Raw genomic sequence first — 144,179 nt, 5'->3', positions numbered from 1 at the left:
TTCAATTATGTTTTATAATTAAAATGATTCCCCTTTTATCTGTTGCAAACATTTGTCTTCAGTTCGAAGAGGAAGACAGACAGTGATACACAACTGTATTATGTTAATTTCTGTAAGTATTTTTAAAAATGTATTGTAATAATAGCTATAGTTTTTACACTCCCTATCATCAGCTATTAAGCACTTGCAAGCGTATTATTAGAAGTTGAATGCAGGCAATGCAGCTCATACATATATAAAAGGTGACCGACCTCTGGTTTAATCTATGAGTTTTTTCACATATTATTATATTATAAGCAATCGTAAACCTTGTCACAATTATGTGCTAAAAACGATAGCGGTAAACACTTACTAGACAGTGATGTTTTTAGTAGTCCTGATTAACCCCGCCCCCTTTCTAATTGAACTCACTAATCTTTTCTCACACATTTAAAAAAAAAACGGATCGGATAGTCGAAGTGTGGGCACGTCAATTTGTTTTGTCATGGCGTCGGATGAATATATTCTTAAATCGTGTAAAGATGACTAAAAAACTTTACGTATGTACTTGAAAAAGAAAACATGTCAATGAATATACTATTATTATTAGTAATATAACAATAAACATAACATTAAATGGACGCATGTTAATTTTTTATGACAAATTATATTTCGTTCGGCACGCGTCATTTGCACAATCCGCGTATCGCCTACGATCTTTTTAGACCATGCCTCAACCGAAGTATAACCAATGGTAAGCATCCAAACTATCTTCGTTACATGCTTCGCATTGTTTTCGAGCCAAAGATATCCACCTCCTTTTTCATAATACCCAGGCTCCAGCTGTCCGATATTATAATATTAAAATCATCATATAACAAACTTAGGTAGATATATAATACCCACAGTGGCGAAGACTCCATACTAGGTGATTATTTAAAGCCTACCTTCTTAAGAAAAATATTTTTTAATTTAATATTGACATATTAAATAATATAATCACATAATAATTTTATGATCTTTTCCACTATTTCAATAAGCACCATTTATGGCATGTTTAAAAAAATAAGCGACATCTCGTTTCGCTTTACATATTGTATGGATTACGTTCGCGTGAATCGAAAACTTTTTTTATATGAAGTTTGGTTCTCATAATTTCAAGACGTCTGCGGCGGCCCATATAAATTGGTAAGCTATTTAAGGAGCGCTTACATTTTACGTAAGTGCTCATTTATTCAAAATAATTTATAAGATAATTTCTATGGGATTCAATCACTTATAAATATTGATTGTTGTTAAAAATAATACATAATTTATCTCGTGTTTCTTATTTGTCAGTTAGTTTATTCATAGACTAAGACTGTATTGATTGACAAGACAAGATTGTATCTAAGTCTGTGTTTTAAATATATAAGTACTATAAAATGTCTAGTTTACGGATTAAATTATAATTTGTTATGGAACAGATTAAGAACAACGGATATTTTCAGTATATTTTGAGAGTATCTTGCGTTTATATTTAAGAAAATACATAATTCAAATTAATTGCTTAATTTCATACCATTAGTGAGCTTTTGAAATTTCATCGGCTTTTGTGTACCTACCTATTCATCAGTAGTTATGTCGGATTATCTTCTTATTTCCCGTAAATACATCTAACAAGTGTGTTTTCTCCACAGCCTACCTGTTTCCAAAAGTCACCCTTCGCCACTGAATACCCAAGTACCTACCTAGTGTTTAGTTAAATAATTTTGTTTAGAGGCTTATTGCCAGCGAAAGGTAGGTATGTTTTGTGACTTCAAACTGTGTCTTTCATTTCATTCATCAGCCATGTAGTGGGCGATTTGACTACGTAAGTATTATTATAATATTATCATTATGTACTCAGGTTCCTACTTAATAAAATAATTTTCTTTTTTGAATGCAGCTCCGTATTAATCGCGGATTGAAATTATTTAAAAAAAAAAAAAAATCACTTGCACGATAAATAATTATGAAAACGATATTATTAAATGACTGACCAAAAAGTCTCTCGCCTACATTTTTACCACATAATATTATACCAGTAGCGAAGGGTGAAGATAGGCTGTTAATATCCGCCATAAATAGTGCACATTTAACTTTGTCAGTCACACGTATTTTGTTTTTATTGAACTAAGACCACAATTTACAGATGGTGTTGGATGGTTTTTAAAAATCAATTAAACCCTGCCTAAACCAAACCATAATAGTTTTGGTATATTTTGAACGATACGACAAGATTGTGCACATTTTTTCATTCATACTTATTTATTTTCGTTGGATTAAAAATACTCGTATTACACGTCATATTGTTGGTTAATTTTTTAAAATTCATTAAGCCCTGAATAAACCAAACTATGATAGATAAAAATATTATTATATCTATAGTTATATATGATTTAATTGCATAATTTTTGATATTTTGAAAATATACGAGTATTTTTTTACTATTATCTATTATGGCTTTTGACTTTGTTTTCGCAGGGTTCAATTGAATTTTAAAAACTAAACAAAATCACCTGTAAATTGTAGTCTTATTTCAATGAAAACTAATATGTATGGCTGACAAAGTTTAATGTGCACTATTTATGGCGGATATAAACAGCCTACCTCGACCCTTCGCCACAGTATTATAAATACTCTCGTATACATACTCAGATCACTACTATATATATATTATTATTATACTAATTATCAGGGCTTTTTTTTTAAAAAAAAGGTGCCGGAACTCACTTCATGTCAAGCTTTTTACTAAATAAAATTATATTCAAATGTCACTTAAATGAAATTTAAAGGAGCTATGCCACGAAGCGAACAAAAAAAGGTTGATTTTTACGATAATTTTTTATTTTAGTCAAAACAAAGCTACAGAAACAATAAAATACATACATTATATTTGAAATATATTGTACAAATAAGACTAAATAAGACTAACTTTAAAATATAATTGTAAATACATATGTAATGTATTTATTTATGAACTTGAATAAAAGTTTAGAGTGATTTCCAAAGTTTTTTCCAATTCTCGTCTGATACATCATCTCGATTCCTTTTCTTAGTGTTAGAGTCTAAGGCCGAATGTCTTCCTTTAAGTGACCACCTATCAACATATTTTGAAGGATCGAAAAGTGTCAAGGGTGGTCCCACGAGTTTGATGAACAAGAGTGCCGAAACTGTTTTAGTGTTTAACGAAGCTCTTGTTGGGGTAATAATAAGATTCATTTGCGAAAACCCCCGTTCACATTCACTTGAAGAAATGGGAATAGAATTCAGAGCATATACCAAACGCAAGAGTTTTTCAGAATATGTCTTTTCGAGAATGTATTCGCGAAATCCACGAATCATTTCTCGTTCATCTAGTTGTAGCCTGATCGAAATGTTTCGTTTTTTGAGCAAAAATCGTTTTTTTGATCTAATGACCAGCAGTCTGGCCAATCGTTTTGAGTTCGACCTTGATCCCCGAGATCAGCTAGAGATGATTCAGGAACATCTACATGTACCGATATTTCCATATCTTCTGTCATCGTTTCTGTTTTGAGCTTTTTATTTGCGGAATCGGCGCCGCTGCCGGTGGTTGAGAAGTAACAGGAAATTTTTTTCATATTTAAACTTGGGGTTGCACTAAATAATATATAAAATAGTTGCACAACACGTAATCGTAACACAAACTGACTAAACAAACGTAAATAACAATATACGCAGATGCTGCCATGCGATAAACGTCAAACTGTCAAAATCATAATACGCAGCATACGTATGAAGCTAGTTACATACGCATGTTTGCTATTTAAACTATACGGTTACTTCACTAACACTAACACGCCAACATTCAAAATGGCTTCCACCTGTACCTTATTTTATCATTTTAACGAATTATTATTGTAATTACTTAAGCGCAAATATTTTTTCGTTTAATTGATTTTGAAATAAAACCGTGAAAAAAGGTGCCGGAACGCCGTTCCACCGCGTTAAATGGAAAAAAAAGCCCTGCTAATTATTACTCCAATGAAATATGTTATTGTAACTATACGAAATAATATGATAATATTTGGTAATTACTTAATTAGTATCTACTTCAATATTTTAAATAATAAGTAGGTAGGTACTCAATTTTTACATAATATATATATTCATCTTTATTGTCATTATAGTACGGGTTAGGTTAGGTTAGCTCAAGCAAGCACATCCTGACAATGCGCCCTTTTGCTGTAACTCCATGAATATCAATTCCCAGCGGTATTGATCCATCATTATAAGTTGTCCGTTGAGTGAGGGCGCCACATGCTAACATTTGACACAAGTAATACTTTTTATACTGTAATGATATTAGTTCTAAATTCCAACACCTGACGATTTATGATGGTACGAGCATAGATTTATACGGTACCTAGCTATGATTATTAATTTCTAATATTGTTGGAAGATTTTATGATTCGCTGGTGGTAAGTAGTTGATAGAAATTGAACTTAAATTAAAATGTAAGCAGTTTTATATTTTTCCATCAAGTTCGGTTTTACCTACGCAGGTTTCGTCTTTTGGCATCATCAGACTCTCTTTACACCCACGGTGAGTAGGTATATAGCTGACAGTTGAAATTCAGGTAGAACACTATTTTCGACGGTGGCTAATTCTCCGTAGGTACATGTTATCATTGTTCGAAAGACAGTGATAATAGTTTCTTTTTATCCCATTTTGGATCTGGTGGCAATCGATTTGTACTTTCGAAATCCGCTATAGAGAAGGCGGCCGCCCACTTGACTCTAGCAAAATTCAGTGGGCGGCTGCAGCGGTTTTTCAGATAGACGCTTTAGAGCCAGTGTCGTCCCCAGAATAACATCATAATAACTACCTGAAGTGTCTGGCTTCGCACGAGGTTGCTTCGGTGATCGATATATTATATTTGTCTTACTTAACACAACAATACTAGTATTTAATTAGATGATTCTGACATCATTAAATTCAAACAAAAGAACATCAAATTAAAATCAAATGCAAAATATGCAAACTTTATCTCAATCTGTAACAAACAAACAATTATATAATTTGACTTTTATAGGTATAATAATATAAATGTTTACAATATATTGTATAAGTTTACTGTTCCCAATGACAATCAAATTAATTCCATTTCACAAAATGGTGCACAATGAAAAACTCGTATTATTAACAGTGGTGTGGTGTAAACGACATGTTGTAAATATTCACAAAAACAACAGCACTGTAATGCAAATAATAATCATTGCATCCAACCAGCGCATTTTCGTCAGCTTGGTGGATGGGTAGGAAGTCTTTTAGGAAAGGCATATGAATACACAACATAATCGTTTGGATTCTCTGCATTCATACAAAGGAAGGTGAGTGGATCCCCACTTATGAATACATACATCGTGTAGGTATGTCCGCAGAGTGTGTGATTTTGGCCTATAATGTATTTGCAGGGAAACTGGGAGCCTGGGATCTCTACCATTGGGTTTATGAAATAGTATGAATTTCGTGGAGCTAATTGTATTAAAGGATTTGAGTTTAGGTTCCCCATCTCCACCCGTTATGTATGTACAACCGCGGATATGCGGGGCCGCCTTGCACGACAGTTAAAATGAGTCTGAAAGAAAAGACTGTACATGCTCACTAGTCACTATGCTATTCCGATACGAAGCCGCACGGGTCTGGTGTAATAACCATGCACCGTGGTGCTTAATGAAAGAATTTAGAGAGAAAAGAAAAGGTTTGGACTGGCTCAGCTAGTCTCGGTGGATATTAAGTGTCCTTGTATCCGCATTTTGATTATTAAGATTAGAATTCGATGAGTTATTTATGGAGGAATCGGGATCAACCCAATTATCCTGCTCTCCATACGTGCAAATTTCTCAAATTCCTCAAAATGTGACTCGGTTGATATCAAGTCTGCGTGACCAATTTGGGCCATGTGTGACTGATCCTGGCAAACAGATCCGCTCGCTCAGAATTCTTAAGCGGGCAATTCCATGTAACGTATTCATCGTATTTGTGATCATGCCCGCAGGTGCAATCCGGCCCATCCTCTATCAAGCGAAACACGTGGAATTTCTCGGTGAAACTGCTATGGCCGGTAAGAAACTGGCTAATCCAGGGTGTGGGTCGAAGTCTCTTCGTCTGATGCCTGCTGAATATATAAAACAGTTTGCCGCACCTTGGAGGACGCTGTCCACCTCCTCTGCCATACCGCGAATGCATCTAAGTTTGGTATAATATTATGCTCATAGATTTTCTGTTTTTCTTTGAAAAAATATTTTAAAAAATATACCTACTCAATACCCTCTGCTCCGCCTTGGATCGGTTATAGTGAATAAAATATGTTTATTATGTTGTGTACCTAAATTATGTATTTATATATAACATTTTTATTTAAAAGAGATTAAAGAGTCTGACTCGCCACTTTGGTGTAAGTTTACCATTGTTTCATACATAGCCATTTTTGATTACCACGCCACTGGATATGCAGCTGTGTGGGCCCACGCGACACTCGCGTGGCACTGCGGAAGATTCAACTTCCAGCCATGCCGAGTGAACTCAGTGGTTCATTCTGCAGTTCATTACAATGACGTGCTTACTCGATTTTTTTTCATTACAGGTTAAAATTATAAGATATGAATACGTAAATAAATCCACGATATTACTTACCTTATATAAATTTCTCTTATTAGATTATATTCTGTAACGCATGAAAGAAACATATAAAAATGTGTTAAGAGAGAACGATACAGGCAGAGGACATTAAAGTTTTTATTTTTGTCTTTATTAACAAAAACAAAATAGGTACATGATTATGTCATCATATTGCAATTATTATTCGCAAGTTGACACAGTTGGTTGTAAATATTTTGACTAAGGAAAAAACAAACTTGCTTAGCACTACATACATATTGTGTGCGACAACCTGGAGCCACATCTTTATTATCATTATCAGTAGAATATAAGATAAATAATTCAGGGACCAATTCGTCATCTCAAAACTAGATACCTAACTCTGATTTGGTCATTGTTGGCAAAATTTAATTTAATTACTTGATTAAAAATAAATCTAGGCTAAAATTATTATTAAAATAAAAATGGAAAATTAAAAATTGTGCTTGTCTAATTGGGAATAATTAACTAATCTTCAATTGTCTGAAAAAATATTGTAGATATATTATTTTATTTATTTGATGCATTTATGATTTTAAACTTATCTAACATTTTCAACACAAAATTAACCCATTATCTTCTGACTTACTTAGTTTTATCATTTTGTAGAGAAGGAAATGTTGAATCATAGGTATTCAATAGCTATCTCAAAAACAGTGAAAATCAAGTTATTTAGTTGTAGTATTGAGGTGACGAATAATTATTATTGTCAGTGAACAATTTCTTTATTTTTACATTATTTAATAATGTTAATAAGTAAGTTTACGCACATTATTAATTATTGAAAAGCCTTTTTTGTTGAACAAATAAATAATGATGTTTGCCTGAAGTTAATTAAAAAATATGCATTTAGGTAAATGTAAGTAAGTACAATATAATAATTTTATTTTGTTATAAAATAATTAAATATAATTATTAAAGAAAATCGTGCCCGAAAATTTGTGCGTATGCAGTTTACAATGAGCTATTTTAACGGAAACAGATAGTCGTACAGTATTGAGATCAACTTCATGTCGAAATGAATCACCGGAATACAAGGAAAAGACAAGAAAATATTTGGCGAAGTCAATTAGAAATACAATCGTAGGTATCGTATAGTTATAGGTTTATATACAATTCTGAATGATTTAAAATATCAAGAAGTGGTTTCTGATAATAGTGATAATAATGACAGCGTTACTATGAGATACTTATTTGATTCATACCAATCAATATCAAATTAATGTTCTTATTGAATCTAATAAAATTGTAATATTACTGTGTGCAATACTCTACGAACAACGCGTTATTTTTTTATTCCATTGGTATACGGCTATCTATATCCGGTACGACAGCTCACGGTGATCTGTGATATGGCGAAATGTCATTACTTTTGTAAATTTCTACAGTGTACCTACCTCGTGGCCCCCACAAAGGGGGGGCTAGCATGGCTCTAGCCTGGGGGCCCGAGCTCAGGAAGGACCCGGCGTGGCGAGTCGACCAAATAAAGTGATATAAACACACATCACAAATTCTCTATAATATAAAAAAGTCCATAATTCATATGGATGTGTTAAAATATACAAAAAAACTCTAAATATACACATTAATTATATCGCGTACACCATTTGGTACGCCTCCTGTAGAGCGTCACACTGCCTTTATATTTAGCGATAGGTAGGGAGGCCGGGCAAAGATCCTAGCCTGTGGGCCCGCTCCAGGATGTGGGGGCCATGACCTACTTACCAGGGTATCCGTATTAACTTTTCTCAGCAATTTCCTCGAAGCTCATTTGTACCTACGTCACTACGTGTAAGTAAATATTACCTATAATAATTAGGTATGCCTACATATTGGAAATGCAGCGGAATAATCAGTCACGCAAAAAAAAAGCAAATCGGGTCACCAATGAAAGTTTTTATGAATGAAATGAGCGAAAACCGGTATTACATAGAGGTGGGTAGGTACACTCAACACAGAATACGCTGTACCTATAAAATGTATAGTAAGTAGGTATATAAATACTGGTTATTTATACTTAATGTTATAAAGTCCAATTAATCGGCTGCAATATAAAATCATCATCATCAACCGGGGTCGATCCACTGCTGGATGAAGGCATCTCCCATAGCTCCGCTCCATCCAGTTTTACCAGTTCCTTCGCTGCGATATAAAAATCAATTTAACAGTATTTCAATTAATACTGCACAATGATAATTAATTCCATGATGAATGCAATGCATCTTCAATCCTTTCGTCAGAATATACAGAGAATAGAAATTGTCCGTAATATATGTATATATAGGTATTTATATTATATATATATATATATATATAATATCGTCTCTGTTCTGGCAGAACAAACTAACTGGAGAATACTAGTTTTGAGTAATTTGACTTTGAAGTTGTTAAAATGTTTGAAATGGTCTAGCATGTGAGTTTATTAAGTAACCGTAAAAAGGATGACTTTAAAATAAAGACTGTTTATTTATTAAGAAGGTTTCCAGACGGTAAAGTTTGAAATAAGGAACATTTTGGTATAACTAACTCAATATGTCATTTTTTCGAATTAGTGTCTTCTGCCAGAACAGTGACGATATATAGATTTTATATGATAGTACAAGAGGGACCGCACCCTTGCATTGTGCAATATGTATGTGTGGATTACATGGGTGGCAGAGTCATATTGCAGTCGCAGGCTACATACCTACTTCAATTGGACCTCGCACTTGTTAGAACCAGCCATGAATGAAGACATCTCCCAACTTCACAAAGTCACAATGGCTGGTGAGCAAACTATGCGATGTTTACAGTATTTGATAATTAGGTGCCTATCTATTCGGATTACCGTTTATAGATTTGCTGCCATTAAGAATCATCTAGGCATATTGTCACGCCAACAGCAACGTTTCGTTTAACGTTCAAAACGATACCACAGTTCAATTCAACTCAAAAAACCTTGTTCCAAGATAATGGCGTTTGAATTTTTTGCAAAAATTCTCATTTTAACTTAAAAGCCTTGATTTTGAGGAAAATGTATGTTTTTGAAGTAATACTTCTTTTGGCGCGTTTGAATTCAGCAATGACAAAACAACTTTATCCGCTGTAAAGGCGCCGTAAAACGTAAAAGTTTAGAAGTCATTTGGTTGCATTTTTATCCACCTGTGTTCTCACGCTGTCTCGCAAATTGACGCGCAGGTAATTATTTTCACTAGAGTCTAGACCAGTGGTTTCCAAACTATATGTTACTACGCCTTCCTTATAAAAAAATCTAATCTTGGCGCCTCCCCCACCTGTATATCATTAAATAATACAGACACCTTTTTAAATAGTCAACAATGTACTAATACAAAAATTAAAAAAAATATATAAAAATAAACAAGGTTTTACTGCCTACTTATATATTATATTCATTATTTTTCATGCGACTGCTTGTTTATTAGCACAATCAATTATTTCAATAGTAGTCAATCCAAATTCATCATCGTTCATTGACAAATGGATTCTATCATGGGCCCCACATCTTGAAGCGGGCACCCAGGCCAGGATCTTTCGCGGGCCCACATACCTATCGCTGAGGTTAAGAGCAGTGTGGTGCTCTAATGTAGTGTTTCCGAAATTATACACGGGAGTTATCATATAAGTATATCAATAATCATACAGGTATCACATTAAATTGCAACGCACAACCACATAATTAAAATACTTAACAGCCTAGAATCAAAACAGCGCCGCAGACGACTTTTTTTACTATTAATAAAATTGTGTGAAAAGTGCATTAGCAAACTAACCAAGAACTCAGTAAATAGATTTTTGTTTGCTTCAATATACCTATCTGGCGCAGAAATCATTTAATAGTGGAAACATGGTGAACTTATTTTTTTTGTAATTTTGATTTCCAAATTCAATTTTTTTATGAATGCCTTCACTTTGTCTTTTTAAATCAGTGAACGCATTACTGGTCCTTGCATTGGTTTATTCACTCTTTTTTTTTAATTCAACATCGTTCCTAAACAAATTTGCCTCAAATTTCAACATTATGATTAATTGGCCCTTTTATCTTATTTTTTCACGAGATAGCCAGATGCGCTTCACAATAGTATAGAAGTGAGGTATTATAAAATTAGTCTCCATATTTTCACTGTTTTTTATGTAGTTTCTAACAGTGGCGCACCCAGGATTTAATATTGGGGGGGGGGGGGGGGGCAAGGAGGAGAATGTAAATTAGTCCCATAGACTCTTTTTCTTCTTCACAGCTTAATTTCTCGTTTATCGGTCTTTTGTCTATTGCACTCGGTGTACCTATACCATGGTCCCCACATGCTGAAACGGGCCCTCAGGCTAGGATATTTGGTGGGCCCCTACCTACCGCTAAGATCAAATGCAGTGTGAAACACTACATTAACGTTTTTCAAATTGTGTTTTAGTTCAAATTAAGGTACTTATACAGTGAATTATTGGCGATTTTTAATACATCTACTTTAATAATGGAGCTGTCGAGTATCGACACATAATAATCAAAAAATATATTGCACAGTTATATAAGTAATTGAAAATGTTCATGGGCATGAAGTGTAATAGCGCCGCAGGCGACTTTTTACTATTAATGCTACTTTATGATGTGTGTTTATCTCACTTATCTAGTCAACCCGACACGTCGGGCCCCCCACAGCCCGGGCCCCCAGGCTAGAGCCCTGTCAGCCCTCCCCAGCCATGACCTACACCACTCCGGAATTCCGGTGGACACCGAGAATTTTTTGACAGTTCCATTAGGGATTGGGTTTCTAAAACAACCTGACATTAGTGTTTCGAAATTTTTGTGTTAGAAATTAAAATCTAAGAGATTTTTCTAAAAAGGGTGCTGGAGAATTATTACAAATCATTTTTTTGCCGTGTTTTTATTTGTCTAAGCCCAAATGTATAGTTTATTGGCTTTCAATTTCAATGTTTAAAATCATTCCGATAATTTTCATGTTTGGGGTGCCAGGGCCCCTTGCCCCCCCCCCTGGGTGCGCCACTGAGTAACAGAATATGATTTCTTGAATGCTGCCCAATGCTATTCAAATTATTAAAAAAATTACATACCTACCGTGAACATTACACATTATAAATTTAAGACGTTCACAACGCGACATTTAAGAACAGAGAAACAGTCTAAAGAAGAAATAAATATATGCAGACAAAAACAGTATGAAAAGTAAAGTAAAAAGTACAAAATTATAATAAAATATACAAATTATAAACCATGGAAGCACACCGAATGAGCGAAGTGGACCCTATTTTAAGAATTTATAAAACAACGTCCACCTATAGTCCTATACTCATCCTCACGTTCGTGGAATATATCAACATCCGAAGCGATTTGGTTAAACAGAGTTATTGCCCTCCCAATTGGTATCAATGGCAATGAAATATTGTTAAAATTTCCAACTGCGCTTGATACCCACTTTCTAACGAGCCTATGGCAAACTATTAATTATACTGTGGGATTGATGTTATATCCAGAGCGTTGGAGCAGACCCTTTTTGAGTTGCTCCGCTCCAATACCTAATACTTGCTCCAGCGTCTGCTCCGCTCCGGGTTAAAAGTTTTAATAGGTGTTATATGTATATAAATGCTAAAAATTTTAAAATTAAGAAGTTTTGAAATAAGGTTTATTATTCGTACTTTTCATTATTAATTGTATTAAACAAACAACAGCAAATCGTCTTTCATTATCTGCCTCTTCTGTCAAAAAAGTGAGGTTATTTATCACTCGGCAGTGTTTCTGATTTCAAATAATTCCAGTGTTGCAAAGTGTCAAATATAACATTTTTATCGGATTATATGACAAAAATTTAATAATAATAAAAACATCCGGAGCAGTGGAGCACTACAAATTTTCGGTGCTCCGGGTAAAACCCCATTGCTCCACTGCTCCGTGCTCTTGCTCCGAGCTCCGCTCCAACGCTCTGGTTATACCTAGTCGAATGTTGTCGCATAATAAAGTAATCAACGCTATCTTATCTGACTTATCAATATTATCTTATCACTTATCACTTATCTTATCAGTCATAAAAATGTATAGCAGGTGTCGTCCCTATTTACGCGTCCGTTATTTTTTATACAAATAATAAATAAAACGAGTTCAAACTCCTCAAAGTTGGGCTTGATTGATATCAAGCCAGTGGCGCACCCAGGATTTAATATTGGGGGGGGGGGCAAGGAGGAGAATGTAAATTAGTCCCGTAGGCTCTTTTTCTTCTTCATATAATTATTTTTACATATTTTCACAATACATGCCGATATATTTGTACAGTTTCTCCTAGTTTTTATTAAATTGGAGGCATGGTGGCGGTAACCGTTGAGCGTGTCATCAGCGACTAGCGGATTGGAAGTGACTAACAGCGACCATGCTGGACATGTGCACCTAGTATGCTAAAACATCACTCAAATAATATCGGCTGTGCTACCCGCTTGGGCTGTGCCCTATGTGCTGGCAGTGTTTCCCAAAGTGGGATACGGGAAGAGTTTGGTGGGGTTACGCGCTGCACCGGGCTATGGTTGCGCCTGGTGCAACAAGCATTAATACAACATCCATGCTAAAAGGTTTATCGCATGCGGAAGAAGAGCAATTGTTGGAATTATTAGCTTCAGACGGATTCTTGCAAAATAAATATAAGGAGTGTACTTAAACATCATTTAGGTTGCAAATGCAACATGTATATCTAGTTTTAACAGAGAAATTCCTGAAATACATCTTGCCTTTTCCAACTTCATGGTGTGGAACCGCATCTCAGATTAAAATTAATAACCAGGGAACCAAATTACGATGATCTGTCGTTTCAACATAAACAATTTCATCCTTCTCATTGATTATAATGAATGTTATTTTGTATAATATAACTTTTGTTTATATTTTATTATAAATGAATTTATTTTTCGTTTATTTATATTTTGTTTATGTACTACAAAAGGTAAATATAAATATATTTTGATTGTTATTAAAGTACTTTATGCATTTTTCTTTGACAAGGGGTACTCAGTGTTACGAGAATTATAGAAGGGGTACACAGATGTCGAAAGTTTGGGGAACACTGGTCTAGAGAGCTACAATATTTATGCCGAATTCCACCGAAAAAAAATGTTCTTTTGATTTACACCACCACCGACTGTAGTGGGTGTAGTCGTTCTTTTCGCCGAATGTTTATTGTAGATTTTTGGTTTTGTAATATTGAAGTTCCAAAATATTAATTGAAAATGGACAAAAAAAAGTATTATTGCATTTAACTCATACACAACCTACTCAACACAACACAGCCTAATATAGCCTAATATCTCGGTATTTTGTCTATTGCACTCGGTGTACCTACACCATGGTCCCCACATCCTGAAACCGGCCCTCAGGCTAGGGTATTTGACGGGCCCCTATCCACCGCTTAGATTAAAGGCAGTGTGAAACACTGCATTAACGTTTTTTTAAATTGTGTTTTAATTCAAATTGAGGGTACTTATACAGTGAATTATTGGCGATTTTCAATACATCTACTTTAAGCATCTACTGGAGCTGTCGAGTATCGACACATTCTTTTCTTCTTTCTTTTGCCATATCCGCCCCTTAACTGGAGCATATGGACACCACGCGGCGCCTCCAAGAATCCCTGTCGCTCGCCAGTCTTCTTGCTTCGTTCCAGGTCAAACCAGCATCCCGTAGCTCCGCCGTATACACTTTGTAGATTGTATTTAGCGGCCTTCCAGGACGCCGGAATCCGGTTGGCTTGAAGAACAGGCAAGCCAGGTTGAAGTTCTCTTCTGGCATCCGCAGTACGTGGCCGAGCCAGGTCCAACGTCGCCTCTTCACTTTCAGCGTGATGAGAGGCTGCTTGGTGCGTTCTCTTATCTCCTCGTTGCTTCTAAAGTCATACCACCGCACACCCAGTATTCGTTGCAAACATCTGTTTTCGAAGCTCAGTATACGGTTGCTCTGAGCCTTCGTAAGGTGCCATGATTCGCCACCGTAAAGCAGCACCGTCAGAATGCAAGCGTCAAATAGGCGGCATTTGGTTTTGACCGAGTACAATCGTGAGTCCCAGACATTCCGCATCGAGTTGAATGTTGCTCCAGCCATTCCCATTCGGATAGCGAGCTCTTTCTGCAAAATGCCATCTCCCGTGATGTGTACCCCCAGGTACTTGAAGCTGTCGACGCTCTCGATGTTTTGTCCGTCGCTAATCAGAGGGAAATCTGGATCAGGACAGGTGCTATTACACAAGACATTGGTTTTCTTCGCGTTGATTTTCAAACCAACGCGAGAGGAGTTGTTATGCAACCTGTCGATTGTCTCTTGAATGCCCTCGATTGAGTTGTCGAATAGGACAGCGTCATCGGCGTATTCTAGGTCACATAGCTTCACCGTGGGGGTAACAGGTATGCCTCGGTCGGGTGGTATTGACTTCCGTAGTATGAAGTCAAAGAGAATGGTGAAGAGAAACGGTGCAAGGACACAACCCTGTCTAACTCCGGTCGTGACCCCGAACCATTCCGTGACAGTGTCTCCAATTCTAACACAGCATTCGCTATTCTCGTGCAGGCTTTTGATTATGGCAATGATCTTGGGAGGGATCCCGTATGCTCCCAGTACGCTACTCAGTGTTCCGGGAAAGATTTTGGTATCGACACATAATAATCAGAAAATATATTGGACAATTATATAATTTAAAATGTTCATGGTCATGAAGTATAATAGCGCCTTTTTTACTATTAAAGCTAATTTATGATGTGTGTTTATCTCACTTATCTGGTCAACGTGACACGCCGGGCCCCCCACAGCCTGGGCCTCCAGGCTAGAGCCCTGTCAGCCCTCCCCAGCCATGACCTACACCACTCTGGAATTCGGGTGGACACCGAGAATTTTTTGAGAGTTCATTAGGGAACAGGTTTCTAAAAAAACCCGACATTAGTGTTTCGAAATTAAAATCTAAGACATTTTTCTAAAAAGGATGATGGAGAATTACAAATAATTTTTTGCCGTGTTATTTGTCTAAGCCCAAGGTATAGTTTATTGGCTTTAAATTTCAATGGGTAAAATCGTTCTGATGATTTTCATATTTTGGGGGGTGCCAGGGCCCCCTGCCCCCCCCCCCCCTGGGTGCGCCACTGTATCAAGCTATGGCGAAGGGTGGAGGTAGGCTGCTAAGAATCGACATAAATAGTGCACACTAAACTTTTCAGTCAAACGTATCTGTTTTCATTGAACTAAGAATACATTTTGCAGATGGTGCTGGTTTGTTTTTAAAATTCAATTAATCCCTGCCTAAGGCAAACCACAATGGTTTAAGTATACCATGGGTGATCCGACAAAAATAGTGCACACTTTTTCTGTCATACTTATTAAGTATTTTGTTTTCGTTGAATTAATAATAGGTACATTAAAATTATTCAATTAAATCCAAGCCATAGTAGATCATAGTAAAAAAAATATTCGTTCAGGTATCTATAAAATATATCTAAAAAATCTCCATGCCCCCCCAATCAACATTTTATACCTAACTAACTCTGAAAAAAAAAATTAATTGCTTCAAATATAAAATGCACACAGGCAATACTATTTTTAATTTAAATTTCGTAAGTAAATATGTAACGTTACATGTACAACTCGGAAGAAAATTAATGCGATCCTTGTGCTATGCTTCATCTTCAAATGATTTTCAAGATTACCTTTCTGAGCCTTTTGACAATTTGCGCCTCTCCCGTGGGGCGTACGCCCCACGTTGAGAATCACTGCTTTAAACCTTACATAATTTTAGACATTCTATAGATAGAAGAATATTTTTATCGATTACTTACCTATAGTTTGGTTTAGGCACGGTTAAATGAATTTTAAAAAACTAACCAACACCATTAATAAAATTGTAGTTACTATGTATTGTTAATTCAATGAAAACATTAAATATGACTGAAAAGTGTGCACCATTTTTGTCAGATCGCCCATAGCATACCTAAACTATTGTTGTTTGGTTTAGGCAGTATTTAATTGAATTTAAAAAACTAACCAGCACCATCTGCAAATTGTATTCTTAGTACAACGAAAATAAATAAGTATGACTGACAAAGTTTAGTGTGCACTATTTATGTCGAATCGCCAAAAGTATACCAAAATTATTGCGGTTTGGTTAGGCAGGGCTTAATTTATTTTTACTACTACTATTATTTATTATATTATATATATTATTACTAACACCGTCTATAAATTTAAATTGTACTCTTAGTTCAATAAAAATAAATACGTATGACTAACAAAGTTTAATGTGCACTATTTATGGCGGATCTTAACAGCCTACCACCACCCTTCGCCACTGAGAGGTAGGTACTTATATTAAAAATATATTATTATACTTACGGCGGCTATCGAGGGTAGTTTTTCATTTTTTTTATTGAAATATTATAATTTGTACAATAAATTAATTTTAATTGTTACAATTAATAGGTAAGTGATATATTTTAACAGCACCTCTATTGGCTGTGCCAACTTTTAAAGCGAGATAGACAGTTTGTCTGTTCAGCTTTAGACGGCTAACTGATTTTAACAACTATAATATCTCAATACAAACATATGATAAACTACCCTCGATAACGGCCGATAGCGGCCGACAGCAGTCTTGTGTATAGAATAGGTGCTCTGGTGGTGATGATGAATAGGTTATTTATTTATAATAAGTTTTAAACAGTTTATTTTTGAGTTTTTCATGTTATTAGATTTCCAGCTATATTTTTCTGTGGTTACAAAATGACTCATTTACACTTTTTATCGAACCTGTATGTTTTTAATTGTTTTACATATAATATATTACGAGATTTTTGAGGTTTTTATTAACTTTTCTACTTAGCAGCAATGTATACGAATTTATAATTTTTATTGAAAATTTTAAAAAGTAACAGATTTTTAAACTTGATTAAAATTAAAATTTACACACCTATATTATTATCTCAAAGTGAACATAATAATATTTTTTCCTAATCTTATGGTAGTATTATTAAGATAAAAGCAACACAGGCCTACATTTACCATTTGGGCTTAGGTAGGTACATTACTATAACCCCTGAAGTAGGGGTGCCCGATACCTAAAACATAAATTAATTGCCGAGGGAGAAAAGTATTTTTCCAGATTCCCGCGAATTAAAAACAGCATTGTTCAATATCGGTCACATTCACTACCTCTAAAATAGTGGGTAGTTTTTAACGTAGCGACCCAAAAATGGGTTGCTTGGGCTTGAGAACTGAGTTGACCGCGGGACATTTTCAAGATTTTTTTTTTGAGATAATAAAATAATAGTTCACGCTAGGGTACAATGGTACAAAATGTGAAAACATAATTTTAAAAACCTTTGGAAGATTTTTGAATAAAGAGCTTAAAGCTCTCGACTTTGACTGTGGGCAGAATTTTTAAGGAGCAGCTTTTTGGGTTCGGGGCAGCTGAGTTCCTTGATTAGGGCCTGGGTTTGAGTAAATTACTAATCCTGTATATTTCCACATCATACCCAATTATTATTTATTATAAAATAATTCAATAAAAGCAAGTGACGCCATATTAATATAATATTATATTATGATTAGGTAGGTTCTGCGTTTGGGAGCTAGATTAACTTTACCTACATTTATGTATGTTTTTGTTTAGCAAGTATAAAAAATACGTGCTTGAAGAAGTGGCGCGCACCATGTCGCCGATCGGGCGCGACTTGTCTGCCTTCAGCGTTTGCGCTTGCCAGTGTTGCCAACCGTACTATAATTATAGTATTTGTACTATAATTTTGGTTCGCGTACTATGTACGATATAAGTACGCCCAAAATACTATAATTTTAAATATCGGAAAAAATATGTAAAAAGTACTAAAATTTCGATATTTCCGTTCGATAAATTGGTGCAAAGTACTATAATTTCGGAATATAAGAAGATTTGGAGAACTTGAAAAAAAAATGGTCGAAAAAAGTAAAAAAATCTTTTGACTTTGGTTTAAAATGAAATTTCTTGTAATTGTAAGTTGTAATCATTTTTGGTCGGAAGAGGTACCTAAATAGAAAATGGGTCTCGGAGAGCTCAAATTCTCTGTTATTTTTTCCTGAGAAACAAAAAACCTATACATTTTCAACAGATGACAACGCGTACTATATTTTTTCCCCAAATACTATAATTTTGGAGGCTCTGTACTATAATTCTACTTTGAAAAGATGGCAGCACTGGCGCTTGCGCATTTCGTTAGTTGGCCGTCTGCTGTCGTTGTCTTGTGTAGTGTCTGCTGTGAGTGTTCATACTCCATTTAAAAATATCTCATAATTCCTGTTTTTCACCGTTCACGGTCGGCCATTGTGGACATTTTATTGTTGGTGCGATATAATAATACGATGCGATAAAAGGAATACAGTGATAAAATGGCCGACTACGGCTAAAATTGAAGAAATTCTACTCTGTTTCGTGGCGGTGGTTGATTATCTTCTCGCTTTGGACTCTGGTTCGCTGAAAGCGGTCCATTTGGATATACCACGATGAAACTCGGTACGTTCGTGCTCTTACGTCTGCTGGCTGCACAACAATGTTTACGGTCTTAATTTAGGAATATGGTTGATATATCAATATTATTCCATGAACACTGTATTGCCACCGCCAGTAAATTAATTATTGGTGTTTATGTTTATGAAAGGTTTGGATTGGGATGTCATTCCATTGCAGAATTTGTGTTACCTATGTCTCAAAGAGTAAAGCGTAACTAACTAAACCATCTGTATTATTGATAGATTAATATCGGAATTCCAGAAATCGCGTAGGATTTCATTTAAAACGATAAAATAAAATGACAGATTTTAGCAGATAAATAAAATCTTGCAAAAAATATAATGATTGGTACTTAAGTATATAAATACTTATATTGTTTGACAGCTGACGACAGTTATATACCTAATAGGCAAATTACGCGCTGTGCGTAATGGAAAGGAGTTTTTTTTTACTGGTTTGTGAGTTGTAACGTATTCTTGGAAATGTCCTTTTTGATAATATCACATGATTAATTTATAACACCCATTTGCTGTACCTATCCAATTGATGAACAGAATTAATGTAGTTTGTCAAATCAAGCAAGGACCGCTACCTCCAATCCATCCTGTGGCTTTTTTACAGTCAATTTATAGGTATACAATTGTGAATTTGCTTTTAGTGGTTGAGAATATAGCATAAAATAAAATGATAATCAATTTTATTGCTCTTTGATACCTGGCAATAATTAAAAGTATCCGAATTATACATTCTGATTCGTTTAGAAATATTCCAACATAATGATGTACTCTCATAGGCATCATTATTTATAAAAATATCATACATCCGATACTCTCCAGTTGCTTTGATCGAGCGTTCTTAAATATCCTGTGGCACCGTCCTGCCATCTCAATTTCGGCTGTCCAGGTCTTGCCCTCAGGGTTTGCGAACATAGCCGGTATATTCTCCGACATTCTATGCACGTGGCAGATCCAGCACAGTCTGATTTTCATATGGACATGTGATCTTTTCGCCCTTATTAAGTGTGTACAACTCCTCATTATACCTTGACCTCCAAATGCCACTTTCTTGAACAGCCCCGAAGATTCTTCTTAAAACTCCCCTCTCAAAGATAGCAATATTTCTCACCCTAGTGCCCAGCATTCTGATCGGCATAATGTCATAAAACATGCGGGTTACCTACTTAAATACTTCTACGCTTGGGGCGACTTATAAAGTCTTAACTCAGTACTTACTTCAGGAAATGCAGTAATGTTTCTGTGACTTGGGGCTTCAATGAATCCTCGAAAAATCACAAGAAGGTAGACTCACTACTTTCACAGTGGACTGGTAAACTGTCTGGGAGTAAAGTTCGTGCATATTTTTCATCCCACATTACTTATTTTTAATAGTCTACGGATGTCTGGTGCCGATAAGTGTGAAATAAATTCTACTGGTTGTCAATCATCCGGTCATGAGAGTGCAGTATTGCAACAAAAGTAGAAGTGTGAACTGAGTGTGAGTAATTCACACGGCAGGGAAATTTTGTTATTCGCTGGCGGGTGGATTCGTGGAAATTTCTAGGCTTGACTTGAATTGATTCAAACGACTTTGACAATGCTTATTTAACAAAAAATGTTTTGAAGATAATTCCTAAGTGGATGTTATAAACAATCCGCAACTATTTTCAAAATTCGGATTCATTTTATTGATATGAAGACGCCAGTGGCGAAGGGTGGAGGTAGGCTGTTAAGATCCGCCATAAATAGTGCACATTAAACTTTTTCAGACATACATATTTGTTATCATTGAAATAAGACTACAATTAACAGATAGTGTAGGTTAGATTTTAAAATTCAATTAAACCCTGAGAAACCAAGCCATAATAGATATTAGTCAAAAAATACATGTCTATCTATAAAATATCTAAAATTATGCAATTAAATCATACATAACTTTGAGTATTTTATAGATAGAATAATATTTTTTATTTATTATAGTTTGGTTAACGCAGGGCTTAATGAATCAAAAAAATGAAGCAAAAATATGTGTAACATGTAGTTTTAATCCAACGAAAACAAATAACTATGAATGAAAAATTGTACACAATTTTGTCGCATTGCCCAAATTAGACCAAATCTATTATGGTTTCGTTTAGGCAGGGTTTAATTGATTTTTAAAAACTAGCTAATACCATCTGTAAATTGTAGTCTTAGTTCAATAAAAACAAATACATATGACTAACAAAGTTTAGTGTGCACTATTTATAGCGAATCTTAACAGCTTACCTCCACCCTTCGCCACTGGAAGACGCTGTACACCCACTCTTCATATTTTATATTGTCTATGGTTATAAGTAATGGCATGCAGGCAGGCAGCCAAGATTTTTTCTGGGAGGGAATAAAGTTATACCGCTAGTAGGAAAAAAAATCTTAATTGTGGAATAAAAACAGATGAATGAATACATAGGTACCGACATAATGGGAAATTTGTAAACAGTTATAGACAAAATTATGACCCCGCTACAACTTGTATGAGAATCATTACCAATGGCGCAGTATGTGAAGAATAAAAGGGCCCTCATAGATGGGTGTGTCACACATATAGTTTTTTGTAAAAAAAAATATGTAGGTGAACGTGGTTTGAAATATTAACTCTTCTTCTCAATAAGGGTTATTATTGTATATCAATTCATTCATATCTTTACAACATTGTTGACTCATTCCGCTTCTTAGATAATGCCAATATTAATTTGATGCATATTTCTGTCATGTTTAATTTTTTTTGAGACAGATTTTTGAAGTACTTCAGTAAGTATTAATAGACAATATTGAAAACTTTTTTAATCACAATGCTCAGAATTTTAACTCAATAGTAGGTAGGTAAGTATAAACAAGCTAGTTTTAGCTAGTTTGTGTTGAAAGTAAAATAATGTTTGAGCAAGTAATAATATTAAAAAATCAATATTAAAAATAAATAATAATTACTTATTCAAGTATGTACCTATATTACTTATGTTTGGCGAGTAAAAAAACTTTACACGGGCCGTATGGCAGTTTAGGGTCAAGTACCACCCTCACACATATAAGCCAAAAAATAATATTCAATGAAAACCAATAAAGAAGACAGGAAAGCACAGAAAAAAGAGCTAACAGTAAGTTTACATAGGAAAGAAATAGAAGAAAGGTGATTTTCGACAGTACAATAATTTAGAAATGTGAGAAAAGTATTTTTTTATACTCAAATTACTAGCCACCATCAATTGATTTGCATAAGCTAAAAAATTAAACACAGTGACATCTGTTTGAATAATTATGAAATAATAAACTACAAATTATCAGTATTACAGCGATTTCAGTAAGAGCTTTGCTCTACATTCTACGTGTGCCGTTAAAAAATCCACGGCCTGTCAGATAGTAATATCGTGAGACATAGAAGAGGTTAAATACCTATATGTGATGAATTAAATATACAGAAAAATGTTTCCACTTCACAAAACTGTGGTCTTTGCTTTAAATGAACCTACAATGTCAGATTTAATCAGAAGACTTAGTAATCCTTTGTCAGGTTAACTTTTAAGCTCAATCTCTCAATAGAAATGAGGTAACTTTAAGCCCATAATTTATGTATCGTATTATGTAGTTTAAGTATTGTATAAAAAATAAACCAATGCCCCTGTTCCATTGCCACGCAAGTCGGATGATTTTAAATCGTCAATACTTTTTTCTTCTACGTGGAGCACCCTGAATCCACGAAATTCATTTATTAATTTACATGTTGGAAAATGAGAGGTTTAGAAATCTCGGAATTATTTTTTTTAATGTAGGTAAGTGAGTTATTTATAAATTTGTAATATTTCAAAAAGACAATGTAATATTTGTGTTGTCTCCACTTTCCTATTATTTTATGTAAATCTTGAGTATCTCCACCTAAATGAAATGTTATTTCACAATTATCGTAAAACATCAAGGTATGTTTAATTTGAGGGGCTTATTATTATTTTAATGATTTGAATCAAGCTGTAAATTGAATAATATTGTATTTGAGGATTAATTTTTTGACAATATAACACACTTATTTAACTTCATAGTATTTAAGTAAATACATTAATTTACGTGTGTTACAATTCATCAAATAATTTTATAATATTACGAATATTTATTATATTCAGTATTTGAAATGAAATAGATACTTTCTAGTTTGTATATCGATGAGACAAGATAAATATACATCTGACAACTATTATAATATAAAGTACTATTCAACTAAACTCCGCAATGGAGCAATGGTGGAACATCCACTTCTAAATCAGTATTATTCGATTTCCGCATCTGCAGCATCACATGGTACCTATATTCAATGTGCACTTAAGAGTGTCAATCTCACAGTGATAGCTAATAGCTAAATTAAGTTATTTAAGGCTATTTCATACAACAACAAAACTCTACTAAGAAACATCACGAAATGACCAAGAATCACATTGTATTGTTGAATGCTTTTTCTAACTATATAGATGGGTCAAAAATGTTAAAAAAAAAACCTTCTGTAGAGATGGTGCCTAAATGTATGAAATTGAAGCAAAAAAAAAGGATCACTGGTTAAGTTAGCTAAAAGTGACTTTGAATTGCAGGTTCATTTGCAGAAAACTTCACATTACTGCTATTACATTTTTTTGTCAATTTTCAGGATTTGTAAACCACCATGATTTGCACCACAATGAGTAGATAAGCAGCTAATAATACTTCCCTCTAGCTCTAGCATTATTTATTTGAAAAATCCTATAAAATGTGTGTAAAACCGTTTATAACTGCACCCGAGTAAGTAATCACAATGAACATAAAAAATGGCAGCCATTGCGTGTGTCAGAAAATCTAAATGTTAACTGAGCGATGTTAATACTTATGGAATTTACCAACTTAGCAATGCTTCATGTGTTTGCTAAGTCATTTCAAATGTCATAACAGAAAGAATATAAGGCTCCTTCCATTTTTAGTACAAATTTTTTGAGATAGGTATAATACCTACATTGATACAACCAAAATAATTTGACTTTTTCTATATTGAATACATGGTTTACCGTAGAAACCATAATAAGCAGAAATAAACCAGAAATAAGCAATATTCTACAAAATTGAACACAATCCAAAAACTGAAAGGAATGTGGGGAGTAGTCCAAATGATCCCTTCCAGTAAAGCTACCTTTTGCTAATAGTTAGGGCGAATACTTCACACACCAGAGGCACCTAGCGGAAAAATACGAAGCTTTCAATTTGAGACATTTTTTTCATAATTTACACTTGTACTTACTTACAAGTATTTTAATTAATACATACGAAGTATCTAAAAACATTAAAAAGAAAAATATTTTTTATTTAAAGTCAACGATAAACAGCTTGCAATTAAAAAAAAACATAAAATGTGGATTTGTTAAAAGATCCCATCTTAGTGTTACTTAACATTTTTATGCTCTTGTTTATTTTTTAAATTTGTTTTCTCAAACATATAGAAACGGTTTTTGACTTCATAGTTTTAAGTAATATTTTTTATATTCATCTCAAAAGACATTGATTTCATAAACAGTATAAAAATATAATTTGTTATAATACATAAGATTATTTTTTATGAAAAATAGTGTCTCGAAACCCTGCAATTTTTTGTGATTACTCAAGTTTCGTCTTAAATAATTACTTAAGCGTCGGCCTATAGCGTCGTGGGTCCCTGGTTCGAATCCTGGGTCTGACAAATGCACATTGTTCTTCAATTTGTGTATGCGTCCGAGTATGGACCTAATAGGTTGAGTAAGTGGCTGACATCCATTTTTCGTAAAAACAAAATCTGTTAATACAAACCTCCACCCTGTGGAGGCCCATATGAATACGTGTATTAATTAAGGCTCTAAGTACCAAAAAGTAGTATTGCCTGTAGTTACAAAATACCGAGTCATTGCAGTAAAATTTCATGAAGCAGACCATTTGAAAAATGTGGTTTTACAGTGTGAAGCAATCACGGCAGCTTCTATAATTTTAGGTATTAAGAACTAGCAAGTGTCAACACACCATCGTCAGCCATTTTATATTGAATGCCGTTGACCACTGTAGTGCTATTTACACCATTATAAATAAAACAGGCCAACGGACTTACAACGTCGACAGGTTTAAATATTTTGCTGTATTTTTTTGACTTGCTTGAGGCACTTAGTTGAAGTTATTGGCGTTAGTATGTAGAACACTTTTCTATAAAAATGTCTGTTTTTTTGTTTTTGGTACTTAGCGCCTTAATTAATACACGTATTCATATGATCTTATTAAGATCGGACATGGTCGGGGGATTTAAATTAATGTTGAAAAATGCAACGTCAAACTCTAAATGACATAGAGTATATGTCAAATTTATTGCAAAGTTATACTTAACTCTCCCATACAAACAGAAATCTTACAAACTACTTCAAATATTTCAGCCAGCAACAACGGTCTAGCATGTTACTGCGACGGCCACTGTTCGGATGGCGCTGCCAACGGCACGTGCACCACCCAAGGGCTGTGCTTCGCCATGATAGAGGAAATCTACGACCAGGAAGAACGCGTTTTGGACAACATACGGACATACGGATGCCTACCTCCTGATGAAAGCAGCCTGATGCAGGTATTTAAATCTTTTTATATTACATCAAGACAACACATCTGTTATCTTCCTATTAATCTGTATTATTTATATGTTTGGCGTGCAGTTAATTATTGGCAACAATATGAACCAAAATGATGTGGCTGCATGGTTCTCTGATTCACATGGATGGTTGGCCTTTGATGATTTGTAAAAAAACAATCATATTGACCTAATTAAATATTGGTGGAAATGATGAAATGGAACGACTTCCTGAAATACATTCCTTATGTACTCTCTTACCAAATATTTTACTTAGGTGGTGTGTGTGACCTCATAAATCCAAGCCGTCGACTGCTCCTTATCACGATCATAATAATTCCTTTCAGATTTGTTCCAAACTACAATGGAAAGTTTACTGTATAATAAATGTATAATGCACATATTATATTGGCGGTGAAGGATGGAGCTAAACCCTGCATTGGCCAAACCATAGTGAATGTAGGCCGTGGATATCAGACATAAATAGTGCACACAAATTTTTTTTAGTTTTACTTATTTGTTTTAATTGAACTAAGAATAGTGTGTAATAATGTGTTGGTTAGTTTTTAAAATTCAGTTAAACCCTGCTGAAAGCAAACGTAAAATGCGATAAAAGATTTAAAAAAATCTTTTATTTATAAAATATCTAAAATTATGCCATTAATTCATATACAATAATTTTAGATATTTTATAGATGAAGAATATCGTGTCGCTAGACTTCAAAATCAGCCAAGTCCATAATGGATGAATAGGAGAAAAACATCTTTTTTTGTTTTCTCAAATACACAGTCACAAGAGTGAAAGTTTATATTATTTCGGGTATAGATTATTTAAAATTAATAAGTTCCACATTTCGATAATGCAGAACTGTTAGAAAGTAGTACCTAGTTCTTCAGCAATTCACAAAATAAAGTCAAAAATACCTAAAGGTGGACTTGGCTGATTTTGAAATCTAGCGACACTATCTATTATGATTTGGTTTAGGCCGGTTTTAAATACGTATATAAGTATGACTGACAGTGTGCACTATTTTTGCCTTTTGATTTCCATAGCCCACCTTCATTATGGTTTGGCTAAGTCAGGTTTTAATTGATTTTTTTTTTAAACTAATCACACTGCAATAAATTTGTATTCTAAGTTCAACGAAAACAAATAAGTATGACTGGTAAAGTTTAGTGTGCACTATTTATGACGGATCTCCACAGTCTACCTCCACCCTTTGCCACTGATGTATAATTTATTTCCGATGACATTCATATTATGTCTATTATAACTTGTTTTTTTGTAAATCAACATTGTGCTGCAAAGAAAACAAAGTATCTTATATAATATATATATATGAGAAAAATTTGTCAAAAATGCTTTCCTAAGATCAGTTTACTAAATTATTAGTTACTAAGTTATTAACTAAACTGGTCCTATTTATAATTTTAAGGTCTTCGTGACCATATTCGATCCTAGATGGGCCTCCACGGAGCGGAGGTTGTTGAATTTACATTTTTATTTAGATAATGCTGTCCGACACATCCTACAGTTATTGTTGTACCAAATTTAGTTTTATCAAGTTTCATTTGATTCAACATTTTCAATCTCTACTAAGGAAATATTTTGTTATCTCTTTCCAGTGCAAGGGTTCCCTTGTCCCGCATCAGGAGAGAAAAATGATCGAGTGTTGCCAAACGGAACTGTGCAACAAAGCCTTGCAACCCATGCTGAGAGAGCATACCACAACAGTGCCTGCCGTAGTGAACTTGCAGAATGATCCTTTGACTATTACTTCATTTGCAGTTCTGGCGTGTTTAAGTGTTTTCTTATGTGTAGGACTATTATGGGTATTCCGACGGCATCGTGCTACTCGTAAAAAGCAAGACCTTCTGGAAAATATAAGTTCCCTCTCCCCGCCTCTACTTGACCAGTCGTCCGGCTCGGGATCCGGTCTACCTCTGCTCGTTCAGAGGACAATTTCTAAGCAGATACAAATGGCAGCATCCGTCGGCAAAGGGCGCTACGGGGAAGTGTGGCTTGCCCGCTGGAGAGGGGAGAAAGTTGCCGTCAAAATATTCTTCACCACCGAGGAGGCTTCGTGGTTTAGAGAAACCGAAATATATCAGACCGTGTTGATGCGCCACGACAATATATTGGGTTTCATTGCGGCAGATATTAAAGGAACAGGATCGTGGACACAAATGCTGTTGATAACGGATTATCATGAGATGGGCTCACTCCACGATTACCTTCAGATGACAGTTTTAGATCAAAACTCACTCTTTCTGATGGCTTATTCGGTATCTAGCGGATTAGCCCATCTGCATATGGACATTTTCGGCACTCGAGGTAAACCGGCCATATCTCATAGGGATATTAAAAGTAAAAATATTCTCGTGAAGCGTAATGGGGAATGCGTCATTGCCGATTTTGGTCTCGCCGTACGATATGTCGCGGAACGCAACGAAGTCGATATCCCTTTCAATACTAGAGTCGGCACAAGAAGGTATATGTCGCCTGAGGTATTAGATGAAACCCTGATGACATCCAATTTTGACGCATTCAAAATGGCCGACATGTATTCGCTGAGTTTAGTGTTTTGGGAAATGTGTCGAAGGTGTGCGACAGGCGATAAAATTCAATCTGTTGAAGATTACGCTTTACCCTTTCACGATTGTGTACCCAACGATCCTTCGTTTGACGACATGCATGCTGTTGTATGCGTGAAGCAGATAAGGCCTCACATACCCAAGCGGTGGGAATCTAACGACGTTCTGTTATCTCTCTCAAAAATAATGCGAGAGTGCTGGCATCAGAATCCTCCCGTCAGACTCACCGCTTTGCGGGTCAAGAAAACTCTATCGAAGCTGAACTCTGACTCGCCAGTTAAGTTTATATAACTTTCAGCCTTGCGGGCTTCAGATTGTAAATAAAATATGAAATCAAAGACTTGTACATAGTTTGTAGGTTATCGTAACAAAATGAGCCATCTTATGTTAATGTTAAGACGCTAATTAAGTGTACATAAACACTCGCTAATTAAGTACACAAATTATGAGATATGTCCTGCTCATTTAAACCCTGTGGTGATTTACATGTTCGTAAGCACCCTCATTTGACAAAATGTGAATATTATGTGAGAGAATATCGTTAGTTTATCTTGTAATAGGTTTTTAGCTAAATTCACATAGATTTGATGCATACACAATTTCTGATGGTTGGTAAAACATTCGGGGCTGTTCATTGGTCGACGTATTGGTATTAAAGAGTACGCAGCCAATGAGGTGTCGACTGATTAGTATGGAGCGGTTTTCAGCCAACGAGATGTTATATCGCCATGATGCAGGTGAGCTCAATCTGAAGGTGGACACAATAAGGGCGTCTCGATGAGCGCAGCAAAAGAATTAAAACTCAGGCTTATTATAAATGGTTCTGTTTGATGATGCAGTTGGTACCTGCTCATGTAGAATAGACCTCAAACAAAGATTGACATAATATATTCAATAATAGAGTATTCAATATAAATCTAGTTTTTTTACCTAAATCGGATTTACAAAATAGAATGACGATATCCTTTACTATAAGATAATGCCACAATGCTACTCCCATTTCATCTGGAGGTTTTGTTGTTTCCAGTATTGTAAATACATAAATATTATAACACAGTTTTTTGTTATTCAATTTAATCCTGTTAAAGTGCCCGAAATATTATACCGAAAAGCTTATATCATTTACAGTAGCTTTGATACCCAAAACAACCTAAAGCAAGATTGGTACCTATTACCATTACCCTTCCAACAGGAAGTTTCAAGTCAATGTCCAATTAAATAATAAAATTACATTTAACTGTAGGTACTTTGATTCCAGACTCAGTGTTGAGGTGGTATACCATGTTGGATGTTATCCAATCTCGCAGAGATGCAACTATTTTATTATTTTTGTAAAATTAGATCAGCTGTTCATAGAGATATTTGGGGCACTTAGCATATTAAATATATGTCGAATGTTGTTTATTCATTTCAACATTAAATATTAATTACAATATACCATAAAACATGTTTCCAGTAAAAGTATTATATTTTAACAATATTATATTGTTCTGCAAAAATTATTAAATAGTTTTAAAAAGACTTGTCTTATTATTTTTACCATACTCTGGTTCAATTAAAAAAACCATTCTATATTGTTTTTACAATTTACTAAATATTTTGATTTTATAACAAAACTAACCTAATGCTTATTTTACTTGCCTTTTTGTATCTGCAAAATCTATCAGAATTTTCATAAAATTTGTATCCATAGGTTGAGTTCTTAGTCCTTTTAGATGCCAGTTCTGTTGTCCGATCAGTTGAGGTTTCCATTTCGGTCCGTTCAGCTTTGAAACGGTGGTGTATTTGTAATAGTTATCCGTTCAGTCTCAGTTGGGAATCGGCAATGTATATTTACGTATGTTTTATCCACTAAAAATGAATATTATTTTTATAATACCTTTCTCAACATATTGGCTGAAGAAATAATAATATTTCAATTGAAATTAGAAAAGTAGTATGAAAAATACGGCAACATAGTATTTACACGTCAATTTAACTGGCAACTCTAAAAATGGATACGTTAACTGATGGAAATTCCACCCTGTCTCGTCTCCGTTTCGGTTTCAGTCAGCCGCTTCAGTTTTGCATTTACATGTCAGTTTAACTGATAGCTCGACTGATCGGACCTTTAAAAGCACCTTTAAGCATCACCCACATCAGATGTGTTAATTAACTTTAAGAGAAAGTTTCATTCTCTGGACACTACGTTCACTAGTACATATCGTAATGGTGAATTTTACTCCACCTATTGAAAAAGTAAGTAAGAGTTCTAATTAATAAACACATACATATGTAAAAACATAAAAAGAAAATTTTAAGTCAAACAAACCCATGATTTAAAAAAACATTACAAAATTATCCCTCCTTATTTATTACATATTATAATTTTGTGGTCATGTTTATTATTGAAATTTATTTCATTAAAACCGAATCACTACTTGGGACGAGGAGATATCTCGTTAGTACCTAACTATTCTGTCTAATCAACTAATTTTAAAATAGCACACATTCTGAATCCAAATCTATCCAAATCCATTTTCTCTTGTTTTTTGCATACAACAAAAATAATAATTGAAGTTAATTATGATTTAAAATTACGCAAATTATATTCAGCATGACAGGTGTCTACTGCTATTTTTTTCACAGCAGCCAAAAGGATTTCAAGTTATACACATTTTTATTTTTTATAAAAATCAATGATTTTTTAAATAAATAAGGTTTTTTTAATAATTGTAAGTTTGTCTGACTAAGAATAAAAAATATATCTTTTTAATGTTTTTAGATATTTTTATGTAGGTATATAGTAATTAAAAAAAGTCTAATTGCAAGATTCGTATTTTTCCGCTAGGTGCCTCTGGTAGGTGTAGGTATTCTATTATATTATATAGTATTCGCCTTAAATTATTGGCTACTTAATGGAAAATGAATTTAACATCTAATTCAAGCGGGTTTTGTATTATTTATACAGAGTTATCCAACTTGTGTTACGAATAATTTCACAGTTCTGTCATTTCTTACTTGTCAAATTAATTTTTTGCGTGTATTTTTTGACATTATGGTTAGTTGAAAGCATACCATTTAACACAATGGATCGGTTTTCTCCCAAAAAAACGCTTTGTGTTTTCTGTCCACTTTTTTCATATAGAAAATCGTTTTTCAATTAATATTTTATAATAAAGAAATCCCGAATCCCGAGAAGATTCTCGAGATCCGGGATTTTCCGAAATGTTAAAAATTTCAATTCTCAAGATTCGGGATGGAAAATCTCGAGAATTCCCGAAACCCAACTCTACTCATACTGCGAAATTTAAAATCAGAATTTAGTAGAAATCATCACCCAACTGAAGGCTGTATTCGCAAGCTGATTAAAAAATTTGAAGAGACTGACATCTGTACCGGTTCATATGAAAACATTGCTGCTGTACGTAAAAGTGTGACTGAAGAGCTAGAAATGTCGATTCCAAGAAGATCGCAGCAATGTGGCCTCATTTGGCTCTTTATGACAAATTTTGTATAAAGACCTCACCTACAGCCATATAAAATCCAGCTCACGCAAGAACTAAAGACTACAGGCAGCGTCGCAGATTGGCAGCTGTCCGTACATTTCGATTGTAATAATAATTTGGTTAATGGGTGCTGAGAACAATGTTAATAGTTTTCAGGTTTTAAACCAAATAAGTATTATTTCCATAATTATTTATAAGTTAATCGCAAAAATGGAAGTATTCGAGAAACCCTGTTGCACATTTCCAGTCTCGAAAAACTATCTACTGAAGATAAAAATATGTTTTGAAAAGTGGACAAAATCATATATTTTTTCTAATTGAAATTACAGTACTCTCGGTAATCTGCCACCCCAAAAACCAAACAAGTGTCCAATTATTGAAATCGGCGGATTATAGTGCATACATACAAAATATGGTAAAAATTAAAACAGGTATTTCCTTAGACTATAGATACACCTAGACACCACCCATTGCATAGCATTGTGGGCAAGCGAACGCCTTCGTATACAAATGTTTGAGACCATAGACCATTTCGCTAGTGCTCGCACTAGACGCTCAGAATTAAAATATAATTTTCTATTTTTTTATGTTATATAGTATTTTTAAGCGGTCAAAATGCAACCATTAGGTAAAAATATCCATAATTTAAGTTATTTTAAAGAAACACTAGGTCACTTGATATTAAAATATATAATAATATACAAATAAATTATCACAAACATGTATCAACTTACCTTTGAAACGTAATACCTAATCTGATAATCTTCTTGCTTATCAGTACGGCTACCACATTTTAATACAACACACAGAACCATCTTTTCTACTTAAATAACTAAAAATATTTACCACTGACTTTATGTTTAACACAAAAATATTAATTTTAGCAACACGCGCTCGCAGGTTATCGACGCTTAGTTAAGCAACAAACTACGATTTGGCGGCGACACCCTAGCAAATCATCTCACACATCTGTAAACCTTTTATCTTACTCTAGCGCGTGTCGCAGAGATTATAAGAGTGCCGAATACTTTCTCACTCGCATTTATGCATCGTTTTTGTTCAGGCTTTGGGTATTTCATAAAAATAGTTTTTTAACTCATTTGGCCACTTCGGCATTATGTGCATTTTTTTTATGAAAAGTGCTGAAAAAAGCTCATTCCAGCGAGAAGTACGATTGACATACTTTTAATAATAAAACAACTTTTGGTGATTAAATTTGCTTTGACCAATCTCCCATTCATGTCCCGGTTTAGAGTTTCATAATTATGGTAAGCCTTATTATAAGGGAACTTTTTAAACCGCATGGTAAACTGTCAGACCTGTTTGAGGAATTGTCCAAAATAGCTCTTACACCACAGGTGATGATGTAAATAAAAAGGATTTCAAATTACACTTTTATTTTTATAAAAAACATTAAAACTATAAATTAGTTAAAAAAACTTTGCTACACATTAGAGAAAACTAAATTTTAATAATACACAATAATATGAAGATAAAATAATATACTTAAGAAGGAGTGGCATAGAAATTCATTATCAAATTAAAGCTTTAAACATATTTTGATCGATCAATACCTATCTAAATACAATGGGAAAAATAAAATATATTTTTTATTTCAAAGAGAAAGCGACAAATTTGAAAAAACGGCTAAAAATAAGGGTTTTACTACAATAAATATTTATTGTTCCATGTAATTTCTTGAAACAAAATTATCGATTTAATGTGGTTTAATAAGTTTTCTTGGAACTAGTGTATCTCCTTTGTCAATTAATTATAATTTTAATGTTTTTTTTTCAATCTAAAAACAATCGATTTTTACGACAAATAAAAATGTATTTTATTCGGTTATTTTTCAATAATTGCATCAAGCGAAAACGTGGGCCTGTTCAATATATTTTTCTTACTTTTTAGATATATTTAACGTAATATTTTAATTTATATTTATTATGTTATTTACTAATTTCAAATTAAATACAATCGGTCAAGGACGTGCTGCCTCTAGCGGCAACAACGTGCGATACCGAAATAACTGTCATCTGTATAAGATTCTAGTTCGCATGAATAATAGGTCCTACCTCGTATGTAGATACGTGCGGTTAGTAGGCATGCACAGGGTAATATATTTTATTACGAATGGTCTGAAACAATTTGAGCACACTTGAGTGCATGGCAACCTCAGTTTGGGTAACTGCTCCTGAGACATTCTCAGTTATAAAAAAGCAATTAGACGAAATAATGTTCGCGCTTACGTAGTAGGTGGGTACAACTTAATTTTCCTGAATCATCTTATATGAAAAGCAATAGCGGCCTTAAGCCTGACAACGGGGTAGGTCCATTTTGAATATATTATTTTAATTTGCCTTTTCGTTGTATACTTAAAAGACGTATTGCAAATTAGCTTTTTATACATTATAGAAGAAGTGCTAGAAATTGTTATAGGTAGGTTACTTACCCTTAAAAAAATGTCCATTTGTCACGTTGTCAACTCATCGTTAACCGAAATTGCACCCAACACGTTATAATTTTTTGTAAACTAGGTCAAAAACCAAACTTTGTGTGTCTATTTATACACCTAATAACTGTTGTACTTAATACTATTTAAGAACATAAGATTAAAACAATCAAACACATTTAATAAAAACTCCGTTATAATATCTAGTGTTATGGAATGGCGGATCATTTATATATAAACACTTTTTATATTTCCACTGATTTTATTAGAAGGTAACTTTATGATTAATATAGCAGATTACATTTTAATCGGTAACTTGAATACAATGGTTTAATACAGAAAATGCAGTCGATGAGTTTTACTCAAAGGTTGGATTTAAACTGAACTACAATTAATAACATATGAAACTTTCAGACAACAATGGTCAGTTTGAAATAATAAGCGACAGCAAATAAGAATAAAAAGGTTTGCGCTTAAATGAGACCTTGAAACCACAGAACAAAACTATTGAGTATCATTCTGTTTCATTTTACATATTGAAAATAGTATAACTATCTCGTTTTCAGCAATGACCAAAATTTAGTGTATGCAAGCGATAAAACAATATGAAAAAAAAGGCGTGTTTTGTGCTTTCTTTCCGTCTCACAAATGGGAAATGAGAGAGAAAGAAATATTATTAAGAAATATGAATCTTGGCATTCATAAAATTGACCGAGCAGCGAACAATTGTGAGAGTTGAGCTACGTGTGTGTGTATGGTGGTTAGATACATGTACATATAAATTAGCGTGCGTCACGTTACAATCGCTCGTCAAAACGTAAAAAGGCGTAGGATAATAACATATAGGAGATAATTGACATTGTATAATGTATATAGATTGTAAGATATTTATTTTTGGGAGGTCATTGACTATTTGACCGAAGGAGCCAGCCGCCCATGATGAAAAGACATACATATCCTGAAAAACTATCGCGTTTGATATATTATATGCATTGAATTCTATTACCATTTCTTCAAGTGAATGTGAACGCGAATTTTCGCAAATGAATCTAATTATTACCCCAATAAGCAGTGGCGCACCCAGGATTTAATATTGCGGGGGGCCCAAGGAGGAGAATGTAAATTAGTCCCATAGGCTCTTTTTCTTCTTCACAGCCTAATTTATCGTTTATAGGTCTTTTGTCTATTGCACTCGGTGTACCTACACCATGGTCCCCACATCCTGAAACGGGCCCTCAGGCTAGGATATTTGGCGGGCCCCCTACATACCGCTAAGATTAAAGGCAGTGTGAAACACTACATTAACGTTTTTCAAATTGTGTTTTAGTTCAAATTAAGGGTACTATCACTTCCAAACACAAAACACTTAAAACTAACTAATCTATGATGCTAATGGCTGAGGATGCTGCTTGGCTGCTATCCGCTGATGGAGGCTGCTTTGCTCAGCTGAAGAAGGCCGCTTTGTAGCTCTCTTCATCCTGGTGCATCTGGGCCAGGGCTGATTGCAAGACTCACAGACACGCTGCTGTTGACGAAGAGGGCTCAAGCGGCTGATGATGCAGGGCGTTTGATGCCGTTTTCCCTCGTTGGAGCCAGGGTCTTGCCCGATACACTCGTCCGTGGGCCAAGTTCGCTGGCGGATGCAGTTGGTCGGGAGTACATCGGGAGCCATGACTTCGCAATTCGGGTGTTTCTGCTCTTTTCTTCACTGGCTTGGCTTTGGCAGCATCCTCTTTCTACTGCTTTTTTATTATAGTTTGTTGAGCGCCACCAGAGGCAAGCCTCTGGATGTTTTTTCCTCGCCGTTTCCTATTCCGGTGTTTGGATCTCAGGGTGTGTGTCCGGGTGAAAGAAATTTCACCTGCTTCTTGATTCCAGAAGATCAAAATCAAGAAGCGTAGTCCCACGTTGACTGGGGCCACTTATCACTTCCCTCCATTTTAGTAAGAGAATTTCTCAACTGTCACTTTGTGTTGTGTTTTCTTTTTTATCGTCTGTATTTGGGATGTAGGTGGATAATTAAGGCACCGGAATTGTGATGGAAAACGGCGAGTTTATTTAACGTTAATATTATACTATATGGTTACATTTTGAATAATTTATTTTATCCATACGAAATCGGCGTGCTCGCGATTTTTTTGTTTGTCGCGATCTGCGCGCCATCTTGTGATTTTTTTCAACAAGACCGTCGTCGAAAAGAAAGCGACGTTGCAAATCTCCAATGGTTAACAAAATTTACGGCATTGCCGGCTGGGCTCTTTTATTATTATTTATTTTCGTAATCAGCGCTTTATTATTTGTTGGCTTTGATACCGATTCGGGCGTCTCCAGATACACAAAGACATCCCCAAGTGGGGACCATACGGGGGTGTCACAGTACTTATACAGTGAATTATTGGTGATTTTTAATACATCTACTTTAATAATGGAGCTGTCGAGTATCAACACGTAATAATCAAAAAATATATTGCACAATTATATAAGTAATTGAAAATGTTCATGGCCATGAAGTATAATAGGACCGCAGTCGACTTTTTTACTATTAAAGCTACTTTATGATGTGTGTTTATCTCACTTATCTGGTCAACCCGACACGCCGGGCCCCCCACAGCCCAGGCCCCAGACTAGAGCCCAGTCAGCCCTCCCCAGGAATTTTTGAACAGTTCATTAGGGATTGGGTTTCTAAAATTTTGTTTGTTTTTTTGAAATTTTTGTGTTAGAAATTAAAATCTAAGAAATTTTTCTAAAAAGGGTGCTGGAGAATTATTACAAATCAATTTTTTGCCGTGTTTTTATTTGTCTAAGCCCAAAGATATAGTTTATTGGCTTTCAATTTCAATGTTTAAAATCATTCTGATAATTTTCATGTTTGGGGGGTGCCAGGGCCCCTTGCCCCCCCCCCCCCCCTGGGTGCGCCACTGCCAATAAGAGCTTCTTTGAAGACCAAAATAGTTTCTGGACTTTTGTTCATCAAACTCGTCGGACCACCTTTGACACTTTATGGTCCTTCAAAATACGTTGATCGGTGATTACTCGGTGGAAGACATTCATCCATAAACTCTAAGAAAAAGAATCAAGACGATTTGCCAAACGAAAATTAGACTGAACTTTGGAAATCACCATGGCCCCCACAAAAGGAGGACTGACAGGGCTCTGGATTTGGGGGCCATGGAAATCACTACTTATATACTTTTATTCAAATATCTATACAGTACTACAATTTTATTTTTTACAATTTTAGTTGTTTATTTGTACATTATGTTCGTTTGTTTAATTTTTTTATGCGCTTCTTGGCATAGGAAAAGTTGCTTTTCAATGATATTTGAATACAATTTTCCTTAGTAGGTAAGAAGTTTGGCAAGAAGTGAGTTCTAGCAACTTTGTTTTTTTTTTAAACCCTGGGTAGGCATATCGACTTGGACACTAAAGACGTACCTAGTGCGTAACGATTAGGTGGCCAATCGATATAATTAGCATACTATTTAAATGTGGTAATTAAAAAGCAATTATCTAGTCTGCAGTCAATGTGTTAAGTAATTAACATACTTAATATATATTCATCGAAAATAAAATTGACACAATGTTTATAAGTAGCTACATAAAAAAACATTACTTATAAAATATCTGCAAACTAAATAATGTCAAAATTAATTAGTAAAATTAATTTGGGATATACGAGGGTGGGTCAATAATTCCTTAGAAAAAAGCATTAAAACAGTTTTTATTTTTGTATTTTTTTTTTATTTCTCAACATAATCTCCTTGGAGCTCAATACACTTGGTTAGACGTTTCTCAATTTTTTTTAAACCGTCAGAAAAATAAGTTTTCGGAAGGTCCTCAAAATAAGCATTTGTCCGATCGATGACTTCTTCATTTGAAAAAAAACGTTGTCCACTTAGCCATTTTTTTATGTTTGGGAAAAGGAAAAAGCCACTGGGGGCTAAATCTGGCGAATACGGTGGGTGGTCGACCAATTCGAACTTCAATTCTTCAATTTTAGCCATTGATCGTAAACATGTGTGAACACGAGCATTGTCCTGATGAAAGAGGATTTTTTTCCTGTTTAAATGAGGCCGTTTTTCTTCAATTTTGTTTTTTAGCTGGTCCAATAAAGATGCATAATAATCCCCTGTTATTGTTCTTCCTTTTTCCAAATAGTCAACGAAAATAATTCCACATGCATCCCAAAATACAGTAGCCATAACCTTACCAGCTGATTTTACGGTTTTCGCCTTCTTTGGACATGGTTCGCCTTTCGCAATCCACTGCTTTGACTGTTCTTTCGTCTCGGGAGTATAGTGGTGTATCCATGTTTCATCTACAGTCACAAAGCGACGAAAAAATTCAACTGGATTGCGTTGCATGAGCGACAACAGGGCTTTAGAGGCCACCACCCTATTGCGTTTATTGTCGACTGTGAGCAAACGCGGCACCCATCTTGCAGAAATTTTTTTCATGCCCAATTTGTCATGTAAAATAGAAATGACGCTACCTTTTGAGATCCCTGTAACCTCAGTTATCTCACTCAACTTTAATCTTCGGTCACTTAACACCATATCGTGGATTTTATTGATCATTTCTGGTGTAGTCACCTCTACAGGACGTCCTGAGCGTGGTTCATCCTTTGTTGATGTACGACCACGTTTAAATTCATTTAACCAGTTATAAATAGTTGCAAGTGAAGGAGCAGATATGCCGTGAACTAAATCCAACTCATTTTTTATTTCCTTTGCTGTTAACCCTTTTATATTAAAATGTTTAATAACAGCTCTAAACTCAATTTTCTCCATTTTCCATTTTCCACAAGCAAATTTTTTTTTTAAATGTACGAGAAACACACAACAACCCGACCAATCTGATTGAAACTTCGCAGCATACTGAATCGGTAGTGCCGCTGCATGAAAACAAACCGCTTACAGTACTAGTCGCGCCACCTGTCGGCTTTTCTAAGGACTTATTGACCCACCCTCGTACCTATTCAGATTTAAATAATTAGATCAGTCCTTATTTGGTTTTACTTAACCAGTTTCCAATATTTGTATAAGTAATCAGAAGTATTTACCTACCAAAAATAATCTCGACTGGCATATTTATACCTAGTCACAAATTAAAACTGGCGCAACACAGTGCTCGAAATGACCGGAGCGCCGTTCCTGTTCGTGAAATCGGTATAATTATCGCTCCGTCTCGTAGAATAAATAATTTGACCGTCTGAGCTGGATAGGCCATATAATAGAAAATCTAATTTAAGCACTTATTTTTATGAAAAAAATACTTTGATAACTTTACTATGTAAAAATCTTCAGAAAACTGTTGAGCGCTCCGGTTCGTAAATTTTTCCATTTCGAGCACTGGCGCAACATTGCTTGTTTGAGATGGTCCGAGACCACAGAAAAGAAAAATTTCTGAGTTCCCTGTCCGAGCTAATTCAGCCAGCATTGATATATTACTAGGTACCTGCGCGACTGACAGATGCGTTTCAAATAAACCCTGCAGTGTGCCTGCCTACATATTATTATTACGTTTTGTGAATGCCAAACGAAATAAATTCTATTCTATTCAGATGTTAGGTATATTTTCTTATGATGAGAATAAATTATTATTGTCAATGTTTTGGGTATATTTAATTATTTTCAAATACACCAAACCGGCTGTCATCTTCGGATTGTTCTAATAATGTATTGATAATATTTATATTTTTACTTAGGTAACGTAATCATTATTTTCTAAAAATGTGTTGTAAAATAGCCTATGACGCCATTTATATGGAGATCATGTGTATGATCTAATGATTCCATACCTAATTAATTATCTTCATTACTATGAGAATGTCAATAATTCACAGATTGTTATCACATATAAATATCATTACACAATATTATTATATTAATATTACTATAAAATCCAAATTCTAATACAATCCAATCCATTCCAATTAAACTCACATAAGTAATTATTATAAGGTACTACCAGGTCGATGGTCCACATATATTTTTGTAATAATCTGACAAAATATAAAAAAAAGTCCGACTGAAATAAAATGCAAACAATATATATACCATCCTTTAAATAATAACTGTAATTATATCATCTGTTTTTAGATTTTTTTATTAATATATAATTACAGTGACATCTAGATAAGATGCCTCGAAGATTCATTTAAATTGGAATTAGATTCTGATAAAATTTTGACCTATATGCTTTGTAATTCGGGGAATAGATGGCTCTATGAAATCGAAACTTTTGATGACATCCCCCTTAATAAAATTCACATTTCATGTTTATTTTTTACTTGAAAGCAGTGGCAAAAGGTGGAGGTAGGCTGTTAAAATCTGACATAAATAGTGCACAGTAAACTTTGTCAGTCAGATGTATTTTTTTCATTGAAGTAATAGTGTCTACACCAGGGTTTGCGAACCTTTTTACGTACGCGTGCCAAAACTTCCCAAATAATATTTTTCGACTGTCTGACGTGCCAAGCAGTTTTTCATGGCGAAAAAAAAAGGTTTTTTAAAGTTTTCTAAAAAAATAATTTTTAAGAATTCTTTTAAAATAGCTAAAAAATTATGATTAAGTTCTCGATATTCTATCTTTCATCGTGTTTCTAGCCGAAGGCATATCTTTTGTTCTTTGAATTTTTTGTTCCTCGTTTTCAAAATTCACTGAACGGTTTTCCATTTTTAGAGATTATGTTTGAGGCAAAATAACAAGCAGTTATTATATTTAAATGAATGCCAATAATTAATTTCATAAGGTTTGTTGATTGAATATTTTTATTTTTAATTATCCGATCCTAAGGACCGACCTATGCAATTATTGTATATTTACATTAAACATAATGATTGTTCTTGAAAAGGCCTGCTATTTTTTATACAATACGATTTGTCATTTTATGCATGAATTTCGTCGTATCCGTTTGCGCGTCGATTGGTAAACATAATATGAAAAACTGAAGAAAATACTCATGGCGGTCGTCATTATTTTTTAATGTTATATAGTACACTTATAATACAGCCGAACTTGGTTATTACGAGGAAGATGGGACCAACTGATTTTGCTCGTTATAAGCGTTACTCAATTTATCAGAGAATAGGTATTTTTAAATGAGCGGTCACACAACACAAAAAGTTGAAAATAAAAAAATCTGAAAACCATCATAAAAATCCCCGAAACAAGCATGGCATTAATAAACTACAAAAGAAGTTTATTGTAATGAACGCTGGCAGGTACCTACCTACTGACTTCACAAACCTTGGATTTTCTATTTATTTCAACCATATGCGTGGACACTTTTTCAATATTGTCGGCGAAAACACCAATTAGGTAGGTACTTAATAAACGTAATGCGATCCCGGCGGCATCCTGTCTGGTCGGATTTTATTGTTTAAAAAATAAGAATAAACGAAAACGCCAGCCTTCACTAGACGGCATTATTAGACGTGTATCTGACATCATGAGCGAACATTGCGATTCTGATATTATTGATTGTGTTGATTTTGAAGAATTGATGGATGAATACTCTGAAGATGATTTTAAAATATAGATGGAAGAACCAAGGTCTCAAAAAAAACAAAAGATAAGAAATATGGTAAAAATTTAACTGACGAAAAGATACTCACTAACAACGATTCAAATTATTCTCTCTGTACTAAGAGTAAATGTGTTGGCAAAAAAAATAAATGCTAAGAAAATCAAGTGAATAAAACAGACAAAGAAAACGAAGATGAAAGAGATGACAAAGACGACGTTGATGTTTCTATAAAATGAAAAAATATGACATCTAGAGAAGACTCAAATGAAAAAGATGAACAACCGCTACTAAAACTGAAAAATAAAGACATAGTATACGAAACTCAAGAAGAGGACCCTGCCGTGAAAATTACAAATTAAATGATTCAGTGCTTGTCAGAAAAAAATGGAGGTAGGTACTATATTGGGTTCATAGAAGAAATAATAAAACATGAGGGAAACATACTTCTCTATCAAACTTTATCAACGTTTGGGCTAAGTATTTAGGATTATAGGGATTTTGGAGCGGGATGGAGCAGAGCAGGTTTATTCCCGGTTTCACTACCAATTTTGTCACCACTGGTGACAAAAAATATCCCAGTATGACACAAATACCTACTACCTTAAACCAATAAAATAAAGATGAGGAAAATCAAAAAAAGTGATAATTTAAAAAATCAATTTTTATTTGAGTAAAGCCTCAATGACATTGAACTACTTGTTGGCGAATTTAAAAGCGGGTGAGTCAGCTAGTGCGATTGTGATGACACAAAACTTTCCACTCGCTCAGAAGCCAACAAGCTAGCGAGTTGAAACCGTCATTTTTGGTACTATTTTGCCGCCAGCATGTGGCGTGTAAAGTTGACCGGCTTTCAACTTTTCTCGGTAGATTGTTTACAATCTGTTTGTTAGCTTGTTCGGTGATGACACTGGGCGAGTTTACAAGGAGATTGTAAATTCGCCAACACGTTGTGAAGTAGCTCAATGTCATTGAGGCTTTCAGATGCCAGCGCACATAATGGCTCTCCACCTAAATTCTGGACTCTTTTTTAAATAATTCGGTACGTTGGATTCATGAAATCCAATGTCAGATCTGGTAATGCGATCCGCAGACCAGGAATTACACATGACTGCTCACCTTATACGCCTCCTTCGGATTTGCTGCAGGTTTAATTTGTTATTCGTTAAAAATAAAAGACAACATAAAGATAGTGTTATTTATTTTTACACTAGCTGACCCGGCAAACTTTGTACCGCCTCAGAATCAATAATCTTGTGTTAACTTATTAGCTAAATTAAATTCAGTTTTTTATTAAGTTAAAATGAATACTCAAAATGAATAAGTTCAATAAATGTGCAAAAATCAAGTTAAAATAAAAAGTATTTTAATTACATTACACCCACGATGGCCGCGTGGATTAAGCGCCGGTCTATAGTGTCGAGGGTCCCAGGTTCGAATCCTGTGTCTGGCAAGTTCACATATTGTTTTTCAATTTGTGCATGAGTCAGCGTATGGTCCTAATACATTGAGCAAGTGGCTGACATCCATTTCTCGTAAAAATAAAATCTGTTAATACAAACCTCCACTCTGTGGAGGCCCATAATATGATTCTATTAGGATCGGACATGGTCAAAAGAAAATAAAAGAATGTAATTCACGTGGCAGCAAGGCATTTGCGTTATTGAAGCGAATCGAAATGATTCGCGTAGCATTGTTGCACTACTTTCTGTTAAACTATTTACTGGATGGGTTCCACTCGGGTCGATTCCTTCATTGAAGCACCTTGTGATATACGAAATTTTTCGTTTTGTTGTCAGGTACGAAAATGAATAAAGCAGATGGTTTGCCGACACATGACCATGCTACGTATAACCTTCAGTTGTAAATTGTGCGGTGGCAAGCCAGGCAGATCCAATGAGTTTAAAAATTCAGTTGGATAGTTGGTTGCTTCGTCTTCGTTTGTTACAGTCGATAGATTTGAAGGAATGCAGTGGACCAACGATTTGATTTTGAATTGTGAAGTTTAAGTGATCCACATCTTTGTTCTTTGCCGCAAGACTACTCGTTCACTCAACCAATTGTGATTTTTGTGGTTAGCAATGATGTTCGGTAACACTTTGTTCATGAGTTCGTCCTTAGTTGAGACGAAATTGCAAAAATTCAGCGGAAACGAAATCAATCCGTTCGATTCATCGGCCGTTACCGATAGTCAGCAATTGCTTGGAAAAATTTTCAGCAGATGGATCGTTTAGCAATGCAACTCGCATGTTTGTTGTCAGCTGACGTTTCTTCACATAGCGCCACAGAGTCGATGATTTGAGGCAAGCATTTATTTCATCGGCAGCGGCCGATCTTGGAATGACTGGTAGTGTTTGGCGGAAATCGCCAGATAGTAGAATCATTACGCTTCCAAAACTTCTTGAGTCATTACGCAGATCTTTCATAGTTCGATTGAGTGCTTTCAATGCGCGTTTGTGCGCCATTGTGCCTTCATCCCAGGTGATGATTTTACTTGCTAACAAAACTTTAGCCATTACTGAGTGTTTTGCAATGTTGCATGTCGGTTTTTCAGTCGTTTGCAGGTTTAAGGGCAATTTCAACTTTGAATGAGGCGTTCAGCATCCTTCTAGCAACGTGGCCACTATCCCAGAAGAAGCAACTGCTACAGCATTTTCGGATCTCGCACGAACAGTAGCCAAAATCAATGACATGAGGAATGTCTTCCCAATTCCACCGGGCGCGTCGAGGAAAAATAAGCCACCATTTCCATCATTAATGTATCGTACACTTCTTTCTGTTGGGGGTTCAACAGTGGTACATTCGTTCGAACTGATTGGTTCAATGCATCTCGATCATATTCACGTTCACGTTCCAATTCTCGATTGAAAGCGTCGTTCATTCCACGATGTGGCGTTGGCATTCCTAACTTGACTAACAAACTGCCGCACATGAGGTAACACATGTATTCGATCTTTAAAAGCAAAGCCTGGTTATGTATCTCCTCATTCACCTTGAGATCGGATTCCTTGAACTGACACGAATTCGATGTAAAATGTCTTCTGACATGTCATCCTTGTACTTGTTCCACATTTCGAGTCAGTGGATTCGATGGGAAGCATGTCGAAGTAATGATAGCAAATAATGTGCGTATCTGATTTTGAGATGTAAACATAATTGCTTCAGCGATTGTCATATCCCAATGAGTATCGTTTTCAGGCAAATTGAGCTGTTGACATGAAGCACGAAATGTTGGGCACACTACACCATTGACAGTAAATTTCGACTATCATTCTTTCTTTTGTTTGTTTGTTTCTTGTTTATTGTTTCTGTCATGTATCAGAGATGGCGTTGTATACAGATTAAATTTTTTTTTGATTTTCTTTTATTTTCGAATGCGCGAGGTTCATTGTTCAAAATGTATGAGAAAATGAATTTTCTCCATAATTTATTTTTTCCGTGATTTATCCAATGTTTTAATAGTTATTCTGCTATTCGGGGCGGAGACAAATCCAACAAATCAAAGATTATAAAAATCGGTCCAGTCCTTCTTGAGTTATAAATGGTGTAACCAACCCGACTTTGTTTTATATATATAATATAGATATAGATTAAGTACAAGAAATATTTTTGAAACATTTATATCTTCTTAATCCCATTTCTCGTCATCTTCGTTTTTAATAACTAATTTGGAAAATGCGGGTAATGGTACCTCGCGGGAGTCATCATAGTACATCTTCTGCGGGGGGAATCGTGCTCTTGCCTCGCATGTTACGATATGTTCATTTAATTTATCCGCAAACATCCTATGACTTGCATTAAATGGACATACGACATATAACGAGGAATTCTTTCCACATTTGATCATGTGGAAATGCAGCTTCGATGCACGAATCATGTGTGTCTTGTCATATGGACACTCAATAAGTTTGTCACTCATTGTTATACAGGTACAATGTGAAGCGAATGACTAAACTGGCTTGTTGACAAATCTATTTGAACACGTATACCTTATTTACTACATATACGTACACTGATGTAGAATACGAATAATGTAAATACAATCTTTAAAAGTAATAGCCGGGTTAAGTATCTTATCTATGCACTAGTTAACGACGCTTGTAAAGTTGTTATTCTTTCTCGTATGGTATGTATACATCACAGTGTTGCCATATTTTAAAAGTGGAATTATAGTACAGAGCCTCCAAAATTATAGTATTTGGAGATAAAATATAGTACGCGTTGTCATCTGTTGAAAATGAAAATTTTCCCAATTTTTCATAGTCAGCTCGTTTTTATTAGGAAAAATATTTCGTCGCGGGCCGCAGGTTCCCAAATTTTCACGGTCGGCTTGTTTTTTTTGGGAAAAATATTTCGCCGCGGGCCGCAGATTTCCAAATTTTCGAAGACCACTCGATTGCGAAATGGCAAATGCAGAATTATAGTACTTTTATATAAAATTATAGTACGATTTTCAAAATTATAGTATTTTGGGCGTACTATACCTATTTTATATCGTACATAGTACGCGGACCAAAATTATAGTACAAATACTATAATTATAGTACGGTTGGCAACACTGATACATCATAATTTTACGTACATTATCTATGATCATAATTTATTATTTTTTAGGTAAGTAGGTATTATCTTTCGGTAGGTAGCTATTGCGCATAATGTCAAACATGTCATGTGACACTTATGAGTTTGTTCTTTAATTTTCATTTTATTATAATATTGTCCTAATCAATACAAAAATACGCTTAGGTAGGTACCTAAATAAATTGATAAAACAAAATTATTACATCCGACTCTACTAAATTAATATTATTATCTATGGGTTGAACCAGGGTCAGAAATTCTTTTCTGTGGGTTGAATCTCATTATCTATGACCCTCATGATTTAAATAACATTGTATGGACCAGCGGCATAATATATAAATGTGAAGGCAATAAAATTATGATTTATTGTAATAAAGACACCACTAAATTTTCATTAGATAAATTAATATTATTGCCGTGATTACCACGACTATTAAATTGCATCTTGATATTATTATTGTTTGTTCTTGACCATAGATAATAAATGTTCATGACGCATGGCAGCATTGTTAAGTAAAATGTCGTCGGTTCGATTAAAATGACTGACGTGGATACAAATCTGATTGTATATTATCCTTTGATGTATAAATGTGGAGTTAAAAGACGACCAAACGTCTTATACATTTTATAGAACCAAACGTTCAAAATGGAATATTTACAAAGTGGTTTGAAAACGTTTCTCGGCTCTACGAAGCCGGGAACACTACCTTCGGGGGCTGAAACAGTGAGATAGATTTATTTTGTATTTACTCTTATGACACAATAATAATTAAAGTATTGTGTGCTCAGTTGTTTTTCGCTTCTACAAGACCATATTGTTAATGTAGCGACATACTCTAATTATTTTCTAGTATAAATATGGTATTTTGATTAAACACTTAATATTTATTTTGATAGCGATACAGTACTTCATAATATTATTATCGTTTACGTGGTTAATGTGTTTTGAGACCAAAAATTAAACCAAAACCTAACAGCTTACTAAAAAACAAACTAAAACCTAACACAATCTACATTTTTAGGATTACAGTAGGTTGTTAGGTTTTTTTTCTCTCAAAACACTTGTTAAATATTTTTATTTGTATTTACAGTGAAGAAAATTAATAATAAATTAAAAATACTTTTTAGGTTGAAAGACTCGTAGACAGAGTGAACAACTCCACACTCTTGGAAGACCGACGAGATGCCTGCCGTGCTCTAAAAGCCCTCTCTAAGAAATATAGAGTTGAAGTTGGGGCTCAAGGTTTAGATGCGCTTAGACAGGCATATTTTTTATATACTATGTTATTTTAAATATTTTGACCTTATTTTGGACTACTGATTATCTGGGCGTAAATCATCACCACATACCTATTTATGAGTTATAAGGGATTCAAAGATGTAACAACTGCTTTTCATAGAATGTTATAAGCATTATATTCTGATGGATAATTACTGTCGGCAATAGTGCTTATTTCAAATTATCATGACAATAGCACTGTTTACACGTAAAAGTGCTGACTGTCTCTCCAATCTCATTTTTCTAGAGTAAGCGAGGCCCGATGTTGTCATTTTATAATACTATCTCACAAGTCTTAATTGAAAATCAGTTAAGCTCAAAATGAATAGTTCTTTTTTTTACCGGCATGTTCGCCCCCATCACTCTACCACGCAGGGTCAGATCGAAAAATAATCTTACTTGCGCGTTGAATTTGGAACCTTAAAAACTTGTTTGATTCATTCCGTTCCCCATACATTTTTTTACTGTGCACAGTAAATCTATGCACGTATACCTATATTTTTTTTGCCTGTCTTGTAACACACAATATACCGATAAACATACAGAAAAATTAATATTTTGGTTCAATACCATAACGTAAGCCAGCCGGTAACCATTGACATGTATCACTCAACTTGGCTAAATCGTCTACACAGGGTGGGCTTTAGATGGCTTACGTTATATGGTATTGAACCAAATTTTTTCATGGGAATAGTAACAATGAATTCTTTTTGAGAACTTCAGAATGTTAAAAATAGTTAACTATTTAAAATTTACGATCAGACATTCCACTTTGACATTGATTTATTTAATTTGGTCACAATATATGCACTTGAATCCTTTTAATCTTCCATTGAATTGCAATATCTGATTCACACAACTTTGTAAATATAACGGTGTCATTTTAGATTTTCGTGCGAATGGAAAATGAACATTATCTGTTCACTAACAACTGTTAAACACAATTCCGGATTCGATTTAAATATAATTTTCCAAAGTTCTTCTGTTCTTCCTTGCTTCTTTTGGCTTACCACCTAAATTAATCTTTGAAATAAGACGTCATTTACAGATAATCAAAAATTCACTGTAGTATTAAGTACTTCACTGTGTGTGTCTTCACTTTCAATTGACAATTCATATTTCAAAATGATCATGCAATAGAAAATATTTTATAATAGTCTCATTTAAATGAATAATTTTTGAAAAAAAAAAATTTTAGTCCTACTTCTATATGAGGCGCTGAGTCGCTAAACTGGCTCCTGGCGATTTTTTGATAAAATTAGTTTTGAATGAACATATCGTCGGTGTTTTGTAAAAAGGGCGAATTAACCAAAATGCTACTTTACAGGAGGAGGGTTTTTAACTTTTGACATTTATTTGTTTTTTACCTGTAGATGATTATAAATATTTAACAAGTTTATAATAAAGCTTAGAAAGAATACTGTCATTATAATAGGTATTATTATATAATATTTTAAAACATTTGCTTTTTATTTCGTAATTTTAATTAATTTAATTTTAGTCAATTTTCGTTTTTAAGTACTTTCCTGTGGAGATAAAAATTCGCCGTTTTTACACAACAAAGCTAGTGGGGTACATATTGTATTTTCATTAAAATCTCGATTTCGCCAAAATGGTTGATTCGCCCTTTTTACAAAACACCGACGATATGTGCTATATTGATAGATCTACCAACTTTTCCAGTTGAGAGTTTCAAATTCCTTCCAATTTCGTCAAAAAATCAAAATCAATATTGACGTGAGTCGCCAAGCGCGCTCTTTGAAAAAATAATGAGTCGCTAAATTGTTTCTTCATAACCGACCAATCAGACGCCGCCATTCAAATGCTGATTTTAAACGTAATTTAAATTCTCAATACAATCGTGTCAAACTGGTCACGTGTGTACAGTGAAAAAGTCATGATTTTGCTTCGTCTATTTGATTGTTTTTATTAATTAATAATGGATGTTTCATTAGTTAGTGTAAGGAAATCTCAACCAGGAGAATCAAGGAAGCGTTTGAGAAATCCAGCTGGCTGGAGATGTAATTCGTTACGCCAGGAAAAGTATTTGAAAATGGGCATTCCAAACATTAATTTTTGCTATAGTTGTTTGAATAATCCAGTGGTGTCACATATTATTTTTTAGTTTCGTAAGCGTTTTTTTTAAGTATGCCGTAAATATTGGATTCGAAGCGTGATGTAATTAAGATTTTTATATAAAAGTTTTTAACATAATTTTAGTTTGTGTCAAAAAATATTATTATTGGGACCCTTATTAATTGAACATTTTTGAATCATTTGACGACTTCCTAAGCGAAGCCATAATTATGATAAATCAATTAACATAACCGCCTTAAAGGTCTTTATATAAATATTTACATATCTATATTATTAAATGCTGATAACCCGTGTATAGGTTTGGTTGGGCACTGCGCTACCCTAATATTGGTTTATGCCATAGACCAACTCTGATAATTTCAATAAGTCATGGGAAATGACTTACATGTTGATATGATTACTCATAGGAGTGCGTTTGGTTTAAAAACATACTTTTTGAGATGTATTTATTTAGTTAAAAGTAGACACATGTTTCGACTTACATCATCAAATTCGTTTTTTGGCTTTACTCCAGCAAACACTGATTAAAATTATTTTTCGTTACCTACTTCATACTTAATAGCCCCCATACAAGTTACGAAAAAAAAATATTTCGAAAAATTTTGTATATTATGGCGATTATCGTTTATCCGAAATCAAATTTTTAGGGACCCCTGTAGTTAACGAGATTATACTGTACTAATATTTTATTTAATCAACTTATTTCCAATCATCCCCAGAAATCACTTATTCTTTTATTTTGTATACTTCTGTAATTTCTTGCTTGCTGCCCCTTGATAAACAACGATTCATTATTCCGAAAAAATGCTTTTTTATGTATGTATACCACTTTAAAAGCTAAATAGATGCAATGTAAAAAAAGACCTACCAGCTAGTAGGTAAGTATGGCTTCGAAATATTTGTTTGGCAAAATAAATTCTAAAATATCTATATTTAATTGAAATAAATACGGGCCGTTACTGAGCTGTCATTTCCGGCCGACCATGCTCCCGCAAGTGCCAAATTCGACTCTCTTGACATGGAATGTCAAAATGTGAGTAACAAATTTTGCTCCTTGCGACAGCGAGTGACGCAAGTCCGCTCTCCGGACAATTAAAATGGATTTATTTGGAATATTGCCGCATATAAATTGAATTTGAGGTTTTATTTTACTTTTAATATTAACCTAGAAGATACAAAACCACTTAAATTACACATAAAGTTAATACACTGTCCATAACAGTTTTTCGTGATTTACTCAAAACTCAAAAAACCCTCAGGAGCCACTTTAGCGACTCAGCGCCTCATATCAAATCTTCTATTTCACGGCGGTGTATGCGTTGATACTGCTACATCACGTGGTTTTTGCGTGCTGATACTATTATGTCACATGCTCTTTGTGTTGACTTGTCATAGCAGATATTCGTATCTCTGCTGCAATTGAAAGGAATTTAAAGCTTTCTTTTTTGTTTTTCCATCACAATATTTCTACATTCGATATAATTTTTTCTTCCGTAGGTTTAGTTATTTAAATATTAATAAAACTCCACGCGATATTAAACACACACTGAATTGTGGGTGGAAGGGGAGGGTTTTAGCTACAGAAAAGACCGTAGTGACGTAGAAGACCTATTAGAAAGATGCACAGTATCTACGTAATTTTGAAAAACATTTTTCTCATCCGACGTATTATTTTAATGCAGGTGGTGGAAATGGATAGGGCTGATTGCGAGATAGTCAGCTATGCCCTCGATACGTTATGCAATATCACATCTCAAGAACAATTTGAAGAAGAGAGGGACAATCCTACCATTCCGCTGAATATTGGTGAACAATTTACAGAGATGTTCTTGAAAAATCAACAAAACGTGAAGTTGATTCTCGAATTGTTGGAAGAGTACGACTTTCGCGTGAGGCTACCGACCGTTCGACTCCTCTGTTCTTTACTGGCCAACAGACCTAAAGATATCCAAGAGATAATTCTGATCAGTCCCATGGGAGTCTCAAAATTGATGGATTTGCTGAGCGACAGTAGAGAGGTCATTCGAAATGACGCTTTGCTTCTTCTCATACAGCTTACCAAGGGAAACGCTAACATCCAAAAAATTGTGGCATTCGAAAACGCCTTCGACCGGCTGTTTGACGTAATAGCCGCGGAAGGATTCTCCGATGGCGGCATAGTTGTCGAAGATTGCCTGCTGCTAATGCTGAATCTCTTGAAAAATAATTCCAGCAATCAAAACTTTTTCAAAGAAGGCAGTTACATCCAACGCATGCTGCCGATGTTCAGCACTCCTGACACGACCGACGAGTTGGGGTGGTCCCCGCAGAAAGCGTCCAATGTCCACTGCATGTTGCAGCTCGTCAGGACTCTGGTGGCTCCGGGAAATTCTGCCAACGTTATTTCCAGTTCGCAAAAGATGATGCGTAGTGCCCGCCTGCTCGACATGCTCTGCGGCACGTTGATGGTCAGCGGAGTCCCTGCCGACATCTTAACGGAGACGATCAACGCCGTCGGAGAGGTCATCAGGGGAAACATCAGTAACCAAGATTATCTGAGTGACGTTCTCGCCCCGTCCAATCCGCCTCGGCCCGCTATCGTGGTGTTGCTCATGTCGATGGTGAATGAAAAGCAGCCATTCACTTTGAGGTGATTTTATTTACTATTATGGTTTGGTAATTGCATTTGTGCGATTTTGTATACCGATACATACCAATAGCATGTATTTTGTTGAATTTCAGATGCGCCGTAGTGTACTGTTTTCAATGCTTTCTCTATAAAAATGAAGCTGGACAAACCCAATTAGTGCAAACTCTTCTACCGTCGACTTCAGAAGTATCTAACTTGACGACCGGCCAGCTATTATGCGGGGGTTTGTTCAGCACCGATACCTTGTCCAATTGGTTTTCCGCCGTCGCCCTCATGCACGGCCTGATAGATAACCCAGCACAGAAGGAGCAGTTGCTCAGGGTGTTACTCGCTACTAATGTTGGAACATCCCCTGTATCTCTATTACACCAATGCACTGTACTTTTGCAGCAAGGAACAAAATTACACTCAAAGGTATCAATGACCTATCTTTATTTATTTTGTAAAATCTATAAATTACTATGACGCTGATATGAGGCGTCTACCAATGGCGAAAGGTGGAGGTAGGCTGTTGAGATCGAATATAAATAGCGCACACTAGCGTCACCAGTGTCTAAAGGTATTCCTTGACGTACAACTCCACACTTGCAACTGGAAAAATATCTATTTTTACATATAATTATACAAAAAATAATTTTGAAAAAAGTGGTTTTTGGAAATGCAGCTATTACTCGACACATGACCGAGTAACATTCCTATTCGAAATGATCTAAACGTATTCAGTTACAATGACACCTTGTGATCTAAAAGTCAATCATTAACAATGTTTTTATTTTTAAAAATTCACAATGAGAAATTTTTATGTATTTGGACATTATAACATGTTCGTTAAATTTTGTATGTTCTCTCGGTTTCAGGTAGCATTGTTGATGCTTCTGTCAATGTGGATAAGTAATTGCCCCCAGACAGTTGGCGCCTTCTTGAATGTACCGGGAAGTGTATCTTATCTGGTGGCGCAGATTTGCTCAAATGAACATGACGACAATGAATATCTGCTGCAGGGCATGTGTGCTTTCTTAATGGCGCTCTGCGTCCACTTTAATGACGATTCCGTTGAAAGTTATACAAAAGATAGTCTCAAACAACTGCTCATCAAAAGAATTGGGCTGGAAGTATTTATAGCCAAATTGGGGGAAGTATCGAAGCATGAAATGTACAGCAGAGCTGTGAAACAACCGCAGATAAGATCCAAAAGTATAGGAGAGCTGTTATTGGATTATGAATATTGTAAATTGTTTAAAGTTTTGGAAAGTAAGTTGAGACAGTGTGTAATATGTACAATTTTACCTGCCTAAAGTATCATATCTTTCAAAGTCAATTCACCTTTTGAGTCTAATCGTAAAAGAAACCTGACATTTGAAATTGCCAAAGTCAAAAAGCCAATGAAGAACCTTCACTCATTTAGTGCTAATACCGCGTTTGGAGCAATTGGCCATTAGATATAATTAATGTATTATTTAAATGTGGTAATTCAAAGGTCAGCAGTGATTGTGTTAATGGTGTATTCCTGAAAGTGTTCTTTTTGGACATACTATAACACTGTCAGTTACAGAAAGGCTTCACCATTTAAAAAAAAAATAGGTTTCCTTTAGATGTTAAAGAAAACCTTTTTTAACAGACGGAACCCAGATATAATAAGAGTAATGCTGAAAAAATGGACTTATGGTTTCGCGTTTAATAATTATAATTAATTTTGCATTGCGGATTCATTTATAACAGACTTCACAAGTATTATCCCGTGCTTCTATTGGTCTATCTATTTTAGAAACCACAAGCATTTCAACACGATTTTAAATTTACTCAAACTGTCAATTCCATAAGTAATTATTGTTATGTCCAAATCAACAAGTTACTGTATTCATATAGTTTTACGTTTAGGACATTGACTGCTGACGGCACAGCTGTTGTGCCCCCTCATTAGGGGGCCAACAGACATAATTAGCATGTTATTTAAATGTGGTAATTAAATAGTAACAATATGACGATACACGACAATGATGAGTGAAAATATGAGACAGATTAACCTAAACATGAATCATCAAATAATGATCTCTTCGTAAGGAATTGAATCATAATTATTCATGACATATGCAAATCATAAATATGTAATTTGTATCGAAAATTGAAAAAGACATGTGTAATTCGAATCTGCCAACTTCAAGATATTAATTTTACTCTGGTTACTAAATCTACCGCACTAAAAATTTTCCATTGTCAAATATTTTCATACAAAAATTTAATCTAATTTTTTCAGGACCCAATAATTATTACCGTGAATGTTTTATTTGGGATTTAATAACCGGCCCAGATTATCGATTTCATTATAAAATTTTATTCCGGTTGATAATGTATATTTTTATACTTTTAGGCACTATTGTTTCAACATTATGTACTGTGCACCAAGCTACCGGTTCCTCAGAAGAAATATCCGATAGTAGATTGGCTTCTGAAAGCACACCTTTACTAGAGCAGTACAAAAATCTCATTAGAAAACAAGATACTAGACTTCAAGAGCTCACTGTGCAAGTTGAAAATATTACATTACAGAATCAAGAAATTCAGGTACCTATATTTTAATTCGCTCTTATAAAGTTACATAATATTATTTTTCACCGTCACTTAGATAATATTATATTGCATTGTTTTTTTTTTAGGGAAAGCTCCAAGACTGCCTATCATCCAATTCTCAGCTGAGAGATGAAAATACATTACTAAAAGCTCAATTGGCTGCGACTCCTCTCGCACATACCCATACATATAATCCACCGTCCAATGACGGTTTTAATTTACAAAATGGAGAAGCGTCTTATAATGCACAGCTGTCGAATGAAATCAAAATGGCCACTGTTACACAAGAGTACGAAGACAAAATAAAAACTTCAAACCAAAAAATTTTAGATCTCGAAACAAAGTTATGTGAATCAAATGGGCTCAATTCTGAACTTCTTCTCGACATGGAAAAATTGAAAAGCGACCAGGATGATTTATTGGAACTTCTAGCTGACCAGGTAATCATTTAAAACTATCAATAATACATAATTATGTTCATATATAATTTACTCTCAATGTCTCAATGGGAGTTGTGTTGACCGAGCAATGTAATAATAATTGTGACATATTGTGATTTTTAAAACATGATCATCCTTTTTGCATTCCACTTAAATTATGAAATGAAAAAAATACTGAAAAGTTGTAATCCACTATCATCAGTGTTATATGGATGACCTATTCTTTGTTGATGTGATTATAATCTGGTAATGTTAAATTAGGTATGAATTTTATGATAATTGTGTGGGTTTTACACACATTTTCATAGTCTGACCATGTACCTAGTTCAATCGAGTAGTTCACTTGACTCTGATAGGGTATTCGAGTACTCGCTCGCTTATAACATCTATTTTACTTCCAGAATAAACCTTTATACTATATATTTTTTAATTTGCCTTTTTACTCTTTAACCTGTACCTTTTTCTAATAATCATACAACAAAAAAAGTCCGGATAACTGAGGTTCTACCCTTTCCAATTTGATTTTATCTTACAATTTAAATACAATACTATCTTGCATTTTTAGGATTCAAAATTGACACAATATAAGATGAAGCTGTGTTCCATGGGAGAGGATGTTGAGGAAAATAGTCAAACCGAAAACAACTAATACCGCCATGATGACTTTGCACTATAATTAATTATTGTTCAACTAGAAAAATACATTATTCTTTGTACATAATATTCTGAATTATCGTAATAAAAATGTCTTCAATACATATATCACGTATTCGCCATGCTGTCTGCTGTTGACTTCACTATTTACATAATATATAGAAACAATAATATAATTCTGGTTAAATCTAAACAAATATTGTTTATTTATTACTCCTACCCCCATTTGCTCACAGTCTCTATGTACATAATACACAAGTAACCATAATTGCAATGTCTTTTATTTAGAATGTGCCCACAATGAAAATTTTGAAAGCAAATATTTAGACTAGTTTAGGTGGTGGTGTTCAAACAATAAATAAAAATCATTTGACCATTCGATCAAATCAATTTCTTCCGAATTATTTTAAACAATGTTGATCAAAAGAAACTGGAAAATGAATCAAATGCACACGTACGTATTATGAGATTGATTGATTTATGTACTTACACAAGATTTAACAATGATATTTTACTTAACATGGTGACATGACCACGAAATGCATGCCTTCAGCCGGCATTTCTTGCGACGGTTTTATGACATCACAACTATTTCAGTCCGATCGTGAATGTCGATTTTGTGCGGCCTACCTCGAGACGAAGCTAAAAGAAACATGTGATAAAGTCCCGTAGTACAGTCTGAGCGACTTACAGGCACTCAGAGTGAACTATGGATGATTTCTTTCAGGCAGACCAAAATTTGGTCTGCCATTTAATGGTCTTATAAGAAAAATGTAAGTAATTAAATGGTCTAGAATTAAGGTTAAAAATAAACAATAACATGTAAACAACTTATGTGATATCATTAGCTAAATGTTGTAAATAAATGTTAATTCATAACTAATTCATTTTTGTATCATAAAATCGAATTTTGTTTACGTGAAAAAATTTGAAATTTCACTCACGATGTATTTGACTCTGAATCTTGAATAAATAAAATATGATATCAAATAACGTCGTAATTAAAATCTAATGATTGGATATTGTGAGTATCAGCTGCGCACACTAAATTTAAATAATAAATTAATATAATTAATTGTAATGAAGTACGTACGAATTTTGTACCTACTTATGTAAAAACTAGATAAGAAAATTACAAGAATTGAAAATCTAATAATGTAAGCCTGAGGGCATTATTATTCTGTTAATTTACAAATAAAAATTATTTCTTAGATCTGTTAACTAAGCCCTACCGATCATTTTCAAATTGTAAAAAGTTACTCAAACAGGTAAATTTCGAACCTTGCAAACCCATACTTGTAGGAATATTTTTTAGGTCTAAAACTTTATCTTGAGCATAGTGCCCCATAAATGTAATTGTATAAATCTGAGTCGTACCTACTCCCTGACAGAGTAAAAATGATGCGAAAGGTACGGACTATAAAAGAAAAAACGAGATTGAATTTTGACTCATTCTCTTTATCATGATACGTCGGAACGGTCGATTCTGACACACATGTTAATATTACACACCGTTTTAAATCAACAATTTTTCATTATTGTAATCCTGAATCAGAAGATATTTATCTAATCTACGTCAAAAGTACCAGAAAGGCTTTTGCAATGATTATGAAACTTGTTTCACCTATAGATATCTATAGGCCGCTTGTTTTTAACTTAATTAGATACTCATAATTTTCCGGGAAAGCGTGAAAATAAACCGCTTTTCCGTAATTGGTCCGAAGGTCTGATGGAAGGAGGCAGAAAATAGTCTCATTGGTTCACTTTTCGCGTGTGAACTCGCCCCGAAAAGTCATGTATGGCTTTTTCCTATCTTTTTCTATACTTTAAGTTATTAAAATCTATATTACAATGACAAGTATCGGAACCCTTACGCGTTGACATAATTTCTTAAACAAAATTATAAACGGTTCTTTAGATAATTGATGAAAACCTAAATTTAGAGTGGGGGGTTTTCGCATCTCTGACGTCAGTTTTTCGGGGAGGCCCCATCTGACAGGTATAAAAATCCATATTTTTCTATACAAATTTAGTCGTCAAACTCCTGCTCTAGAGATAAGTTTTCTAATCTGTGCAGCTCCCCGTGGAGAATTTGCAGATATTCACGTTGTTTTTGAAAATTCGTTTGAAAATTTTCACGCGAGAAATAAGCGACGCGTCATATTATTTACGTCATCGCGAACTGCGACGCTGATATACGTGTCGGCGGTAATTATTTGTACGCAAACGAATACGTCACCAAGTACTTCGTAATAAGTACCTCGCGAATTATCTATAAATGGAAAATGGTTTCCCAAACTTTATAGTCGGTGCCTCGATAATATAATAAGTGTGCAAGCCCTACTATAAATTAAAAATAAATATAGTAATTGTTTAGAAATAAATATAGTGTTAAGTTGTTAATAAATATTAATTATAATAAATTTGTCTATGAGAAGATAATCTAATAAATATTTAAAGCAGTATTGTTAAAGATTTTTATTTTTGAAATAATTCCTCGATCTATTTCACGGAAAAATAATTCAGTATAGAAACTGGGTGACAGCTAAACAGCTGTTCTTGACATTTCGTGCATGCGGGTACGAAACAAAATTGGATCGAAGGTTAATGAAGTAATTAAAGGATTCTGACGTCATCCTATTACTAGGTGGCGATTTTCTTTGAACAATTAATATAACAATATTGTTCGATAGTGTCGACAAGAACTTTTAGTTGACTACCCCCTCCGACTTAGAGCCGAGCTAGCCTAAAGCAGGGGTTCTCAACCTGGTCTAAGGGCCGGGCCGGTTGAGGGTATAACGCCCTTGTGGTTATACCAGGACCGGGGTAACGTCAATGGGTTGGTAGCTTCATTGATAAAGTACTCACCCAGTATGCGATATGTGTATGTATGTGGGTTCAAATCTCATTTTATTTTCTTGTCTTGTTTTAATATGTTTCTGAGGCCGTTCCAAGTTACATATATATTATTAGCAGGACGTTTCATCGAAAACTCAGGGCAACTGATAGAAATCCTCATTAAAAAATATGAAATGCTAGTTTTTATTCATGGTATTTAATATTATTTGTTATTATATAACAAAAGCTTTTCATATCAATCCATGGTAGGTACAATAATTATTAAAATCAATAATATCACATTACAAACAAATTGCAAATTTGATGTCCAAGGCAGCTGCCCCTCACCATTGATATGGCCTGATTATTATTGATCGTGATACATTATTGAATTTTCAGATGACATTTTTCATACTGAGTATATATATTATATTATTTACTGGGCTCTCGTAAAGGGGACGCATGCTAAAACACATTGAATTGTAATATAATAGTTTATTCTAAAATAAATGGAATAAATAGTTCATTTTGGAATTGTAAAAAAATCAATAACATAAATTATACAAATATTCAGTTCAGGAAACAGACAAATACACAGCAACGCAGACTATAACAAAAAATAAAATCAAAAATGCGGCCAAAAGGAATTTCTGTTGCATTGCTCTCATTATCATACTGTTCATTATTCTTGAGGACCGACTCAATTGCTCATCTGTTTCTCGGAGCTGTGGACAAAAAAAATTATAAATGTGAATACTGCATTAATAGCGCCTGTACACGTGCATGGATTTACTGGCAGCAATAGTTTTTAAATTAAACTATCGCGATAATAACTATTGACACGTAAAAGTGCCGACTATCTCGCCAATCTCATTTTTCAAGGGTAAGTGAGACGCGTTGTCATTTTATGGTACCTACTATTTGACTGATTGTAAAAATTGGTAATCGTCAAAATGCGTGGTGTAGTTAATATTTTTTCGCCACTGTCATGTGAAAATTCAGAAGCTGCCGAACTTTTTTGATCCATGCATGCAATATTGCAACTTACACATTATGTGTTTACAGTTGCATTTTCTTGTTCTCTCTTCTGCGATAATACATAATGTCAGCATTAAATCCATGCACGTGTAAACAGGGAATAACTTTAAAATTCATTTTTACCGATAAGCAAATTTTTCCAACAGCCTATTTATGAAACAACAAAGATTGAGGAATTCAGTTTTATGAAAAACTGTTAGAATACATTTCTTTAGAGCCCACCTATGCCACGTAGGTAAAAATAGATATTTTATGGTATAAGCCTGAATATTCCTTAAAAATCGAAGAAAATCTAGATATGAATTTATAAAGCCTTATTATTTATAAATATTAAGATATAATGTTTCAAAATTAAATAAATAGATTTTCTACAAGCTTTAAGGAATGTCCAGGCTTATACTCTGAAAATACCATAAAACTCTATTTTGACATATGTGGAACCTTAATGCTGTTACTGTAGGTGTTGTTTAAATAATCGTTTCTCGAGAAACCAACACTAATCTGGGTTACAAAAAGTGGATTTAATTTTTATTTCAATGAATATTTAATAGGAGCATGGAAGCAATATTTTATAGAACATTCGTGAACTTACTCTGTTTCTAGACCGCTGAATCGTTTCTCGCTGCAAGTTGAGATCGTTTAAAACCGTTGCACCCACTTGTTCAGTCTCCAGTAAAATTCTGTATCCTTCAGTGAGCTGTTTTCCGGTACGTTCTATTTTATCTGAATTGTCAAGCAACTTTGCTTTTTGTTCTTGTGATACACTCCATTCATCAAAGTAGTCTTCACCATCTTGATATACTTAAAAAGTCATGGATATTTAAAATGGATGAAACTCACAATATTTTACAAAATGATATTTTAAATTCATTCCTAGCAGATATTTTCCAACTAAGTAGGTAGGTACTCCGTAACATCTAATACGGTCATTTCGTTATATTTCCGAGATAACCCTAGTGTGTTATGGATGTATTATCTATACAAAACGGTTACCTACCTAAAAGGAAAACCTTTGAGTTGGTGCTAGAGGTGGGAAAATTGGTCGATTTTGAAGACTAAGAATACTACCAGTATAAAAAAATACTTAGTATCGAAACTTGTTCCAAAATACTTACTAGTATTTGAAATATCGGCTTTAATAGAATCGCTAAAAATACACTGAGCCGATTCTATTGGCTTTTCGAAATGTCCCATTTATTATGAAATTTTAAACACATTTAAAATTCATGAGTTGTTTTTATGTTAGGTTATAATATTCTTGTTAACATAAATAGAATATACAATGATTTTTTTTTAAATTTTTAACAAGTTTTGAGCTGTCATAACAACCCTGTGCCGTCACCACATTCCTGAGGGAATTTAATGTCAATAATATTGAAAGTCTACCAACTAGCGAGCGACTCGCGATGATCTCATCGCATGCGTTCGAACAAGTTTATTGGGCCACACGTACTGAGTATGGGTAGTTGTATCTGAGACTTAAGTACACAAACTGGTGACAGTATTTCCAACTCACCTCTAGTTGGTACCCATGTTTCACAAGAAATGACAGTTCGAGGAATTATCTAATTAATGCACTGAGCGACACCACCGTTGTTTTTTTTTTTATATTTCATACTAAAAGTCTAATTTTAAATTACAATGACATTATAACTAACCTCCTTCGTATGAAACACAAATACACCATTTACCACAAATATTCAATGTAGACTTATCGAAAATAGACAGTTCAAATATCCAATTACTAAAATTATATGAAGGTAAATATATGAACTTCCCTATGATCGACACCCATGGTGGCCGCACGGCTTAAGCGTTGGACTATCACGCCGTGGTCAGGTTCGAATCCTGGGTCTGGCAAGTACACATATTGTTTTTCAATTTGTGTGTGAGTCAGGGTATGGACCTATTAGGTTGAGCAAGTGGCTGACATCCATTTCTCGTAAAAAACAAAATCTGTTAATACAAACCTCTACTCTGTGGAGGCACATATGATCCTATTGGGATCGGACATGGTCGAAAAAAAAATATATATATATAGGTATATGAGATAAAATTATGGCAAAAAATATTTTTGGACTTACTTGAGCTACCACTAGCAGTATTTTGTTTAGCAGATTGGAATTCAGATTTTATTCGTACTAATTCTGCTCTATAACAAGCCAGGCGAGTAACTAGATGATTTTGACCCGACCCTCTTACTTCAATTTCCAATTGTTCCAGCTAAAAATAAATGTATCATACAAGACTGATTTTTAGCATTAGTAAAATAATATTCAATTTTTTTCATTGAGTTTTTATGGTTATGCTACTAAACTAAACCTTTACTGACTTTTCACTATGGGAAACACTCTGTAAAACAAGTCTAGCATATTATATACAATGCAATTATTTAAATTAGTACGCATTATGCATTATTAAAATAACCAAGAAACACTTATCAGTTTTTTAGGAGATTAATCATATTATAAAGATCGAGTATCAAGATTGTGTGGAAAGGTAAACCGCCAATTATTGGAATTGTTTACCCAAACCCAATTTCCACTGATAAGTTAGATATATACTATGTATACTTAATATATTATTTTATGCAAGTTCATTTTTAACAAAATAAACTTATTGAATTTGTTATAGGTATTTTATTTATGTCCATGATCTAGTTTTATAGTTTCTTAAAAAATCCGTTATCTAGATTGTAAAAGAGAATATAGACAACTGACACTGTTAATTAGTAAGGATAATCAGTGTTCTATTGTAAATATAACATACCAAATCATTGGCTTCCTCAAAATGACTTTCAATGCCGGCAATTAGCTGCTTTTTGTCATCTAAAATAAAAGGTGTTTAAAAATTATGTCCATGTTTCATCTAAGTAAATATATTTTTTACAGTCAACGAATGAGATATCAAACAGTAACAGCATTGTACAAAGCAATTGAATGTGTACCTCCATATTCAATGCAATGTTGGGTGAAAAATAGAAAGTGTAATTGAAATAATCTCTAGATACTCTTTTTATTACCGCATCCAGTTTTTATGTCTCCATTGCTTGTATTTCTAGTTTTGGACCTGAAAATGTGTGTTAATAACTCATTCGCTACTGAGGCGTTCATATAAATAGTGGACATGTAACTTTAAACACATCACCAATATTGCAGTGTCGAATGGCTATATCTAGACACTGGTATCCCATGTGAAACGGGCCTTAGACTGTATGTCAGTATATATACTTAGGAGATTAAAAATGTTCTCCTATTCGTTGTGACACCTAAACATTACGTCTTTTATATTCATTTATGGTACAATATTTTTTGATATTTCAATCATAAGATAAGTAATCCAAAATAACAATAACGGTTATTATAAGAGAAGCCGCACCAAAGCTGGATATTTTCAATGTGCCGATTTGTGCGGTAATTTCAGCTGTCAATATCGAGTATTGCTGTTCATATGACTCAATCAGAGACGACATTGTTTATTTCCATATGTCGAATATATTAGAGAAATTCAATGTTATTTCCGAATAATTTAACATAGTAAATGCACGACCTTTTATCTATACAACAATTACTATTCACTTGTCAATAAAAAAATGTTATTGTAATAGATATCAATTTTGTGAATTTGTCAAAGTGACAATAGTCGAATTAGTGTGAATAGACAATAATAAAATGCAAACTTAGTATTATAGACTATATTATAGTTTACCATAGATTATAGATTCTACGAAAAACAATAGAATATATTATTATTTATGGTTTTACATAGATAAATCAGTAGTTCAAAACCTTTTCGATTATATCGTCAACCTTTACAATGTGTATGAAGTTTCAAGGACCACCCCTCGTGATAAAAATGTGTTATTAAAACCACTATTTTCAAAGTTTAACAGTTTTCCTCAAATTTTAATTTAAAAAAATAAAGGAATGAAAATTATTCGCATACGATTATCTAACAAGCTCAGTGTACACATGTACCATACAAGGCTTAATTAAATCTTCCGCAATTGTAAAGACATTCTTAGTTTTCATTATTTGAGTCGCTTAGAATCAAAACTCACATATTCCAAAAATCGAGTTTTGATATAATCGCAAAAAACTACCAGAGCACTATTTTTTGTAATTAATTTATTAATAAAGAAAAGTATTGAACTCCCTTGAACATGAATGAGTGAGTCGATTTAAATTATTTTTTATATATATAATACTCCTAAGGTTACGGGAAACACTTTAAATTTTTATAATGTGAGTTTTGACACCAACTTTGTGAATATGTGAGTTATGACCCCAAGGTGTAGGAATAATGTGAGTTTTGATTCCAAGCTACACAAATATTAATACATGTAGATTGTAGATGCATCATACTTTTATACACATTTGGTAGAATTGATTGGATTTTTGAATAAAACTAATTATTGTAGGACATTCTGTCATATTTTATTTTGTTCTCACATAATTATTAACAGTAATTATAAATTATTGTATTCTAAATAATATTAAATCATCGTCCTAATGTAACTCCATACACTGAATTTTATTGATATCATATTCTTTATGATCAAATTCTTGCATTCTTCTGATTAACAACGATTTGCAAAGATTGGCTCCTTTCTGATACATAAGGGATTTAAAGGCATTCCACTCGCCTTATATCTGAAACCAAAATAAAACAAACCAATTTAATAAACCCTTAGAAGTATTTTCCCTTTATTGTGTTACAAAAGGAATACGTAGATACATACTAAAATATAATTAGCTCTTGGAAAAAATAAATCTCACTCATTGTAAAGTTTATTTTGATAACTCAATAGAATCTTTTATAGGTATTCATTGTTATAATTAATATATCATTAAAGTACTGAGCTGAATTTATTTGACCGTGTCATTGTGAAAAGTAATAAAATAACTAATAATACATACCAAATTATTTTAACATAATATTATAACTTCATTCAATGTGTATACTAGTTGAAAACAATTTTTACAAACTCATGTGAGTCATGTCATGTCAAACGATAGAGCCTATAGATCCAGAGCAAATTGGCTGGCAACAGCATATGAAAAATTCTTTAAAAGGCTTAATTAAGTTACTGAGACTGCTAAAAATAATTATTAAACTTTATATTTTATACAGAAGGTATAAGTAATGACAAAACACAAGTTATTATCAATGGAAATTCAATATCACATTTTGGTACTGACCTGTCAGTCTTGGCTTTATTTTTCTTCCAGTTTCATGTACTTTCCTCACTTCCTTACGACTCCACCTGTGACTGGGGATACACTTATATCCATATTGAATAATTCTATATTATGTTTAGTCAACTTTTAACAAATAACGCCGAAATTATCAAAAACACACAGTGTCAAAAAGTCACAAACACAAGTGAACAGCAACTTCTTTTTGAGATGCGAAATCCGCCATGACACTTTGAGGAATAGAGCTCTCTGATTGGTTAGAAAGGCATTGGAGTCAAAACTCACATTATTCATTGAATTATGTGAGTTTTGACTCCAACAGTGAACTTTGTCAACGATTTTCACACACTGTGACTTTTGATACCCAACTATTTTTCTGTATATAGATTAATGCATTTATAATCACTTGGCATATTTAACTCAAAAACGACAAAATTGCAAAATGTGAGTTATGATTTTAAGCGACTCATATATTGTATCGCTACCAAAAATGATGATTTCACAATAGAGGAATTCGATTCACGTAGAGCTTCATGGATTCATCTTCATGGATTCACGGGAGAAGAGATTAATAATTAGAATTTTGATAGGTTATAACCCAATACACTAAATTTTGACGCAGGATTTTGAATGTGTGAGTGTCCTACGAAAATAAACCTTGAATTACAGACATGCAATAGTGTGTGTTTCAACTTCAAATACACCAATATTGAATGAACGTCAGTGCATAAAACGAGAGCAGTTGACAGAACGTAATACAAGCGTATTCTTAATACGCCGTCTTTAAGTTTATTCCATATTCTTCCACACTCGGATCGGTTGTCTGTTTTTCCACACCCGTTAGGTAGGTAGTTTAGTTAACATTATTTCTGAGTTCCCTGATTTGAATCTTATTTCCTACTTTAAATTTAGACACGATTATATCTGATTAACAACTCTTTTTAACTGACGACTTGATTCTTCCATTCTTTAAAATCTTCATTTTAGCTCTCCCGAGTAGAATTATTTGTTCTTAGAAGATAAAATTAAATCAAAAATTATTTTCTGCTTACTCCTTGTTGTGTGGGCTGTATAATAATTAAAAAATATTTTTTAAAACACATGGAAAATATTATAAAATTTCTACCATATAGAACATATTAGGTATATAATATGTACCTGAATTGAACACGAATTTCTGAATTAGTACATCGCACGAAATAAAAAAAATTACGAATCGGTACGCTTGTTCATTTTTCAAAAATATTAACAGAGTTATTTAATTCATTGTATATTTTATAAAATAAGTGTTATAATAATATTTTTTTGTTATTATATATTATTTTATATTATAAATTGTTATAATAATAAGTTAATAAATAGCAGACGGTCAAATTAATTCGATATGAATATGAATTCGATACGAAACGATAACTTTGCCGATTTCTTGAAACGGAGCGGCGCTCCGATGCCCTCCGGTCTTGATTGATTGCCTTCTAATAAATTGTATTGCTGCTACAATTATTAGTTTGACATTTATGAATTTCTACCTTTTCATTGTGCAATATATTATTTAACGGTGAAAACAATTTTACAAATATGTGCAGTTGTCAAAATTGAGTGAATTTATATTTACAATGAGTGATTCATGATTTTTGTTTTGTGAAACAAACTATTTTATGTGATTTCATCTATTTATTTGTGAAATCATTTAATATAATATGTGAAAACTACTTTCCCTATGTTAAAGTTATTTTTTTTTTTGTGATTTTTGATTATTCGCTATTGACTCTGAAGTCCCTTGAGATGTTCATCGTATTTTTGCCTTGTGTTCTTCTGTGCTGGCCCCTTTTTACCCCCTTTTCTTCTCGATTATTTATCTCTCTGGTTGCTTATCTTGTTTAGCAGGCTGGCAGGACCGACGCTTCTATCGTAGCGTCCTTTGTCTTTGGTTATTCAATAGTTGATTATTTTTTTTCCTTTGTCAGAAACGAAAAAAATTTGTCAAACGTTAAAGTACAGTTAAATTATGAAATTTGTGCATTAACATGGAGCGTAATGAAGCCAGCAACGTCGCAGAGGGACTAGCGATGGAAACCGACTCGAATGAGTCGGAATTACTATTGGACGATCCAGTAGGTGAACTGAGGCATCAGTAATGTCACTGGATAACAAGGTATCTCAGATTTTTTCAATCTTGACCCAACAGGGTCTGCCTGCAGTGGTGCCTACTCCGCAGAGGCCGACGGTAAACATCGACTCTCCGGTAAGTTTTTTACGGCCACCCGCAAGGCCTGAAACAGCGGAAAAAAACCCAACAGGATTCCGTTGCCTGTATTATGTGTTGTAGTTCAGGAGCCTGCTTTTCCGACGCCAGACAAAGCTCGGGTAGCGGAACTTACTATACTCCAACTTTTCGACACAGATAATTGGGGGGGGTTCGCTACGCTGAAACCCAAAAACAATATTTGGCGGCCCCGACTTTCGTTGAGTTGGGACTCAACGATGAGTTACGCCCCTACGATCGTTCATCGCAAACGATACATCTAAAAGGCCGGCCACACGCTCATGCTTCACTACAGTATTGCCTGCGTAAACCGATTTGCGCAGGCAAACCCGTGCGTGTGGACGGCAAAACTGTACACCGCGCAAACCAAAAACTTGGTTGAAATTTTAACTGCGCAAACCGAATTTAACAAGCCGCGCTCAGTTCGTCGACGGTTACGGTCTTTTTTCATTCATACTTATTTGTTTTCGTTGGATTAAGAATACCTAATATTACACATATTATTATTGTTGGTACGTTTTTTTTAAATTCATTAAACTCTGCCTAAACAAAATCACAGTAGATAAAAAAATATTAGGTATATCTATAAAATATTCATATTTATGTATGATTTAATTGCAAAATTTTAGAAACTTTATTGATAGACTAGTATTTTTTGACTATTATCTATTATGGCTTGGTTTTTGCAGGGTTTAATTGAATTTTAAAAACTAACCAACACCATCTGTAAATTGTAGTCTTATAATATGTCAATGAAAACAAATACCTACGTATGACTGACCAAGTTTAGTGTGCACCATTTATGACGGATCTTAACAGCGTACCTCCACCCTTCGCCACTAGTCAGTGACGTCCCTAGACAATATGCCGACCCTGGGCAGCGCCACAATCTCGCCCCATTTTTTCTACAGTATTTTGTGCCATCCGTGCACGGTGTCGTTTCTTGTCACCATGGACGTCAAAGGGCAGCGGAATTAAACTAGACATCGCGAACTCGACAAAAAATACAGTCATTAATTAATACATTTTATTTCCAGCCAGTGAGATGAATTTATTAATGGAAAGATATTTTCGTTATTACAAAGTTTAAGTGGCTATTTCTTTATATACGAAATGATTCTACTCGATTTGCCGCCCTTCGAGAAACTGTTGCCCCCAAGCAACGCTCTATCTGCCTACCTCCATGGGACGTCACTGTTCTTATTCCAATAATTGTTGAATATTTCTAATGCGGTGGTATTTAGTTATTCATGGTGAGGTTTATTGGCTTAAGAAAGATACTTTTAAAAATTTGCTGAGAAAAATCAATGAAATACATATTTCTTTTTATTTAGATTTTTTATGTAAATCTTACGATTTTCAGTTTTTTATTAATTATTTTGATTTATTAATAAAGCAATAATATTATCCACCGCTGTATATTCGAAAATTAATATATCGATTCAGCGAACAGTCATACTCGCGCTCCGATACTAGTAAATAATTCCGATACAATTCTGCCACTTTTCTCCGTCACTGTATTCCGCCATCTTGTTCCGCCACCCTCGCCGATTCGATTTCAATACGATCCTGCGATTTTCGTTGAAACGATTTCGCCATTTTCTCTGTTTCAACCTGCCACCTATAGACACTGCATCACCGTCATTATCGCCCATCCGGAGGATTCCTGACGAACTTCTGCCGCCACTAATAGTCTTTTTTAAGATAGTTATCGACGGCCGAATGATTTAGGACTCTTCTGAAGCCTTCATAGCGGGGAACAGACCCGTAGCACAGCGCCAATAATCACATTCAGTTATTGTTCCCGGTATTTATGCACCAGTTCGTCAAAGCAAGCCAAGATGAGCAGGATCCCCTCGCTCGCCGGTTTGCTGAACCCGGACTATTTTATAAAGTCTCTTTGTTTTCTGTCCATCTCATTTAGCTAGTCGCTACACCGGGCCCCCCTAAGCCCGTGCCCCCAGGCTAAAGCCCTATCAGCCCCCCACTTGTGGGGGCCATGACGTAGTGTATGTAGGTAACTGCAATTACATATTACATATGACATGGTGATAAAAAAAATTAACTCTTTGCGAAGCTCATACCGCAAAGAAATGAAAAAGGTGAAAGAATCTGAAAGATCAGGCGCTGGCCCTGACGACATATATACACCATCGTTGTGGTACTTTAACCTGAAATGATATGATATGATATGATATGATATGATTAAAAACCTATACATTTTCAACCGAAAATAATGAGTAGGTAGCTAACTACTATTTTATTTTTGAACAAAATACTATAATTTTTGGGACCACGTACCTACTATAATTTTAGTCCGCATCATACACGCATCAAAAGTTTGCTCTAATAGTAAAAAAAGTCGCCTGCGGCGCAAGTTTACTTCAAGATTATTAAAAGTGTAAAATACTTATATGGTTGTGGAATACCTACAAATTTTTGATTATAGTTTGTCGATATTAAATACTTCGAGTAGATGTAGGTAGGTACTCAACAATACGCTGAATACTAATTTTTACCTCGCGGAACAACATTTGGGAAACTCTATGGGTAGGAGGACCCGCCAACGATCTTGGCCTGGGGGCCCCGCTTCAGGATGTGGTGGTCATGGCCTACCCCCCACGGGACGTCACTGCCACTCGTATATATTATATTTAAGCAAAAAATGCCGATTTATATGCGAATCTATATTTCTTCTAAATAGCCATTGTTTGGTCCACTTGGATCTGGAGGATTATTTCTCTTTTATTAAGCAATGAACAATAGAAAAGCGCTTGTGACAAAAACAAATCGTCACTTGACATGACATTGCTGCGATTCCGAAAAACAGTGTTTTCACGACGACGACGACGAATGAGGTTTGCGCAGTTTTACTTGTGCCGTGTGGCCACGCGAGAGTGTTCCGTCTTTTTTGCACAGGCAAGACCGCGCAGGCAAGTCGCTGCCGTGTACCCGGCGCATAATGGAGCGTACGATCGCCGGCCTCCAAAATGCGATGCTCGCTCAAAAAGAGTGTATTCGGGACGCGTTACAGCGAGTGGTCGACTCTGTCAGCGACCACACCATCGGTACGGCTCTTTTTGAGACAGTCGTAAAGGAGTTCGGGACCTCTTCAGCACTCAACAAAGTGTCTGAGGACGTCACCCTAATCCTTTGTAGAAAACGGGCAGAGTTGGTTCAGACGAGGCGGAAGAAAGTCCTCTCCGTTATAAAAGACTCCTTCACGCGAGAGGCTCTTAACAAGATCCCACCTAGCGCCGAACATATCTTCAATAAAGATAAACTGGCGGTTTTCCTAGAAAGAGGTGGGGGTCGTGAGAAGGTCTTCGATCAGACCACCAAAGTGGTTGACCAGGGCAGGGAGAGTCAACCTAGCACTTCGTCAGGTGGACACAAGGACACATTTCCGAGGCAGGGATACACGAGGAGGATACCAGACCAGGTTAGGGGTGGCTTGCCGAGAGGCCCACGCCCATCCAACCGAGGTTTTCCCAGAGATAACCGAGGTGGTGCGAGGGGCACTTAGCCTAGACGCAGGTGACCGGGTCTCCCTCACGACGTTCAAAGGGGGATGCCTCCAGCATTTCCAGGAAATCTGGTAGGCCAAGGGTGCACCACCACCATTATTAAAAATAATAACGGGAACCCGTATTCCGTTTATAAAGAAACCCCCTCTAATAATGCCTTCCGTACAATTCCAGAAGGATTTCCAAACGCGACAATCGCCGGAGATCACTTCACAAATCGCGGAACTGAAGAAATCGGGAGTATTGGAATCGTCAGAACCATCACCGAGCTTCCTCTCAATCCTGTTCCTAGTAAGGAAGCAAGACTGCATTCAACGACCCGTCTTCAACCTAAAACGCCTAAACGGTTTCCTACAACCAAGGCCGTTCAAACTGTTCCACCATTTCAAGGTCCCAACATTCCTGCAAAGGGAAGACTGGTTAGTAAAAATAGACCTAAGCCAAGCGTACCTACATGTACCTATAGCTATACAACATCGCCGATTTCTTCGGCTAGTTTACCAAGGAGAACTCCTTCAATTCACGTGCCTTCCATTCGGACTGTCGGTCGGCAGCACCAAGACTTTTTGCCTCATTAACAAACTGGGTGGCCGAACACCTCCGGGGAAAAGGTATGAGAATCGTCACTTACTTAGACGACTTTCTGATGGCAAATCAGTCCAGAGAGATTCTTCTGTCGCAACTGACTTATACGATAGATTTCATGCAGGCACTAGGCTGGATAATCAACAACAAAAAATCTTGTCTGATTCCATGCCAACAGCGGGAGTTCTTGGGTATCACGTGGGATACTCACAACAATCGGAAATATCTATCAACAGAGAAGTGCACATCACTTCGTCACCACCTGCAATTGCCGATCCAAAAAGGCAGTTGGTCGCTCAGGCAAGCCCAACGCCTCCTCGGGCGACTCAACTTTGCAACCTTCGTCACTCCACAGGGGAGCTTGCATTGCCGACGTCTACAACGTACGAGCGCTCAATTATCAAGGAGCCACCCTCACAAAACAACATCGATTCCACCACAAGCTCGAGAGGACATCATGTGGTGGATTCGAGCGGTGTGCTTCTCAGGAAAGATTCACAGGGCAACCTACAATCACTTCCTCACCACAGACGCAGCCGATTCAGGCTGGGGAGCGCAGTTAGACGAGTACCACCTATCAGGTACATGGACAAAACGCCAATCCACATGGCACTCCAACCGAAAAGAGCTGTATGCAGTACTCTCAGCCATACAACTCCGGGAGCAAACGCTCAGGGGATCAGAATTATTCCTACAAACCGACAACAAAACAGTGGTGGCCTATATCAACAACGAAAAAAGCACAAAGTCCGCAACCCTACTTGCTCCCTCTTTGCTGACAGATCCTGGAAATCACCAACCAGGCCAGTATATCATTGACTGCACAATACCTTCCAGGAAAATACAACTGCGTGGCAGACCATCTCTCACGCAGCAAAATTATCCCAGAATGGCACCTAGTTATGGCGGCTACAGCTCCCCTATTTCAAAGATGGGGACTCCCAGACGTAGGCCGTAGAAATCCGAACGATGCCCTTGCACTGCACTAGTATACAACCTATATGAAGTTTCACGCAGAACAGCTATATTATTATTACTCGCATCGGGACGACGGGTTCATGACCTTACCCTACTCAGTGTAGCAGATAATGGCCTAGTAGATAATGGCGACCATATAATTATATGGCCAGTGTTTGGTTCCAAGACAGACACATCAAGGCACCGCAAATCTGGATGGAAATTAAGCGCTTCCAGTTGCCAAAACATCGATCCAGTATTTTGGCTACGAAAACTTATCTGCGTTTCCAATGAGAGAAGAGAAGAGGGTAGTAATATTCCGGAATTATTTATCTCGTCAAGAGGACCCCCAAAACCTGCGACTCGAGCAGTCATCGGAAATTGGGTGAAGTCAGTACTCACTGATGCAGGGGTACAGGAATCACCAGGCAGTAGTCGATCAGCAGTCGCCTCTCTAAATTGGTTAGAGAACTACCCCCTAGATGACATCCTGCAGAGAGGTAATTGGCGCCAAGAAGCTACTTTTAAAACATTTTACCAGAGACCGATAGACACACAGACTTCTACAGGGGGGGAACAAAATATGTTGACCTCTCTGTTCAGCCCGGTGCACTGAGCCTAAAAGCAAGGAGATGTTATACCTAATTCTCATGTTAGGTTCATCCACCTTATCTTGCAGGATCTATCTTGCTTTACCAGGACGGTGATAACAAACAGATTTCTCACTTCAGAGTCAATAGCGAATAATGAAAGGAGTTTTACCTACCATTAAAACTCTTATTATTCTTGTTGACTCTGAAGTCCAGAGAACACCTACCTGGTTTCCTTGAGACATATCAAATTGAAGAACCAAAGACAAAGCACGCTACTATAGAAGCGTCAGTCCTGCCAGCCGGTAAAACAAGATGAGCAACCAGAGAGATAAGTAATCGAGAAGAAAAGGGGTAAAAAGGGACCATCACAGAAGAACACAAGGCGAAAAATACGATCAACATCTCAAGGGACTTTAGAGTCAATAGCGAATAATAAGAGTTTTAATGGAAGGTAAAACTCCTTTCATTATTGCAATGTGCGATTAATTCCCACCGAGTTAGTCTATGATTCCAATCTCTTTGCTATGATTAGAGTATTGTGTTTTGCATCTCTGGCAACACTAGCATCTACTGTCAAAACTGAATTGAGAGCGGGTTGAGAGGGAGTACTGCGAAGCGCATGCTATATATTTAGGTTATTATACTTTTGGGCAAGCGCAACGAATCTCAAAACGGAATTCCGTACACTGCGTTAATATAATATATAACGAATTATGGATCTAATTAAGTGAGTACACTTCAACTATTTCTAGATATACCTTATTAAAATTCAAGCTTATTATTTAAATTGAAAATCGATTTTTAATGTATATATTTTAAGTAAGTAGGTACCCAATAAGTTCACGTAATAACTATTTTTATACAAGAATAATAATTAGCCCGTGGTGTTGTAAAATGGTCGAAGATTCCTAATCATTAAAATGTATAATTGTATATAATCATTCCAAAATATTACGAAGCCTTTGAAAAACATTACTTTTGTGCATGCTTCCTAGTGTAGCATTTTACATTTAAATTTTAAAGCCAGGGTTCGAAATGGATCGGAGCGCACTGGAGCGTAGCTCCGATTCATGAAATCGCCGAGTTTATCACTCCGTCTCGTGGACACATTAATTTGACCGTCTGAGCTAGGTAGGCAATATTATAACAAAAAATCTATCTACTTAACTCAATTTTATTAAACATAGATAGAATATTTAAATTTGTTAATATTTTCGGAATATTATCGTACGCTCCGGTTCGCAAAATTTTCCATTTCGAGCACTTACTAAGGCAGTCTATTCATCACAAAAGTGCGTATAAAGTGTTTGATATCTTCTGTGAAACACGTTTCTAATCTCAATAAATGCACTGTAATTTGTTATGCTTATAAGTATTAAATAAAATTATGTCTTTTTTTATATTGCTATATTATAATATAACTATAGGTATTAAGTATATATTTGTAAATATAGTAGGTAGCTACTAGTTCAGAAACTATTAAATTTATATTAAAATGCAGTCAGTGAAGTATATTTTTAAATCAAGTATTTGAATATTATTTATGAAGTTATAATATTACTGGACTTTCATTACTTTATTAAAAAAAAATCAATTGATAATGCACAAACACTATGTAGGATTCCAGCCGTAAAACGAAATACCATATAACAAATCTGTATAATTTCCACAGTATTGATATCAATTTTATATGTCAAAATCACATTTTCATTACAAAAATAATTCATTGGGATCAATTTGAAGTAGGAAGATAAGTGACTAGTCAAAATGAGAAAGTCCTTTTATCAAATCTTATAATGGTCATCTATTTCCGATACAACAGCTCATGATGAACTGTGCTTCGGTTAACTGCATAGTGTACAAATTTCCGGACACGCAGCCGGATAAGGGGTCTTAAATCTCAGTCCGGTGGTTAGTTGCGTGTCCGGAAACTTGTACGTATGCAGTTCCCCGTATCACACTTAACCGTGAAATGTATCGGACATTTATGGCAGTATATTAAAGACCGTCCAACCTCTTTGGGTCGTACAGTACTGACATAAAATTCATGTCTAAATAAAACACGGTTCTTGTCGGTTTACACTTAACAGGAAGCCAGCAGCAAACAAATTTTGAAAATAGCCGATATATTGGATTATTTGTTAGGTTATCATTTTTGAATTCATGAATTTTGCCAAAATCTAGCTAAAAATAAGCTACATTGTGATAATTACTACGCTGTCATCATTTTCCAGTATAGCGAGTACAGTCATTCTCAAGGGTCGAATATAATGCTTCTGTTTTTATGAAAAATATTTTGGGTAAAAAATATTGTGTTTTATTCAGTTATTTCATTGCATAAAATATTATTATCTCTAATATCACTTATCAAATTTTAAACAAATATGAGGGGTATAGAAGCAAAGGCAGCAATCTTGGAAAAATTGGCAAAATAACCTATGAATGCAGAAATATAGAGCTGCTCATTATGCACATGGTAAAACAATATTTGAGGCGCAAACCTGGGGCTCTATGTTAGAACTTGCGAGTGCAAGCTTCCCGGTCGAGATGACGTCATATGACATCATTATGACGTACTACCGGAGTGATAATAGCATTCGAGAAAATAGCGAGTGGTCAGACAGCGGCGCTATTCATTGTCACCATACACATATAGGTGTATGATAATAATATTTTCTATGGTTATTCTGTGCGCGGTCGGCATGCCTCGAGCGTGACGACACAATTACGTCATCTCGTCTGGTGCCACACGAGACGAGAGTTAGGAAATCGCGGTGCTGCATTCTTTCATACAAAAATCACTTTAAAAACTCACATTAGAAGCAAAGGCTGCATTCTTCTATATTCAATATTTTTCCCATACAAAAAGTCACGTGACAAAATGGCCGCTCGGTACAATTTGGGAGCAAGCACAGCAAACTTTCAATTAGTTAGACGCAAAACCAGCAATCTTATAAATTTTGAAGCAATTTAATTAATTAATATATCTTAATAAGTGTATCGAAATTACTGATTTTTATTGTACAGATTATCTTTTTAATCTTTCCACATTGAAAAAAAAAACAAAAAGTTCTGTATTAAACTTATCTGCCTTAAAGCTGTACCTCAGTTGAGGCACGATCTAAAAAGATCGTGGCTAGGCGATGCGCGGATTGCGGGTAGCGGGTACAAATGACGCATGCCAAACGAAATATAATTTGTCATATAAATCCAACATACGTCCATTTTATGTTCTGTTTATTGTTCTATTAGTAACAATAATAATATATTCACTGACATGTTTTCTTTTTAAAGTGAATGGGTAACGTTTTTAGTCATCTTTACACGATTTAAGAATTAATACGCCTATACCCCTCATATGTAAGTGTGTCAGACTTATGATATTATTATTGTTTACTAGCATTATATGAAAATAAAAATGTCTAGGAAATGCTATACAAAGCTATAAAAAATTCTCATCACCCGTAACAATAGAAACAATTTTCTGATAATTATTTTTATTAAAGTCATGCCATGCCAGCTATTAAATTAAATGTTCAATACCTAACTCTAAAGAGTAAACAGAAGTGAATTATTCATCTTCAATTTTGCATTGAATTCAATTAAAAATCTTTTTTCAATTTCAATGTCAATTTATTAATTATAAGGTTTCCTGCATTACATGTCTGTAACATTAAAAGTAAGTAGGTACCTATTGATAGATATTATACTAACTATATTAACAAGAGTTTCCTAAACATTTTCTGTTCGTACCTTTTAGAGCATAATAAAATTATGTTTCGACAGCCAACAAAACTGTTTAAAGTCAATGTGTCATATCACTATTTCAAAACACATAAAATGACCCATACAGCCAAAAAAACATTTAATTGCGATGCACGTTCATACACAAAATCTTTGATTAATAAAAGTGAAGGTTGGATCATTTAAAATCATAGAAAATGACATATCTTGATGATATACCTATTATGTACTAGCCTGATTTAAAAACTCGAAATTACTCATTCAGCAGAAAAATCTAAGGTATCAATTTGTATTATTTCCCTTTTTTGAGAAGCCCAGCGCCCATCTCGTGTCTTATAATGCTCCTAAAGAGGGCAGGGTAGCACCCATTTTGAGAACCATTGATATACACAGTTAAATAATATTTTTCTACTTTTGAAAACTCTGACATTAATCATATTTCATTTATGTAATACCCACACTGATAATATGTGACCTACAGGTTAATATCTCCGTTGGCGTAATGGATATTTCATGCTACATTATTACAATTTATAGTGAGTACTTAAATTGCCAAACTGATTTTATCTATTTGAGGTCGCTGAGGTTGAAACTCAGATTCACAATAACGTTAAACAAAATTCACATTGTCACTGTAACCTAAGTGACATTACAATTATTATTATTTAAAATATGCTATGATTATTGTTGTCGCTAACATCATAATCATCAGGCTGAATCAATTCACTGCTAGATGAAGGCCTCATCAAGCTGATTCTATTATCCTCGGTCCTGTGCGTTGCGTTCTCATGTACTTTCATAGAACATAACCAATTCGTCAATTTATCAGCCTCTATGTATATCTTTCTAATGATTTCCACCTCTTCAGTAGCACTGAATGACTGGATGAGTTTAGTGTCCTGCCCATTTCCAAAATTTTAGTTTTGCATCGGTTACAATGCGGAACTATTCTAACTCACATTTGAAATATTTTACGGAAGTGTTCTTAGTACAGTTAACAGTCTACATTTTTTATTACTTAGGTATATAAACTAATTTATAAATAATTTTTTTCATCAACAGTTCTACTAAAATATGATAAATACATTTATTTATATAAATAGTTGAAGTAGGTTTTTTCAAAGAACTCTGTTCTAAAAAAATTGAAATGCAAGTTAAACTGCATTCAGCTGACGATTTGTTTATTTCCTTATCCAATTATTCAATTTTTGGTCCTTACACTTTATGCCTAGCACGCACTTCTCCATCCATCGCTGTGCTACTCTTAAGTTTATGGACCTCTTTTAGGGTCTTAGGTTATAGACTATAGGTTAGAGACTTAGGGTCCATGTTTTGCACCCATGTGATTATGAGAAGTACACACAGATTGAACACTGCGTTTTAGGTACATTGGATGATTGCCTTTGGAGACATTGTTCCGGCAGCCAAAAGCACTCCGGCCCAGCTTTCTTCTGCAAACAATGTCATCAACATTCAACCGTTTATAAACGTTTTTGTCCTAAATGGATGTAGGTTTTCACGATTGCCATTGTATTTTTTTTGATCAGCAAAGGAGTTAAACATGACCTTTGTCTTTGTTACATTCAGTTTTATGCCTACTTTGCTGCTTATTTCGGTGAGTTTCTACATTCTGCTTTGGAGGTCTCAGATACTCTTCACCCCCATTTATAGGGACTTTTTTGTCATTCCAGTCAAGCTGCCTTGCTGTATATTATTGAAAATATTTATGTAGCATACAACTAAATTTTGATTTCTAAGTGTATTGAGAACTTCTTCGCCTTTGCATCTATATACTTATAATAAAATGGGAGTGTCTCTCTGTCTGATAATTAAAGGTTGAAGTAATGGATTTTAAAAATACTTTTTATACTTATAGGGAAGGACTCTTGGTGGGTATTGGCAACCCACTTCTGGACATATCAGCAAATGTAGACGAGGGCCTATTAAAAAAATATGATCTGAAGCCGGACAATGCTATATTGGCAGAAGAATCACACATGCCACTTTACAAAGAACTTGTAGATAAATACAAAGCTGAATTTATTGCCGGAGGCAGCGTTCAGAATACTCTTAGAGTTGCGCAATGGTTTCTTGAAAAGCCGAATGTGGCAACTTATTTTGGTTGCGTTGGAGATGACGAATACGCAAAGATATTGAAAGAGAGAGCTAGGTAAATTATTTAATTTCTAATCGTGCTAAATTACCATTTAATAAATGAAGATTTTTTTTCAACAGTGTAGTATTAACATTAATACTATCGACCGAAGGTCACATCACATAATTCCAAATTCTGCATAGTGAATTTATTGTTTTTGTTCCACATTATAGTTAGCAATAGTCACCTGTATGGTTATATCTTTCAATAGGCGATATCTTGCTTATATAAAGAGATATGTTCTTCCTTCCTGTTGCCTGTAGTAATTATTTAACATTATTCTATACTGTAATATAATGAAAATTAATATTTAAAAAATTGTATTGCATCTTAGATACTGGGATGATGCTAGCTGATGTTGATTGTGAATTTTAGCGCAGACGGTGTAAATGTTCGATACCAGTACACTAAAAAGGCCCCCACTGGAACGTGTGCGGTGTTAATCACTGGAACGCATCGCTCGCTTTGTGCTAATGTTGCAGCCGGGAACTCGTTCGATGTAGAATTCCTTAAGGAACATGACAACATGGAGATTATTGATAGAGCCCTCTACTTTTATACCTCGGTAATATTGACTTACATTACAGCTTAACCACTGAATAATGGCTAACATTTCACGTAAACTTACCCTTACGTACTCTAAATCAGTATAAACAGTAAAAATCTATAATATATTTTTCAAAATAATAACACAATGAAGAATAATAAAATAATAATGAATACAAGGCACAGAGCATATCAAAATATATGCAGTAAATTAAATTAAAATAAAGAATTATAAAATGGAGTGAACTAACTATAATAATACGGTTTTCATGGGGAATAAATAATCATTTTTACTTTACTTTTCCGAAATTAAAATAAATGTAAACCAGATAACTTTTGATTTACTACACTTTTCTATGTGATGTGTAGACACCGGATATCTGGAGTCCTTTTTTTTTTGGGACGGACTCGAATATTACAACATTTTTTAATTAAAAAATGCGTTAATAATTTATGGAACCTATGTTTTTCAGAAAAATAAGTTGTACGATGTAGTAGGTACAATGAAATATGAAATAAATGATATTGATAATATGTGCAAGAGACTTTATCGATACTTAATTATATAGAAACGCTGCTATTAGTAGGTAGATATACTATACTATTTAGAGAAATTAATGAAGCGCTTACGTATAGAGTGGAAAAATTAGTTGTTAATAGTAATATCTATAATATTTAATAATATTCCACTTTTTATATACATACCTATTATTGTAATCAAAGTTTAAAATTTCTACTAAACTACTTTTATTTTCACTATCAAATAACAAATCACACTTGCTCCCATAATGAGAAGGACCTGACAGCTAGTGTATTATTAAAATCGTACCAAATCTGAATGATTTCGTATATTATGTTGATACTACGAAAATATATAATATGAAAACATATTATTATATTATATGGATTTATGGATGGGTAAAATGGGGAATATCGGACCTATGTGGTTAATGAAACCCTTTAGAAAAAGTTTCGTACGAAAGATACTTCAAATCGTACTTTTGTGTTTCAAGCAAGTGGTTGGACATATTGAGATATTCAATTTTAATATATAGGTACTGATGTTGTAATGTTTTTTTTGACATTTTATAGGCCATTTTCAAAAACTTTATATTCATCATGCAAAATATGTAAGTACATGCGTTTTCTGTTAATTGCTACTCCCTAATACTATAAATTATATATCATAGTATTATTTCAATGAAATATATAAACCCGATATAATTATTTATTTCGGAAGTTATCAAAATGATACAATCATAATTAGTCGACATTGATACATTGTGTATATATAGTACCTAATACCATTGATAATAAATTATTTTATCAAGAAAATATTAGATATAAATAGGTATAACACAGTTGCAGTGCCTACCATTTGCCTTAACAAGTTGACCTTGGTTCTAATAGTTCATTGATTTATCCAATCTGGGAGTTCACACATGAAACTATAATTTGATGTTATAGTAATATGGTAGAAAAAACAAAAAAAACTTAACCTGCGCGTTTGTTAACTGATCTACGTATTTTCTTAAAATCCGAGATCACTTCAGTTTTAACGATTATGGATTATAGCTTAAAATTGTTTATTTGTTTTTATTTAGTGAGTAGGTATATTTTGTGATATTTCACATTAGCTGGTTCCATTGTTTACGGGAAATGACGATTTAACGGGCTTACCTATTGAATGTATTAATAGTATGTAATATATTCATTACGGGTTTTTCACAAACACTTCAGATAATCAAAATTTGTTTTTTACTTGATCCTTTACTAATAGGTAAGAAGGTTTTAACAATCTTTTATTATGTCAATGTGCATTTACGATCGGTGAGTGCGCATAGTGCACGAAGAAGCCAGAAGGCCATAAGCCAGAAGGCATAAGCCGGGTCGTAAATAATGACTAATAGAATACCTAGTACAAAACATAAATCAATTAGAATTTATTGATTAATATTTTTGCCACTCGTACCCGTTAGATATAGGGACCATTATACCACTTTCCTCTAGAAGGTGTATAAGGTACTTTTAAACACTTTGTACATTTTGCATTTTTGTTTATTGTTATTAAATCTTAGTTGATATTATTCTTTTGACTTATTAACTTAAAAATAACAACAATGGATGAAATATAATATTCCTAAATATTATAATATGTCACATATATAATATTGTGTAAGTATATAATATATAATTATCAAGCCTCGATAGCGAAGGCTGCGTGACTAGCAAATGCACTTACGACCTATGTAAACCTGCCGCTTTGTAATTTTATTCTTGTAAATCCACGGTATTATAGATGGTTGCACTATTATATCTAAAATGTAAACATAAATTTATATGCAATATTGGTATATACTACAGCTGATGATGATACATACTATCGTATGGAAAATAATTCATTTTTAAGTTGTGGGTTTCTTGTACGTATCATGCGACAAAAGCAATAAAATCGTCTTCAAGTTTTTGTCATTGGTCGGGAACCTTTTTTGATACATACACCTACGGCAGGTGAATTTTAAACACAGCAAATTTTTCACAGTTTTGAAGTTACTCTATTTCTTAATGTATATAAACCTGTCATTTAATAAATAAGGACAAATATCACCAACAAGTTAGTTCAAGTAAACAATCGACTCCCACGTCCTCTATACTTAATTGACTTTTTATGCAATAATATGTACCTACCTATATTTTGTACTGTTATTCAATTGAAAATGTCCATTAGGATAAAATCGGTTGAATATCAACATTATGGAATAAATGTGGAAAAAGTACGAAAGTACATATTATAAAGTGTTTTAATGAAATATGTATCTAAGTACCAGTCGTTTTATGTGATGAATAGTTCTTTACACTTTATAATATGTAAGTATTTAAATCAAATACATAATATAATCATATATCAGATAATTTCTTTTTAATAACAACATTTAAATATAATGCTAATTATGTCGAATGGCCACCTAATCGGCGCGCCTTTAGCGTACAATGTATTAAATGGGACGGCGGGACTTTTTTTAATGTTACACACCTACAAACTTACCTGTAGAAAGGCCAAAAATGGAACTACGAATTACCATAGGACGCCATTTTGAAAATTTCATTCGAATGTCAGATTTTGTCCAGTTACTAGTCTTGATTGGGTAGTTTTCGACAATGGCTCCATTTTTTTTGTAGTACTTATTCCACTTTTAATCAATAAATTAGGAACGGTTTCATCCGCCTCAGAGGGACATTTTCAACTGAATCTTCCCTTGTTCGGTTGAAAATGTCCCTCTGATGCGAACGAAACCGGTCCTAATTTATTGATTAAAAGTGGAATAAGTACTACAAAAAAATGCGTTTTTTTAATTAAACAACAATAAATATTAACGTAATACAATCACTAAGTGAAAATCTGAAGTATTACATGGGACGGCGGGACTTTTTTTTAACGTTACACACCTACAAACTTACCTGTAGAATGGCCAAAAATGGAACTACGAACTACCATAGGACGCCATTTTGAAAATTTCATTCGAATGTCAGATTTTGTCCAGTTACGAGTCTTGATTGGGAAGTTTTCGACAATGGCTCCATTTTTTTTGTAGTACTTATTCCACTTTTAATCTATAAATTAGGACCGGTTTCGTCCGCCTCAGAGGGACATTTTCAACTGAATCTTCCCTTGTTCAGTTGAAAATGTCCCTCTGATGCGAACGAAACTGGTCCTAATTTATTGATTAAAAGTGGAATAAGTACTACAAAAAAATGCGTTTTATTAAATTAAACAACAATAAATATTAACGTAATACAATGACTAAGTGAAAATCTGAAGCAATATTATATTGCAAAACCTTTAGAAGAATGCAATTACGGCTTACGCAATACATAATATTATACTAGTAGGTTCAAACGAATATTTTCAGGGATGTCTCGCATCTTCAGATGTACGCCACTGGTATTTTGAAGATGAAATTTCTTACGATCGATTTGATGAAATTCTTCAATGTCAATAGTTTATAATCAAATAGACCAGTTTGGGCAGAGCATCCTCAAAATACTTAAATATCTAAAGAAATAAACAAGTAGGTATGTGACTTTTTTATCGATATGTAGGTACGGTATTGTTGCTTGTAATACTAATAGGTATCAATATGATACATTTAGAACATAAAACGGGTCAGCGGACAAAATCTTCCAATATTTGTATTTATATTAGTGGTAGGTACGCAAAAGCTATTCGATATTTAATTATGAAAAAACATATTCTACACGCATTTTATAAAAATGGTTTACCATTACTTACCTGCAATAAAACAAACCATCAATTTTGTAATGCGATCTTTTTAATTGCATTTTGCGAATTTGAATTCGTTTGTCGTAGCCGCAAGTCGCGTTATAATATTGGCAAGACGATTATCTTAATTACAATAATTACCATCGCACCTGAGCTGCCAGAAAAAACAACTGACAAATTGTAGAAATCCATACTAAGAATCATTTGGGCAAAAGTCTCCTTAGGATATTGGATTCGTCCACCATTTTAATGTGTTTTTTTATGGGTTGACGGTTAAAAACTTGAAAGATCCGGCCTTTAGTGATGTGGATATAGTTTATTGTGACGTTTTTGTAAACATATTTAATGTTTGTTTACAAATTAAATCATCTATTTATAATTATTTCTCTATGCAGCAAACAGTGTTATCTTAAAAATAAATATGTATATTGCAGTGGCGAAGAGTGGATGTAGGCTGGATCTGACATACATAGTGCATACTAAACTTGTCAGTCAAACGTATTTATTTTTATTGAACTAAGATTACAATGTGTAGATAGTGTTTATTAGTTTTTAAAATTCAGTTAAATCCTGCCTTATCCAAACCATAGTAGATGATTCTCAAAAATATTTGTCCATAAAATATCTAAAAGTGTGCCATTAAACCATGCATAATTGTAAATATTATGTAGATAGAAGAATATTTTATATCGATTATGGTTTGGTTAGGCAGGGCTTAATGAATTTAAAAAAATTGTCCAACATTATTAGTAATATATGTATATAAATATAATTTATTCTTAATTCAACGAAAACAAATAAGAACATGACTGAAAATGTGTGCACTATTTTGTCAGATTGCCCATAGCCAATGACATTATTAATGGACAACGCACTCAATACAGTAGCTAGCAAGTAAATTTGCATGTACAGGTAGACGTCACGCAATTTCCATTATGCGATATCACGCATCGGGAATTTATAGCAATGTGACTTTTATTGTAATGGCGTTAGACCAGTGTTTCTAATGTCAATGTTTATTTGAGAGAACCCGTTCGAACCGAACCATTCGGCAGACCCAACAAAAAGCATCAGGAATTTATAGCAATATCACCTTTATTGTAATGGCGTTAGAACAGATTATGCCATTCGGCAGACCCAACAATAAAGTGAGTGTCATTTATTTTTTCAGATTCGTCCATATTAATGTCATTGTCCATAGCACACCTAAACTATTATAGTTTGATTTAGGCAGGGTTCAACTGAATTTTACAAACTAACCAGTACCATCTGCAAATTGTATTCTTCGTTCGATGAAAACAAATAAGCATGACTGACAAAGTTTAGTGTGCACTATTATGTCGAATTTTAACCTACCTCCACCCCTCGTCACTGATATAATAATTATACAATTACACAATTATTGTGTTATTTGTAACACAGGTAGACTTCATGAAATAATTTTAATTGACTAATTTCGTCTTGTAGGGATTCTTTTTGGCTGCCAGCGCTGCGTCGGTTGATTTCATTGCGAAGCGAGCGCATAGAGGCAACCACCTAATGGCCATGAATCTGAGTGCCCCGTTTGTGTCACAATTCTACAAAGAACCCCTCTCGAAAGTGATGCCTTATATAGATATACTCTTTGGAAATGAAACGGTAATAATTTCTATAATATATTCACTTTTAGAAATTAATATATTCTCACATGGTTGAATATACTTTTCATTCAATACAATGTTGGTATCGATAGACTGCGAAAACTTTTAACATCTCTAACTGCGGCAGTAGAGACTCGAATTAGAGCTGCCGATCTCCTTGTTTTGATTTTGATGACATACCTACATACTTACAAAGACTGCTTTTATAGATAGAATACTAGGAAAAAATAAATTCATCCAGATTTAATTAAAATAAAACACAATATGCAACATTTATTAAACTATGTGGAATTAGTAGTATGTACATAATATGTAGTGTATTTTATTTTTAATTAGGTAATGCAATAAATTCTAATAAGGATAAATTGACAGTTGACACCATCACAGAAAATAAAAGTCATCAGGATTTAACAATCTGATTAAGAAATACTACTGATTTAACAATTTATTGCAATCTTACCTTATTAATTTAATTCATTAAACCTCGGATGTGATTTTTTTTTTATTGCATTAACTATTGGTTTATAATACAGTCGAACTTGGTTATTACGAGGAAGATGGGACCGACTGAATTTGCTCGTTATATCTGAGACTAGGTACTTTTAAATGAGCGGTCACATAACACAGTCACAATTCAAAAAATACACAATTATAATTTTTCCCCGAAACAAGCATGGCATTCATAAACTACAAAAGAAGTTGTTTATTGTAATGAACATTGGTAGGTACCTACCTACCTACTGACTTCACAAACCTTGGATTTTTTTACATGGAATTTCAACGAGATGCGTGGACACTTTTTCAATATTGTCGGCGAAAACACCAATTAGGTAGGTCTAAGGTCTAAACTAGTGTCATAAACGTAATCCGATCTTGGCGGCATCCTGTCCGGTTGGATTTTATTGCTTAGGGTCGAAATGTTTTTAAACGATCGACACATTAACAGTTTTAAGAGAATTTTTGACGATATTTTAGCTCGGCATATCCGATAAGTACCTCGTTATAAAAGTGAATAAATGTATGGAGAAAATCATAAACTAAAATGCCAACGAATGTTTCCTCATTACATCCGAGATCTCGCTATATCCGTGATTGTAATAACCGAGTTCGACTGTATTATAGCCCATTTACACATGCATGGATTTACTGCTGGCAGTACGTATTGTCGCGCAAAAACTCTCAAAATGTATAAGAACCATATTACGGTCACCTCACATGTAACACACCACACTACTGACCTCATGTGATATAATGTGTTTTCCGTTCGCCATATTATTGCCGGGCAAGTTACAACACCATGCATAGATCAAAAAAAATTATTCATGACATGTGGTAAAACGATAGTACCGACAACATAATATGTTGCAGAGCACAGAAAACATAGCACGCAACAATAAACGGGGCTCTCTGACACTTGAAAAATGAGATTGGTGCAACAATCAGTTTTTTTGTGCGTACATTTATTTTTGCGTAAATTTAATTTGCACGCTATTACTGACAGTAACTCCATGCAAGACCGCATAGATTAGTTAAAACCTATACAGGCGGACCTCGACTTTCGCACATTTAAAAAGCAAGTGCATCACTTGTATCCTGCTCACACCCGTCACTTTGCTTGTGAGCTAGCTAGAAGTAGTGAGTGAGGAATGGAAAAACTGTAGTGTTGATACAAACAAAAAGAAATCAAGGACTCATAAACTTCACATGATCGAGACAAAGATGGAAATTATTAGACGTTCTGATAGCGGTGAATCTTTTGCATCAATCGGACGTTCGTATGATACAAACAGGTCTACGATATGTTGTGATAATTGTGGAAATATGTCTTTTAAGATTGTTTCCAAAAGACACGGCATAGTTATGGATGAAATGGAAAAATCTTTGTCATCATGGATCAATGACCAACATCAAAAAGATGTCCCTCTGAGTATTTCAATTATTCAAGCGAAGGCTAGATTAAAAGAAGATTCTAACACGATTTTTCAAGCGAGTAACGGTTGGTTTAACAATTTTTAAATGAGGTTTTCTTTTCATAATATTAAATTCACTGGAGAATCGGCTGATGCGGATAAAGATGCTGCAAAAGAATTTATTTCCTCATTATCCAAAATTATTGAAGATGGAGAATATTCCTCTAGCCAAAAATATTTAGTGTAGATGAGCCAGGTTTATTTTGGAAAAAAATGTTTAGTCGTACATTCTTATCTAAGGAAGAATCAGTTACCCCTGGGCATAAACCTTCTAAAAACCGATTGACATTGCTTCTTGGTGGAAACTTAGCGGGTGATTTAAAATTGATGCCAATGTTAATTTATCAACCAGAAAATCCCAGAGCATTGAAAGGGAAAGATAAAGAATTACTTCCAGTCATTTGGTAATCAAATAAAAAAGCCTGGGTTACTGCGTTAATATTTAAAGATTGGTTCACTTTACATTTCGTGCCAGCAGTTAAGCAATATTGTAAAGTTAATAATTTACCATTTAAAATAAGAAAAAGAAGAGTGGCAAACAGTTAACTCTTGATAACTTCTTAAGGGAAACACCCGCAAACCCCACTTAAACATGTCTCTTAAACGCTAAATATTTTAAAATACACACTATTTTTTTTTTTTTTACTTCCCTCTATTTTCGAACATTCGCACACACTTTCAGGAACCAATTATGTGCGAAAATCGAGGTCCTCCTGTACACACCACTAAATTTTAAATATAATTAATTATAGAAACCTTAAATACAACATGTCTCATTGTATTAATAACAATTTGCTTATGGGTGTTGCAGTTCCGCAGTGCATATGGACGAGCCGCCACTGTATGTAGGTATACTTAACATTTTCAGTATCATGCATTTATTATTTTTAGGAAATGGAAGCATTTGCAAAAGAGTTCAATCTAGCTGCGAAGTCCATGAAAGATATTGCTCTTGAAGTGTGTAGAATGCCCAAAGATAATGATAAAGTTCCACGAGTAACAATCATTACCCAGGGGCGTGATCCGGTACTTTTAGCTAAAGATGGAAAAATACAAGAAATCCCTGTTATGGTGCTTTCCAAGGAACAAATAGTCGACACAAACGGAGCCGGGGATGCATTCACTGGTGGTTTTTTGGCTAAACTTGTTCAAGGATATTCTCTAGATGTGTGTGTTAAATGTGGAATATACGCCGCATCAGAAATCATTCAACGGTCTGGATGCACCTACTCGGGGAAACCAAACTTCCACTCTTGAATGACATAGGACACTTGATATTTTTTTTTTATCAGATTCTCATTTGTTAGTCATTGATTTGGCAATGTCTGCACCACTCACTACTATTATCAGTGCAATCTCAGGTGTTGGGAATATTTTACTTGCCATGCATGTAATTAGTATGTCGATAATGTTTTTGTTATTGACTTTTATGTAATTCTGATTAATGTTTATGAAAAACTTAATCTTGGCTTTGTATATAATATAAGAATCTCACCAGTCATTAAAATTATGAATAATCATTACAGAAAGTAATGTATTTTTTTTTTTTGTACATACTATGATTCAATTTGTATTTTCTTTTGCTGTAGGTAGTTATTGCGAAATGAGGTATTGAATACCGCTTTGAATATCTAGATTTTGGCTCTTTACATTTATCATAATCTCACCTCAATTCAGTTTATGTACACTCGTACAAAAGTGTAGTGTGGTTCGGACCGCGTTATGCAATTTTAGAGCAAGAAACTTTTTTGTGAAATTGATTTCGTTTTGTCTTTTTTATCTTGTTTCATATTATTGTCAATTTGAATATATCTTTACTCTTTTCATGTCACTGATGTGTATGCATAACGCAGTCCAATTGTTACTGATTCAAAAAATTACTAGTTTTTACCTAATCGACAAAATAATATTGTAACTCAAAAATCTGCGAAACAGGTGTAAATATTTTGCACCTGTTTAATTATGCACAGAGATCTGTATCAATTTTTTTAGTGTCCCTTTCTCAGATAAAGAAATTATGTATGTATGTAGCTGTTTTAACAAAATGTTAATTGAAGGGTCACAATTATAGCGCATAACAAATTAATTACTTCCAGGCTTCATACCCATATCAAAATATAAACGAAACGTACTAACTCAATTAATATAAATTAATAAAAGGTATCGGTGAGTAATTAATGTAAGCATAATATAATATTGTTTTAGCTGATAGACGATGTTTTTATAAATATATTTTTTTATGTACTTACAATAAAATTATTAGCATGTTGAATGTACCTGACAATTAAATATTGAGATATTACTCTCTTTTTAATTATTTTATCCTTTATTTTACTTAATATAATGACACCCTAATACACAATAGTTAATGATATCTCTTCACAAATCACCGAACACATAAGCGAAAAAGAATTAAAAAATAATTTAAAGGCAGAATGTGAATCATTGCCATTGAACCATAAGCAAAATCGTTCCAACAATAAATTATGCGATGTTATGTATGACCCGTGGGCTTGTATAGTGGAAGATAGAAAATTAAGAATTTGGGGTGTCTGCAAGGTTAGCCTACATAATCTGGACACTGATATCTAACTGGTTAAAATTGGTTCAGAAACTAGGATGACTCCTGATAGTATAATATTATTTTATGTGGTTCTTGTTTGATTGATGACAGTAAAGTCGATTATCTGAACTGATTGGAGATAAGATGGTTCGGAAAATTGAAAACTAATACAGAAATAATTTTTTTGAAAAATTCACATTTTTCCGTATATTTTTTTTTCAAATCTTACATCCTTTTTATGATAATATGAAACTGATCATACAGAAATCCAGATAATCGAGGTTCTATTGAGTTATCTATTCATGGGGATGTTTTGTTTGTGTTAGGTTTAGTAGAAATAAATAAAATAATATAATTTTCACAAAATTATATTTTGTGTAATAACACCAGAGCTACAACTAAATCTTATTTGCAATATTTACAATAAATTTTACAGTATTTTTTCATAAGTAACAATCAACTTTATTTGTTAAACTCTGTCAGCAGATCTTGTACATTTGTTGCAATAACGTGACAAGGCGGGGAAAACACCCTATAAATAATTAAATACAATAAACGAGAGCACCGCCCTGTGTTTTTAAACCGGACACGGTGAATATTTTTACATAGTGCGGAAAACACAGGTGGTTAAACTTTTATTTGGTAATTTGCCTAAAATGTAACGAGTAATAATTAATTCATCAAAACGCAAAGGATAGATACCTAATCGGGGAAAAAAATTAAAATAAACTTATAAAAAATCTGATATAATCACATAACTTATGTATGAAATACTGAGTTTAGTTGTCTATACATATATTATAATATACTCATTAAATAATGATAAAAACGATTATTACATAATTGAAGGCAATAAATAATAAAACATATTAATGTAAGTATGTATTTTCGTGAGAATCTGTTTAGGCACCTGGCAAGTGAATGTCTCTTCACCAAAATAGAATTTGAACAAAAAAATATACAAAATAACACATCACTGGTCGTCTTCATTAAATTTAATGTCACTATACACGCGTCCGTCATCGGAAGATTAAATCTTCTGCAACGGCAGATCCGGGCGCGGTCACCCTTACATGTCCCAAAGACACATCGGCCACGGTAACCGAACGCATTTCAGATCTAGGATAAAATAAATATTACTTCCGCCACCCATACATAGTCATATATAAGACATTTGAAAAATATCATCGTATTAACGCAGCCAGAGCGTCACTATAAATAAATGACAGGTACACAGCACCGGGTACTGCACATGCATAAAAAATAACCTATTTTGTGTTTAATTTAAATAACTATTGTCTAATTATGTTGGTCTAGTACACGTCGCAGTATGTATACGTCATAATCGATACTCATTTTTATTGCATTTTAACAATCTCATTCGCAAGTAAATTGTCACGGTGTATGATGATCCGACTGGATATTTTGTCATTTTTTTCCCACAACTACCAAATATAGCAAAGAATGCAAAGCGAGTGAGTCATTGAAAAGATCAATCCTGGAGCGGTCAGTTATAATAAGGGTGTTCGAGAAAACAACACAGGAAAATGTGTCGCATCAAAAAGTAACATTGACGAACTGAATGTTTCACTGTGCAACAAATTAAAAACACTTATGCCACTTTTGCATATTTGGGTGACACCGCCTCGGTAGATGGCGCAAAGAAAAACATTTCATTTCTGATCGATCAATGTTCTTGAATCAATGATTTTTTACAATAAAATTACTATAGCGAATCACATTTTTCGGTATTAATTATTTCTGGGTCGGTATGGGGATTTTTTTAGCGTTTCGAGAGATTCGCCGACGACAAGCGGATAACTGTTTTAGAGGGCTGACACGATTGAGGTCCCGGAGCGCCGACTTCCGGGGGCCCGGGGCCGGAGGTGGCGAAGTCAGGGGGGCCTCGGACTATCGGCGCATGGTGGTGTTAAGCGGCTGCATGATGCCAGAGTTGATGTAGCCATAGGAGGCGCAGACGGCGTTCTGCTGTTGGGAGGCACGGGGGTCCTGATACTGGTACTGCGCGGTCATCATCTGCACGGGTGGCAGTTGCGGGGCGTTGAAGCCAGCGGGCGCGTTGAAGCCTGGCGCAGCCGCCTGCTGTGCGGGTGACATGCGGTAACCATTGAGGCCGTAAGGCGCAATCAGATTGTGGTTGATGGGGCTCATCCGGCTGGACGCCGCCATCTGCATGTGTTGCTGCATGGTCGTCACGTTCGCTGCAATCAGTCATTGTTCACCATTCAATATTGTGTATGCCTCAGAAAAATTTATAGGATAATTATTTTCGGTTTAATAATTTATATTATAATAATTATAAATAAAACACTACAGTACTCTATCGATAACCTGCCACCCCAACTGTCCAATTAGTGAAAATGGCGGATTATAGTGCATACATACAAAATATTGTAAAAATTAAGACAGTTATTTCGTAAAAAATATTTTTATTGAAAAATTTGTACTAGCAACTTACAGTTTTTTTATGATCAAAATCAATTATGCATTAAATTATACATATTAATTATAAACTAGGTTTATTAACTACATACATATTCAACAGTAGGTAAATCACTTAACACAACCACTTGTTCAGGTCATGTTGTTTGTTTCAGCATGAACATGCTTTACTCATGATCCCCGAGCCAAAATCGTTACGAAAATTTAGTGGCGTCTCGCTGCGCCGGCAAGCTATGCTCTACCCTCCCACTCGCGACTAGCGAGCACCGCAGCCTAATATTATTTTCATTTTATCGTTCAGCAGTGTTGCTGCGGTGCTCGCCGGCGGCACAGTTTAATATTTTATTTTTGTTCACTAGTTCGTCTGTAGAAAAGTAAAATTGTTTCAATCCTTTGGATTCAGTTAATTTCATAAATAAAATTTCTTTCGAATTTAGAAAAGCCAGCATTCAGAGATTCAGTAGGCAGAAAATCAGATATTCGGCAGCCAACACGCTAAAGCATGTTCATGTTTATTAATTTTAGCCGTCAGGGTTAAAGTAACCATCATCTGAGGGCACCAGCGCGAGGCGCCGAGTTATTCACAGTAAATTGATTTTTAACACAAATTTTAAAAAACATCGAAGAAGTCGAGAAATTAACCGCGGAATTTGAGTACCGCTTCCAAGATTTTTAAAAACTAGATGACAGTTTTATTTATGAGTTTTACATTTTAATACCAAAAACAAAGCAGAAGTAATTGCAGGAAACCTTTCGACACTTTTTCATATGGATATGTTGAATCTTGAAGAGGAAATAATTACGCTGCAAAATGATATTTACATTAAAGCAAGAGCTTCGGAAGAAAAAATTTGGAAATATTTATACAAGCAGATAAGTATTCAAATCTATTAAAATGTGTTGAAAATTTGTACGCATGTTTTGGTTTGACATACTTGTGCAAATCAGCGTTTTCGCAAATGAAAATTATAAAATCGAAGTACAGAACAACCTTAACGGATGAACATTTGGAGTCATTTTTGAGGAATGGTTAGAGTAATTACACCCCCAATTATACAAAAATTGTAGACACCTTATGATGTATGATAAGTAATTCAAGCACTGTAGCATCTGGAAGCTCAAAATAAAATCACTAGTTATGTAAATAAAAATTTTCGGTGTACAACGCTTTATTTAATTCTCTTAACCTTTCCCTTACCATGGTAAAAAAATTACGCCCGTTCCCATGCCGTCAACTCAGTGGACCGCTAGAAATTTGGCATTTTAAAAGCTAATTGATTGCTTCAAAAGGTAAAGTATGTTTTTAAATACTATTTAGTCATCGTTTAACATGTTATTCTGTGTATATCACATGCAATTATCTTATAATCGTGTATAATAATAGGACATCAATAAATGTACGTCATAACCAAACCACGGTGTGTCTCGATCTGTTTTAAATGGAACAACGAACACACGCTGTCATTTCACGGAGAGTGGGGATGGCTAATTCATCCGAAGCGGACGAGGGTGTTGTAAGGTAGAATAACACGTGTGCAGGCGTTCGTTATTACGTTCGCCACATAAAATAATAGATACCTAGCATATTATGAAATAATATTGGCTTCGATATATTTTAATGAACACATTAAGTTTTATTGCTTACATTTTGTCCAATATATAGTGGACAAAAACATATATCTAAATATATATCAAACTCAAAATTTTATGAAAACCTTTTTAGGGCTTCTGAAACTAGGCGCTTCACTTGAAGAGTTAAAAAATACCAACAACATGACGTGTAATAATAATATGTATTTTATATTTAACGAAAAGAGAAGTATGAATGAAAAAGTGTGCACAAAATTGTAGGATTGCCCAAAGCGTACCGAAACTATTATGGTTTTATTTCGGCCTGGGTTTATCTGATTTTTAAAAACTATATAACACCATATTATGTAAATTATTGTAGTATTAGTTCAATAAAAACAAATAGGTACGTATGACTCACAATGCACTATTTATGTCGGATCTTAACAGTCTACCTCCACACTTCACCACTGAGAAATAATATAATAGTATATTATTATGTATATACCTACATCAGATTGAGTATGATAATATTTATTTATATAATAATATTATTTGGTAAGTACTTATGAAATTAGAATGATTCAGTAATCTTAATATGAATTTCTTGTACCTACATACAATCCACCGATATTATGGACATATTATTATATATAGTTAATAATAATATATAATATTATAACACAATATCATGTAAACACAACAGGTTCACTATGATTATTTATTTACATATTAGGTATGTAAGTAGGTACCTACTTTATAATTTTATTATTGGTACTTGTAAAATTAAAAAATAAAAATGCTGCAAACACTATAAAATATTTTTTGCAACTGTGTGTCTACTTCATAAACAAAAGAAACTCCACGTGTACTACCTAGTTGCACTTAAATTGCATTTGCTGACTCATTATTATTTTCGGATGAAAGCTATTATTAGTGCTTTACGACGACAATACAATTTATTACGGTTCAACCATGGACCAACAAAATAATGTCTCATTTATAATCTTTTATAATTAAAAAAAACTAATATAGGTAGGTATTAGTAATATCGTCAAAAAAAGGATATTTTAGAATATCGTATTAACCGCACCGCACCGCAATTTACAAAGCTACAGTTAACTATAGATACAAATATATTATTATTGATGCTAGTCATTAGAACATACCTACATTTTCTGTAGCTGTCTGATTTCAATGCAGGTATTTATTTAAACGGGTTTAATATTTGGGTTTGAATACAACATTTGAATGGGTAGGTACATCAATATTATGAAATTTATCGCATTGTATTATTTTCCTAAAATTCTAAAACAGAATGAAATAATATTACCCTTGCCAATATTTAACATACTGCATTGCCTAATATGATAATAGTATAAACATGTAGAACATGTGAATACGCCACGCCACATGCTGTGCTGTTTTTATTTAGCCCGCTCGAGAATTTTTTTCAATTGCCTATGTCCCACAAACTGATGTAATCTTTACAAACCTTGTAGCAAGGGTCTGTATTCTAAATCCGGGAAAAAAGGTTTTATGACTTGACTAGACAATGTTCAATAGCATTGGATCCTTTTCGTTAATTGTTTATGAATAAACGCCACATGTAGCGAAGTTAACACGGTAAAATGAACACTAATAACATTGCGTTAAGGGTTGCTTTGGCGTTTATCGTCAGATGTATTTGAACAATGTATACTTCAAGGTTCGATATATTATGGGAGGCTATAACTGATTGCATTATTCACAGAATTATGTTGAACAAAGACATACATTTCTATCTCTGACTAACAAATGACATTTTAAAATAGTGTCTCATGTTTACATTACTATTATGCGCGTTTCTCTAACGTATATCTTTCTAGATAGCCCTATCACTGTCTTATCAAAATATTGATTAGACTTTCGAAAAATGATTAATTTTACATATAAAACATTCAATTCAACCACCTATATATTTTTCTTTTTATGCCTAAATATTTTATCTACAAATAGCTAAAAGTAGACGTTTATATACATAATAATAAGTGGGGTATCTATGATTTAAGGTCATTTCTAAACTGCGAGACCATCGTGGCAACGGGAGTGTTAATAAGATTCTATTTTGGTTTAATAATATATGAGGCGCCGAGTGCCAAAGGAGCTCAAGCGCCAACTTTACGATTTTTGACATTTGAATGTAGGTTTTTTTTCTATAAATCGATATGTATCATGCCACAAAGTCTTATCGCTCAAATAATTATAGATATTTTACAATAGAGATTTATTTTCTGTGGCATAATTGTTTTTATCGTTATGTCGACACGCCACAGAAGCTTATCCGCCAATATTCTATGGAGAGCGCGAGACCAAAACAGCTGTCAGATTTTTTTATTGAATATACGTTCTCAACAGTGAAAAAACTTAAAATGAACTCAAGAAGGATTAGTAAAATAGTTTCGATGTGTATTAAACCTGTAAACGAGGAAAATCATGGTAAGTATAACATGTTTTATCCGTTTTTCTTTCACATACGCTGTTGTTTAAAATATTTTAGATTACTTTTGAAATATGGTTATTAACGTCATTTTAGTAATTATGTCCAGTAAACTTTTACTTCCATAAAGGAAAATAACTCTTATTTCTAATTTCATCTTATTTTATATCCAATTACGAAAGATATACACTAAAAACAGTATTTAAAAAATCACCCGAATCCTTGAGAAAAAATCATGGTGTTAAATTTGAATAATGATTTTGTTATTTTGGCCAGTTTGGAGTAACAATTTGATTTAGTATTATTAATAATATTGGGTATATAGACGGTTATTATAAAAAAAACCATCCAAAAGCTTTGAAATCATTGCTGTAATGGCAAAAACGTATTTAATATTATAAGGCAAATTTTATGCCAAACAAACTCATGTAACAATCATAACAAATTTGACAATTTTTTGTGTTTATTTGGCATAATAAAATTTGTTTATATCAAAATATTTTTTATTGCTATCCAAACCCTTACATTAAAACATTTTTTTTTAAATGATTTATTTTTTTAAATTAATGCCATTATTTGAGTTTGAAAATCTTAATGCCACAGAAGCTTATGCAACAAAAAAAAGTATCAAGTGCCACCTTTTTTCATTTTTCTATATCCCAAAGGGGCTCAAACACCATTTTATTTGGAATCCAATAGATATTTTTCATTAAATGTTATTGCAAATAATACTTTGATTTTTTTAAATTTGCTTTGCTAAGAAAATAATTGTCCATTTCAACATTAAAGTTTAAAATTAAAAAAATAAATTCACTGAAAACTTGTCAGCCATTTTGTAGCACTTTTGTTAAATGGTGCTTGAGCTCCTTTGGCGCTCGGCGCCTCATATCTATTATATAATAATATGTACTATACTTATATATATATATAATATGTCCTTAATTTTAGAAAAAGTACATCACGGAGGATTTTTCTTTTCCAAGTTGATCCTAAACGTACCCCAAATTATCTATTTAGGCCTATTTAGATAATCTGAGCCAGTGTCACCATATTTTTCTATGCCAATTATAGAACAAATGTGTTAAAAATTATAGTATTTCTGAAAAAAAAATGTTTCGTCTTGAATCCTTAAAACTTATACTTAGTATTTTTAGAATATTTGTGCGTAAAATTATAGTATATCGATGGCTTAATTCGCAAATTTGCTAACTCCACTTTTTGCTGAAAATGACTTAATGATGCCATTTTGTTGTATTATGCTTTGCGCATGTCCTGTATAAGTTTGACAACTCCAAGTTATTTAAATACATTGAAAAAACGTTACAAGAAAATTTGTCAACTCCATCGGGCTCCAAAACCTATACTGCAAAATGTATAACTCCGCCATTTTGTATCCAGATCTATCAGAAGCGTGTCATTAGTAAGCGACTCTACAAATAAATCGTCTAAAAGGTGGTTTATTTCTGTCGATAATACAAACAAAACATTCTCAACTTGTAATTTTGAGTAGAAACCATGTTTTCCATAAACATGTTTACGCTTTTTATAGATATGTGTTAGATAATATCCTTGCTAAATCAACTAACGGAGTTACTCTTTTTCCGTTGCGTTCAAATAAAATTCAAAAGGACCTCAAACACTACACTTTTTAATTTGTATAAGATTGATTGGTGTGTAACAAAAAATTTTAAAGCGTTTTCAACCGGTTCTTTCCATAAATACTTAGATATTGAGAACATTATAACTATTCTAGCCTAAGAAAGATATGTGTGAAAAATGAGCAGCTTTCAAAGTCGGCCATGTGTTGGATATTAAGCATCAGCTACACTCGGTGAAGAAAGAAGACGAAAGAGATGGAAAAATAAAGAAAAAGAAACAGAACAATATGTCGGTTCATTCTCTTGGCTCCTAAATCTAATGTCTCAAGTTTATATTACAAAACTAAATTATGCGTACACAATTTTTATTTCTTCAATTTATAATCCAAAGAAGGATACTGCTATTTATTGAATGAGGCTGAAAGTGGCCTCAACGCAGAGGAGTTCACCAGTATCATATCAAGTTTTATTGTAGACAATATTTTATGCCAAATAGAGGTTGGATGCATCTACCAAAACCAGAATTCTGTGCTGGCTAATGCTCTGTTAAATATTGCGATGGTGCATGGAATCACCATAGAGCAGAAATACCTAGAGGTAGTCCACACCCAAATGGTAGCCGATTCAATGCACGCATGCATTGAAAGACAACTAAAAAAGAAAGATAATATATCTGTTTCTGCAGAATATCAACATCTGTAAAGCAGCAAAAAAACATCCAGCATATCAAGTAAAGTATTTGAATCACACATTTTTCAAAACTTTCGATGAAGTACAGTATCACACAACCATAAAACCAGGAAAGAAAGGCGATCCAAAGGTACATAGTGCATTAGAATTGTTATATTTCCATCTTACTTTACGTGTTCAATATTGCGTCATATTGTAATGATATTACCATTTTATTTCTAATAATTTTCTGTATCTTTAAGGTTACTGACATACGAGGCCTTCAATATAAATCCAGCGGTGATATTATATTATAAATTACGATTTAACGAGGCCTGGAATACTATCAAAACCTATTGATACTTTGGCCTGTTTACACATGACACAATTGAAAATTAAAAATAGAAAATTCAATGACCTGCAAGACTTAAAAATGACGATTCATGGGGATAACCACGAGTTCTATGATAATCTTCCACATGAAGAACTTATGAAATTATCCCTTGTAATAAACACCTAATGTTTAATTTAATTATTTTTAATATTGTGTTGATTTTAAGTTATATAGTTAAATTTGTAGTAGATTACGTATTCAAAATACCTCATGAATAACTTTAAAAAAAATAAGATTTTGATGTGTTACTTACCTATAGGTTATGTTAAGTTAATATTTGTAATTAATTAAGTACATATTATTCAAAATACTCATTATGTTGTTTAGAATTACAATAAAATTTAAGAATAAAAGTTGATAACTCCATTGAACATAATTATTTTCAAAATTTTTTAATCTGCAATTTTGGTAACTCCTAAATTCGTCCATATAAAATAAACGAATGGTTATATTTTTAATTTTATGAGACAGTAATGTCCGTTTTGATAAAATAAACAATCTGTCATTTTAAATTAACTTAAAAAAGTAACAAAATAACATGTTTTTACTCTCTCCTGAAAAGTTTTCAAAAGTGGAGTTAGCAAATTTGCGAATTAAGCCATCGATATTACATTTTTCACAGAATCAAAATTATAGTTTTGAACTATAATTATAGTACGGATGGTAATACTGATCTGGGCTTTTAAAGATCAGTAGAAGAGGCCATTGATGTTTTGGACGGAGGCAGCTGGTATGTGGGCTTGTTCGGATTGAAAGCATTAAATGTCAACTTGACATTGATAAAGGTCAATTGGAAAAAAAAAAAATTCACATTAATTTGAGCATTATAATATGTAGGGATAGCAATACCGGTATTTCCCCAATTATATGTTAACGTTTTGAAAATTCATAATATGATTGCACACTTACCAGGGATGTTCCGGGAGTTTCGATTGGCGTTTTCGGTAAGCTGCGCAGGCGATTGGGAGTGGGCGTAGTACTTGTGGTGGTAGTGAGAGTGGGGATGGGAGTGGGGCGTGGCAGGGGGCGCGGGCGGGGTGGGCCCTTGGTGCGGCGGGGTGTCAGCGCCGCCGCCCTCCCCGGCACCTGCACCACTTTCCGCCATCTGCTGCAGGCGTGCCAGTGAGCAGGACCCAGCTTGCTGCTGTTGCGCCCCTGCGTAGAAGGCGGCGCAGGCCTGCCGTTGTGGGTATGCACTCTGTGCTTGTGCCTGCACTTGCTGCCCGAAAGCCAGTGCTTGCTGCGCCCCGCTTGGTCCCTGGAGGTATCCCATTCCTACGCCCATCCCCATACCCTGATAGCTCATGCCGCCCCCTTGCTGACCTCCCTGCTGCGTGCTGGCACCTGCTCCCCCACAATCCAATATTTTAGTACACTACCATGGAACACAATGCTTCTAAAGGTAAGACTTAAACATAATATGTAAAGACACAATATATCGACACCCACAGAGAACAAAGCAGTAACTCACTTTTGGTCATTTTTCAGGAGAGCAAAATCAAAGTTTGAAAAATTTTCATACCGCAAATGCGAAGAAGAAAATATCTGGTAATAGGGTTAAAAGATGTAGTTAGTGTTGGTAATCAAGTACATTAATGTTTTATCTCTGAAAATAACCGGAAGTATACTTTTGATGAGTTACGACTTGTCATAAAACAGCATATTTCGAAAATTATCTTCATATATAACCATACCTTTAATTCAAATTTCGTAATTCGAAATTATTTCCGTGCCCTGGCATATAAAAATATTCAATAAATCGTAAAAAGTACACTATTTCACGAGCCAGTCATTGAAAATTGTGACAGACTTTTCTTAAAACATTATAAATTACTTATTTTAAGGTAATAAAAATAATCCTGACATTTTCTGACCCATTAACACAAACGGAACCGGAAATTTGGTAGGCACATCTATGATCGTGAACGATATTGATGAAAATAAAAAAATAAAAATTTTATTTTAATATTCCCCCCCATACATTCCATAATTCGTAATTCGATTTTTTTTTCGATTTTCCTGTACTGCTTTGTTCGTTGAGGGTGTCGATATGTGGTTAATAACATGTCCATGTTTCAACCTTATATGATTTCTTTTTCCATCATATCGTATTTTCAAATTAGAATAACATACCCATTTTTAATATCCGATTAACCCTTAATTGCATTGAATTATGTTTTTGATGGAAATTTTAACCAAATGTGGTCTCATTGGTTTTGGAAATAGTGAGGAGGTTTGTGATAGATATATGGTTCAGTTAATACAGCACAGCACGATCAACTGTGGAGTGAGCCAAACTATAGTGGAACAACTTGACCGTTTAATCACATAGATTGGCGGAGCTGATGTGTTTATGTCAATGGTTACTATCGATGAATGTGCTAAGATTGCACTAATTATATACCTTGGTTTGCTCGGTGGCCCTCCCATATGGATGAATAAACAATTTGCATATTCATAACTAGATATGTCTTGGACTATAAAAAACTTACAAATAGGTACTGATACTGAAAATACAAAAATTACCATGTAACTGATGAGAGACAGGCGGCGTTGTCCTGTGGCGGGCAGGAGGTGTAGCTGTCCCGCGGAGATTATTTCCAGCCGAGTTGTTCTTCTGGAGGTTCTCGACACTGTTTCCTCCGCCTGTGTTGGTCTGATTTTGGTTTCCACTCTGGCCGTTACCGTTCCCGTTGCCCCTACAATAAGAATGTACCGATGTCACAAAAGATAGTTTTTTTTTTATTCAAAGATTAAGATTTTTTTTACAAAATCTATGAGGGGCACACTCACCTGTTGCGGTTGTGGACGTTCTTGGGCTTGGTCTGGTTACCGGTCATGATTGAGGGGATGTGAATGGAAGAATGCAGGGGGTGGGGCGCATGCTGGGGACTAGAGTGCATGTGCATCATGGAGCAGGGCGAGGCAAGGTCAGATGCGATGCTGGTCGGCGACTCCAGGCCCAGCTGGCTGACGTCCAGTTCACACGCGCTGTACTGGACGCTGTGCACTGAGTTGCTGGTCGAGTCAGGGGTATACACTCCCAGAGAAGGCAGGGCGGGACTCACGGACTGACAAATCTCATCCTTTTGCTGCCCGGTCTCCTTAGGCGGCTCCTCTTTTTTGCAGGGCTGGTGGGAATTTTTCTTATCACATGCGTCGCGCTGCTTGAGATCGGGCAGGCCACAGTGGTCAGCATTGGTATGATGGGCGGTGGCATGGCCAAAGTGATCAGTGGCAGCCTTACAATGAGGGTTGGTGGCAGCCATATGGCGCTCATAAGCGCGACAGTCGGCGGACTGTTTTCCCACACTGTCAGGTGCCTGCTGGTCTACAGCGTGCTTATCCTTGGCATAAGTACCAAGGCCGGCTTTGGCCTTGCCATCGGCCTGGGTCTGGCAGGCCGAGTTCTTGGACTGCCTGGAAGCCACCTTACAAGAGTCAGTCTTGGGGGCGGGCTCGGGCTGCTTGAGCTGGGCCAACTTTGACTCTTTGAAGTGCTGGGCGAGTCCAGTGGTCTGGTAGAGGCTCGTGGCGGATAAGGCCGTGTAGGCCGCCATGTTGGGGAAGTCTTTCTGATCGTACTTATGGTGTGTCTTCTGGGGCGATTTGGGCACATTCTCTAGGTGGGGCAGGTTGAAGCCCTGGTACTTCTCGAAGTAAGGACTCTTGTCGGCGTTCTTCATATCCAAGAATCTGTTGTCCCAGGTCCCGTGCAGCCGGGAAGCATCCCAGTGTGTGGCCCACTGGTACTGGGGGTGCGTCGTGTGATAGTTGGGAATTTGATTGATGGCATACTCTTTCCCGATCAGATCATTCTCATACTTGAACTTAGGCATCATCTTACCGGCTTCGTTCTGATCGGGCTTGGGGCAGCCCTTGTCATGTTTGACAGTGGCGTTTTTATCAGCGTTCTTGGCAGCGGCCTTCTCTTTTTTATAAAAATCCTGCTTCTTGGGTGGCTCAGGATGCGCTTTGGGATGAGGGTCGGGCTTGGTGTTGACAATGTTAACTGGGATGACTGGGGGCTCCTGAGTCTTCTTTACCTGCTCTCGATCGGGAAAGAACGGTTTTGTCTGAGAGACGTCGGCAGCGGGAGAGGATTCGGGTCTGTTCAATTTCTTGTCTCCTTTATCAAATTTGTGTGACGATGGTACACGAACATCGCGAAGCTTGCTCTTCTCTCGGTGGGGCTTGCCATTGATGTCGATCTTGGGCTCCTCCGGGGCGCCGGGTAGTGTGGGATTCACAACAAAGTGAAGGCCATCCCGGTGAACAGCTATCGGGCTATTGACGATGCCGGCGGAGGAGGACGGCGGCCTGACCTCTGTTTTGGGTTGGTACTCTGTGTTGAATCGTCTATTGGAGTGTTCCGCAGAATGTGTTTCCTGATGGGCTGCATTGTGCGTCACCGCGGGTGATGATATGGGCACGGGTACATCTATTTTGGTAGGGTTCCTATTTGATATTGCGGTCGAAACATCAGAATGAAAAGCGCCGCCGACCTTCAACACTCCAGATTGGCACATGATTTTGTCATCTCTGTCCACTTCACCGGTACTTTTGGAGGGCTGGGATTTCAGACATGTATCGAATGTTTCCTCCAGAGAGGCAAAATCTCGCTCGACTGGGGGTCCCGATGGTTTCTCTGAGAGCCGAGATGTAATTTTCTCAGGGTTAAAGATTTCTATTGGATTTTCACACGTTTCCGAAATGGCATCGAGTGACTGTTTCGTCTCGAGAGGGGTTTGCTGGCGGAATACGCCCTGCGTTCGCACATCCTCAGGTATAGATATCTGGGAATCGTATATCCTGTCATTCGCAACACCCGCATTTTTCTCCGGCGAATTGTTCTTCTCTCGGATTTCAGATATCTTAGGATGCAACACTATATTTTCGGCAGGAATTGGGGAGGGTGAGTGTTTGTGATCTTCATCACTTGCCTGCTTTTCAGCGTTCACATCAGGTGTTGTTTTTTGCTCACTTGAAGGGGAATGAAAAAATGTTTCGCACGATTCCAGTTTATTGCGTTCATCTGCTAAAGGGTCGCTTGGAGTTTTATCTATTACTGGATTGTTATCTAACAAAATGCCACTCTCTGTGGAGTTTGTCTTTGGATCTTCAGGAGAAACGTCCGCTGCATGTGGAAAGGAAGCGTCGGGGGTTCTATCACCTTTATTTGACTCATCGAAAGGTTGAACGGGAACGACATCATCGACTGCAGAGTGTGGAGGAAGCGGGGTTATCACTCTCTCTATTCTGACTTCTGGGAGTAGGATGCTATCACTTTTTCGGCTGTCGGTTGGGGAAGACGCGGTATCGGGGAGGATAGAGCTGATCGCCAAGCTTTCAGGAGCGACAACGACACTCAAGTCACTCTGCTGGGAGTCTTCGCATTCATTCCGACCGTTGCCGCAGTCTTCCGATTCCGAAATGACGATAGTGTCTCTCTCGTCGTCAGCAACTAAGACAGAAGTCGATTCTACTTCGACAGGATCGTTTTCTACGGCCACGTTTGAAACCTTTGACGTTTCGACATTGTCGGGTTGTTTTTCTTTGTCATCAACAGCCGTTTCAAGATCCTCAGTTACACTAGCAGGCGGGGCGTCCGAAACTGGAATACTATTATTTTGCTCATTGGATGATTGCTGCAATTCTTGATCACTCTCTACAGTAGATGATTCAGCCATAGCACCGGAAATTGTCTCAGATATGATACCGGTAGATGAGGTGGCACCTTTCTTAGACGAGCCGTTTGGAAATTGTTCATCTCTGTCAGCTCTGGAAGCCTTCTGCTGATAGTCTGATTCGTCCACCTCCATCTCATCATCAGCCTCCGCAGAGGAGTCCTCAGCGGGAGGTGCGCTTTCTGCTTTTCTTTTGTCAGCGGCTCTCCTTTTCTTCGTAGGATCGCTCCGGGCGATGGAGTTCTCGGCGGTTTCTAACGCGACATAGGGCTGTCTTTGGGCAGGTTTTTCCGGCAATTGCCGCAGGCCATCGCCGACAGGTCCATGATGGTTTTCACCAAGGTCAGACACGGCTGGCCTCTTCGAGCTCTCGCTGGGCTTCTTCAAAATGCTATTCTTAAATGTTTCCCTTACCGCAGGCCGCTTCTTAGGGACAGCTGGTCTCATTTTCTTCCGGGGCTTGCCTCTCACCCACCCGCGCTTCCGCTTCTGTACTCCATCTGGAATAGATTTTTTAACCGTGCGACGACCACTGTCCAACAGTCTATCGGAGATCACAGGCACAGGCGATCCGGTTTCGACTGGTTTCGAAACAATTATTTTGCCAGGAGCGGTTCTCGCTGAAGATTTTCCTTCAGCAGCCACACGTTTGATTGGTGAATTTTCATTTTTGAGATTTCTCCTTTGAGACGTACGCCTCGCGAGACTCTTACTCCGACTACCGCGGACATCCACAGGACGTTCACAGATGGGGGGAGTCTTTAGTGACTCCACAAGCGCAGTCGGTCCATTTTCTTTCACCGGTCGGGGCGCGTCTGACTGCACAGCTTCTCTTCGTTTTCTTTTTCCGTTGACGGGATCAGGTGTGGGAGCAGCAGAATACGTGGTCTCGTTATATTTGCTGGGTCGGGTGCGACGCCTGCCGGATGAGGTGACCTCTACTACAGGGGTGACCGCTCGTTCTGCGGAAATCGGTTCAACCACTTCAGGTTGTGCCTTCTTCTGCGGTTTGGGAGTTCGGGCAACTGCTTCACTCGGCCCGCTGCGGGAAACGCTCTTTTCTTCTTCGGACTGCGGCGCATCTTTAATCTCTGTGTCAGCTGGGTCTGCAGAGACTTCTGGGTCGGAAGAGATCTCTCGGAAGGGATTGACAGTGGGGGCTAGCAGGGGCGTCCAGCGCAGGCATTCAGGGTCTATGTGCAGCCGGCGAGCGGCATCGATTTTGGCGACGTGGGCGTCCACCTTGGACCAGTCGACGCATAGCCCCAGTCCGTGACCATCCCCCGAAGGCACGTATCTGACAAACCCCAGCAGCTGAAAGGCTGCGGCAATGTCATGACTGTACATCCCTGTCTCCCTTCCGATGTCCTCTATCGAAACAGGCTCTCCTCTGTGCATGTGAAGATATTCCAGAATGATTGACTTCCAGTAGGCATGGTACGACACACGCCCGAGGTCAGACAGAGGTTTCTCAGGAGTTCCAGGTTGCCCTTCCTCTTTGGACAGTAGATAGCCTAAAATAAAAATACAAAAAAGTGTCAGGGTATGTCTTATTATCCCTTAATGAAAACCATCAACTGTTATATTGTTAATTATCAGTAATATCGAGTGACACATATCTGTCGGGAGAAACTAGTCTTTTTTAAAAATAATAATCTAGCTGATAATGGCACTCTGTGGATAGGTCTAAAACTCATTTTTTGCCACTGTCAATGAATATGCCACGCATTCTACATATTATGCATTTCTAATCATGTTTATAATACAATAATCATTAATAATTATTGTAATCAACAATAAAATTAATGTTTAATGAGAACCATTTACTGAGCCTTCCTGTCACAGATTAGTCAAGTAATTTTCAATGGTTAACTACTTGCGTTTTGCATTAGACAAAGATTACACAAAATATCTTTTGCATTCCAAAGTGGCTGTTAAGGGGGGACATTGCTCAGCGTAGGTCAAAATGGAGCTTTTGTTCTATTTTCAAAGCATGATCCTGGACATTCCTTAACCGTTGTAGATAATCTATTTATATAATTTTGAAGCTTTATTATCCTTTATATTTATTTTAAACATTTGATGACTGCATAAAGTATTTTTATTACATAAAATGGTATTCTTTTAAACCTCTCGCTCTAATGTTTTAGAATATAGTCATATTTCAGTACATAAATGTGCAGTGGTGTTAAGATTTTTTACATTTATTAATTTTCAAACGTATTTATAAAACCATCAGTATAATTTATGTCGACATTATTATAGTGAAATATTTACGATAAAAAATTATATTGATAATCTCTGTGATCCCAAATTTGACAAGAACAAGAACAAGACCAATTTGTCAACACAATTGTTTGGCATTGGTTGTCTAGTAAAACTATATGAAAATACAATAAACAGTTAAATACCTACAGCCCTGAAACATTACTGACTGAATTATTGTTTTACCTTTGAGTGGAGTGCAGTTGTGCCACTGATCGATCATAAAATGAATTTTTATTACCTTCATAAAATAAGCAATTTATGTTTTAAAAAAAGTCTGTCACAATTTTTCAATGTCTGGCTCATGAAATAGTGTACTTTATTACGATTTATTGAATATTTTTATATGTCCGCACGTATGCGGCGACACTGTAGTGATCCAAATAGAGTATCGCCGCGTATGTGCGGCGACACCGTTTCATTCGAAATTTTCAATAATAATAGATAATAATAGAATAATTTCGATGTAATTATTATTTACAGACAACACAAATACATTTATCATCAATTTTTAGATGTTATTATAAAATAAATATTTGTTTCTAGTGAGAAAAAAATACGTAAATAAACGCAACTATTACGAACAAAATCTAATTCCGTAAAATTCCTACATCCCCTTTTATTCTCATTTGAAAAAAAATTTAAATTCTACCATCAGAAACAGATGTTCTGTCGAAGATTCCAGGCCCAAATTGGAAACAACTATGTGTTCAAAATTTTATAAATTATTACGAAAATATTTTTTTATGCATAGCAATTTCAATTTTCAGTTCTGTTTGGATCCCAAATATGTAGAAATTCATTTATACATATAATATGTCTACAAATTATTATAAAAAATATTATTTTCAAAAGTTTCCAATACAGCTCTATTTTGTTTACATTTAGATAACCAAACGCGGCGGCGCGACAAGAATAAGGGCCATACATGTGTCCCACATTTCAATTTTTTTCACACTTGTTGACAGCTTGATTGCTTTCGGGTCATTAGGTATCGTTGTTTCAATCACTCAAGAGAGTTTCAAGTATTATGCCGATTTTAGGTAAACCTCACCCTCTGCACCACCCTTCGCAAAATATTTGGATATTATTTAGTTTTTTGCTTGAAGTCGGATTGCATGCATTGAAATTGGATCGCGATAATAATTATTCGATATTATTTATTTTGTGATTTTGCCATTTTATATCTATTTTTTACTATTTTTATTACACAATATATTATAGCGGTGTTTCCCATCCAGTGTCGCGAGAGCAAAGTATAGTAAAAGCAAGGTCAGTTGTTCTCAACATTTTATAAAAATATAAATTTTTATAAAATATATATTTTTATAAAACTATATTACTACTTGCATAGTAAATTATGGTCAAATAAATTGAGTGATTCTCAACATTTCATAAAAAGTTTTTTTTCTAAATAATTTTACCTCAGACTTTTTTCGAATGATTATTATTACACCTATTATAATTATTTTGATTGTATAATAAATTTAATTTTCTACAATTATTATTATTATACTTACTATTCTTATTTTGGTTGGATAGTAAAATATTGTAAAATAAATTCAGTGGTTCTCAAGATTTTATAAAAAGATTTTTTTTTCTAAATTCACCTCATATATTTTGTTCCAGCGATTGATATTCTACTATAATTATTTCGATTATATAGTAGACTATAGCAAACCAGCGGTTTCCATTTTTTGTACTTTATTTAATTTTTTTTCAAATGTTTATTATTATTCTGTTCTAATTTTGATTGGATATAATGAAATGAATTTAGCGGCTCTCAACATGTTATAACAAGAAATTTTCTTCTTAGTGTATCTCACATTTTTTTTCATTGATTGTTATTTTGCCCTGCTAAATTTCAATTATGAAAATGTTGTTCCTGTCATTTCAAAAACCTCTAATAAAATTATGAAAAAGTGTAAACAATAAATGCATAACAATGATAAATAGTGTACTCGTGCAAGACAGAAACTGTTGAACAGACTGATATATTTCAAGTATCTACCTAGGTAAGTTTATATAATAAGACTTTATCTATACCTACTTTCTTTTGCAATATATTGCAATATAAAAATATTCTTTTTGGTGATGAGAGTCAGAAAATATGTTTTACTATATTTTACTATGTAAGAAAAACAAGAGTAGCAAGTGTGAGATAAATTTAGATAAAAAAATATTTTTATAAAATGTACTGCAATTGATTTACTATAGTTTATTACACAATAAAAATAATTTTTATGAGACCTACTTACCATTGGGAAAAGTGCGGGATACATTTAGAAAAAAAATCTTTTTATATAAATTGTTGAGAACCGCTGATTGATTTACTATATAGTTTATAACGCATTCGAAATAACTACTATATAATATAATAATTACTATCGGAATAAGTGCAAGATAAACTTTGAAAAAAATCTTTTTATAAAATGTTTAGAACCACTGAAATTGAATTTATTATGTAATCGAAATATAGTCATAGTATATTACCGCAAACACTGTCTTTTTACTTAGCAGGGCAAAATAATAATGCTTGAAAAAAATTGTGAGGTAAACTGAGAAAAAGATTTCTTGATATAAAATGTTGATAACCGCTAAATTTATTTCATTATATTACTATCCAATCAAACTAACAACAGTATAATAATATCTAATCATTTGAAAAAAAAGAAATTTCTTATAAGTACAAAAAAAAATGGGAACCGCTGGTTTGCTATAGTGTACTATATAATCGAAATAATAAATTATAGTAGAATAACAATCCCTGGAACAAAATATAAGAGGTGCATTTAGAAAAAAATATCTTTTTATAAAATCTTGAGAACCACTGAATTTATTTTACAATATTTTACTATCCAACCAAATTTAGAATTATAAAAAATTAAATTTATTATGCAATCAAAATAATTATAAAAGGTGCAATAATAATCATTCGAGGAAAGTCTGAGGTAAAATTATTTAGAAAAAAAACTTTTTATGAAATGTTGAGAGCCACTGAATTTATTTGACTATAATTTACTATCCAAGTAGTAATATAGTTTTATAAAAATATATATTTTATAAAACTATATTTTTATAAAATGTTGAGAACAACTGGCCTTGCTTTTACTATACTGTGCTGTTGCTGCACTGGTTGGGAAGCACTGCTATAATGTATTGTGAAATAAAAATAGTAATAGTAGGTACATAATAAAAAAATATTCTAAAAACTTGTAAATTAACCCAAAATAAAATACTTAAGGCGAATTCTTTGCCTCAATTTACGATCAAATGTGACTTCAACGCCATCTAAAGGCATCTACAGGCATCTACCATGAATTTCTAAAAATGTGTTACTAAAAACTTTCGTCGATCGCAACCAGATGGCAATAAAATATAAAATAAAATATTGTGTGTCGCCACATATTAAAAATCATAAGCTTGATAAAAATGCATTTAAATTTATTATATATTTACTTACCTATGTAAAAATATTTACAATTAATATTTTCCCCATAAAATATTTACAATTCTAACATATCTATTTGATTTGATTTAAAGTGTTTATGATTTTTACATTTTGTTTACCGTAGTTTTTTTTACAGTGGCAATACAAGGGTATCCTGTCCAGTCAATGAACCAGATTTTTTTACGTTGTCAATACGAATTAATATAAATATTTTTCTACAGTAAAATTCATTTATAGTAGTAAATGAACATTTAAGTACAAATGTTTATAAGATTCAGTTTAATCTTGTACAATTGACAATTACATCGAATTTCTACTAGAGGTGGAATAAAAGAATGATATGAAATGAATAGCAAAACAAATGCCATTCGAATTATTATTAAACAAAATAAGGAATATACAGTTGTACTTGGTTATTACTAGGAAGGTTGGACCGGCTGAATGTGCTCGTTATAAGCGGTACTCGTTATATCAGAGAATAGGTATTTTTATTGTCGGCGAAAACAACAATTAGACACTTAACTAGTGTCATAAACGTAATCTGTCCCCGGCGGCATCCTGTCCGATCGGATTTTATTGCTTAGGGTCGAAATGTCTTTAAACGATCAACACATTACCAGTATTTTAGCTCGGTATATCCGATAAGTATCTCGTTATAACAGTGAATAAAAATGTACGGAGAAAATCATATACCAAATGTCAACGACTGTTTCCTCATTACATCCGAGATCTCGCTATGTCCGAGATTGTAATAACCGAGTTCGACTGTAGTTATAATTATGACAATGTCGATATTATATAGACATCCCAATTCATTTCGTTTCAACCATGTCCGATCCTAATGGGTTCATATGGGCCTCCACAGAGTGGACGGTTTGTATTAACTAACTAACTATATCTGAGATAAGAATAAAGTAAGACACGCAACGTATTGAATAAAAAAGAAGTTGGAGGTAAGAAAAAACGTAAATAAACATGCGAACAAATCTTGATAAGCAAACCCAAGGACAAAATAAGTGACAAATTAAAAAAAAAATTGTAAAACGTAAGAAAAAAATTTAGAATTTGAAGTAAGTGCACCACTGATTACATAATATTCTAAGAAAAAGACAGAACGTTATTTCTTTGAAAAAATCTAATGTCGATTTTAAAGAACAGTGCAAGATAAAATAAAAGATAGTTTTATTTATTTTACCTATAAATGTGTAAGTGAAATGGATTTGGAGATATAAAAAGAAACCTTATTGGCCCAGTGGTTTCTAGGTGTGGACTTTTGTAATTCCCTGAAGATCTCGAATAAATAATTAAAAATTATCAACACCTATACCATATTCCTAGGTATCTACTATGATTGAAAAGTAGATCTTAATTTTTTGTATTTATGATTGCTTCATAAAAAAACAATATTTACGACTTTATGATGTAGCAGATAAATGAGCAACTAAATAGTGATCCAAATATTATGAAAAGTTCAACTATCAAAGCATCACGGCATAAAATTAGTAATACCACGGTTATACACAATTTATTGTACCTACTTATTGTTATAATTTTCTTAGTTCATTTAATCGTTTTTAATTTAATTTATTTTCAAATTCACCTCTTATGTGTTCATTCACTGAATTGTTTACCCTATATTTTATGGAGACTAATAATAACTTCTATTTTCTACATACTAAATTATCAACCTCCACTTTTTGACAGGACGGCATACAGTTATATAGGCACGTAGATAATAATTTTAAGGCCGTAGACAGGAATGAACGTTTGATGGCCCAAATATAGTACAATAGTATGTATGTAATTAAAATTAGGGTACAAGTCGGTTATCCTGGATACAGCGGCAAAGACATTTTGAAAATAGCCTATATACTGGATTATTTGTTAGGATTACCTAATCTAACTTAAACTAACCCAAACTAACAAATAATCCAGTATATCGGCTATTTTCAAAATGTGTTTGCCGCTGTATCCAGGATAAACATATAGAACAAAAGTTAGTGAAGTGGAAGTTTGTCGAGGCTGTTTTGATCGGGTTAATTTGTCTTTGAATAATATTGTGACTAGAAATTTTAACAATTCTTATTATTTTTAACATTGTATATTGTTCATAATTTTCGCTACTACCACGTGAATAGACGATTTTTTTTTTACTTATAACATTTTAAACACTTAACATAAATATGGATAAATTGTACAGTTACTAGACAAAGATTAAATTTGATGTGTGTCAGAAGTATCTTAGGCATTTTCGCTCGTATGCTTTCTTTATATTATTATGAAACTATATTTATTTTAAAATCGCTTTATAAAAGGTAGGTACGTCAAAACAGTAATAAATATCTGAAATAATTACACAACACTATTTCAGAAAGTGGAGGTTGATATATGTAGTCCATTGACATATGCTCCAATATCGCAAACAAAAATTATTGACAGCAGAATTAACACAGTTTTTGTCTTCGTACCTGGCGAACCTTTATTTTCAATGTATGTGTGTGTGTATGTATTTTTTAATCTATGCAAGTACTGTTTCAAAAATAGTTCGATTTATTTCCGCGTTAGCAGCATATGTCGATAAAGTCTTGTCAAATATTCATTTTATTTACAATCGATTCGTTAATATACAAAAATACAAGATTAAATTTAAATAACTAGCCTAAAAATTATTAAATAATATTTTTAATAGAAACGCTAATCGTTTTTTGCGATAAATTAAGTCTGAACCGAGATGTTTCGATTTTAATTGCATGCTTTCTAACCTCTAAATCGATGTTTTTTAAATTTGAAAAAAAAGATATAAGGATATAATAAATTCCAATTAACGTTTAGCGTTTCCCTAGGTAATAGATTTATGTACATTTTTATCGTAATTTTGATAATAAATCTTATGTCATTCATTCTTACCACCCGATAGAAATGTACCGAATTTGACACGTATTTTTGGTATATAGAACTCCACGATACATCTTAATTTTTTATTTTATTTTTCTCATTACTTTTGAATATATATTTACCGATTAATAAACTTTTCTAGCTATTTTTCGATAACAACTTTACCTAGAGACATCACCTTAATAAAAGAAAATCTTCAAAATTAACTCACTCCCGAGATGTATATTCTAAATATTTAACTCACTAATCAAAGGGTTAAGATTTTTAAATAAAAGTTTATAAGATAATTTTAGTTTGTGTCAAAAAATATTATAATTGGGACCCTTATTAATTGAACATTATTTTTGAATCATTTGACAACTTTCTAAGCGAATCCATAATTATGATAAATTAATTACCATAAACACCGCATTAAAGGTCTTTATATAAATATTTATATATCTATATTAAATGCTGATAACCCGTGTATAGGTTTGGTTGGGCACTGCGCTACCCTAATATTGGTTTATGCCATATACCAACTCTGATAATTTCAATAAGTCATGGGAAATGACTTACATGTTGATATGATTACTCATAGGATTGCGTTTGGTATAAAAACATACTTTTTGGGATGTATTTATTTAGTTAAAAGTAGACACTCATGTCACGCTGTGGGTCTCAGGTTCGAATCCTGGGTCTGGCAAGTACACATATTGTTTTTCAGTTTGTGTGTGAGTCAGGGTATGGACCTAATAGGTTTAGCAAGTGGCTGACATCCATTTGTCGTAAAAAAAAAAAAAAAATCTGTTAATACAAAACCTCTACTCTGTGGAGGCCCATATGATCCTATTAGGATCGGACATGGTAAAAAAAAAAGACATGTTTCGACTTACATCATCAAATTCGTTTTTTGGCTTTACTCCAGCAAGCACTGATTAAAATTATTTTTCGTTACCTACTTCATACTTAATAGTCCCCATACAACTTACGAAAAAAAATTATTTCGAAAAATTTAGTATATGGCGATTATTGTTTATTCGAAATCAAATTTTTAGGGACCCCTGTAGTTAACGAGATTATACTGTACTAATATTTTATTTAATCAACTTATTTCCAATCATCCCCAGAAATTACTTATTCTTTTATTATGTGTACTTCTGTAATTTCTTGCTTGCTGCTCCTTGATAAACAACGATTCATTATTCCGAAAAAATGCTTTTTTATGTATGTATGTGTGTATGTATACCACTTTAAAAGCTAAATAGATGCAATGTAAAAAAAGACCTACCAGCTAGTAGTTAAGTATGGCTACGAAATATTGGTTTGGCAAAATAAATTCTAAAATATCTATATTTAATTGAAATAAATACGGGCCGTTACTGAACTGTCATTTCCGGCCGACCATGTTCCCGCAAGTGCCAAATTTGACTCTATTGACATGGAATGTCAAAATGTGAGTAACAAATTTTGCTCCTTGCGACAGCGAGTGACTCAAATCCGCTCTCCGGACAATTAAAATGGATTTATTTGGAATATTGCCGCATATAAATTGAATTTGAGGTTTTATTTTACATTTAATATTAACCTAGAAGATACAAAACCACTTAAATTACACATAAAGTTAACACACTGTCCATAACAGTTTTTCGTGATTTACTCGAAACTCAAAAAACCCTCAGGAGCCACTTTAGCGACTCAGCGCCTCATATAACAGTTTACGCACCAAATAGTTTTTCAATCACCAAAAAACAATATAACATATTATATCGCAAACTCGTATCGTTACAAATACATCAGTAATGTCTTCGGCGCACATGCACCGAGAAGCGATAAGGCCAATATACGCGGCAAATTTGAAGTGACCCGATGACGGATATTTTTTTTTGAGATGACGCTCCCGAAAAATATTTATTTAAATTAGATAGAACAAAAGTTTAGGCTATACATCGACAGATGCCACGAGGAAGGATGATTTCTGAATAAATAAAATCAATATTCAAATTTTTCGCGCCTGGCCGAAAGCAGTACTAGGCAAACGAAAATCGAAATTACTTTAGACAGCTGACTAAAGTCTGTCAGCCGCATAAGAAGGGTTAACGAGGTTTTACTGTATTCCCATCCATCCGCCAATACGTCAACCAAAGTGTCAAATTAATAGAAGACTACTATTACTACTAGGTACTATGACCTGATTTGGATTTAATTGATGATAACTGATATGTTTCCAACGTTAAAAATAATTGTGCAGTTACTCACTGAAATGTATAAGGAAGCGCCCGTAACCTTGCCTTTGATATTGTGGCATAGTCATTATGCAGGAGACGTTGTATTTTTGTTGACAGTGTTTTTCCTTTGAAAAATATCCAACGAGATGGCAACCCTGTGCGTCATTGCGGGTGAGTACATAAAAAAGAAAGGGCTCCACATCGTAATACAGGGTCTTATGATCGAGGAAGAGCTTGGCTAGGAGGCACAAGTTCTGGCAGTATATCTTGTTGGCGTTGCCATCCACTTCGAACACGGAAGTATCGCCGCAGCGGTAGATTTCAGTGGCGGGTGGGTGGCGCCACGAGCACTTGTCCAGGTGGCGCGCCAGCACAGCTCGACTCTTCGCATACTTTAAGCAGAATTCACACAAGAATAGCTTCGGTAATCTGAAATGAGACAATCAAATAAACACATTAAAACTGGAAGCCTATTGAAATAACCGTTACGACAATCAATACAAGTTGCCATCAAGTGTGGGCGCAGAATCAGAGAGATATTTCTCTGCAGATATCAACACAAATATTGATCACGCAAAGGTTTAGAGTCGATACATTGAAGTCATTGGTGTGATTGAGGGATTGTCAAATGAGGCACAAAAAGTCTACCACTTGATCTTTTTTTTTTAGAGTTCCAACATATCGTCGCTATAGGATTGGTTTCCAGAATATCCGTTTTTGTCGAAAACATTTTTTTAAGTAAACACAAAAAAAATTAAGTTAAAAGGTACCAATTTTAAATTTTTTGAGATGTTTTTTGTTTCCCCTGAAAATTTTAATTAGTTGACTTCCGCGGTGTTGTTTCTTAAGCGACGATTTGGTCTATTCGGGAAACTAATCCTACAGCGACGATATATCTGCCTGCAAGCAAATAAACAAATCTATAAAAACTATTGGCAACCATTTGAGATATTTGTATGATTATAATGATCAAAGCACACAAATTTTTACAGTGTGGACTGTCCAATTTACATTACATCTTTGTTTACATCAGCTGCCAACACTGAAATAGAAAATATTATATATATAGTACGATATGAATTTTCCCGCGTTGCTCAAGAATAAAAAGGCAATAAATGAAAAAGATATTTGTAAATTTTTAAAATTCAAAATCAAAAAGTTAAATTTTGTTTATTTTTTAAATTTTATGATATAAAAACAGACATTTATACAAAAAATAATATAATATGAAAATTCTATTGGTAAATAAATTAATCAGAAGTCAGTCAGTAAAGATATATGTAATAAAAATTCTGGAATCTTGAGAAATGGTTTAAAAAAATTAATGCAAAATCGGTTGCTGTTTGATTTGAGACCTAATTTTGACGCGTAGGAATTCGGCGATGGCGCCGAAAATATTCATAAAGTACGATTGTTACTTCGTTAAAGTCTTAGCGAATTATACCATTACAGAGATTATTTATTTCTTTCAATGATTCTTTAAATAGAAATATTATTGCTTCCTTGGCTACACTATTACAGTAAAACATCGTTAATGAGAACACGGATAATTCGAAATTCGCCGTAATTCAAAATTTTCACGAAATAAAGTCCCTTGAACACTATTTTCATATAAAACCATACCATTAATTTGAATTTCGTAATTCGAAATTATTTCAGAGTCCTGGCATATAAAAATATTCAATAAATCGTAATAAAGTACACTATTTCATGAGCCAGTCATTGAAAATTGTGACAGACTTTTCTTAAAAAATCGAAAATTACTTATTTTAAGGCAATAAAAATAATCCTGACATTTAATGACCCATTAACACACACGGAACCGGAATGATATAATTGAAAATGAAAATAATTTTTTTTTTTTTTTATATCTTTCCCCATACATTTCATAATTCGAATTTTTTTCGATTTTCGGTCCCGTGGAATTCGTATTAACGAGGTTTTATTGTATCATCAAAATATCACGGGAGAAAGCTCAGGTGTTAAAATAATTTCAATCAGAAAATATTATAAATTTTCTGTGCTCTTCTCTTGCTCCAGGCAAAACCTCATTATCCACGCAGACAATAACGACAGGCAGCACTAAAAATAGAATGGCAAATGTGTACGATTATAAGACATATCTGTGGCATAAGAAAACAAACCTGGCATATTCTTGCGGGAAGGGACTGGAATACCACGTGTCGATCTCCCAGTGGCCGAACTGAATGGCAGCAGGACAGCGCGGTTGGCTAGCAATGTGAGGCACAGGGGCCGCTGTCAGCGTGGCGCCTGGGATGTGATTCAGTGGCTGTGGCAGCGGAGAGAGAGGGGCAGACGTCATCGCAGTGCTATTCACTGCATGAGGAACCGGAACCGGTGGTGGCAGAGGAAGAAGAGGGATGGGTGCAGCTTTCTCTCTCGCCTCTTTAAACTGCTCTACATCTTTCTCTGTGACTCCGGGAGGGAGGGCCGCACGCTCTGCACATCATATATATAAATAAAATACATACCTGTTTAACGTAAAATTCAGTACTATTATGTGAAAATCTATCAAAAGATTAGCCTCCTATTTTAACATGTTAGTTACCCTAACGAAAGTTTTGATTTACTATTATTGTCATTATGACATTATGAAACCATGTTTCTGTTATCCCCATAAGGGTTTTCCCATTTATCCTCGGTTTTAGCAGATGACTTACGGTGAAATTTCCACATTTGGTGTCAGAAGTCCAACCCAACTCCATTTATGCTATATACCTACAATACATTTGTATTTAATACCTAAAGTTTTTCAGTATGATAGATAGCAATGATTTTATTTTAAAATAAATTGTATCAAAGACGAAAATTGCTGATTTTTTTGCCATACATTTAAAATTTCGTAATAATTTTTTTTATTTTCGTAATTTTCGAATTAATGAGATTTTACTGTATTATATAAACTATTGAAGAATTAGAAATTGCAAATTGTAAAATGGGAAATTCAATGCAGCTTTATTTTCAATTTCAAATAGCTTCAAATAATTTGTTTTAACCATACATACTAACTAGCAGTTTCGGAATGCCAGATGTTTAGTTATTACAAATTATTTCAAATCATTATTATATATCATTTCATAATTTATTTTTGTGGCAATTTTGAGCATGTGGGCTACAAATTTGTGTACATATAGTGATTAATTTCCTGTAAAAGATTTAACAAGAAAAAAAAAACATTTAGAAGCAATTTCAACACTATGAGACATGTAAGATTGAAGTGCAATAAAATGGACTGCTGTAAAATAATTTGATTAGATTATAATTTAAATTATATAACTATTTAAAATAATGCTAGCTGGTGATTCTTTTTGGAAACACATGACGCCAAATAACTTTTAAGTAATTCCTACGTTATAAGTAGATATAACAAAATATAATTGAAACAATTAATAATAAGCTATAAGAGATAATTAACTGTAAGAATACATTTTGAAATTGCTTGAAAATGTTCTCATAGACAATTCACACTCGTCCGATATTTATTATATGTAAAATTATTCAACAGTACTGCGATAGCATCATTTCAGAAAGCAAAGAATCACTCGAGTCAGTTCCCTGACTCTCGATTGATTTTAAGCCTTAACAAAAATGCCACAAGCACCGCAAAATAAAAGACAACTCGACGAGCAAGGAAAGGTGAGTGTGCGGATACTGTTCTAGTCCAGTTACCATCACAGAGAATCCGAAGCATCACATAAACGAAATAACAAAAATTCAAACGAGATCGATAGCAGCGCGGACGCGCGTGGCTTCAGTCGGGTCAGACCAGGCGTGAAATTTTCCACAAAAGAAACAAAACAAAGAGACTACAGGCGCATTGCTACAGTCAGCCGTCAATCAGAGCGAAAAGTAAGAACGGGTGCAGCGGCAGACCGCTCAAAGAGATCCGAACAAAGACCCGAACACCGGACTGATCCACCACACTTTACCTTTTCATGCTGGGGACGGGACGGCGCGGGAGGGGAATCAACACTTGCCACACTCTGTCCCGGCAAAAGCATCGTGCTGAAAATTGTCACAACGTTCGGCACGCGTCCCAGTGAACGGAGGTCGGCAGAGCGGGAGACGGGAGAGGAGGGGAGGGTGAAAGAGCGGGTGTCGGACTGACCGTTCTTACCCGTCTGATGGGTGGCTGGCTGCGCGACGGCCAACGGGGGCTCTCTGAGGGCGCTAGCGGCCGCTTCGAGGATTAACAGGCGCTTTTTTATTTGAAACGTCGTCGGCGAAGGGCGATCGGTCCCGAAACGTGGTACAAAAATGTCAACGCGTCCTGACTCGGATTCTGAGTCGGGGGTGCGAACGGGCGGGATGAGGTCCCTCCGTTCGAGCTGGCGGTGCTTGGCGCAGACGGCGGTCTTAACCAAGCGGGAGGGAGACATGTACGTCTCCACTCGGGAGAGGACAGGCGGGCCGACCGGCAGACAGCGGACTTCCTCTCTCGCGGCTCCCGCGCGGGCGGGGCATTCATCTTTGGCGGGGAGGCTCTCGGGGCCGCGCCCTTGGACGGGGCGATCGGAGTTCTTCAACGAATCACTGAAGTTTTTGAAAGTGCTCCTCGTCTCCTTGAGGACTTCCCGTGGCGATGGAGGGGCGGTGGCTGTCTCTGGAACGGTCCTCACACGAGACTCGCCGCTTACAGAATAGAACTCCGAAAGACCGTCGAAGAGTGCCCCGAGCAGCCGACGCCCACAGCGGGGTCGCCGAAAACTGCCAAATGTTCCAGATATGTCAACATCCGGTGGGATCCGGGGCCGGGGGACGAGGGAGCATTCTTTTTGGGCTTCCGCGGCAAACCCCCACTTGCTGTCTGAATCCCCCAGCCCCGGTGCCCCCAGCCGGTCAAAGACCGTCCCGAAGGCAGCAGGGGCCACGCGAACCCCGATCGGCCCACGGGCAGGGCGGCGCTCGTCAGCGGAAGAGGTATCCTCCGAACTGGAGGGGGCACATGAGTCAGAGGAGTCTCCACTGCGCTCCTCGCTGGAGCTAGAGGGATCAGAAGGGATCGAGCGGCCGCCCCGGTTGACCCTCGGTGCTTCGGGATCGATATATTGTAGTGTTGCGCCTCGGAGCGCCGTCCGCCCTGCGTGAGCGTCGAGTGCAGTCCCACGAAAGAAGGGAGGCAAAGGTGCGCGAGGGAGGGCAACAGCGGTGGGACCCTCCCCGTCGGAGGAGTCGACGTCCGCGGAAGGAGCGCGGTTCGCCGACGGCGTTTCTCTGTGGTCCGGCTTTCTTTTGACGGGATTGAACGCGGAGAGCCGGAAGAACTTTTGTTTCTCTTTGGACATGCGCCGGTCTGACGGGCCGCGGGAGTCGTTACCCTCAGAGTTGTCCTCCTCCGTGTCGGGCGAACTCTCCGTCCTGACTCCGCCTTTGCTTCTGCGGCTCTTCGGTGTCGTCATCGATGTTCTGAAAAATTAGAAAACAGTTAGACATTTTGCATTCTATCTTCTATAATGTAACCAATAGGGAATTCCTTTTAAAGAGGGGGAGTGAAAACCATATCACAACAATACTAATTATTATTAAAAATAATATTTTGAATTTTTCAATTTCATCTAAATAAAAAATTATTTGTTTTGGCACTCACATTGGTCTGCTCACAGGTTCTGACACACAGTAGGTCAAAAAATGCATATTTTTTCAATGTGAATTTGGCCCAGTGCAAGGACCCAATGAGTTGGGTGAATGACTAACCTTACACTATATCATGGCTGCAGATTTGCGAATCCTCCCACACTTCCAGGTATATAACAAATGCCCCAGACTCCCGCAAAAGTCCCGAACATTGGACGTAACTCTATAAAATCGCAGCCAAGATATGTTAGTCCTAGAATAACATCTATTATCTCCAATATCCTGAGTCAGTTTTTTTGTATTGATTCTAACCTGTCCAATCCAAGACAGGTTGTCCGTACTTGCTTTAAATAATCGATCCATGTAATTTAGAGTTTTGGAACAGATTTATAAAATAAATGGCAAAATTATCTATATAATATACTAATACAATAGAATCTCGATTATATTAAAATTGGGATGAAGTTAATTCATATGATAAACCCGGACAAAGAAATAATAAAAAATGTATTTTATTTTCGGAAAAAACCTTTTAAATTTCAATAAACATTTTTCTTATAATCATAGAGAACTGATTATCATAATTATATGGGTTGGCATATAGTCAACCATTTAAATACTTTTATTTCCAAAATTAGTGCTGCACTTTTCTAATGCACAGTATGCGTGCGTTATTTCCAAGCCAGAAATTGATCCATGAAAAAACTACATAGTACATCAATTTGTAATTATATTACATCCGAAAGGGTGAACAGGCCATACTTTATTAAGAACCAGGATGACAATGCAGGTACGGTGACCACGAGAATGACCAAGAATGTTTAAAAAAAATTGTGAATCCTGTAGTAGAAAACGGGCCAGGGACGTGACAGCAATATGAAGCTAATGCCAATAAAACGGGATCCACAATGCATCTGCTAACGTAGATCATCAAAAATTAGTAGAATTCCGCTAAATTCAAATTTCAATGAGCCTCCATTTATGTTTGATTTGACAGCAGCAGATTTTTACTTTGGGGCTACCAGCTCCACATCAATAACCCATAGAAAATCCGGCTGCTAAAAAGCAATATTTTGGATAAAATTCAAGTGTTCATATCAAGACATATTAAGAGCTATTGTGGAAAATAATTGTGTAGTTTTTTAAATTCATTGCATTCCTTGTACACAAAAATAATTAATTCACAAGGTTATTCATTTTTGAAACAGTAAAACGGCTTATGGATGTAGAAAAAGGATATTCAAGGCTCAATTGTATACATATCTCATTTTGGAGATTTAACCCAAAAATTGTAAGATGTTGAGATAGATGGGCATAGAGAGAAAGAAGGATGACCTCCGCTTGGCGATGTCAGCCGCCTTGGTGTGCACGGCTTTGTGGTGCTGCAGGCAATATCGGCAACGCCACGGTCGCCTCGCACTGGCACTCTTCTTCTGCGGGGGAGGTGGAGGTGGCGGGTCGGCACAAGCCCAGTGGAAGTGACTGGCGCATGACGCACATCGGAATACCCAGCCACGGTTGGTGCTCCCCCCTTTGGTCGCATCTGCTGCGCCCTCCGCCGTGATCTCGCTCCGCTGGCAAGACGCGCACCGCTGACAGTCGGAGCATGCCCATTCCGCCTCCTAATATTCAATATTACCAGTTAAATTTTCTCAATAAGTGTAGTTTTTATATGACATATATTGCGATTTCCTCGGCTAATACATGGGTCCCAACCCCAGGGGGATACAAAGGGTTTTCTATGAGGTTGCCTACTATTGAATAGTAAACTGAAAAAATATTGACTGCACAATTCGGTATTATGTTTGTAAAATTGTATTACGTATTTATGATTATTTTTAATGCAATCTGTGGACTAAGAATCATCTTCAAATTATCAAAAGTATTATTGAAGATAACAAAAACATCTCCATCGTTACTGATCTCCGATTCAATATATAATTTTTAAAAAAACAACTAAATTCATATAGATTGAAATATCATAAATTTCCACAAAAAGTCCACTATTCTCACTTTATAAATGGGTGAATTCGTTTCATAGTCTTTCAGATTCAAACAAGACAGGTGGACGTTAGCTTTGCATTGTGTGCAACAGCTGAGAGATTCTGCTAGACCGGCGGCATTCCTGGAATCCGTACCGAGGCACTCGGAGCATATCGGCATCGAGCGTGTGACGCCCGGGACCTGTAAACATATTCAGACGGTTACAGATGAATTTTATTCATCCAAGCTGAGGATTCGGTAGAAGGTCCATCAACCTAGAAATAAAAGCATAGGTGTCTAACTTCATGACTTTGACGGGCCACATTCAAAGCTTTTCCTGCCAAAAAATTTTCATCAGATGTCAGGATTTTTTGTAGCCCTTTATTCAAAACAATATTCTTCAGCGTCTTCCTGCCAAAAATTAAAATCCAGTACATAATCTAAATTGAGAACTTCCCTTCTTTCTTCTTATACAATTTTCTTCAGAACGATCAGTTTTTTAGCCCAACATTAAAAAAATAAAGGAAAAAGCTGGGCTTTCAGGGCTTGTACGTAGCTGTTTGCCAAAATATTACTTTGTTACACATCCACAACAATACATTTATGGGATTATTATATTTTATATCACGAAAATATTGATTTCTAGAATGAAAAAAAATCATAATATACATTTTTCCTAAAGAGTCGACAGATTGTTCTGACTCTCAAAGATACCCAAAGTTATTAATTTATAGGGCATGTTAGCCGGTAAGATCGTCTCGGCTAAACTGAACAATCTTTCCTTGTATTTTCATAAATGATACTGCAAACTATGGACAAATAAAAAATTGCTGATATAGGTAGTTTTGTTTCATATTACTATTGACTATTCAATGGGATCAGTATGAAGATAAATATCAACATGATAACTCGCATGGCAGTAATAATGTATATTTTCGACCACTATCGTTAATCTTTACAGACAATCAATACCTTGGTCTTCCGAGTATAATTTGGCAAGAACAAACATTTTCTATTTCATTCCAGACTATCGGAATGGATTCAAAGTAATATTTTTGCTATACCAATTATTGCGACAGACGATCAGCGGGGATAATGTAATTTGAATATTAGAATTATATTGTTTGCAGCTGTAGAGTAATATTCATGTACCTGACACAAACCGGTCATAGATATTTTTTTTTACCTACTGCTTAGTAGCTATGTGTTACACACCGCCTAAGTCACATTGATATGTTTAATTAAGTATGTTCAATTTTGCCGTACAAAATAAAATCGATGTGTGCATTGCTTTAAAAATCAGTGGAACATACAGTCATGATAAAATAAATATTTTTCACATTTTTTCGAAAGGCGCCTGTCATTTTAGAGATTCGTTTTATTTGCTCTTCTTTGTGTCGTATAAAAAAAATGAAAACCACCATTATGATAGTATAAAGTACTGGATGTTTGTTAACCCAGAAAATTAATTGTCTATGGTTCTGAAGAATAATAAGTTTCCAGTAAATTTTTAGGTATGTTCCAGTATTTCAAATCAAACCAATCCAACTGAACGTTCCGAAACCATCATTTTTGCGGGAACGCGACTTCCGACGACTAATTAGCGTTGCCAGTACCTAAAATGAATTCAATGATTTATTTGTCTCTAAAACATCAACACATTTATTGAAATGTCAACTTGTCATGAAATTTCAACACATATTTAATTGTCGTATTCATTTATCTTGAATGTATAAAATATAAATAATGCTTTATGAATAGGTCTCCACTAAGTTCATTTATAAGATTTATATGACAAGGTTTTTAAAAATTACTTTTGGGCCTGAATGTACGAGAGCTTACCCGTCAGATGTGTCACCACTGTGCAAACTATCAAGCTCCACTTTTGACCATAGACAATCACGGCAAAATATAAAAATCATTTACTGAAGTACAATTGTAATTTCATTACTTAACTCTTTTACTCCCAGCTGATTTAGCCTAGCATATGCGAAAACTCCCAAGCGTTTTTTGACAACAAATCGTCGATTTAGTTTTTTTAAATAACTAATTCTACACATGTTTTAAAAATTTGAAACTTTTTTTGTGTGTTCTCAATGGTGTATAAAGCAATAATAAGTAATAATATTGATAGTTTACATCAATAAAACAAAAGAAAAAAATAATGTATCAATATTTATTTAGAAATGAACGGATAAAACTATGTTTGAACAACAAAACAAGTGTGACAACATTTTTTTATTTATAATTGATATATCAAATTTTATAATATAATCTATCCTTATGTAGTAACAGAAAAAAAAATAAACATATTATTATTTCTCTATGAAATAGAATTTTTATAAAGTAATCAAAAAAAATCGTATAGTGTCAAGGTATTCAAGAATATTATTCAATTCACGAAATCGCAAGAGAATTCGATACAGTATCGACGACTAACTGATATGGAATGAAGTAATTTCAAAAAATAAGTCTCAAAGCACTAAATCATTTATAATATTATTTATATTCATGTATTTTTTCACCATCTTACCAAAAATACAGTGGCATCCATTGTTAGTTCAAAAATTACAAATTTCATTTTGTAATGTGATATATGAATCATAAAACAACTAAAAGAAATATCAGAATTTAAAATGTGTCATAAAAATAATGTTTTATTATTTTTATGACCCTCTTTGGTCTCAATTTCGACAGCAGAGCAATTATGACTTGTGAGTTATTAGGGTATGGCATAATTATAAACAATGCCGACACTAAAATAAATGTTAGTCACCACCCAACACACAGTGAATATAATGCTTCGTCTACATGAACGAAATATGACGGGAAAAAATTTGGAATAAATCGTAAATTTGGTTCCAAACTTTCGGCCGATGGATCGGCCCAGATGGAGTTTTCGCATAGGTATGGTGGGCCGAAATATCGGCCCCGTGGGAGTAAAAGGGTTAAAATAGAGTTTGCCAATGCATTTCATTAAATTTAAATAAGTAAAAGGTAGCATTTGAAACGATGGCATTCGTGTATGTATGGCGGTACCTTGCATGCCGCGAATTTTATTGCAAAAATAAAAAATTTAAATCAATTTATGTTTCAAGTGGTAAAAACGAATTCTGTTTCAATCCTGAATATGTGGCGATATTTCCAATATATGTTGTAGTGTGTTCAACATATTTGTATGTTTAAAATAATTAATTTACGTTAGTAAAATCCCATTTAAAGCGGTACGTCCAAAGACGTCATTTTTGTACGAGCTGTGTTCCGTTCACAGAAAAGTACGTGTCTTAAGACGCTATTGGCAGCCATCCGGTTAATCCTTCCTGTAAAATCGCTCTAAAGAGGCAAAAATAAGGAACATTGTTCAAAATAATATACGTTATAACAATATTTATAAAAAATTTATATACCTATAGGTATTTATTTGCCTTAACTAAATAATTATTGTCATTATTTCAGATAATTCTGACTGTGTCGACCAATGACATTAATATGGACGAAGCATCTAGAAAATAAAATGACACTCACTTTGTGTCGGGTCTGCCGGATGGCGAAATTCATATTTTAATATCGGTATCCTACGCTCAAATGAACATTCTGCTTGTAAGCGGTCTGGCGACACCGCTGGGTCTGCCCATACAAAATTTCTGACTGTCAGGTTTCGACTCCACCGTTATTATTGTGTTACAAAATGCCAATGTGCCTAGTTAAAAATTGTAAAAAAATCTACTAAACACTCCAAGAAAGATGGGATATCACTTTTCATGTGTTAGTATTATTTATAAAATGCCATTTTAAGATATTGATGAATGTTTATTCAATGCAATTGAATGACAGGAACCATTGGGCAGTCAGTCGCCTGTGATTCGCTGAGCTCACTTGCGTCTAATCTCCGAGAAGTCGTAAGTAACCGAGAATCTGTTTCTAACGCAATGAGTCATGACACTAATACGCCATTACAATAAAGGTTATATTACTATAAGTTCTCGAAGCTTGTATCGCATAATGGAAACGGATACGTCATATGGTCACGTGACATCTACCTATACATCTGTGAATGACTTTCATGTACAATTTATCGTGCGCGCCGGGCCGGGTATGAAGTGAGTTGTCCATTTAATATGTCATTGGTGTCGACATACATATTATTATTATGAGAGTTGAAAATGGTTCAGATGCCTTTTAAATAATTCAAGTCTTTGATTAGTGATTTTCTATTAAAATTGTATCCTGTTATTATTTCAGATATTTCAAACTGTGTTTATTTATTATGAAGACATCTGAAAATGCATAGGTATTTAGTCAACAAAAATAAGGTATACAAATGAAATATAGTAATTGAAAGTTATCACTTTGACAGATTGTCAGAAGTGGTTTGACGTTTCAGATCAAACAGCTTCTGACGGTCCGGAATGATCAGATTAGTTGCTGGAACAGAGAATCATCGGTAGATGTGCCGCAGAGGTGGCCATGAGATTTTACAACTTTCTTGTTAGACCAAACCAAACCTAATCTAACCTACCCCAACCTAATATTACCTCATATAATCTTTGGTTGTGATAAAGGTGTATCAAAATGTATGAAAATTTCAAATTTTCAATAAACGATTTTTGGATCAAAAAGCTGATGCGCCGACAAAAAGGGTATTTATTATAATTGTCTACATGGAATAAACTGTTTTCGTATAAAAAAATTTATAATAGCTCACGGCTACCTGTGCGGCACAATCACCGAATCATCAAACTGTTTCCGGTTTACTTACTGCGCATTGTGTCAATTTTGAGTTGTCAAACCGTTCCAAACGTTTGCTGGAATGCACCTTATAGTACTCCAACTCCATATCGTTTTTGTGATCGAGGTCTTATGAGACCAAAAACCTAAGCAAAACCTAACACAACCTACTGCAATCCAACAATAAGCAGGTTGTGTTTGATTTTGGGTTGTTTTTCAGTAGGTTGTGTTAGAGGGCTCGCACATCAGAACTCGCCGCATGCGTCTTACGACGAATTCGTCGATGTGACGTCATCGTAAACCAAGAAACAAACGTTATCAAATGGACCTTCGCAGATTGGCCGATGCAACTGCAACTCTGCGACCCAGCGACATTCGTCTAGTTGCATTGGCCAAAGCGTGCATGTCGATCTCGGGAATGTCGCCTCCGCGCAAGCGCACAGCCTGCGGCCATCGGCCATTTCTGTTTCTGTCTACACTGTCATTGCTCGCTCATCGCGGTGAGCGTTTGACGTTTGTTCATACAATCAACACAATAAAAATGGCAGACGAGAGACTTCTCCTTTTTCACGTTTGACGTTTGCCGCTAGGCAGATGTGCGAGGCTGTAGCATACAACATTCGCCGGCAGTCTCAGAAGTCTTTGATTTATGGCCGTCAGGCACACAAGGCGAGTTGCGATGTGCGAGCCGGCTTAGGTTTGTTGTCTCTAAACACCTTAGGCACAATGACAATGTAGAGTACTATAAAATTACCCAAGTTTTCTTCCAATGAAATATTTGGTATCCAAAAGTCAAAATCATCAGAATGTTTCATGCATCAGTTTATGGGTTTGCTAAACTGAATATATAAAAAGGTATGAATGCCAAAAATGCTAATAGTTTTGAAGTGAGCACCCTTGCATCTATGTAATAGATGACAAAAATTCCCATTTATTTTTCAAAACCATTATTTGATCCACAATTGCTTAACACCGTTTGTATTATAATGAAACCAACTCAAACTAGTATAGTAATCAAAAAGAAAATTACCTTCAAATCAATGCTTTCAGAATGCGTTCTCTTCCTCTCCTTTTTAAATTTGAGTGTGCCACCATTAGGAGAAATACCAGTCAGTGGTCGATCTGTTGATTTAAAAACTTTACCATTTTGAACAATGAATCCTCTGGCGATTGCTCTTTTGGATGCAATTCTCAACAGTTGTTTTAAATCAACGCCTTCTTCCACGAGAACATTATATGTCTGAAATAAATACTTTTCTACCGATTTGAGATTAGATCCGTCTCTTTCGCCCAATTCTCTGACAGATCTTGCGAATACTTTACAAAGATCTAGGCCTTTCGCTATTCGCAGCGATTTGCTTTGCAGACCTCCGGGATCTTTGTATGAGCTTTGGCCTTTGTTATATACTTTGAGCACGGATCCTTCTTTGACAGCATGATCCAGATGCTCCGAGACGACATCTTCGTGATAATTGTGATGTTGACGGATGGCATGACAGATTCTCTCTACACTAGGACGCTGTTTCTGCGACCGTATTTTGCGAATAGCTTCGAGAATCCATTTCTTCCACACATCTCGGCTGACAGTGGCCGGTTCTCCCATTGTAAACACTTGATCAAGTCATAAGGGAAAAAGTTTATATAAACTTCAAATGTCAAAAGTCATAATGAATTATTTCCCCACCACACTTTTCCACACATTATGTTTCTGTTATTGGCAAATAAACACTGAAGTTATACTATACTAGCTGCGCGCACCTCTGCGAAGTGATTTATGTCAAATTAAAAAAGTGTATGAACCTTCTTCTCGAAATGTGCATAACAAACGAGTGTGACAAATGTACAGCAATTTCATAACGGGCATGTAAGCATCCGTTGGCCGCCATCTTGTGAATTCTACATTTTACGTAGTAGAATATAGTGGCGCCCGCAACAATCCGCGTAGGGCACTGGATATCACAAATTACCGAATTGAATCATAATATGAATCTCAAATGAAACACCAATATACAAGTTGTCGGAAATGTTAAATAAATGATTTTTATAACATCACCCCATCACACTTTTCCCGGTAATAGTAATCGGTTAGTGGTAAATGACCATATTATACGTATAGAAACCGTTCGCAAAAAAGTGAGATATACGATTAACATAAAATAAAATTAATATAACATTGTTTAAATTGTAATCTGCCAGTTTAGACACAATGGAAAAATACATAAGAAAACATATCCGCTAAACACTAACAAAAGGCTGCATCAAAATGGCCATTGACAGTGATGCCAAGAATTAATAAAGAATTTCCCGATATTAGTTAATAGGCCACATTATAGGGTTCTTAAAACAACATCTGCGCATCAAAGGCAGAAAGGCTGCGGACAACTTACTTGAAGTTAGTGTAGAGTGCGCTTTATTTTATTTTGTTATGGTAACAATGTCAAAACCTGTCATAATACGTCATATTATTTTTATTTGACATCTCGAGTGATTGTTAAAAGTGGTGTTATAATAATTGGTATCTTTTATCGCAAATTTGTTTATTAAATCAACAAATTATTTAAATCTTTTCTAACATGACACTAGATTACTGTTATTCTTATCTGTATCGAGCATTATGAATTTAACAATAATTAATTGTCGACATTAAATTAAACATGGTGAAATTAGCCAATTTATTAGATGTTAGTTGGGATGACATTTTGTTGCCGCAAATTTTACCGAAAATTTCTTTAGAGGATTGTTTTAATTTGCGTTGCACATCAAAAGGATGTCTAGATTTAATTGAGTTTTACTTCACGAACATGAAAGTATTAAAAATATTAAATAAACATTGTTTTCCTGTTATATCTTTTGAGGTAATTAAGAAATAGTATTATGTATTATTATTGCTATACTACTTTGTAAAATAGATAATCAATCGGGAAATGGCAAACGAATTATTATAAGCACCTTTAAGAAGAAATGGTGGCCATTCGATCTAAACACACATTGAAAAAAAGCCAAGTCTGCGAGTGCAATCAATGGAACACCCATTTTTATGCCAGCTTTCGGTAACTTCTCGAGTGACACCCCATAGCCCAGGGGTTCTTAATCTATGGGTCAACTGACATATTGGGTGGGTCGAAAAATACTTTCAACAATTTTTTGAAGGAGTTTTTTCTCGGGTCGCAAAACTAAATCATTACTCTGAATCTGGATAACAGCTCAAAAAGTGTAAGAAACCCTCCTGAAGCCATTGAAGTCCGACACGGTGAAGAAGAAGACTAATTTAAAAATTATCAATGTCATTTCTTATTCAATATAATTAATTGGCAAAAATAAAACAACTGTGGCAGTGTTCAGTTATTAAACATTGCAACTGTTTACAAAATAGATTAGGTGCTAGTAAGAAGTCTATGTTGTAAATACCACAATCAAGGAATAAAGTATATTCCGCAATGTAACAGTATAGATGTGTGGCTCTTTCACTCGAAAGTGGTATTTTAATAATATTATGAATAGCATCATAATTAAAACAGAAACAGAATAATTAATATTCTATCTGCAATGACATTTAAATTTCCTCCGTTTTTTCCAACCTTCCTATAATTATCACAAACGTTATTTAACTTTATGAGATAATTGTTGATAATATTACATTTTAGGTTTTATCTTCATCATGCTGTAAAATAAAGATATTAAATTTGGCCAAGTGCAGTTTCTTGACTGACGAAACACTGATACCTTTGCTAAAAAACAATAGAAATCTAGTTCATCTTAATCTGAACCACTGCAAAAATATAACGGCAAGATCCCTACAGCCTGTCATCTTATATTGTGGCAATTTACGAATCTTGAAATTAGCTAGATGTGCTTGGTTAACTACCGGAGCGGTAGAAGCATTAGCTCTTCATCAGAGTTGCCTAGAAGAGGTTGATTTTTCATTTTGTAATTTTATATCAGATTCCTGCATTATCCTCTTTCTGAAAAAGTTTAGACATTTGAAAATCCTGTCTCTTGAAGGCGTCACTCAGGTTGGAGACAGATGTATGTATGCTATTTCAAAGTGTTCATTGATGCTCAAACACTTGAATATCGCTTCTTGCCAAAGAATAACGGATAATGGGATCAGGTAAGAATTTTTTTAAATATGCGAAACAAGTCCTTACTTTACTGTGAAAATATATGAATATCCCCCCCATCCATTGTAGATGTGCCCGTGATTTATAGGTATAATAGTGGCAGAGCGTCCACCACTATAGACATCGGTTGTATGCTCGAATCCTACATCTGGCACTATCCACACGGTTTGCCAGTGTGTTTCAGGTTGAGTGAATGGCTAATAAATATTTTCTGGGTAATTGTGCCGCAGATGCCGTCATGAGCTTTTATAATTTTTTTACGAAAACAGTTTATTCCATGTAGACAATTATAATAAATATCTTTTTCTGTCGGCGCATAGGCTTTTCGATCCAATAATTGTTAATTTAAAATTTTCATACATTTTGATGCATCATTATCACAAACTAAGATTATATTAGGTAATATTAGGTTGGGGTAGGTTAGGTTTGATTTGGTCTAAAAAGAAAGTTATAAAATCTCATGACGGCATTTGCGGCACATTTACCGTTTTCTGTAAATAGTCTCGGTAATTAATCTCCATTTTTTTTAAATTTTACGGATTCATATTGACAATAAATTACAGTAGGCGCTCGGTAATCCGGCACCCATATTTTTTCACATATGCCGGATTGTTGGATTTCTATTGGAAATAATTCTATCACAGATTTTCACACTAAAAATCTTTATTAGTTTATGTAAACATACACAAAAAAATTGTAACATTGTTTACTTAATCAAACACATTAAACAAACACGTGTTATCTGTCAAGGTCGGGCACCGAACTGCCGAGCGAACGGCTCTCCGCTCTGTAATCCGGCAGTTTAATGTGAAACCTGCTGGATAATAGAGCAGGAGCCGAGCTGCAAAATGCCGGACTATTGGACGTGCCGGATTGGTGAACGCCGGATTACCGAGCGCCTACGGTTACAATATTAAGAAATCGTTCATATAATATCGCGGTTGTTGTGAGAATAAGGATGAGTGTACTTTTTATTCTTGTGAGACTGAATCTTGCATAACATTTTGTTTTCTAACATTGCTAAGGCACATCCAGGTGCTCTGGTTTCTATTCCCTGTGAGATCGCCATTAATGTGATTTTCTTTAATCATGTGAAGTGTTTCTGTGATCGTTTCAATGCTACGGCCACACTACTGTAATTGGACCTAATGACATGGTAGTATTAAAAAAAAAAGTTATTATTCTTAATTAAAGTAAAATTATATTTCTTTCAGGGCTGTTTCCCGAAATTGCCAACATTTAGAACTGCTATCAGTACGTGGTTGTACTAAAGTGACGGAACGCAGCTTGGCTCCCATTCGCTGCAAGGTTTTGTTAGATCGTCGGCCAGTTATATTGAATCCTCCCATATATATTCCAGTATGATCCAAAATAAATGATAAGAGAATATTAATACACAAATTTCTCGTTAAAAGTCTATTTACATAATCTTCGATGGAGACTCATATCTACTCCACTTAGGAGTGTACATGGCGGTGGCGAAGGGTGGAGGGAGGCTGTTGTGATCTGACATAAATAGTGCACACTACATTTTGTCAGTCATACTAATTTGTTTTCATTGAACTAAGAATACAAATTGCAGATTGTGTTGGTTAGTTTTCAAAATTCAATTAAACCCTGCCTTCGCCACTGGTAAGTGCTCGTATACTTACATGGGTAATAGAACTTTTTAATAATAGATATAGTACTGGAACTATGCCAATTTTTTAACATAACTAAGTACAAAGTTTTTCATTATTTCTTGTCTTGAATGAAGTATTCGGTGACCACTAATTTATAATCGAGTCCAAAGCTTTAGCTTTAATTGAATTAGGCTAATATCACTGTATAAACTATGTTTAGGTACTTACAGTAAAATGATGTATTGTTTAGTTATGATTGTAAATAATTACCTTTTAAAAATACTTAATTAATTAGGTATCTTGACAGTCCAACAAAGGTAATATTTTTTGTTAATAGTACCACCGAAGATATCAAATCTATTATCTGTCAGTTTCTAGTCGAATCTGTATCCATTGTTTAAATTAACATATCTACACCTAATAAAATTATGTGATATATATATTTTTGAAGTTTCTGTTATATTTTTTCACATGTTTATAATAAATAAATAGATTTTCATTTATTGACTTTCCTTGTGTTTTAATTATCATACATGTCACAGTAAACTCTTGATTCTCCAGACCAATACCAAAGGAGGGAGCATGGATACCTACTTATTTTTGTTTAGTTTTAAAATACCATTAAATATTTTTAATACTGACTCCACAAATAATTCAACAACCCATTCTGTTTTAATCGTAAAATCAATCATTTCTATTTTGCAAAATCTAATAGTATACAATCTACATTGTACAAGTAAAAATTGAATGATGAGTGGGCAACTGTTTTCGTAATTTTACTGTTGGAAAATGATAAGTTTAGTTTCAAACAGGCTGTGCACCTAATTATGCTGGTAAGGCATCAATTTAAACCCAATCATTATTAATATTTCAAACCATTTAATTTTTAAACTGTAAAATGTACATCAATTGGATGTCAAATTCAATCATTGTTACAAAATCGTACATTATTATTTTTTATTATTTATGTCTAGCTGCAAAAATTCTCAATATTTTTATCAAAAGATTGTTAAATGTTGGTACTTAATTATTTAAAGATTATGAAGACAATAAATGATCTTTTTTAATCGCATTTAATTATCAGATGTTAATACAACTCAAAAAATGCAATAAACATTGTAAACTTTGAACTTTATAGCAAACATCGGTAACAAAAAAAAATATACTGATATTTTACAATTTGATTAAAAAGTATCCTGACTTTTTCAAGTACAGGCGGCCCTCGACTTTCGAACGTAATTGGTTCCTGAAAATGTGAACGAATGTTGAATGTACGAAAGTAGAGCAATGTAAAAAAAAACATCAACAAGTGTACTTACCTTTTTTTCTTTTCTTGATAAAGCGTTCTATAACATACTGTGTCTTTATCGATTGCGACTGCATGAAAGCGCACAGTTTTTGTGTTATCAACAAAGATCTAAATTTTAATAAATGTACGAAATAGTGAATTGTATGAAAGTAGAATTTATGAAAATTGAGGGCCCCCTGTATCCTTAAATAAAATTAATCAAAATCGTCGAATAGTGCATCTGTATTCATCCCTTCAAATATTGATTCTGCAATTGATTTGGTTTTTTCTGCTTCGGTAGTATTCAATATTTCTTTTGGAAAAGCGGCACCTGCAATATTATTTTCAATAGTTATGATAAAATTGTCCCTATTTTAAATAGATCAGATCTATTTATCGAGAGAATAATAAGTACATATTTTATTAATTATATAGGAAATGAGAAAAATAGTCTACAATGGTGTGAAAGGCTTGAAAAAATAAAAGATGGGTGCCTATATTTATTAATATTGATATGGCCGAGCGGCTTACGCATCGGTGTATAATGTCATGGGTCCCAGGTTCGAATCCTGGGTCTGGCAAATTCAGTGTTTTTCAATTTTCATTTCGAGTCAGAGTATGGACCTGATAGGTTGAGCAAGTGGCTAATATTCATTTCTTGTAAAAACAAAAAGATGTTAATACAAACCTCAACTCTGTGGAGGCCAATGATCATATTAGGATCGGACATGGTCAAAAATTTTTTTTTATTGATAAAAGCGAATCGTTGAATGTTATGTCGAACACCAATTACGTATATTGGTTAAGTTTTTGATAATTCTACAGTATTTGAGTTCTACGATGTAAATACCAATTCAATTAGTTGATTACACAATTAATAGATAGTGAAATAATACAGTCGAACTTGGTTATTACGAGGAAGATGGGACCGACTGAATTTGCTCGTTATAAACATTACTCATTTTATAAAATTTTTCGTGCCACGTTCTATTTAAGCATAGACCATAAAAAATCTGAAAACCATCGTAAAAATCCCCGAAACAAGCATGGCATTCATAAATTACAAAATAAGTTGTTTATTGTAATGAACGCTGGTAGGTACCTACTGACTTTAGCTTCAATTTTTTACATGAAATTTCAACCATATGCGTGGATACTTTTTCAATGTTGTCGGCGAAAACACCAATTAGGTACTTAGACACTTAACTAGTGTCAATAAACGTAATCCGATCCCGGCGGTATCGGTCTAGTTAACTGCCCGGTCGGATTTTGTTGCTTAGGGTCGAAAATGTTGTTTTTAAACGATTGACACATTAACAGTTTTGCTCGGCATACCCGAGAAGTAGCTCGTTATAAAAGTGAATAAATGTATAGAGAAAATCATAAACTAAAATGTCAACGAATGTTTCCTCATTACATCCGAGATCTCGCTATTTCTGTGATCGTAATAACCAAATTCAACTGTATTAATAACACTTAATATACTCAATCTCAACATTAAAAGTTGATAGGGAATCATTTAAACGATATTTTACTTAATAATATCATTGATTGTCGGCCCCTTAGAATCATAGAAACTTATCTCAGTTTATAGCGATTTTGAGTTACGTAGTATAGTTCAACACGTGTCTCCTGAAAATACTTTCTTGTTAATGTCGGTGGAAAGTAAATTTACTTGTATTAGGTTCTGTAAAGTAGAGAAAAATAAGATACGCCTCATTGACCCTAAGGGGCCGTTGAATCTATGCGTCACCTTTTAAAATAGTATTCTGGCCAAGTTTGATAGAAGTATTTCGAAGTATTGTGATTGTTTCACCATTAACCTGACGAGATTCAATGGAATATTTTCCGTTTAAACCGAACTCGGTGTCAGTTTTTAACATTTTATTACTCTCTGCATAGGAACTGTTTCCATCACAATAGACTGCTACAACATTATTTAAGGTAATATTCAAGTAATTCTTCTTCACTGCCGTTCCAGTTGTAAGAACTGTGGTATTTTGCAAAAGCATGACAGTGTATTGCGGAACTAAATAATACTTTGATGATTCCCAAGCATCGCGGTGTAGTGTACATTGAATGTCAGCTGAAAGCACACAAAAAGGGAAGAATGTATTAGTTTACCAGTGTAAAATAATATTTGAACCATGTTCTGTTTTTATAGATTAAGTGTCAGTTGTCTCTTTAGATATACAGTGGTATTTGGTTACAACCAACTACAAGAGACCAACAAAAACGGAAGTTTGTTGTAACAAATGATAAATCAGCGCTATCCAACTGGCGGCCCGCGAGCTGTACAGCAAATTTTTCATCAAACATTTGAGAGAGAATTACCCATCATACTTTAAAATATAAAAACATTTCATTATGATACTAAATATTAAAAATTAAATTTATTGCATCTAGTGGAGCAACTGGAATAAAAGTGTTCAAACTTTTAGATATAGAAAAATACCCAAAAATGAGAGATTTTGGACTTCAAATCATTTCTATGTTCCGAAGTACATATATCTGTGAGCGTGCTTTCTCCGGCATGGAATACATAAAAATAAAATATAGAAACAGCTTGAAGGAAGGACTCCACACTTGAAAATATAAGTTGACTTGCCATAGCTAATGTTGATATTGACATAAAAGAAATTGTTGCTCAACAACTAAGGCGACAATGCTCCCATTAAATAACTTATAAGTATGTATAAGTATAATCTTTGTTTTGTAAACATAATTAATTTATGATGAAGAAAAATTTTCACAAAAAAAAATTAAATGGTTTATTAATTTTATTGTTTTTATTATCATTACCAAAACCGGGCTTAACTCAAGATACGCATTTGAAAAAATCTTTCCACATCGAATGGCATCATTCAAAACCTTCAATTTTTGAGTTGTTTCCGTGTAGAACTAGGCTCTGTTCTATGCAGCATGGTTTTACATTTAGGCGACAAAAATATATATTACAAAATAGTGCCTACCAGTTTTATCACGAAGCACAATGAGTGGATCCTGCAATGAGCGATCAATACTTTGTATTACACCAGCTAATATTGGAACCCTCCGTCCCGCCAGTCTATATGATCCTGCCTGTTTCTTTACGAAGGCAATCGTACAAAGATCCATATCACAAATAGTCGATGAATAATTTGAAGACTTTAAATCTAGCATGTCTTGTTTCATTCCATGCCACGGGGCTTCTTCAAATACAGAGAAAGGTAGCTGATTTTGAGAACTACAAAATGACTGAAAATAAATATTATGCATCGCAAATCAATAATATAATATATAATAATTAAACGAAAAATCAATTGGTAGCTATTTTGTATTGTGAATAAGAAATCATAACTACCTGCGATGACTGAATTGTATTGCCTAAGACAATATGTGATGTTTCATGAGAAGTGTCAGGTAAAAGCCCAGCAGGACCGGGAAATTTCCTTTTTCGTTTGGTTCTGTTGGGATTTTCATGTAAAAGCGGAGACTTGTCATGGTTTTCAATTAGTTTGGTAACACCTGTGGGAGATATACGTTTGGCGTTCACATTCTCCTGAAGGATTATATCTTTTGAAAATTGCTGAGATGAATTGTTGCTGTTTATTTCCACTTGTGAAACTGTTTTTAAAATGTCTTTATCGATTATAGAAAAACTTTCATCAGATATGTTCTGCAAGAAATATTCATGGATTTTATTTATTAATGCTAAATACAATATTATGACTAACTGTATTTACATAATTTAAGATAATTGTAGTATTAAAAATACACTCACATCATCAAAATCATCTGACTGAAACATTATATCTCGCTAATAATATTATTATTGCTACTACCTGGTACTTTGTAATAATTGACATTTATGATTGTTATTATTTTCTGTATTTATCTATGATTTTCACAACTAATTTTCGAGTATTGCCAGTACAGACCTACCAACTTATAGAATGAATGGGGGAGCCACAGTCGAAATCAACCAAAGCCGACTCAAGTCAATCTAAAGATGCGCTGAAACTACCCAAATCAAGACTCGCAACTGGATAGAATCTGGCGTTTCCAACATGGCGTCCATAATATGGTAGTTCATAGTTCCATTTTTTCCCCCTACATTTTCTTTTAACTGAGACCTTGTGCGGTCTGAGAGGCAGACCTCGGTTTCCTCACTATCATATTATTTCTAGGGTTGGTTCTTGTAAGTACATTAATGCCCTTTCCCGCATGTAATATGGCGCAAGTATTGAGCTGTTGAATTTACATTTACCTTCGCTTTTCAAACAAGTCTTTCGAGGGAAAACAGTTAAGAAAAACCCTCTTCCGAATATTGTCCTTATGGGTCCAACAAACAAAAATTTCATCCTTTGGCGGGATGTTCGGCTTGAAATTATGATCTTGTGTAGATCATTTTATAACATCAAAGATGTTCGCCCAGTCCCTAGGGGGTATACCACGTTTTCTGTTTTCTACAAGTTTAGCTCTCATCTGGTTTTGAGCCCGAGTCTCATTCTGATGTACATTCTAAAGCTACCTAGTTTAACTCTTAGGCCTTCCAAACATTCTTTTACTTCTACCGCTAGACCCTGGAAGGGATCCGGCGGGGTCAGAGTACTGCCGGCCGCATCCGCTGTGGAAGAGGTACCTGTAATTGAGTGAGGAGGGGGTGGATCATCAGGATTTGGAGAGTCAGGGGGCATCATCTTATGACGGAGCCTAGCTTGTGCTAAAAAATTTGAATTTTGTTGGTAAATAGTGTAGGTTTCTTATGAGGCCCTTCTGTCAGTCTATTCAAGAAGGTCTCTCTGTATTTAGTTATGGTTTCGGCAATGTCGATTCCATCGTGTTTTGCATTGATGTGTTTGATGCTATGGTGAGGCTTGAGTTCGTAGACGATTCGAAGGCATCTGTATCAGCACCTTTAAATTGGATTTGGTGATGTCAGTAGTCCAAATTGGGGATGCATACAGCATGGTTGGTTTAATAACCATGCTATATAGTGCCTTTTTGTTTTCTTCTGAGATACAACTTCTACGGTTGAAGATGGGTCTAAGAACCCCCATCGCCATAAAGGCTTTTCGCCTGGCTTCTAACAGGTGAGGTGTCCAGTTCAATCTATGGTGAAGGTATACCCCGAGGTGTTTCACAGTGTTACTAAATGAACAGGGGATGTCACAAACAGTAATTTTTCCGTTATAGGATTTTTGGCTCCGCGAGAAGACAATCGCCTCCGTCTTCTCCGCGTTAACTTTAAGTCTCCAGCGACTGAAATAATCAGTTAGCTATCGAGTGCCCTTTTTAAGTTCCTAATCGCCGTGTCAGTCTGGCGGCTGGTGGAAAGGATGGCTGTGTCATCTGCGTATAGCGCCAGTGTGCAGTTGGCGGGATTTGTCATATCACTTATGAAATGATTGAAGAGCCTGGGCCCCATCAAACTGCCCTGTGGTACCCCTGCATCGATAGTGCGGTGAGATGAATTCTCCCATTTGACCACTGCAAAAAGCGCTCGACCGCTCAGGTAGTTCTGGATGATTTTTGTGATGTACACGGGCGTGTTCGTGGTAAAAAGTTTGTGGATTAGACCGTCATGCCAGACCGTATCAAATGCCTTTTCGAGGTCCAACAGAACCATACCAGTGGTTTTGCGCTGCCTCATATCGACCATCACAATCCCGGTAATTCTGGAGAGTTGTAGGGTCGTTGATAGACCATTCCTGAAACCATATTGGGTGTCCGGCAGGACTTGATTGTGGGATGGGAGAAAGCGTCGAAGGATCACTTTCTCGAAAAGTTTGCTTATGCCATCTAGTAGACTTATAGGTCTGTAGTTTACAGCCAAAGAGTGGTCCTTCTTGGGTTTTGCTATAGCGACAACGTTAGCCGTTTTCCAGGTCTTTGGAAAGTATCCGCGCAGCAGACATGCATTGAAGATCTTAGCAATATGTATCCGCGCCTTCTCGGGAAGTCGTTTCAACGTGTAATTTGTGATATTGTCTCGTCCGGGTGCCTTTCTGACGATCAAGGTATTGATAGATCTAGAGATCTCGCGCGGTTCAAAAATTTTAACATCATCGGGATCGACGTCTTCTTTCGCAAGTGCAAGAATTGAGTTGTTCACCAAGGCTTTAGTAGCTGAATCGGTGTCCGACTAGATTTTAGTATTATTGACGAACGCATCGGCAAGTGAGTCTGCTTATTCGAGATCTGAGTACACGAAATTTCGACTAGTCGCATTCTGTCTGAGGGGCTTTATGACAGACGGGCCCGTTTTAATCGCCCTGGATAGTGCCCAGCAGCCCGATTTCCTAACTATCATCTCGTGTGACACCAGACGACATGACGTAATTGTGGCGTCAGCCAATACACGCTCGAGCGGGCGGCATGTATTGGCTGACGTCACAATTACGTCATGTCGTCTGGTGCCACACGAGACGATAGTTAGGAAATCGGGCCCCAGCAGAGCGAGTTCCGCGGGTCGTCGCAAAGTATTGATCTCACGTTTGATGAAGTGATTTTTACGTCTAGTTTTGTTCCAGTCCTTGCGTAGCTGGTTTCTAGTATTGATGAGCTCTCTGGCCTCATCATTAAGATCTACCCTGATGGGATTTTTCTTGATTTTCGGAATATAGCGACGTCTCGCTGTGAGAATAGTCTCAATGAGTTCGACGGCCGACGGTGCCATTTGGTTTTAGAGTAATCAAATTGGATTTTACTATCTTTATCGTATTCGCCTCCAACTTCGAAATAAATTGGCAGGTGATCCGACTTCAGCAGCCCGATTTCCTAACTATCGTCTCGTGTGGCACCAGACGACATGACGTAATTGTGACGCCAGCCAATACACGCTCGAGCGGGCGGCATGTATTGGCTGACGTCACAATTACGTCATGTCGTCTTGTGCCACACGAGACGATAGTTAGGAAATCGGGCCCCAGAGCATTAACAACTCTCGGGACACCGGTTTCTGGGGAGTTTTCTAGAGTTGCTATCACAAAATCTAAAACTGCTGGGTTGCAACGAACTTGGACACGAGTCGGCTCGTCAGGATGTGAGATTGAGAAATCGTATTTCTCTGTAATCTTTAAGAGGGCATTGCCACGGGCGTTGTTGGAATGGCAGTTCCAAATCTTATTATGTGCATTAAAATCACCTGCTAGGATGACTGAGCCTCTGAGGTTGGCAAGGTGGACCACCTCTGCCTTGCTCACTTTTTCTTTGGCATGCCCATTTACCGAAATTATGGCATGTGAAAGGTTTTGCGTACAATTTACATGTAACCCTAGGATTTTGCGTAGTAGAAAATAAGATGATTAGTTATATTATGAACTTTGGTTAGTAAAGTATGGATATAAAAAGCAAGGTTTGTGGTTAAATTCTGGGTCGAGAAAAAAATGTTTTCTTTCTTCCATCCCATTTTTTTGAATACGAATGGAGCGAGCAGATAGCAGCAAAATATCTCTAAAGCTCCTGCGAAATAATATGACGATCTGTCTAGGTGAAATTAAAAAAAAGGGTAAATAGACTGTTCTCGTTTGTCAGTAAAATTTTGTGACTATGGCAATTAAACTACTGAATTCGGCCCTGTGAAAGGCGAGGAATCGTTTCAAATCGAGATGACATTAATATTACTATCTACTGTGAAGAAATAACAGAAAAAACTGTAGGTTTCTTAAAATTTAAATTTAATAAAAGAACACACCATGTAGGTTGGTCCGCGTCGACCTACTCTAAAATTCAAATTTCAAAAAAATAACATAATTCTCTACATTGTGATAGATTGTAGATGAAATTCCTAGGTATTATTTGATTTTATTTATACGAATCATAATAGATGCACAAATCGCAAGATGGCGCCCATTGTGGGCCGATTGTAGGCGACGGGAATATTAAAACGCTACGTCTTCAGTTCATCCTTATTACATTATATTATGGTGGGTTTCGCCGAACGAGCGGTAGTCAAAAATGATAATTTTTAATATTAAAACGTCTCTTCGCCGGACGTCTGTCTGAGCCTTATCTTATGAGATTGTACTACGTATTACAATAATAATTATACTAGGTATGTTTGAATTGGTATTCAACAATAATTTTCTGTACGTTGGCGTATTGAAACATGGCGGAATTATTTAGACGTAATTTTCAGTAGATATTCTGACGTTACGGTCGTTCCGCTAATAAACATTATGACATCCGCGATTGTTGAGATCGTTCACCTAAATGAGTTCGATTGTTTCAAAATATGCTAACTCACATTTGTATAGCTCAAAATCGAGATAATCGCTTTGGCTAATATACCTATAATCAGTACGAAAACAAACAATTTAATGTTAGAATTGCAAGGGAGATATACGAGGGTGGGTCAATAAGTCCTTAGAAAAGCCGACAGGTGGCGCGACTAGTACTGTAAGCGGTTTGTTTTCATGCAGCGGCACTACCGATTCAGTATGCTGCGAAGTTTCAATCAGATTGGTCGGGTTGTTGTGTGTTTCTCGTACATTTAAAAAAAAAATTTGCTTGTGGAAAATGGAAAAATGGAAAATGGAGAAAATTGAGTTTGGAGCTGTTATTAAACATTTTAATATAAAAGGGTTAACAGCAAAGGAAATAAAAAATGAGTTGGATTTAGTTCACGGCATATCTGCTCCTTCACTTGCAACTATTTATAACTGGTTAAATGAATTTAAACATGGTCGTACATCAACAAAGGATGAACCACGCTCAGGACGTCCTGTAGAGGTGACTACACCAGAAATGATCAATAAAATCCACGATATGGTGTTAAGTGACCGAAGATTAAAGTTGAGTGAGATAATTGAGGTTACAGGGATCTCAAAAGGTAGCGTCATTTCTATTTTACATGACAAATTGGGCATGAAAAATATTTCTGCAAGATGGGTGCCGCGTTTGCTCACAGTCGACAATAAACGCAATAGGGTGGTGGCCTCTAAAGCCCTGTTGTCGCTCATGCAACGCAATCCGGATGATTTTTTTCGTCGCTTTGTGACTGTAGATGAAACATGGACACACCACTATACTCCCGAGACGAAAGAACAGTCAAAGCAGTGGATTGCTAAGGCAAACCATGTCCAAAGAAGGCGAAAACCGTAAAATCAGCTGGTAAGGTTATGGCTACTGTATTTTGGGATGCACGTGAAATTATTTTCGTTGACTATTTGGAAAAAGGAA

At 35.0% G+C, this 144,179-nt stretch overlaps 7 protein-coding genes across 9 annotated transcripts; 4 read left to right on the top strand and 3 right to left on the bottom strand.

Moving 5' to 3' along the window:
* The first annotated feature begins 18,877 nt into the window (after positions 1-18,877).
* tkv (serine/threonine receptor kinase thickveins) lies at positions 18,878-29,903 on the top strand. Its single transcript, XM_085952012.1, has 3 exons — positions 18,878-19,172; positions 25,603-25,787; positions 27,414-29,903. The coding sequence occupies exons 1-3, from the start codon at positions 19,163-19,165 to the stop codon at positions 28,671-28,673; spliced, it is 1,455 nt and encodes a 484-aa protein (XP_085808138.1). The 5' UTR covers positions 18,878-19,162; the 3' UTR covers positions 28,674-29,903.
* Positions 29,904-46,942: 17,039 nt separating this feature from the next.
* p115 (General vesicular transport factor p115) lies at positions 46,943-56,295 on the top strand. The gene is made up of 8 exons (XM_085952353.1): positions 46,943-47,155; positions 47,560-47,694; positions 51,490-52,436; positions 52,529-52,850; positions 53,294-53,687; positions 54,805-54,998; positions 55,091-55,444; positions 56,010-56,295. Exons 1-8 carry the CDS (start codon positions 47,078-47,080, stop codon positions 56,091-56,093), a joined length of 2,508 nt encoding a protein of 835 aa, XP_085808479.1. The 5' UTR covers positions 46,943-47,077; the 3' UTR covers positions 56,094-56,295.
* A 3,121-nt stretch (positions 56,296-59,416) lies between these two features.
* On the bottom strand, positions 59,417-63,628 carry Vti1a (Vesicle transport through interaction with t-SNAREs 1a). The gene is made up of 5 exons (XM_085952113.1): positions 63,353-63,628; positions 62,744-62,802; positions 62,059-62,197; positions 60,567-60,775; positions 59,417-59,661 (listed from the first exon to the last, which is right to left on the bottom strand). The coding sequence occupies exons 1-5, from the start codon at positions 63,444-63,446 to the stop codon at positions 59,512-59,514; spliced, it is 651 nt and encodes a 216-aa protein (XP_085808239.1). The 5' UTR covers positions 63,447-63,628; the 3' UTR covers positions 59,417-59,511.
* A 10,041-nt stretch (positions 63,629-73,669) lies between these two features.
* Adk2 (Adenosine kinase 2) lies at positions 73,670-89,759 on the top strand. Its single transcript, XM_085952356.1, has 5 exons — positions 73,670-73,827; positions 78,721-79,014; positions 79,375-79,564; positions 85,295-85,465; positions 88,329-89,759. The coding sequence occupies exons 1-5, from the start codon at positions 73,814-73,816 to the stop codon at positions 88,692-88,694; spliced, it is 1,035 nt and encodes a 344-aa protein (XP_085808482.1). The 5' UTR covers positions 73,670-73,813; the 3' UTR covers positions 88,695-89,759.
* Positions 89,760-90,352: 593 nt separating this feature from the next.
* On the bottom strand, positions 90,353-130,264 carry LOC147068404 (uncharacterized). Of its 2 annotated transcripts, none has more exons than XM_085952347.1 (10): positions 129,014-130,264; positions 123,286-123,456; positions 122,608-122,894; positions 119,816-121,104; positions 117,822-118,137; positions 115,709-116,106; positions 101,966-106,373; positions 101,699-101,871; positions 100,082-100,516; positions 90,353-92,222 (listed from the first exon to the last, which is right to left on the bottom strand). In XM_085952347.1, exons 1-10 carry the CDS (start codon positions 129,584-129,586, stop codon positions 91,912-91,914), a joined length of 8,361 nt encoding a protein of 2,786 aa, XP_085808473.1. In that variant the 5' UTR covers positions 129,587-130,264; the 3' UTR covers positions 90,353-91,911. The 2 variants fall into 2 exon arrangements, with proteins under 2 accessions (XP_085808473.1, XP_085808474.1); XM_085952348.1 differs by having other exon boundaries at positions 121,016-121,104.
* A 178-nt stretch (positions 130,265-130,442) lies between these two features.
* LOC147068403 (uncharacterized) lies at positions 130,443-134,236 on the top strand. 2 transcript variants are annotated; one of them, XM_085952357.1, is made up of 3 exons: positions 130,443-130,838; positions 131,628-132,094; positions 133,319-134,236. In XM_085952357.1, exons 1-3 carry the CDS (start codon positions 130,638-130,640, stop codon positions 133,467-133,469), a joined length of 819 nt encoding a protein of 272 aa, XP_085808483.1. In that variant the 5' UTR covers positions 130,443-130,637; the 3' UTR covers positions 133,470-134,236. The 2 variants fall into 2 exon arrangements, with proteins under 2 accessions (XP_085808483.1, XP_085808484.1); XM_085952358.1 differs by lacking the exon at positions 130,443-130,838 and adding an exon at positions 130,937-131,098.
* Positions 134,237-134,590: 354 nt separating this feature from the next.
* On the bottom strand, positions 134,591-138,908 carry LOC147068402 (homologous recombination OB-fold protein-like). The gene is made up of 5 exons (XM_085952354.1): positions 138,778-138,908; positions 138,358-138,672; positions 137,987-138,251; positions 136,768-137,100; positions 134,591-135,345 (listed from the first exon to the last, which is right to left on the bottom strand). The coding sequence occupies exons 1-5, from the start codon at positions 138,802-138,804 to the stop codon at positions 135,230-135,232; spliced, it is 1,056 nt and encodes a 351-aa protein (XP_085808480.1). The 5' UTR covers positions 138,805-138,908; the 3' UTR covers positions 134,591-135,229.
* Positions 138,909-144,179: the final 5,271 nt, after the last annotated feature.

Source organism: Rhyacophila brunnea, unplaced genomic scaffold, assembly GCF_057557595.1.
Source record: "Rhyacophila brunnea isolate RB1 unplaced genomic scaffold, BYU_Rbru_1.0 scaffold_3, whole genome shotgun sequence".
Lineage (NCBI taxonomy): Eukaryota > Metazoa > Arthropoda > Insecta > Trichoptera > Rhyacophilidae > Rhyacophila > Rhyacophila brunnea.
Note: the sequence above shows the minus strand (reverse complement) of the source record. Positions and strands in the feature narration are given on the sequence as shown.

Excerpts from the sequence above, each read along its gene's own strand:
- LOC147068402 (XM_085952354.1), bottom strand. The coding sequence starts at position 138,804 with ATGTTTCAGTCAGATGATTTTGATGAT. Across the intron at positions 137,101-137,986 it reads TGTGCTTCGTGATAAAACTG|CTGACATTCAATGTACACTA; the intron begins GTAGGCACTATT and ends GTGTGCTTTCAG. Across the intron at positions 135,346-136,767 it reads CCAGAATACTATTTTAAAAG|GTGCCGCTTTTCCAAAAGAA; the intron begins GTGACGCATAGA and ends ATAATATTGCAG.
- p115 (XM_085952353.1), top strand. The coding sequence starts at position 47,078 with ATGGAATATTTACAAAGTGGTTTGAAAACGTTTCTCGGCTCTACGAAG. Across the intron at positions 52,851-53,293 it reads GAACAAAATTACACTCAAAG|GTAGCATTGTTGATGCTTCT; the intron begins GTATCAATGACC and ends TCTCGGTTTCAG. Across the intron at positions 54,999-55,090 it reads TACAGAATCAAGAAATTCAG|GGAAAGCTCCAAGACTGCCT; the intron begins GTACCTATATTT and ends TTTTTTTTTTAG.
- Adk2 (XM_085952356.1), top strand. Across the intron at positions 79,015-79,374 it reads ATATTGAAAGAGAGAGCTAG|CGCAGACGGTGTAAATGTTC; the intron begins GTAAATTATTTA and ends TGTGAATTTTAG. Across the intron at positions 85,466-88,328 it reads TACTCTTTGGAAATGAAACG|GAAATGGAAGCATTTGCAAA; the intron begins GTAATAATTTCT and ends TATTATTTTTAG.
- Vti1a (XM_085952113.1), bottom strand. The coding sequence starts at position 63,446 with ATGTCGTCTCTGATTGAGTCATATGAACAGCAATACTCGATATTGACA. Across the intron at positions 62,803-63,352 it reads ATTGAAAATATCCAGCTTTG|ATGACAAAAAGCAGCTAATT; the intron begins GTGCGGCTTCTC and ends CTTTTATTTTAG. Across the intron at positions 60,776-62,058 it reads TACTGCTAGTGGTAGCTCAA|TATATCAAGATGGTGAAGAC; the intron begins GTAAGTCCAAAA and ends TGACTTTTTAAG.
- LOC147068404 (XM_085952347.1), bottom strand. The coding sequence starts at position 129,586 with ATGGGAGAACCGGCCACTGTCAGCCGAGATGTGTGGAAGAAATGGATT. Across the intron at positions 118,138-119,815 it reads GCCAGCCACCCATCAGACGG|AGCGTGCGGCCCTCCCTCCC; the intron begins GTAAGAACGGTC and ends TATGATGTGCAG. Across the intron at positions 100,517-101,698 it reads TGTCTCTCATCAGTTACATG|GTGCCAGCACGCAGCAGGGA; the intron begins GTAATTTTTGTA and ends GTGGGGGAGCAG.
- tkv (XM_085952012.1), top strand. Across the intron at positions 25,788-27,413 it reads ATGAAAGCAGCCTGATGCAG|TGCAAGGGTTCCCTTGTCCC; the intron begins GTATTTAAATCT and ends ATCTCTTTCCAG.
- LOC147068403 (XM_085952357.1), top strand. The coding sequence starts at position 130,638 with ATGGTGAAATTAGCCAATTTATTAGATGTTAGTTGGGATGACATTTTG. Across the intron at positions 130,839-131,627 it reads TTCCTGTTATATCTTTTGAG|GTTTTATCTTCATCATGCTG; the intron begins GTAATTAAGAAA and ends ATTACATTTTAG. Across the intron at positions 132,095-133,318 it reads ATAACGGATAATGGGATCAG|GGCTGTTTCCCGAAATTGCC; the intron begins GTAAGAATTTTT and ends TATTTCTTTCAG.